The following is a 143,170-nucleotide window of genomic DNA, read 5'->3' on the forward strand; positions in this document are numbered from 1 at the left end:
TCTCTCGTTCAGGTGTCGGCATCGGAGCTGGAGACCCACACAACCCCTGAGCTGCCTTCTTAATGTCGCTGGGATCACAACCTGATTCTCAGGATCTCTTTTCATGTGACCCACATCTCTGCTCTCCCATTTCACACACTAGCCTCCGCCATGGCAGGGCGCGCAAAGAAAACAAAGCACCGATGTTCGTCACATGCACAGCATTTTCCTTTTCCACCCATCATGTCAAGGGCTAAATATTGGCAAGGGAATGCTGATGTCGAAAGGTGTCTGGTTAATGAAATGCAGGTTTCAATAATGAAGATGACATCTTTGCTTTCCTGCTCCACTCCATGAGTCTTTCTACATTTCACAAAGAGAAGCAAAGTGAGTTAAAAAAAATCTTTGTTTTACATGCGAGTTTCATTGTGCCAGATGTCCTGTTTTAAGTGACATGTTGGTCTTATACTTTTAGATCTCTTAGACTGTGCTTTAAGTGGTGCAGGAATTTGATTGAAATATCAGTACAATACCACTTCAATCAGGGACAGAAAGGGGAACAAAAGAAAATGTCTTTTATATATATAGATATAGATATAGATATTAGTTCAATTATCAGTTTTAATTCCTAAGTTTCAGTCATAATAATTGTGGAAGTGGGCACTGACTTAGATAACCATCAAACAAGTTAGAAGGGCTTTACTTCTGCCTCCGCTGTGAGGCCCTCTCAGCCAGGCCTATGAGGGGCTGCTGGAAAAGATGACACTTTGCAGCACAGAACAGCACAGACACTTCACACCCCCTCCCCAATTCATGGAGTGTGCAAGGCGGTGCGGGGGCGGCCGTAGGGTTGCATTTCACAGGCCAGTCCCCCTGGTGGTGGCCTCCCCCTGTTTATTCCTATTATTACCAGGCTGTGCATTGCAGCCCAGTGATCCTTTAATCCCACAGAGAATATCAGCACTGTGACACTGGTAATTGAATGGCATTATTTTACCAATCCCCCCCAGCTCCCCAGACGGACTATTTCCAGTTATTCCTGCCCGGGTATTAAAGGGCTTCGGCTCCCTTTCTGAGTAAAATCAAGACTCAAAGGCTGGGAGACGGGGCGGACACTGGACAGCATTCATACCACAAGTGAACCGGATAATGCCAGCGGTAGGCTGTAATGTGTCTCGTTTCTCAGGGACGTGAGCACCTGCTTTATTACAGAACATAAAACAAAACGGGAACCAAAGAATGCAAGCTTCTCTAAAAGTTGTGTGTATTTTCAGAAGGCACAGGTGGCTCGCTCAGCACCACAGTCTGAGTACTACGTCTGTGGATGCAAACCTAAATTGAAAATTCTGAGCTAAAATTAAGTTGTTTAGTTGTTTTATTTTGGTTGTTTGTAAGTTATCACCTCCTTAAGCAGTGGTGAAAGTGTTTGCTGTTAGTCTTTGCAGTCCACTCCATTCCAGTTCAGTTCTACTTACAGGTCAGGTGATCCTCGTGTTCTTCGGGTGAACTGTCCGCAGAGGCACTCCTGTCGATGGAAAAGAGAAACAGAATTTCAGATGAGCTGAAAAATTCTATTTCTGAGCACGCCACAGTAACACGCAACACGGATCACCCAGTTTCTCAGCTCTGGACATGTGTAAAACAGTGCAAAACAGCCTCGCTCTCTAGGCTGGTAATATGTGGGGTGTAGACAGACACATTTGAGTGAATATATATTTTTAATGAGACCTATATATGTGAGCATTTATTTTTAAAGATAGTAAAGCTATAACAATGGTTGTGGGGATGATGGGGAAACGCTTACTACATCAAGGTCAAGTTTAAATTCAATAACTGCAATATGAAGGTCATGCATGGTATAAACAGAAAGATGGTACACCCTGTGAATGTGGTTGAAATACACAATACTTGTGTGTTATAGTATTTTGCATGACAGAAGTTAAAATGTGTAGCCAGGTAAGGTCATGCCTTAATAGTAACTTGGTAACTTTGTAATGATGTTCTTTTCTTTCACAGACTGCTGTATGTCACATTTGTCACATTAGATTCCCAAGGTAGCTGTTTCACAAACACACCACAATAGTATTTGGTAAACCTATACTTGTATCCATATATTTAACTGTGAAATATACTTACCAAACAATGGTATGGCTTCTCTCTGCTCCTGCGGTATAAACATTTCTGTGTAAACAATCTGATTTCTGTGTCACGAGGCACAATTACTCTTTGACTGATTGATGGATGGTTGATATTAGGAGTACTATTAAGTAATTGATTGTCAAAATGTAATGTGTGATCCTTAGTGTATTTACTAAGGCTATTCTGTCAATTAAATCTTTGCACAATGTAAGAAAACTATGCATGTAGTAAATGACAGACATATTGCCCTTCCTTCAGTTCTGCTAATTCTGACAAATATATCGGTTCACAATTTAATATTTGAAGTACAGATAATACTGTATGTGGAAATGTTTTTTAGTATGTCACTAGATGTTGAGATTACATCATAGTCTAATCTAGATCATATCTTACGGGAAAAAAATTGCATGTCGGCTTTTCTGCAAAGAAAGCCTTTTCGTATTATTTGCCTCCTGACTGACTTTGTCTGTTTCAGGCAGTGCCTTTTTGCTGGTCTGTTGAAGTTCTGTTGAAAGAACCCGGTACAAGTGGGCAACAGGGCCTAGATTATCTCTGAAATCTAAAATCCTTTCTCCAGACTGACTTGAAGAAAGAACTGATGCTTTGCAGCACAGAATCGCACAGCCAATATGAGATTAGCTGTGGAGTTAGGTTTCACACTACAGCCACTTACCTTGCTTCATCTTACAGAAGCACAGAGCAGTCGCAAACAAAGCCAGCACCAGACCTCCAGCCACACTCACTCCAATCACAATCCACTGATCGCCGTCTCTCTTTGCTTCTGGAATTACAAATCAGATCCTATTAGTATGGAAGTGTTTCACAGCCACAGACTGACTGCACAGAGAACAATTGCAACATCCAAAGCAGACCACACTGTTTGACCTAGAAAAGGTGTGAGAGATGACATGTGACCTGGTGTGAATAAATAATACTTGCACCTGGGTTTCACACACACTTGTTGATGTGAAGGGGGTGGGGTTGTGAAACGATAAACGTATAGATTTTGCAGGTGAGAATGATTAGCTGGTCCTAAGTAATGTGTGAAACCGGAGGCCTGATCGTGTCGCATTGATTACGAGTTGGCAGTGAATTATGGATTTCATAAGCTCAGGTACTGATTGATCTGTAATAGTGTTGCACGGTATACCGGAAATTCAATACAAAAAATGGTTTGATACTAGAATTTTTGTTACATTCGATACTTCTGTCAGATGTCTCACGTCTCTTGATCGAGAGAATCAAGTTGGTCTGGTAATTTCTCTGAATCAGCGAGAATGTTATTTTTTTCATGCGCTTAACTTTTCTCTGTATTATTAATATTGCATTGATTGTATAGCCTAGTGTTTCTACAAGCATACAAGTGTAGGTTAGAATATAATAATAACTGTGCTTATGTGTATTTAAATGATCACTGGAAGCAAAATACAGACAAAGTAGACATTTATTGATGATAATTAAATAACTAGAACGATAGATCTCTAGAATAGCTTATTCAGACTCACACAGCAGTAAACACTCTGCAAGCAAGAGAGAAACGCCGATTCCTCTGCAGGGGTGGAGTGTAATTCAGCACAAAGCAAAACAAAACCATAAACCAAAAACACACAAGAAAACAACAACCCTGAGCTACTGAAGGTCTATGTTTAACCCCAGCAAAACAAAACAGCCAGGTTCCCACTACGAGGGATTTACAAAATGTAATTTGGATTGAGCAGGCGGAGGAAGGAGTGAGTTTTCAGTGATGCTTCAGCCTGTGGGATTCCTTAGCATGGAATTCAAAAAGTATGTATTTTTCGATCAAAACCTTTTGCTGGTGTATGTACATGCTGAAGGTTGTGTTTCGGATTCAATTATTATAATGTGTATTTCCTTGAAAAAATTATGCTGCTCTTCTGTAACAAATTACATGCTTGAGAGAAATATGTATTCTGTTATTTATAATACGGAGTTCTAGTTTTATTTTAATTTTTCTGCCCATTTATCCCCATATTGTTTTGTGTTGAAAAATAAAGCCCAGTGGTTATTCTGTGACTTTGGCAAATAAGTTTATTATTATTTTTGTTGTGATAACGTTTTGGTATTGTGTATCATTTCAGGTAATGAGTAAATCCGGTATCGGTATCAAAGTCAAAATTCTGGGATCGTGTCAACACTAGTCTGTAATGCAATGTGTGCTGCAAACTCTCGGGCAGCGAGGTTTACACCAGCATGCAGCCCTGACTGCTGCTGACAGACTTCCTTGCTGTGAGCATTGAACTTCACACCTCCTTTGCAGAAAAGCAATGTGGTTGAAATCATTGTAGTAGAGAAATAGGTCCTTTTTAGAATTGGACACAAGGATGCTAGGATGGACAAGTAATCTTATTACAGTAATTCAAAAAATGTTTTATCTTCATCTATTGTTTGTTATGAGACGTCTGTATTGAATTGCATTTTGCAGATTTCTTCTATTTTTTTACGTATTTATATACATATACATTTTATATTGGTGTAATTCAGTTTATGTCATTATTAGTCTTATTTTAGTTGTCATTGTGATTATTCACAGTTTAGACCTAAATGTATACAAACATGTAAGATTACATGCGCTGAAATCTCCTAAATATATAATTTATGATTGTAACAGAACAGATTTTGAAGACATTTTGAAACAAAAAATGTATGTGTGTGTGTGTGTGTTTAAAAAAAATTATATATATATATATATATAAAAAAATCCACTGTAACTGTAAACTTATGTAGAAGCTGGTGGTGTTGAGCCCTTATGAGTTTTGTATGTTGTCAACATAATCTATAAAGCCAAATTTAGCATGAGAAGAAAATGTGACATTTTATCAATTTGTGCTGACATATTTACACATATTTCAGTGATCTTTTTTTAATTATTGACCACTAATTTGCATGTTAAAACATAATTCACCAACATCGATCTTCTGAAGTTTTGCAAAATGATTCAAAACATCAAGTAGAGTATATTGCAGAATAGAGTACAGCATGTCATTGTTTAAACTCTTAGCAGTGCATACCATTAAAGTGGATGGGTAGAGTTGAAAAGATGCTCATTTTGGGGCAATTGAATTACCCTGTTGACTGAATGGCCTGATTTTCTTTATTAGAACAGTCTACAGTCCACAGATTAATACTCCAGTACGAATGGCCTCTTAAGAAGGATACCATTATTGCCTCATTTTTAAATATGAAAAAATCCAAAATCATTTTTGACAAAACTCCAGCATGCGTTTAAGGTCTCATCTCAAGTGCACTCCTGTTTGTTGTGTGTTCGGTTGTTGATTTTGGCATGTGCAGCAGCTAATTCATATTTTTAGGTTGGAGTCAGTAATTTTAACAAGCGTCTGTAATGAAGTGTGAAAGCTCCTGAATCATGATGTGCTGACAGACCGAGTGTAGGGTGACAAATCACACAGTTTTAGCCCCTGACATTTTCTAGTCACCTCTAGTCCTCACAACAGCACAGCACTGTTGAGTCCTGAGTGATGTCTCGGGTGAGCTTGATTTCACTGTTGCTGCTGTTTCATTTGCTTCTGTTGTTCAAGGTCACACACACGCATTGTATAATCTGCATTATATAGCCTGCATCTTGTATGTGATGCGGGTATATTTGTAGCTTGCAATCTATACATACATAGTAGCCTCCACATTAGAACTGTCAATAAATGTTTTATTTAGCGAGAACCACATGCAACGTTGCTAGAACAAACTGTGGTTGCTGTTTTTTTTCTCCTGGAGCATTTATTTCCCATTTATGTTTCATGACCTTTCTGTGAGGTCACACCACCCAGGCACATATTCCATCACAGCAAGCACTATTACAGTCCCATGAGGAAAATGAAGATAAAAATCTGTTGGTTGCTTACCTGAGACTGATATGCTGACAGGATCTGAGTGCTGTGAATAAACCCATCCAGATGTTGAGAAGACACTGTATAGACAGGAGAGTGAGCTCTGCTCTCGCTGTGCGGCGTGTGAAAAGGTGACGCTCTGCACATCGGCAGCTGCCTCCTTGTCCTGCACCCAGTAATCACCCTCATACAGATAGAAAATAGTTGTCTCTTTATAGGCTTGTCTGACACTGCAGGTGATATGCAGTGTCTCTCCTTCCACAAACGCAGACCTGTTGGAGCTGAGTGTCAGCACCGGGGAATCTGCGTTACAAACATAACATCACTGACCAGTACGGCAAACATACAGACTTTCATGTTAGTCTAGCAAAACCTGTTCATTTACAATCTCTTACTTTTCACTCTCTGATTCTATGTTGTTGTTGATTGTGTTGCAAATGTGTGATTGGATGCAATTTTGTAAGTCGCCCTGGACAAGGGCGTCTGCTAATAAATAATAATAATATATATTTTTTTTAAATAATAATAATATGAATTCATCAATTTGTTTAATCAGTAAAATGAGATGAATATTTAGCAGGGAGAAGAGTGTTTTTCTTACCTAATATTGTCAGATTATACACTGAACTGTTGTGTACAGTGTGTCCATTGCTGTCAATCGCACAGTTGTAGATCCCACTGTTGTTAAACTTTGCCTTCATGTTGAATGAATCATTGACACTCTTCTGCATCACCTTGGAGTCTTTAAGGAAGGTAAAAGTGGTGCTTTCGTTCTTTTCTCCAGACCAGTAACAACGGACTGAGAGCTCATCTGATCCATTCATTAAATTCACAATTATCATAGGATTATTGGATGTTACTGTATCTAGGGGGGGGGGAACAATGGTTATTATCCTTGTACCTTTTAAATGCATATGATCCCACATATGCTAATATTATAATAATAAAACATAGATACATACATATGATTAATATTTTCCAATATTCTAGGTGAACAAGTATTTCTTAAGAACAGATGTGAAACTCTGAGGTTTCCCTAGACAGATTATCTTAAAAGTGTGAGAAAGTGGAAATGCAATATTGCCATCTATTACATATTTCTGTGTCAGGCATTTCAATCTTGGGTTAATTTCCTGCATATAATAATAGAAGAGCATCTGTTAATTTCCAAGAGGGCAAAGTTCTTCTCTTCTTATGATTTGTAACTGCAGGTTTGTCTCACTGAACCCTGCACTCTGTGCAACTGAAAATTAAATATAAATATATATTCTTTGTGTACGAGCATTTTACCCCTAACTCACAGAGCATTGAACACAGTAAAGTGTGATACTTACAGATGGTGCCTCCAAAAATGGCTGCGATCCAAACAGGCAGAATCAGCTTCATGTCTGTGAAAATGCAGGTGAAAAATACTCAGGTTCAGATTTTAAACACACCAGTCTTTCTCCAGCTTTATGAAGAGAGGTGTCCTAAAACAGGAAATGCTTCAGCAGCCGCTCAGCATCTTCTGTTTCTCTCAGCTTTTGCCTCGTGTTTCTGTCTGGCGCTATATTGAGTGACACGCTCAGGGTGTTAAAGGACTTCTCTTTGGCAGATGCTTCAGAGTGTGTGAATACTAAGCTATAAGAGATAACACACAGATGAGGAAGGAAGCTTTTATGTATGTTGAAAAAAAAGCAGGATGTGTCAGGTTTATAAAGTATAGTCTCAAAACTTATTTTAAACATAGTTTTTTTAATCAGAAAGACACATAGAATAGAGTACATTCATATAACTACACTCCAGAGAATACCAAAAAAAAATATAAACTGAGAAAAGTGTACATTAAATAAAAAACATGTAACAAGCTATAGTGTGTGTTGCATGCAAACACAGAACCACACATTATATTTATTGAAGTGACAGAGATGGACCTATGAGACGTGCAGGAAACATTACAGTGGAACAAGTGGAGAACATTATCAGCACAGTGTGGTCGGGGATAAACATCTCTACAACATTTCTCTCTCATCTCATATCTGTCTCAACTAAAATACAACCAAACTGCAACCACACGCAACGTTGCCAGAACGAAATGTGTCAGCTGGGTTCTTTCTCCTGACGCATTGATTTCCCAATGATCTTTCATGGCATCAGAACCTCTGTGACGTCCCGCCCAGGAATATAGTCCATCAAGAAGATGAAAATGCTTTGGTTGCTTACCTACCTAAGACCAGGGCTGTCCAAACTGTCTTCATTCCGTCTGCAGAGCAATTACTTGTTATAAGTAAAAATGGCACTATCCTAAAAACAATCACTGCAACGGCAAGTGACAGGCTAAAGAAGGTGTAACATGAATTAACAGACAAAAAACTAAGCAAAACGTACAACAACAAAAAATCAGTTTCCCTTTCAAACTCTATCGGCAACTTCCTACTTCCTCTGTAAGTGTATTTATATATTTGTATTTATCCTGGCAGTGATGTGTGTGCATGGTGTAATATACCACGTTGTGTTTATACCTGCAGCCCCTGGCTTAATGCCTGATCTAGCCCTGAAGGCAAAAAGTTTGGACACCCCTGCCTAGTGATATGCTGACAGGATCTGAGTGCTGTGAATAAACCCATCCAGATGTTGAGAAGACACTGTATAGACAGGAGAGTGAGCTCTGCTCTCGCTGTGCGGCGTGTGAAAAGGTGATGATCTGCTCTCTTCGAGGTGCAACTTTATCCTCCACGATGTAATCACCCTCAAACAGGAAGAAATCCACCCACTCTTCATAGGCTTTTCTGACACTGCAGGTGATATGCAGTGTCTCTCCTTCCACAAACGCAGACCTGTTGGAGCTGAGTGTCAGCACCGGGGGATCTGCGTTACAAACACAACATCACTGACCAGTACGGCAAACATACAGATTGTGGTTTTAGTCTAGTAAAACCTATGGATTTACTATTTCTTAATCCATTCCAGAGCAGACAGCATCACTCTGACCGCTTCAGGTCTGTTCTGACTTTTCTTGTGCAAATGTGTGATTGGATGTAATATGAATTCTTCACTTTGTTTCATCAGTAAAATGAGATGAATATTTAGCAGGGAGAAGAGTGTTTTTCATACCTGATATTGTCAGATTATACACTGAACTGTTGTGTACAGTGTGTCCATTGCTGTCAATCGCACAGTTGTAGATCCCACTGTTGTTAAACTTTGCCTTCATGTTGAATGAATCATTGACACTCTTCTGCACCACCTTGGAGTCTTTAAGGAAGGTAAAAGTGGTGCTTTCGTTCTTTTCTCCAGACCAGTAACAACGGACTGAGAGCTCATCTGATCCATTCATTAAATTCACAATTACTTTAGGGTTCGCTGCATATAAGGGGGACATAAACAAAGTGTATTATCATTAAAACCTTATTAATGCATATAATACAACATATGCTAATGTAAATAGATAGTAAAAGTGGGTCTAATGATTAAATACACACCAGTCTTTCTCCAGCTTTATGAAGAGCGGTGTCCTAAAACAGGAAATGCTTCAGCAGCCGCTCAGCATCTTCTGTTTCTCTCAGCTTTTGCCTCGTGTTTCTGTCTGGCGCTATATTGAGTGACACGCTCAGGGTGTTAAAGGACTTCTCTTTGGCAGATGCTTCAGAGTGTGTGAATACTAAGCTATAAGAGATAACACACAGATGAGGAAGGAAGCTTTCATGTTTGTTGAAAAAAAGTGTGTGTTGGGTATTTGCTTTATAAAAAACGTAGTTTTTTTTTTTTTTATCAGAAAGACACATAGAGCACAGAACTGAAACAATGGGTGTCTTCATACCCAGCTGCAATTCATTTCACAGTGAACACTAGCAAGGACTTTTTAGATATGAATGTACAGTACTATGCAAAAGTTTTAGGCAGGTGTGAAAAAATGCTGTAAAGTAAGAATGCTTTCAAAAATAGACATGTTAATAGATTATATTTAACAACTAAATGCAAAGTGAGTGAACAGAAGAAAAATCTAAATCAAATCCATATTTGGTGTGACCACCCTTTGCCTTCAAAACAGCATAAATTCTTCTAGGTTCACTTGCACACAGTCAGGGATTTTGTAGGCATATAGTCAGGTGTATGATTAAACAATTATACCAAACAGGTGCTAATGATCATCAATTCAATATGTAGGTTGAAACACAATCATTAACTGAAACAGAAACAGCTGTGTAGGAGGAATAAAACTGGGTGAGGAACAGCCAGACTCAGCTAACAAGGTGAGGCTGCTGAAGACAGTTTACTGTCAAAAGTCAGACACCATGGCAAGACTGAGCACAGCAACAAGACACAAGGTAGTTATACTGCATCAGCAAGGTCTCTCCCAGGCAGAAATTTCAAGGCAGGCAGGGGTTTCCAGATGTGCTGTCCAAGCTCTTTTGAAGAAGCACTAAGAAACGGGCAACATTGAGGACCGTAGACGCAGTGGTTGGCCAAGGAAACTTACTGCAGCAGATGAAAGACACATCATGCTTACTTCCCTTCACAATTGGAAGATGTCCAGCAGAGCCATCAGCTCAGAATTGGCAGAAAACAGTGGGACCCTGGTACACCCATCTACTGTCCGGAGAAGTCTGGCCTTCATGGAAGACTTGCAGCCAAAAAGCCATACCTCCGACCTGGCAACAAGGCCAAACTATGCATGAAAACACAGGAACTGGGGTGCAGAAAAATGAAAGCAGGTGCTCTGCCCTCGGAATTTGAAATATTTGGCTGTAGCAGAAGGCAGTTTGTTCACTGAAGGGCTGGAGAGCGGTACACGAATGAGTGTCTGCAGTCAACAGTGAAGCATGGTGGAGGTTCCTTGCAAGTTTGGGGCTGCATTTCTGCAAATGGAGTTGGGGATTTGGTCAGAATTAATGGTCTCCTTAATGCTGAGAAGCACAGGCAGATACTTATCCATCATGCAATACCATCAGGGAGGCATCTGATTGGCTCCAAATTTATTCTGCAGCATGACAACGACCCCAAACATACAGCGACAGTCATTAAGAACTATCTTCAGCGTAAAAAGAACAAGGAGTCCTGGAAGTGATGGTATGGCCCCCACAGAGCCCTGATCTCAACATCATCGAGTCTGTCTGGGATTTCATGAAGAGAGAGAAGCAACTGATGCTGCCTACATCCACAGAAGAACTGTGGTTAGCTCTCCACGATGTTTGGGCCAACCTACCTGCCGAGTTCCTTCAAAAACTGTGCAAGTGAACCTAGAAGAATTGATGCTGTTTTGAAGGCAAAGGGTGGTCACACCAAATATGGATGTGATGTAGATTTTTCTTCTGTTCACTCACTTTGCATTTAGTTAATTGATAAATATAATCTTTCAAAATGTCTATTTTTGAAAGCATTCTTACTTTACAGCATTTTTTCACACCTGCCTAAAACTTTTGCACAGTACTGTATTTGTCTCTTATCTATATCTTTTAGTTTTTTGAAGTTCAGCAAGGTGATGCGAAGGAGTGTTTTTTTTATTATTATATATTTGTTGTAAGAGGCACTGTCAACTGAGCTGTGTGTCTTGTTATTGACCATTTAATTAACTTAATGTAAAACTTTCATCCCTGAAACTGAGCTGATGAAAAGTAGCTGTTGTGTCTGTTTACAGTCCTTATAACACAGCTGATGTTACTTTAACGGTTCAGTCAGTTGATGTTATACACACTGTTATCCGAGGCCTCCTGAGACTGACAGTTTCTGTCGATTGGGCCGCCACAAACACAGTAGAGTACTTTACGTCTTCAGATTTTCACTGTGAAGTGCTGTATGTGATTGTACGGGAGAATAAATGTGAGGTTCACCACAGAAACTGTTAATTCTGGTTTTAGTTTCAGCGCCTCCCTGCCAGGCCCCACAGCTGGGATGTGCAGAATCGCTGTGCTTTCACTTCAGTCTTACAGAGATGGCGCATGCTACAGTTGTTTTTTTGCACGTTTTGATATTTTTCTACTTTGTAATCGTGTATTATTTAATCATTTATTATGTAATTATTTTATCTCCTTACTTTCAGAGCACTTTTCTTGTACTGTATACTGACCTGTGGTTTAATTTAGTGTGCAGCTGCTTTGATAATGACTTGCTTTGATGGTAATGGGTTGGACTCTGAGAGTGGTTGAGAAACTTGTCATACACCAGGTGTGGCACCTTTTAAAAGGAATTTGGTTTTTGCAAATCAGGAGCTGCTGAAGTGGTTTTGTCTGTCTGTGGAGGGTAGTACTTTTTGACGCGATTTTAACAATCAACTCCTTGATTTAAAGTGTAGAGCTGCTGCTGCTGTGCATTTGTATACTCAGTTCAAAGTATCGGCAAAGCTGCTGCTACGAGGTTATATGCAATTTAATTAATAGGTAATCCTATTGTTATTGTATTACAGACTACATTGTTATGCAGAGATCCACAAAGTCATTGGTGCTGTACAGTCAGATCCATATCAAGGCACCTCAGGACCAAATGAGGCAGATTTTGTGAACAGGAAATCATGTCACAGCATTATGTGCAGGCAGTGACGTTATGCCATTGGGGCATGTGTCCACCCACATTATTTCCATTGTTCATTGTTCATGTCAAACCAATGTAGAAACATTTTGGTAAATATGATTTTTTCTGAGATGCTCACGCCACTTCAGCTACAATATGCAAATTAGCAACAGCCCCTTAATCAGCACATGCGCGTCATGGTGTGTACCATTTCGGTTTTTAATCAGTATGCAATCTGCTTAAAACAATATTTATGTACATTAAAATGGGCGTTGTTTTTTTTTTCTCTCTTGTACTATTGTTTTATAATGCATTGACAGCATGTGAGTCAATAAACGTGTTTTTACAAAAATGCTAAATTATTAAAAAATAAATAGTAAAGCTATTAAATGTTTTTGTGTAACTGTGGTGTACAGCATAAATTGCTGTCAGTCATTTTACTTTTGATACTTTATTATTATTTAAGTGCTTTTCCTGCGTTTCAATTCCTAAACTTAAGTTAACACAGAAAATAAAGAAAGTTAGATCTAGTAATACTACTAACTAGGCCAACAGGTAGTTGCCTCCAGAATTATTCACATCCTTCATAGACTACTGGGTTTAGCGACAGAAAGTGAACATTCAGTATTTGTTGCTTAAATGAATGACAACTACTTATAATATAATATATATTATATATATTAAAGCATATTCAATTTATTTATTTTTAAACCCTGTGACTGAAGTCTCCCCTGAAGCTGAAGCTGGTTGGGAAAGGTAGGAGGTGGTGATTATTGTTTAGGGTGACACAGCTAAAACAGAAATAGTACAGCAAGACCAAATAAAAGCTTTAGTAATAAATTAAAGTTGAACTTTGTAAAAAGTTTCAGTTGCAATTACATGGACTTCTTATAGTTTGCACAGTGCATTATGCAAACAATCTTTAAGGACATTTTTCCTGATCAGAAACAGAGACAAGTTTGATTGTACCAGGAGATCAACTGCCACGAGATGAGAAAAGAAAGGGATCCATTCAGGCAGAGTTAGATGTCCCTGAGAGAGACGTCTCCCTGGAGCAGCTGTAGTATCAGCAGTACCAGCACCAGGGAGGCTCAGACAGGTAGGAGGTGGCCTTACGAGTGATTACTGTTTAGTGGGACAAAAGCTCAGTTGCAATAATATTTATTTACACAATTGATCTTATAGTATATACAATACCGTATGCACACCATTTTCTAAGGAGACAAGTTTAATTGTGCCAAAAGATCAACTGGCAAGATATTTATATATAAGAAAGGGTCCCACTCCAGCAGTGTAAGATGCTACCCTTAGCGAACCCCAAGCGAAGATGTTTTAACAGTAACTGGTATCAGAAATACCAGTGGCAAGAATGCAACAAAAACAGCAGAACAATACTAATGAATATGTGTGTAGAGCAGTACATTAAAGTACACTTACATTTAAAAAGACATAGGATATGCTAGATGTAGTTAAAAGCATTAAGTACCAGCCATTTGTAACAATCGTCATTTGTTTTCCGACTGTGCCCCCCAAAACATTTAGCTGCATGACGACCTTGTGTACAGGTGCTTATGTAAATAATGACAATTTTTACTACAATTATACAATGCCAGCCCTAGACAGTAGGGGATCAGAAGTTGGATAATACTGTACATCATCCATGACTTGACCTCAGTTATTCCCATATGATCTGTGAATCCACCTGCCTCATTTCAAAGATTGAACCCAAGTGCCCAGGCTCTGTCCACCACTCAAGAATATTCAGAGTCTACATTGTCTCAGAGATTCGAGGACGGTATAGGAAAGAATCTTATTTGTCAGAAATAATTCCTTAAAGATTTGTTTTATTTTATTTTTATATAATATGTCAATATGATGGAATTATTTCCTGTTAATTTGTCTAAAAGGGCGAAGAAACCATTTATATCAGGCAGATTAATTAGTACAACATAATACTAAATTGTTATATATTTTAAAAAGAACAATGGCAAAATATGGCAAAAGAATAGAGAGCTAACGGTTCTGAGGCAGCAAACTCAGTGTATGTTACTTTGCATTACTACAAGCATGCAGATTAAAATTGGACGTGTGAAATTACTACATTGGGGTAAATACAGCCTGTGTAAGAAAACAAATATTTCAAATTAGGCGATTTTTGTCATGCTTCCTCTCTGGACTTGGAGGCAGCAGCAGTGTTGCATTCAGCTGTGAAAATGTCTTTATATTCCTGAAAACTGGCTGACACAAGTTGCTCTGTTTTGACATCATCTCTGGTACGGATCAGTGTCTCTGTGCTCTGCAATCCTCCCTTGTGAGGCAGCACAAGCACGCGCACGCACCTGAATTTCTTAAATTGAGGGCGCTGTGATGGGGAACTGACTGCAGTCCACAGCACCAATGACATTGGGGATCTCTAGATAATATTGTAGTGAACTTAATAATAATAATGGGATTATCTAATTAATAATAGATAGTAAATAGATATTAAAGGTGGGTATAATGATGAAATGTATATATTTTTTTTTAAGTAGGGCAATGTATTGTTTCTGATTTTGGCTAGAATTTAATATGAAAATATTAAACATAAATCCATGTACCTTTCTGCAGAAATATTATAAATACATACATACATAAAATATGATTATTATTACCCAATATTCTAGGTGAAAAAAAATAATTGGAAGGTTTCCCACCACAAATTATCTTAAAAGTGTGAGAAAGGGGAAACGTGAAATTGCTATTTATTAAATATTTCGAGTCATTGGGTTAATTTTCCTGCATATAATAATAGAAGAACGTGTGTTAATTTCCAAGAGGGTAAAGTTCTTAGAACATAATTAGAACATAAGATAGTGTCCAAACGAGAGGAGCCCATTCGCCCCATCGTGCTCGTTTGGTGTCCATTAATAACTGAGTGATCAAGGATCCTATCCAGTCTGTTTGTGAATGTTCCCAAATTGTCTCTTCAGCCACATCGCTGGGGAGTTTGTTCAGATTGTGACGCCTCTCTGTGTGAAGAAGTGTCTCCTGTTTTCTGTCTTGAATGCCTTGAAGCCCAATTTCCATTTGTGTCCCCGGGTGCGTGTGTCCCTGCTGATCTGGAAAAGCTCCTCTGGTTTGATGTGGTCGATGCCTTTCATGATTTTGAAGACTTGGATCAAGTCCCCACGTAGTCTCCTCTGATCCAGGGTGAAAAGGATCAGGTCCTCAGTCTCTCAGTAGGACTTTCCCTTCAGACCTGGAATAAGTCTGGTTGCTCTCCTGTGAACTGCCTCTAGAGCAGCGATATCTTTCTTGAAGTGTGGAGCCCAGAACTGTCCACAGTATCCAGATGAGCTCTAACTAGTGCATTGTACAGTCTGAACATCACTGCCCTTGTGCTCAATTCTACACTTTGGACAATATACCCTAACATCCTGTTTGCCTTTTTTATTGCTTCCCCACACTGTTTGGATGGAGAAAGTGAGGAGTCCACATAGACTCCTAGGTCTTTCTCATGCGTTACTTCATCTAGTTCGGTTCCTCCCATAGTGTAATTATAGTGGACATTTTTGTTACCTGCATGTAATACCTTTTGCTTGTCCACATTGAATTTCATCTGCCAGGTGTTGGTCCACAACTGAAGTCCCTTTGAATAGCCTGAGCTGCCGAGATTGTATCTGCTGATCAATCAATACATTTTTATTTGTATAGCGCCCTTCACAGGGCAGCCACAGAGTGCTTTACAGACTGGTAAACCTACAACAAAAGTACAGCAAAATAAAATAATACATAAATAATAGAATAAAATAAATAAAAACAGTCCCAGCTTGGGGGTCTGTCTGTGTGGAGTTTGCATGTTCTCCCCTATAAATAAATGCTCGACCACCTGCGGTTTTCTTGTGTATTTAAGTAACCGGCTTCCTGGGATCTCAATGGCCGACCTGGAGTACAATTGATAAGGAGGTCTTTTAAGTAGGGTGGTGCCAGTCCCTTTAGTGCTTTAAATGCTAATAAGAGAACTTTGAAATCTATCCTGTAGCAGATGGGCAGCCAGTGAAGAGAAGCCCATACTGGAGTGATGTGTTCAGGTTTTTTTAGTTTTAGTTAGAATTCTTGCAGCAGCCTTTTGGACTGAAGTGCAGAAATAGCTCTGTTTGTGCTGCCTGACAGAATGGCATTACAGTAATTCAATCTAGATGTAACAAATGAGGAATGGTCTTAGTTTTTCAATGTTTGTAAGCTGGGGGAAGGAAGATCTCGACACATTGTGAATGTGTGACTCAAAGGATAGATTATGGTCACAGATGATACCCAGGTTTCGTGCCATCTCCGTAGTGATGAAATCAAAGTCATCAATACTCAGTTTTGTCAGTGTGTGATGAACAGTTACATTGTTGTTACCTAAAATTAGGACTTATGTCCTATGAGAATTAAGCATAAGAAAATGACTTGTCATCCAAGTTTTAATCTCGGACAGACAGCACATTAGTGTTTCTATGTCTATGGTATTTTTGGAATTTACTGATTAATATAATAGTGTGTCGTCTGCGTAACTGTGAAAGATAATATTATGGTGACGAATTATATCACCTAAAGGAGAATGTACAATGAAAAAGGTATAGTTCCGAGGACTAAGCCCTGTGGGACTCCTTAATTTATCTCAGTTAAATTTGAGTGATTTGAATAACATGTGCTGCGGAGATTGTATCTGCTGAGCCACCTATTTTAGTATCATCTGCAAATTTGACAAGTTTGCTAACTAGCCCAGTGTCCAGATCATTAATATAGATTAGAAAAAGCACAGGCCCTAGTACTGATCCCTGTGGAACTCCACTAACAACCTCACTCCAGTTAGAAGCAACTCCTCTAATCGACACCCTCTGTTTCCTACACATCAACCAGTTCATAATCGCCAAGAATATGGTTTTCATTACGATTATTTTTTGTCTAATAATTTTGTCTTCTCTTCATATAATTTAATCTCCAGGTTTGTTGCACTAAACCCTGCACTCTGCCCAAATGGCTTTCAAATATAAATGTATATTATTTGTGTATAAGCATTTTACCCCAAACTCACAGGGCAAAGGACACAGTAAAGTGTGATACTTACAGCCAAAAATGGCTGTGATCCAAACAGGCAGAATCAGCTTGAAGAATACACAGCTTCAGGTTAAAACAGCCCACAATCTTTCTCCAGCTTTTTGAAGAGAGGTGTCCTAAAACAGGAAATGCTTCAGCAGCCGCTCAGCATCTTCTGTTTCTCTCAGCTTTTGCCTCGTGTTTCTGTCTGGCGCTATATTGAGTGACACGCTCAGGGTGTTAAAGGACTTCTCTTTGGCAGATGCTTCAGAGTGTGTGAATACTAAGCTATAAGAGATAACACACAGATGAGGAAGGAAGCTTTCATGTTTGTTTAAAAAAATGCAGGATGTGTCAGCTGTTTGCTTTTTCTTAAAACATGTATTTTGTTTTAAATAGGAAAAACACATTGAGCACATTGTTGTAAGAGGCACTGTCAACTGAGCTGTGTGTCTTGTTATTGACCATTTAATTAACTTAACGTAAAACTTTCATCCCTGAAACTGAGCTGATGAAAAGTAGCTGTTGTGTCTGTTTACAGTCCTTATAACACAGCTGATGTTACTTTAACGGTTCAGTCAGTTGATGTTATACACACTGTTATCCGAGGCCTCCTGAGACTGACAGTTTCTGTCGATTGGGCCGCCACAAACACAGTAGAGTACTTTACGTCTTCAGATTTTCACTGTGAAGCGCTGTATGTGATTTACAGAAACTGTTAATTCTGTTTTTAGTTTCAGATCATACCAGACAGCAGTGCCTCCCTGCCAGGCCCCACAGCTGGGATGTGCAGAATCGCTGTGCTTTCACTTCAGTCTTAAGGCCCTGACACACGGCCCCAACAAACACCAACAAACACCAACATTACAAACATCCTCTTGTTGGCTGTTGGGTTTAGAATGTTTGAAAAACAACTCATTTTCACACAGCCCCAGCAAATTGCAACAAACCACTGTTTTTAATCTTGTTTTGCTCTTGCTACTGCTGCATTGGATGAGCTTTTGCACACATGGCAGATGCTCCTGCTGTTGCTTTCAAAACTTTTCTCGATTTGCCCCCAAAATAATTTCACAACCTGCTTCAAATCGTGACTCCGTTCATTCAAAAACAAAAGACAAATTCCAGGGATGCAATCTCGCCAGATGAACGTCTAACGTCACTTCTTGGCAAAGGATAGGTTAACACTTAACAGAACATCTCAGGCCCAATCCTGTCGACTGCTATCTGGCAATTTAGCGTCACTGTTATTATTATTTTATTACTTGATTTCTTGGCAGACACCCTTATCCAGGGTGACTTAAATTTTTACAGTATATAACATTATTCATAGGTAACGTTACTTCATTCAGTTCGGAGGAGATGTCTGCCTATTGGTGGACAAGTTCTGCACTTGTTGGTGGATCTCAAACAGATTCTGAAATGGTTGAGCTTAGACTAATGTTGGCTAAACAACAAGCTCAATTAGATCAGATTCTTTCTAAGAGAGCGATTGACCCCTCTAAATAACATCTATAAGTTTGATCCAACTGGGAGGTCTATTTGTAGAAGATGTAACCAAGTGGGGCATATTGCTCAGTTTTATAGGCAGGGTCAAGTAGTACAGCCTACTTCAATGACTTCAGATTCAAGATTACTCAGGCTAGAATCTGTAGTTCAAAATCAACAGGCGGAAAACTAATGCCTTCAGTTGTGCAGAGCCTAGCATCTGAGGGGAGCAATCCTGGCTCCACAATTATTAAGCGATTAGTGGAGCGGTGTCCCACAGTAATGGTTATTATGGGACCTGCTTATTGGACACTAGGTCCATGGTGACGACCATAATGGAGAGCTTCTTTTCCCAGTGCTTTAAATCCTTTTGTATGGATAGGCTTCGCAATTGTGGTTGGCTTGGCCAATGGACTAGACATACCCTATGTGGGGTACATTGAGCTTGACATATGTGTGTTGGGGAGGACGTTTTCTAACCATGGGGTATTAGTTGTTAAAGACCCCCGTAGTGTTAGTTCCTCAAAGCATTGGGAGATGGCTCCAGGATTGCTCGGAATTAATTTAATTGGTGAGTGTTACCGTGATTTGCTTCAACAGAATGGGGACACCCTCTTTCAGCCCAGTGTAGTGGGACGGGTTAGTCCGGCATGGAAACAAGCTTTGGTTCAGTGTCAAAGAGTGGATGACACCGTGAATACATTCGTTTTGGGACAGATTAAAGTGTAATGTAAAACCCTTGTGTGTATCCCAGCTGGTACAAGAGTATGGGTCCCTGCTACCTGCCCTCAAAGAGGTATAGTGGCTCTCTTTGTAACTTTATTGGAACCGTCCGGGCCAGGTGAAGCGAGACTGCCAGATGGGATTTTGGTCTCGCCCTCTGTAGTGACGGTAGAAAGAGGATTAGTACATTTTGCAGTGGTGAATGTAGGAACTACAGATGTGTTCTTACCATCTTGAGCAGTTTTGGGAAATTTGCATCAAGCATGTGTAGTACAGAGTACTGTATCGAAGTTGGTTGTTCAGGAAGGACTGTGACCCAGGAGCGTGTAGACTGGAGAACAGTCAGGTTCCATTGGAGGGCCTTGCTTCAGAGTTGGTCGGGATTTCTCTCAATGAAAAGCAACAAGTCAGGGAATTGTTAGAGAAATAATAGATGTCTCTGCAATGAAGGATACTGATTTAGGATGTGCTAGTTTAGTGGAGCATGAAATACAACTTCTTGATGATGTCCCTGTACTGCAACGATAACGCCACATCCCACCCTCCCAATATGAAACCTTTCATATTGGGCAATTATTGGAAAGTCAGGTTATTAGGAAAAGCAGTAGTCCCTATTCATCACCAATAGTACAGGATGGGGGTATAAGGATGTGTGTAGACTATCGTCAGTTCAATGCGAAAACACGGAAAGATGCTTTCCCATTGCCACGAATTGAGAGTCTTTACAGGTGATAAATGGTTTTCAACTCTGGACTTGACAATGCTATCTCAAGGTAGCATTGAAGCCAGTATTGGGAACTGTATCTAACTCGGCACTGAGCCAGGCTGTAGCATGTTCTTTCTGTCTAGGTGACAGGGTGAAGTGTAAGTATAAGAATAAGCCAGTTTTGTTGTTTTATAATGATCAGCATCTTGAGTGGACCACAGCTCTATGATGATGGAAAATGGCAAAAAAAAAAACTTCTTTGTGGATAGCAGAGGCGTGTGGGAATTAAAAACTGATCAGTCTTTGGTCATAGCAGCACATTTGTGAAATATATTTTAATCATGTTGGCGTAGGAGCGGGGGACCGCAGAACACTTTAGTGGATTGTCTTAGCAGCATTGAGTGCAACCAAAACGTGCTGCACAGCACATCTTTCTACACGGGCAGCTTTTGTTGTGGCTGTTGTGGAAGGAAAGTTAGAAATTATTTTTCTAATACCTGTTTTTCTCTCTTGTATACTTAAGAAAGATAAGGTCAAGCTAGAAGATCGGGCCAGAAGGTAGTTTGATTTCGGTTTGTTATTTACGAAGAGAATCTTGGAGGCAATGTCAAACAGTATGATTTAAGTGCCTGCTCCCTAATCCAAGTGTTGATCTTTGAACTCTGTCCTATAATGATATATATTCTGCTTAGTTAACTTTTAAGATAGTAATGACTTTCTGATTGTAACCAGATCTTTGATTTCTTTGATTCACTGTTCCTCTCCACGCTGCGTGTATTAAAGGCATTGCAACTAACGCTCCAACCTGATTGAAGATGATTGTTCTTCCACATTGTTGTTGCTGCTTGCATTATGTTTTTGGTCTGGTCTTCTTGGTGTGTTTTTTTGTAAAGGGTAGGAACAATAACGAACACATGCCATTACTGTAAATTTCTAGTTTGAAATGGTCGTACCACTATTTCACAGTATGTCTAACCATTGTTAATGGAGTATTAGTTGCCTATATGAAATATAAATGTGGATCTGCTGAAACACCTCTAAACTAAAGTGGAGAAAAACTACAGTAGTGTAACCATTGTTCATTACAGGATTTTCAAAGTAAGTTAAGATTCAGCTTCATTTATGTAACCACATTTTTAAGCTGCGGAAGTGGAGGTTTGATGTGCAAAGTTCAGTGGAAAATGAATAGCATTGTGGTTTGGATCATTTTAGTAGGTGTCCTCTTTACATTTTTGTTTTTCGATGTGAGTGAATTATTTTATATACCAGCCCCACATTATCTATCAATCATTATCGATCAATTATAATAATCATTCTTTTCATCCTCATCATCAATCTCTACTTAATTTACAAAACTACACTCTTAGAAGTAATGTGTTGAAGTTCTACACAAAAAATGTGTTAATAGTACTATGACACATTTTGTGTTGTTTTCTACACAATATGTGCAGGGTACTGTCTTTCTTCTAACACAGTCAAAGTGTGTTATTTATATTTAACCACAATCCTCTGCGAAATGTATCTCAACCAATATACTGCACTATGTCTTGCATAAATTGTTTGTAATTGTAATTTGTTGTGTACTGAATAAATTACTTAAGACGAAGACATCTGCTACATGTTTGCAATAGTAATAATATCTGTTTACATTAAACAACTACTACATCGTTTCCTTTGTAAAATTAATATTTTGTTTAGCTCTAATAGGCCAACATGTTGAGTAACTAACATATTACAGTTTTCATGAAATAACACATTATTTGTGCTAATATTCCTACACAAAGCATGTGTTAACTAACTCAACGTGTTGTCCTTAATCACACTCAGTAATGTGTTAAAAAGCAACACATCATGTATTGTTTTTAACACATTTGTTCTAAGAGTGTACTATTATATGGGTACTATTTAGTACCGGTGTTACGACGAATTCAGTGACCACTGTCAGTCAAAACTGTTTCTTGAGATGTGTATACATTAGTTACACTTACTATAGTAACTATATGTACTCTTACTGTAGGCTATCCAACTATATAGTTAAAGTTGCACTTCTTAGTACTGAAGTTATTCTGTGTTTGATCTGCTCTTACTATTGTGTAAGTCACCCCAGGTAAGGGCATCTGCTAATTACAAAAGACAACCTGACGCAACGGATCCAGGTAGGTAATTAAATTAAGTATTGTACGATGTACGTGTATTTTTCACAGACCACAGCAATCCCATCGAGATACTCTCGTTTAAATTAATTTCTTATTATACTACACTAGTAATACCACTTGTAAACGTATGCAGACATCATACTTCAGCGACATAAATGCAGTATGATCTTGTACATGTTTATTTACTTAATTATTTGTAAGTAAATTAATTCCTAACCGCTTTTCACAACTCTCACACACACAGGTGAAGCAATTACAGAAACTTTGAACTTTAAAGGAGATCATAATGGTCAATTATTTTCCATCTGTATGCACACTCAACCACTTGTGTGACTCGGGTGTATTTGCTGTCACTAGGAAGGGGTCACTGTTTTGTCCAAGGGGCAGTTTCTTACAATGACCCCTGCACTCGCTGCGGAAACGCACGCAACTCCCAAACAACTACATTTCCCAGAGTGCACCGCGGGGCGAAGATGCAAGGCTGTCCTTATGAACATGCCTGTACTTGCGCGGCGCTTTACTGCGGTACTAGGTTTCCAGCCGTGCCGGGCAAACAAGGTAAAGTTGACAACTCTGCGCAATACTTATGTAGCCGTTTCATTTTACTCTTATTTGTCTAGACATTAACATTACAAACAATGTGATTAACAAATATCCATATTGTTACATTTCTGTTTGTCCGAGCGATATGAAGTTAATAAAGATATTCTGCATTGGGTATATACGTATGCATTATTTAAAAATTGCATTGCATGGATGGATAGTTCGGGGAATAATAATGAAGACAAATAATACTAATGGTATTAATAAACAGACATTTGTAACAGTGTGAGTGCACGTATATTTGCAGTGTTCAGTCAGTGGCCACTGTAGCAGACAGCATGGCTGTATAAAATATAATGCGTGCTCTGTGTGTATGTGTGAACTGTGTGTACGATCGTATGTCAGCAGTTCTTTAGTTCAAAGTGATGAGGACAGCAGCCAAAAGACACACTGTGCTGCTGATTCAGGGAGCTTTTCAGTGTTTCGCACAACAGTGAGTAGATATGGCTGTGTTGTTGCTCTTTCTGTGTCAGGTGACTGGCCCTGGACATGTATGTAGTGTCTATACAGTAGCATGTAAATTAGGTGTTTTGTTGATTACTTTAGTATACCAGACATGTGTTGGGTTTGACAATAGTAAGGGAAAAGAAACACATGATCACAAAGCAGCTGTGTGGGACGTTTGGCTGTTCTTTCCACAACTGAATAGAGTCCTGGATCTGGAAATGAATGGAATATTTAAATGGCTGTTCCATACGGGAAGAAGCTGATATTCTACAGATGATAAAGACCTCCTAACACTGCAGAGAGCTGTTTCTTTAGTTTCATGTTAGACGTGTCAAAATTTAGGTAAGACAAATCTACCTAAATATCTGCTGAAGTTTAAAATATTCACATAATTCCTAGGGAACCTAGTTAGATACATGTTTAGCTACTGGAAAGAATACAGTCTGCTGTATTTAAAATGAATGTGGATTGAATGTGCAACTTGGCTGGTGATCTAGAAATACCAAAATCACTGTATGTTGTCAGTTTCAGGAATTGAGCTCAATTGATGATGCATTACTCTGGCTGTCTCCCCCCCTCCATTTAAACAAATCCGCCAGGCCTTCTGTGATCACCAGCTCCTCCATTTCACTAAGAGAAGCCATCGTGTCCCTTTTAACTCCACAGTAAGAGACGCACTGTCGCCATGTCGGAGAGGACCTCATTCCAGACCTTCGTGTTCGTGGACCTGGAGGGAACGGACCTGGACCGGCCGCGGCTGACCGAGCTGTGCCTGACGGCCGTGCACCGCTACTCCCTGGAGAACCACCCCCCTCCCCCGTCTCCTCTTCCTCCTCTCCTGGCTCCCTCTTTACCCCGTGTCCTGGACAAACTGTGCCTGTGTGCCTACCCCCACAAGCCCGTGTGCCCCCGTGCGGCGGAGCTCAGCGGCCTGAGCAACGAGAACCTGACGGAGAACGGGAAACCGGGCTTCGACGGGGCGGCCGCCACCCTGATACGCGCCTTCCTGGAGCGCCAGGCGCCGCCCGTCTGCCTGGTGGCGCACTGCGGCCTGCGCTACGACTTCCCCCTCCTGCGGGCCGAGCTGGGGCGCCTGCAGGCCGACCTCCCCAGCGGCCTCTTCTGCGCCGACTCTTACCTGGCCCTCCGCGATATCCTGGCTCCCCGGGCTGGGAGCTTCAGCCTGCCGGAGCTCTACCGCTCCTTCTACGGCAGCTACCCCCCTGTCTCGCACACGGCCGAGGCGGACACCCTGGCCCTGGTCTCCGTCTTCCTGGCGAAGGCGCCCGAGCTGCTCAGCTGGGCGGACCTGAACGCCCGACCCTGGCTCGAGGTCCAGCCCAAGTACCAGCTGCCCATCAGGACACCAACGCCGCAGAAGGCACCCAAAAGGGCGGTGGAGTCGAGGACGGGGGGAGGGAGGGAGGGAGTGACAGTCGGTGCCGGACCCCCAGTTGTGAGGTGTGAGGTGCATCCACACCCCCATGCGCAGACTCCGTGCAGTCGGCCGGGACCCACGGACGCTTTAGACCACCGGAATGATTAGCAGATTCTAGTCTTGCGGATTTAGGTTTTAACTTGTCCTATGCTAGTATTATATGAACTGGATATGTCAGTTTGCAAGAGCTGTTAGTTATTTATACATTCATCTATAGAAAAGGTCGATTAATGATGAAATGTCTGTTTTTTCATTCTTATTGCAGATGGAATATCGCAATGTCTCTTACATCACATTTCCCTCATACTGTCAGAAATACAGACAGAATCAAGGATCAATATTTGAACTTTAAGACTCTTCTCAGCATCATGAAAGGCTTATCTGACACTTTCTTAACTTCATTGCGTAGTTTAATTTTCAAAAAGGAGAAGTAGATTGAACTTGGTTTGAAGTATTTTATGAATATGGGCTCACATTCTAAGCTTGCAGATGAAACAAATCTGCATTTTAGCAATTTAAGATTTTAGCGATATGTAAATCTAGAGGATAACATTTCTGTAATCATGCAATGAATGCATAATTATTTTTAAATGTTGCTTCACTGTTTCTACATTGTGCTTTTGTAGTCTACATCTATACAACTATTTATAAAATCGTTATTAAAAAATTACATTTTATTTAAATAAGTGTGTGTGTGGGGGGGGGGTTATGAAAATGTTTAAACAGAATTTATTTTAATGTTTAAACATTTACTAAATTACACCCCTATTTACAATAACATCCCTATTTTTATTTATGTGCTTTAATAGTTAAAACAATCTGTTTTAATGTGTTTTTATTCTTGTTTTGATATTTAATAGGATGGTGTTCCTAATGAAATGACCGTAGAATAGCTATTCCTGTACCAATGAACTCAGTATTTGTGTATATTTTATTGTATATTTGAGTCAAATATATTCCATGTCAAGGCGCAGTGACTGTGTTTACATACTGGGAAATGTGTATTGACAGTGGTTACGTTGTTTTCCTCTCTTTTTTTAAGAATATTAAAAATTGTCACTAATCTTTGTAATTCCATTTTATTTTTGTCTTATGTAATGTGTATTGTTTGTTGTGGTATTTCGTTTTAATAGTACTAGTTTGCTGGAACAGGGAAGTTAATTTAAAAAATGTTAACAAAATAAATAAATAAATTAAAGAAATCTTAATTATGTACACACTAATATAAATAACATTATCTAGAAATAGAAAAAAATTTTTACATATGAATGTTATTTTTATTTTTGTATAAATGTGTATATATATGTTTTGTTGATCAAGTTCTTACTTAAAAAAATATATACAGTATATACTTTTTTCATGGATGGAGACATTCAAATGTGAAACAACAGGTGGCGCTTTTTAACTACGGTACTGTCTGGCAACATGCTTTAACTATATATGACGACAATAAGGTGAATTTGAAGCAATACAAGAAGTTGCCTGAGTTCAAGGAGAACCACGTGTGTAGTGTATTATTGTTATTTGTCTGAAATGATTTACTCAAACTATTTTCACAGAAGCATATACATACAGCAAGAGGAGAAAGAAAATATTTGGAAAAGATCAAATAGCTTGAGTTCAATCTATCAATTAGTGTTGATGGAAAGAAAGACAGGAAAATAAAGAAATGTATCTGCAAATTGTGTACAACATAAATTAAATCTGTCGATATTTTTTAAAGACTGCGTGTCGTCTTAAAATACTTTTATTTAAAACACGTGTTTTCAAGTTGTTATCGAATTTTAACCAAGCACAACATGACTGTGTCATTCGACGATTTTCATTATTTATTCACTTTCTTTTAACGAAACTGTCATTTATATTTAATCATGCATTTTCATTCTGTATGAAGAATAATTAGTTGATGCTACTAAGTTTAATTATGGGCATGACTGTTATACACCTCTGAAGCCTTATGTGTGGGTCTTTGCATTACGCCGTGTTGTTATTTCCATATTGTATTTGGCATCCTGTTACATGTTGCATTTTGCTCATTGTTCTTTACACCTGTGTTTTTCTGTGCGACCTGCCTGTAATGTCAGACAAATAAATAATGCTATTTAAACAATATTGCGCCTTAATGTTGGAATTATTTTATATTATATCATTGTATCTTATTAAAACACGTTATCTTGCTTTTATTATTATTGGTTTGTCAGATATTTTGTTTCCTGTAGTCAGTCCAAATGTAAATTAATTTAGAGTCTGTTTAGTGTAATCGAGATGTTTATTTCGAAAGATTTGTAATTCACTTTGTATAGGCAACCGTGATCATAAAATCAGCATTGCAATGACCTGTAGGCCTATTTGTAATTGTAATAAATAAAATTTGCCAATAAATAAATAATTCCGGCATTCCAATAGTCTATATTTTGTTATTTGTATAGTTAAGAATAGGAAATATATGGAATATACTGTCACCAATTTGTTATTGTGGTATTTCGTGGTCTGTTGGTTTTGGATGTGTATTTTACTCCTGTATGACGGGTGAGATGAGGTCGGGTGGGGGGGTGATTTTTTATCTTTTTCTCCAGTGACGCGCAGCCCCTCGGGCGTCGCTGCCCCCTGATCCATACTCCTCAAGGGAAGCGGTCCGAGCTGCTGTTTTACGTTCGTCCTCAGTGCAGGTCAACAGGTAAGAGGTATGTTTATTTATCTATCAATTTGTTTTTTTTATTTATCTATTTGTGTTTCTTAGTTTGACTTGTTTGTTTGCTTGTTATTATTATTATTATTATTATTGTTATTATTATTATTATTATTATTATTGACAGTCCATCTGGCTGGATATATGTTTATTGACTTAATATATTTATAATAGAATATCCAAATTTGGAGGATTTCTCTTTTAAATAATAATAATAATTATTATTATAATTATAATTATTATTATAATTATAATTATTATTATTATTATTATTATTATGACGTTTTAAAAGTTTTCAAGTGTTGTGCCTTGTGGCATTCGTCAATTGCATCCTTGTGTTTCACCAAGGCTGAGTGATGCTTCCAGATAAAGGACGAATTGCTGGTTTGTTAAGCATGGATGGATTATTATAGTAGGACTAGTACATCTATAACTTGTGTTGTTTTATAATTCCCCTACTGCTATTGTAATCATGTTTATATTCAAAACTTTGTTAACAGTGTAAGTCTGTTATTTTTTGCTTGATTTGTCTTTTTGCTATTTTTTTCATTATTATATAATTATTTCGTAGCAATATAAGAGCAAAAATATAAAAGCAATACAAAGCGCAATAATACAGTGCAGTTCAAAACATAATGCAATTTACAAATTCCAATTTGTAAAATATACAGTAAACGATACAAGTCCTACATCCTACATTAGAATACAAATTGTTTTTAATTGTATTATTATTATTATTATTATTATTATTATTATTATTGGACGTCGCAGTGTGCTGTTTGTGTACCATTAGCCTATCAAGGAAAGATGAAATAAATCCGCGGTGTCTGTTGTGAGGTTAGTGTCAGGTCTTCACAGGAACTTCAAACAGACCTCAAACCTCAAATGTGTGGAGACCCTCGATGCAGCTTTACCTTTCAAAGACAATCACTTTCAGTAGACTGCGTAACACTGCACTCATTTACGGCCTGTTTAGATCGAAATATAAACCATATCCAACGATTCACAATTGCTAACTATGCTAATCCAATTGTTAGCGCTCTATTGCTTTTTTATTACAATAATTTGAGTTGTATTTTTTATCGAATTTGTACTAATTTTGTTATAGTAGTATTAATCCTGCGGTTGTCTATTATTCATGATGTGGCAAGCTTTAAAACTAATAATTAAAATTAAATTAGGCAAGGTATTATAATCAAAATTCCCCATGTTAAAGTTATTTTTTATACCACTTTTATGTTTTATTTTAGATAAAAGGAATATTCTAAAGTAGTAAAATAAACGAACACATAAATAAAACATTCACACATAAGTAAGTACAAATGTTTAGAATACCTCTAAACTAATTTGCTTAATTATTTAAGTTTTGGTTTCACATTCATAGGGTGTTGTCAAAACTTTCATGGTAGCTTGCCTGGGCGATATTAAACAATAACCGCAGTTAGGACTGGCGGTCGTGACGTCAATATTCCTGGGAATTTCAGCACCGCGGTGATTGGACAGCGCTGGTGACGCGCCTGCGTGTGCGAGATTAACAGGTCGTGTCTTATCAGTTACACACATGGAGAAACGACGCACCCAAGAAAATGCACGGTTTTATTCAGATATTCATTTGCCACTCGTCAGATAAAGTGCTTTTAATTAATTGTATGGACTCAAATTACAGTATACTATTTATGTATTTACTTACTTGCATAGTTGTCATATGATCATACCATGAATGAAACGTTATTATAATCAACATTTATACATTTTTAATTGTTTGTGTGTTTGTTTGCTTGCTTAAAATGAATGTGTTGTCCCCGTGATGAATGGTTTAAATGAAAAACGTGGATACATTTCATTGTCCGTGTGTAGTAGAATTCTTATTTTATTAATATTCAGCAGTTACAGTAACCTATGTATGTATGAATTTATTTATCATATATCACCTATTTGATGTAACAATCGCTTGAGTCAACTTTAAAGGTGTCTATTTAATTCTACACTGCAGGTGGGTAGACTTGACAGTAACTGAAGTATAGCCTTTAATGCAAGCTTTAATTTATTAATTTCAGATCTGTAAATACAGCTGAACAAAACTGTTATCACAGTGTTTACAATACAATAGTGTATTCTACCTGTTTTCAGCATGCTGTTTGTGTATATTTAATAACAATAAAGTTAGTCTGACAGGGTGGTTATCTGACTACTTTAAGCATCCTGGAGCTTCCCTTTCTACCACCTGCTTTCGCTGTGTTACAGCACTGCACTTCAGTACCGTCACGCCAGGCACTGAAGGCAGCTCTGCTCCAGCATTTTTTGTTTTTGGAAGAGATGAGTAATCCAAGCATGCTTTACATTTACAGCACTGTTAAGTATTTCCTTCTAGCCATTAATCTTCTTAACACTGGCGATGGTGGTAAAGAACGAGCTCAGCATCTCGACACGCAGCAAATCCGAAACTGGGCAGCTACAATGGATTACACATGTAGTCAGGGATTATTTGCAGATCTCTGTCTTCAGTGCCTGTGAGAAACACATACATGGGACAACATGCTGGGACTTGTTCTTGATAGTTTCTGCACAGAGCCAATTACCGAATGTCTCTGAGGACAGTGCAGGAGTGTAATGTGCGAGAGGACTTCCTGTTTGTTTCACACTCTCACAAATGCACTTTTAGTATATTTGCTTTGCTTCTGTAAAACAGTGTTTTAGTTTCATTCGTCAATCAGCCAATAAAAGCTGTCTCCCATTATAGAGCATGTGTCTCTTCCATCACTCCCTGCCCTGGGCTCTCATCAGCCTCTACTGCAGGACTCTTTATCTTACTAGTCGCCTTATTGACCTGTCTCTCTCCCTTCCCCCGCAGTGTGAAAACAGCTCCAGTCTGCCATGGCTTCATTTCTGCATCACTGCCCCTTTCTGACCACTGTGCCCAGGCCCATCCTGCGCAGAGCTGGCGTCTCCCTCTTCAACTTGGCAGATCGCTGCCCCGTCATCCTCCGTGGCCTGGCATCCTCTGCCCCCCAACAGCAGAGGGCCAGAGAGACCACGCCAGCTGGTAAGGGGGCCCTCCCTTCTCATACACACATGGGTGTCCCTGGTCATGCTTTCTGAAAACATGGCCTAACTGTTGATGCAACACATACATTAATCAGATTTACTTTAGGAAAAAGAGTACAGTTGTGGAAGGAAAAGTGCCTTAATATTGTGAATTAGTTCCCATGTTATTCCACTGATGAAATTAGATGTTGTCCTCAAAATAATGAAAATAAAAAAATTATGAGGAAATTTCTGAGGAGTTCTTTTACTTGTTCCAGGTTAAGCAGTGACTCTCATAGTAACATCCCATGAACAACACAAGTTCTTACAGCTGTTTTTATTCCCTCTTTAATGCTTGAAAATTCATTGGAAACAGTATCATCATCATTCAAAACTGTATTATTATTATTATTATTATTATTATTATTATTAGACACATAGCAGAATAAGGGGTGTGTGAATTATTAAGTCTCAGTAAGGGCAGTGAGTCCAGTACTCCAGTCCCAATACTCCTTTGGCTTCCATAGGATTCCAGGCCAACTCAAGTTTTTGTAAAACCTGTTTCCGTACAGGCTCCTCTCCCCAGCGCTCCCTGGCTCAGGATGCCACCCAGGCCGCCGTGTCTCTGTCCTCCAGCTGCCCCTTCGTGTCATCCCAGATTCCTGTGGTCCAAGCCAGCCCTGAGGTGCAAGAGGATGTTCGAACCTCTAATACAGGTAAAGGACAGGCGGGGGATGGGGGGTCTTCAGGGCTCGGGCAGGTGGAAGTTTCCAAGCTTTTAGCTGCGGTGGCCAATTGCTTGAAACATCTTCAGTTATAGGCAACATAAGTATAAAACATCTAGCAGCTTTTCTCCATGCATGTATGTTGATATGTGCAGCTTGGGCCTGTCGTTGTTCTGTCTGTCAGACCGCGCCTGGAGACAGTGTGCTCATATGTCCCTGTGTGCGGTGCCATTTGTGCAGGGTCTGTGAGCGCGGTGCTGAAGGGGCTCCACTCCTCCCTGAAGCAGAAGATGCAGGACCTCAGCACCAGGCCTGCCCGTCCAGAGAGTCTGCTGATCAGAGACAACATGATTGCAGGTGAGTCCCAGCTTCACACACAGGCTGCCGAACATGATCCACAACAACCAGTCCATTAGTTCTGGATATGGATACACCCAGGAAGAGAATTCACTGTCTGTAGTTCATTGTGATGTAATACACATTCACACTACTGTTCCTTTGGGATGTTGTTTGGGTTGAATAGAGAGGCTTGTGTCCCTGTAGCGCAGTTTTAAGAACTTCACCAGTGTCGTTCCCCGTGCTGATCTATGAAAGAGCATAGACCTGAGCCTCATTGGTCCCTGTTGGGTTCTGTTGAGTGCAGCGCAGCCCAGCTTTGACTATGACCGCTTCTTCGAGGCTAAGATCATCGAGAAGAAGCAGGACCACACTTACCGAGTCTTCAAGACAGTGAACAGGAGGGTGGATGTCTTCCCCTTCGCCGAGGACTACTCCCAGACCATCCAGCAGGCCAAGCAGGTGTCTGTGTGGTGCAGCAACGACTACCTGGGCATGAGCCGCCACCCCCGCGTGCTGGACGCCATCCGGTGAGTGCCAAAAACACCATATTTACGATCCACTGTTTCCTAACCTCTCTGACCAACCAGGTTCTTGGATCTGAGCAGCCAGCACTTCGTCACTAATTTCTCATATTTCAACCCACCATATGAGACTGCGTTAAAAACTGAATTTGAAACTTTGACAAGGAAATAGACTGTGGGGATTGTTCATTGTGCACTAGAAGAGTGTAAATAGATTATCTCTCTCTCTCTCTCTCTCCCCCCCCCCGTGCAGTGATACCCTGGATCAGTACGGGGCCGGCGCCGGTGGCACTCGCAACATCTCCGGTACCAGTAAATTCCACGTGGACCTGGAGCGTGAACTGGCAGAGCTGCACGGCAAAGACGGGGCGCTGGTCTTCTCCTCCTGCTTCGTGGCCAACGACTCCACCCTCTTCACCCTGGCCAAGATGCTCCCAGGTAAGTTCTATAAAGGATCCTGAGGACAGGGTGGCATTCTTCACCCCATTCCATCAACTCAACCAAAGCTCAATTGTTGGATTGATATTGGGAAAATGTGGGCAGTGGTGTAATTGCCTGGTTAAGAGTTTATTCTATTTGCATAGATGAAAGATTAAATAAAGAGTTGAATGTATTGATTAAAGCTGTATGAACTGAGCTGCAACTGAACTTAATATATATAAAATATTAATTAGATCCAAACCGAACTGTGTGTGTGTGTGTGACTCGACCCCCAGGCTGCGAGATCTACTCGGATGCGGGGAACCATGCCTCCATGATCCAAGGCATCCGCAACAGCGGTGCCCCCCGGCACATCTTCCGCCACAACGACGCGCAACACCTGGAGCAGCTGCTCCGCAACTCTGACCCCAACACCCCCAAGATCGTGGCCTTCGAGACCGTGCACTCCATGGACGGTGAGTGGTCTGGCTGGGCTGGGGGGGGCAATCTCTGAGGGCCTGAGAAAGAGATGAGAGATGTGGGAGCTCCAGACTTCCACTTTAAAACTTCTTTAACCCTTTCTCTGCCTGATCTGACCAGCTGGGGAGACACTTTTGACATGGAGGGACATAGGCATGACTCTGTGCTCACTGTAACAAAACCAACTGTTTATTGCCCGGGAAGTCTCTGTGTTGACAATATCGAATACTGATTTTCTCTCCTCCATGCCTATTATTTTTCTTGTTTTTTTTTCAATCTGTACAGGGCTCTGTGGCCTTCTTGCAAAGCGTGCTATACTAAATATAAATTGATTGATTGATTGATATTCTTATCTTGCCCTTCATTGCATTGCGCTCTGATGAGCAGGAGAAGCAACAGGTGTCAACCTATCATGATGTTGTGAATGTCTATGGTGATGTGTTAATTCCTGTGCCGACTATAGCCTATAGCTATTTCTGTCCCCTCCAACCAACTTCCTCACTTAACGATTTAAAGGTCAATAAGCAGGTGTTTGTTTGTCAATACCCAGTGTGCCGTGTCACTGATGGTTCTGATTGGCTGCTGTCTGTCAGGTGCCATCTGCCCATTGGAGGAGCTGTGTGATGTGGCCCATCGCTACGGCGCTCTGACCTTTGTGGACGAGGTCCACGCCGTGGGGCTGTACGGGGCGCACGGGGCCGGTGTGGGCGAGCGGGACTCCATCATGCACAAGATCGACATCGTCTCCGGGACCCTGGGTAAGAGCTGTGGGGTCACTCCTGTCGTGACTGACTGTAAATGCATATATATAAGTCACTATATGGTTATAAGCATTTATTAGCACGCTTAAATGAAAGGAATAGTTTTCAGCTAAAGACATGAACTTAAACAAAACTTTATTTGTCTTCTGCATAAGTGTACAAAGTATCTTGTCCCTGAAGTTGAAACTTTACAAGTAATACGGCAAGCCCATAGAGAGAACTATAGAGAATTAAAATATTTATTAATCCATATATTCCACTCTGCAAAAGCAGCCACTCAAATATATTGAACTATGTTCTGAATATAATACAATAGATTAGATAGCTGACGTGTAATTATATGCATGTATACGCCAATGTTTTCTACAGTTTGATACATTATTTTCAAACCATTTAATTGTTCACAGTTGTGCCTTAGTGAATTTAAGATGTGTGGAACCATTTTTGTGGAACCAAGTATTTTATTATTGTCGGTCGAGCTGGAAAAGGGTGTCTGCAAATTAATTAATAATAATGTTTAATACTGTAATATATATTTTAAACACACTTTCACTTCCATGCAGTGTTTCAAACAGCTGGTTTCACTGGCCCAAGATAGTCCTGGGCTATTTTACCTAAAATGACATGACTAGAGGCTAATCTGAGTTTGTGAAACCAAACCTTAAATTTAAATCCCCAGTGAAAGGACACATCTCTAAGCCACTTAACTTTTGACCTGGGAGAAACCTCATCGCACACACCAGGGGTTTCTGGAATCAATATAAGTACTTGTTTCAGTCTTCAGGGGCAGAACTCATATTCTCCCCCTGGCTTTTAAATTGTCATCTTGTTAACGCGAATAAGAGGCAGTGGAGACATGGTCACCAGACAGAGGAACATGCTGCAGCCGAATGAAGGTTGTTTGTTAGCAGGAGGAGATCAGGCGGTGCTGGTGCAATAGCAGCTGGTTCAACCCATGCCTCTGTGTGTGTGTGTGTGTGTGTGTGTGTGTGTGTGTGTGTGTGTGTTATCGAAGCAGCCAGGACCAGGCGCAGGGGGCCTTATCAAGGGGAGCCTCCCAAATCCACACCCTGCCCTGTCCAGAGACCCAACACTGATAACAACACAGCCCAGAGAGAAATGTAACTACAGACAACCTGCCTGATACTCACAGCACTGAGCTGCGGCAGCGCTATTTATAATGACTGCAGCAGCTATAATTGCAGCGGTCTTAGTAGTACCTGAAGCTATATTACTATTATTAGTCAGCAGCAGTCTGTGTCAGTTGTTTTGACAGCTACTACATTGGTAGCCACTACTATTACTCTTTGTAGTAGTGCCACCACTACAAACAAGGAAGCAACACTTGATTGACTGATAGCAGTAGCACAATAAGTTGAGGAATTTTTAAGTAGTAGAAGTATTAGAAAATTCAACAGAGTAGCACTACCAATTGTAGGAGCTTTATAGTACATATTATAGTGATATTCACAGTGGTGGCAGTAGGTGTCTGAACAGGCTGTTAAATAAATAATATATATATATCTACAGTGCACTCTTGTGGACAGATGCTGTCAAAGCAGGTGTTTCTTCACAGTAAAAGTACAATTTGCATATTGGACATTTCACTCCTTCGATCGTCTGTTTCCGTCTGTTTTCTTTCTAGAAAATCTCATATAAAAAATAACAATATTGACTGAATGTAGTTTCTTTAGCAATTCATCAGATATAAGAAGATGTTTGTGTGCTGTAGACCTGTTGTAATTATACGTGTCTACAAATACAGCGGCGTATTTATTTATGTATGTATTTATTTATTTATTTATATGTAGCCTGGCAACCAATGTTTCGTGACTACGGCCCCGTGACTCTTGGTTCTACTTTGATCTGGTCCCTGATCCTCCAGTGACCCTGTTATCTAACTGCTTATCTCTGATCAGCGCTTCTCTGCCTGTGTCCCACCGTCAGCTCTGTCCCCTGTCCTTAAACCTTCACTTCCTGTGTAATGATAACAGTTTGTGGTAATGCGAGGAACTGAAATAGGCTGAGATCAGCCGTAATCTACGTGACTGCAGCCCACCCTGCGTTTGTGCGTCACGCCTGTCAAATCTCATGCATTCACAATATTTTGCCACTCGGTTGGAAAACAGCTGTTTAAAAACATAATATACCAGCACTGTAAACTGTGAGCGTGTGTCAGGATTCAGTTTCAGCCAGAAAAGCCTGTAACTAACACTTACTCATGCCCTCACTCTGATTGGTCAGTGCAGTTTCTCAATCTCTCTTCTGTTATTGGTCACGACCGGTACGGTGTTTGTGCTCTTGTCATGTGCTCCAGGGAAGGCGTTTGGCTGCGTGGGGGGATACATCGCCAGCACCGCCGCCCTGGTGGACACGGTGCGCTCCTACGCCGCCGGCTTCATCTTCACCACCTCCCTGCCGCCCATGGTGCTGGCTGGGGCTCTGGAGTCGGTCAGGGTGCTGAAGGGGTCCGAGGGCCAGGCTCTGCGCCGGGCCCACCAGAGGAACGTCAAGCACATGAGACAGCTGCTCCTGGACGCCGGGCTGCCTGTCATCAACTGCCCCAGCCACATCATCCCCATCCGGGTACGCATGCCACACAGCCCAACTCGCCCCATACCCAGCAGCATACACTGTTTCCCTATATGAAGTAATATTATTATTATTGTGTGTGTGTGTGTCAGGTGGGGAACGCAGAGCAGAACTCCCGGGTGTGTGACTTGCTCCTGGAGAGACATGACATTTACGTCCAGGCTATCAACTACCCCACCGTGCCCCGCGGAGAGGAGCTGCTGCGCCTGGCCCCCTCGCCACACCATTCCCCCGCCATGATGGACTATTTCGTGGGTGAGTGGACACAACCCTCTCTCCTCCTGCTCTCTGGCAGTGTCCCATGGTGGTTTGTCACATCTGTGCGTAAAGACTCGGCTCAAGTCGTGAAAGAGTCAAGACCAGGCGCAAAAAGCACACAAGGTCACGTTAGTTTACGAGGCCAGAGCAGATATATTGCTCCTCGTTCGGGAGCCTGTCCAGACCGGTCTGCGAGCAGCCCTTGGTGTCAGTTGGAGCAGTTCCACAGTAGACAGCTCTGTTACTTTATCACACCCTTAATTGGGAACACAGTTGGCATTAATTACAGCTTCAGCTCTTAAACAGCTGGAGACAGCAGCCCTTAATCTTTCAAACCGCCATTGGAATGCTAAACTAATTTACAGGCTAGAACCAATTTAAAAGGCTTAATTAAGCAAATATATTGGCTCAGGTTATGGTTCAGTGTAGAGGTCAGCTGGAACCAAAGCCCCAACACTAGGATGTGTGTCTGGGGTTTTCACCCAAAAGAGCAACAGTGTAAAATCATTGTTTCACTTACTAAAGACTTAATGACAGTGTTTGACATCGTGGGCTGCCGCAGATGCGTTTTAAAGCCACTTGCAACTCGCAAGCCCCGGTATGAGTATCACCACTCCGGGCATCTGTGGTCTGTGGCTGTGCTCTGATTGGCGATCTTCGTGTTTGCAGAGAAACTGGTGGAGTCCTGGCAGGAGGTGGGGCTGCCCCTGAGCCGCCCGATGGCTGCTGCCTGCAACTTCTGTGATCGCCCGCTGCACTTCGACCTGATGAGCGAATGGGAGAAGTCCTACTTCGGCAACATGGAGCCGCGGTACATCACCGTGTGTGGCTGAGCCCGGAGAGAGGCGGCAGGACGTGGCCGTCAGCAGCGCTTGTCAGAATGATCTACTGTCTCTTACCTGCACATGGGGGTGGGGGGAACAAACCTGCAAATATGGCTTATTTTAGATTGTGTCCTATGAGAAATTAGTTACCTGTTAAAGGGCAAACCTGAATGTCTCTTCAAATGGGAAATGTGGCTAAAAATATAGCTAAGTACAAAAGTATTTTTCCTGATATTCATCCACATTCCCCTCTTTGAATATTGTAAGAAAATACGTTGACAGCTATTTTTGAGTGTATAATTATGTTTTTTTTCTCTTAAACCAGCTTTATATTATTATCATCATCATTATTATTACATATTTTGTATCCCCTATTATCAGGTAAGGGACAATAGATAATTACTTCCCCCCACTCTTAAATAATCCTTCCTTCTTTGCACTCATTCCTCTTTCTTTACACATCCTCTGCTACTGACTCTGATACGACTGTATGACGGGGCCAAAGAATAAATACATTCCTGTGGTTGATTCTCAAATGTTTTTTCCTTGACAGTCTCTGCCCTTTTTTTTTCCCATTTGGCTTTCTGTATACATTGATCTGCTCTGTTCAGGAGCTTTAAAAATGCATCGGCATTGGGAATAAGATGTAGAAAATTTAGGAACTCATGGTTTGACGAGTGAAAATCCCGAGACCATCACTGCGTTATTTCAACACAGCGACACCTGCACTTTATGCACTTTCCAGAAGTATCTTAACAGAGTGTGTAGAGTAGTAGTAAGTTTTGCAGACTTGTGTGCCAGTGGAGTGTCAGTGTGGGCTGGCTGCCTGTGAGTTTAGCCATCATCGCCACTGTACATGCTGATGAAATAATCATAATAGGATGTCGCAGAGAAAAATGCAGACTTCCAATGTTTCAGATCTGCTAAGCTTTTCTTGTGTGTCACGTTCACAATACTGTGTAATCTGTATCTCTGAATAATACTCAAAATATCCCAATTATTAATGGAAATGATGCCAACCAAAATGGAAAATTCCATACAATACCAGTTCAGTGTGGTTTGAAAGTAAATACACTAGTCGTGGCTTTCAAACTCCAGTGCTCTATAGCATCCCTTCTCCCTGCAGGTTGATACAGGCTCTTGTAAACCACTGTCTGCTTATGTTCTGAGTGAATTGAAATGAGTCTTTCCTTTAGCATACGAGCCCCCTGCCCTCCCTGATTTAAAACAGCCCCTGAGCTTAGAAGATACATGTAGCAGCTTTCTATCATTAAATCAAAACCCATAATGGTGTCTTGCTTTTCTTGTGGTTTCCTTTTGCTTTAAACATATAAACTGCATCACACCATTAATCAATGCCAGAGGGGTTGGACTTTAATTCTTGACTCTTGACTGGAGTATTATATCGGTGGAGAACATGTCATTGCAGCTGATTGTGAGATATTCAATTGTTAGTTTCACAATTCTATGTGACACAATGAGAACCCATCCAGTGAGGCTGTGCTTTAATATAGTATGACAAATACAACATCGTCATAACAAAATGGATAAATGCCCAGACATAGAAACACAGATACATACACACAGCATCACAGTACAAGCATTAACACACCATAGCTGGATTGAACTCCCACCTTCCAATCACTGGGGATATTTTGGAGACAAGCAGTCTCAAATCGGAGGAGGAAACGGAGCCACTGGGGGGCAGCAGCTGCGTCTGCAAACCTTCTCACCTGTTCACATCCCACCTGAGCAGGCTGATGATGGAGGGATGCACAGATGGAAGTATTTACAGGAGCCGACACAACTGGAACTCCACCCACCCCAGACGTGAACAAAATACTCATTTTTTCTATGTAATAAAAATACATGTTAAGAAGAAATGTAGGCTAGAATAAATAAACACATATAATTATATTATAACGAAATCTAAGAGGAGTGACAGAGATGTCAACCACTATGAAGAAACAGAGGCGCACTCCCCAGACCCCCAGATCCCCAGATAATCAAAAGGACATTGTAAAATGCACTAAACTACTGCACACTTTTTCAGAAATAATGCTCTTTTTACTAGGTCTACTGTACGGCTGGGGTGGCTGCATCTAAGCAAACGTGGTCTATTTTATGTTATTAATATATTTCTTTGGAAAAAGTGTTTAGTACGTCAAAACCCAACTGCACAAAAATGCGTACCTCCATTTTCGCCGGCCCTGCCGTACAGTGACGTCATTTAGCCGCGACTGTGTTGGGGCGTGTTCTTGCGACACCTGCGTGTTTCCGGTGTGGACCGGAGGAGACGAGAGCGACGCCGTGTTGTGCATTTGGGGAGTTTTGAAGCGAGGGATTTTGTTGTGTTAAACCACTTTTCTACGGAGCAGAGGCATGGCGCAGTACAAGGGAGCCGCCAGCGAGGCCGGCAGGGCCATGCAGCTGATGAAGAAGCGGGAGAAAGAGCGGGAGCAGCTGGAGCAGCTCAAACAGAAGATAGCCGAGGTACGGACGGGAAGCACCGGGACGGGAAGCTCGGTGCACCGGTGTAAACCGCACGGATGTGCCGCTGACAGGCTGATTCTGTACTGAAAGTGTGTGTCGCAAAGTGATGTAAACACGACCGCACGACACTAGTGTCCCCTGCTTGTTCCCCCACTATTGTTTTTAAATGCATACCTTGTCTGAGTAAAGTTCTTCAACATCCACATCTAATGCAAACTTACACACCGTATACAGCAGTATATAGAAAATAAGTTTGCCGACTTGTCCGGCGCAGATGTTGTCTGTGCATTTTGAAGTGTGAAGTGAAATGTAGTACAATCAGACCTGCCAGTTTAGCGACTTTTTAATTATTATATTATTTATCCATTATTTGTATATCAATGTTCTTGACTGATCTGTTTTTAGTGATGACATTTTGTGTAAAAAAAGGATACCTTTAATGTTGATGTTGGGAGTTAGGATGTTGTCAACGTTGGAGGCTCTCTTGCCTCTTACTTGTCGTGAGAACGTTTTTCAAATATAGATTACATCTGAGAACATGATCTAATGCTACAAAGCATACGACCTTATTTTTTGATTTAAATTATAACAACGAAGATAGACAATGTGTGTTAAAGTGTATGTACTGAGTGTGTAAAGATGTGGAGTCGGAGGACAGCCCATGTGATGTGCGTCTCTGTGTGTTACTCTCCCAGGACAACATGGTGAAGTCCAACATCGATAAGAAGTTCTCGGCCCATTACGATGCGGTGGAAGCCGAGCTCAAGTCCAGCACAGTGGGTGAGTGGATTGTAGACGACTGTAGCGTTGTGATCGTGCGACTGCTGTGTCGGTACGAGCTGCGAGGGTGTAGTTGGCATTGCTCCACTGATGCCTGGCTCCTGTGTGGTCTGCAGGTCTGGTGACCCTCAATGACATGAAGGCCAAACAGGAGGCGCTGGTGAAGGAGAGGGAGAAGCAGCTGGCCAAGAAGGAGCAGTCCAAGGAGCTGCAGCTGTGAGTGTCTCCGTCCCTCAGTGTGAACTGGCAGTGAAGCCCCCCGTCCCCTTTCGCACCTCAGGCTGTGTATGTGGGGTTTGGGGGGGTATTTACAGTGTGGAGAGGTGGCTGATATCTGTCCCTCTTGTGTCTGCAGGAAGCTGGAGAAGCAGAAGGAGAAGAAGAGGAAGGAGGAGCAGAAGAGGAAGATTGCCAGCTTGTCCTTTAACCCGGAGGACGAGGAGGACGAGGAGGAGGAAGAGGAAGAGGAGGAGGAGGAGGAAGGTGAGAGGCCGCCGGGAGTTGTCGGCGCCATGCTCAACCTCTGGTTCTGAACCGGGCTTTGTCTGCTTCTGTCACTGACTCCACTGAAGCGCACTGCTGTCATCCCGCAGTTGCTTTCTTTTCCAGAGATCCCCGTGAAGAAGAAGAAGCTGGGGAAGAACCCAGACGTGGACACCAGCTTCCTGCCCGACCGCGACCGCGAGGTGAGACGTTTATACTGAACTTCATTGTCCAAATAAATGACCATACAGAGTATTTATGGAAAGTCACTAACAGTGTGAAACAAAGACATGGAAAAACATGCACACACTTATCAGAACCAAACGCTCAAATGTCGTATGATCATTGTCGTTCACCGATCCTTTATTTGCATTTGGATGCGGCCACACTGAGTGTTTTGTGACTCTTTATGGAAACCCTCGTTGTCTGACTGGCAAGAGAGGGCATCCGCTGTGCCGCGTGAGGACGGGCCTGTGTGGCGACTCGGGCCGTCGTGGCGGTGGTGTCTGCAGTGTCGCAACGTTCTCCTCTTGTCATGGCAGGAGGAGGAGAACCGTCTGCGGGAAGAGCTGAGACAGGAGTGGGAGCGCAAGCAGGAGAAGATCAAGAGTGAGTGCCTGTGTTGTTGTTCAGTAATCATCTGCGAGAACAGATGGCAAGGCAGGAGAGCGGGGGTGGGGGGAGAAAGGGATTGGTGTGCTGGCCGTGTTTGCAGCGAGCATCGCCCTCTGCAGATCAGACTTCCCGAGGAGCTGCGAACGAGTCTAATGTCGTTTGTTCAGTCTCTCACGCTGTGCTTGGTGTCTCGTGGGGCAGGTGAGGAGATCGAGATCACCTTCAGTTACTGGGACGGCTCTGGGCACCGGAGGACTGTGAAGGTAAGACTTCCTTGGCCTTCGTCCAAAGTGACAGAAAACCGTGAAACACAAACACGGTCTAGATCAGGGGTGTCCAAGGTACTATATATAATAAGCAAACGGCCCACGACATGGTCTGTGGCCCGTGTGAGAATTTCCTCCCTCAGTGGTGAGGTCAGGCTAGAGCCCACCGCAGCCTCGCTAGTGTCACTGCACAACCCAGTCTCACTAGAGCAATGAGCAAGACCGACGCTTAGGCATTGCTGTTTTTTGACGTCTGATTGGCTCTCTTTAGGAGGCAGGACATATTGACGTGCCTGATTGGGTAATTTATTTAATGAAGGCAGGACAAAGCACAGTGACCGCCCAGAATGCTGGAATTCCGAATAAATTACCCAACCAGGCGCGTTGTATATGTCCTGCCTCCTAAAGACAAGTAACCAATCAGATGTCAGAGAGCCTGTGACAGGTCAGAATTATTGTAAACAAGAAATCTCACAAAAGATAATCCTGGAGATTGGGCAGATCATTTTTACATTGAATAAATACTGGCAGTAACAACCATATGTATTGCATTTACATTATCGTTATTCCAGTGTATTTTTATATTACATAAAACACGATCAGATGTGCAAATATTAGGCTACCTACCTATATAATAATAATAGGCTTTTCTGATCGTACTGCTTGGCATAATCTTGCATTTGTGTATGATTAAAAATATATAAGGAAAAAAGATTCTGGAAGCAAGTGGATTGGTGCATCTTTCTGTGCCATACCAATTATGGAAATAACTTTTTTGTATGTAGGCCTACCCGTACTCTTCATCTTCTATGATTTCATACTCCTTTCTCCCTACCTCAGATACAGTGTATCTGTGAGCAGGTTTTCTAAGTAAAACATTTTATTTACATTAATTCAAGTGATTGTACATGAATATCACAAGTAATTTGCTTTGATTTGTTTGCGGCCCCTGAAAATACTCAAACTTTCACATCTGGCCCTTTGAGAGAGAAGTTTGGATACCCCTGGTGGTTCAGGGACATTAAATCATCTAAAGTGGTTTGGTTCAACAACAACAAAAAATGTAGTGTACACAAATGCAGTAGATTACACAGTGAAGCAATACAGCCCTGGATAGGGAATGTGAAGTGCCTGATTGTAGGATATGGGATAAAATACAGATTTATGTTGTCTGAGATGATTAGTAGTGTGTGTGTGTATGTGTGTGTGTATATATATATATATATAATTATATTATCTGGTGGCTTTGCTGGGCTGATGTCTGTGTCCTCACTGTGCAGATGAAGAAGGGGAACACGATGCAGCAATTCCTGCAGAAAGCCCTGGAGATCCTGCGGAAGGACTTCAGTGAACTCAGGTGAGGCGACAGACCGCTGCCCAGTTACCCCCGCCTGCCCTTCCTTGCGTCTCGCCCCTCCCCCGCAGTGACCTCCCCTCCCCAGCTGTATGTGTTGCCCTGCAGGACAGCTGGCAGTGGCACCTCCTGTGGGCTCTGTTAATGCGTGTGTGTTGATTGCAGATCTGCTGGCGTGGAGCAGCTCATGTACATCAAGGAAGATCTGATCATTCCACATGTAAGTGTCTTCTGTTTATTATGTCATGCTCTTCATTGAATCTAACTCTTATTTTAACTTTCATCATGACTGAGGTTGTATTGAAATTGTATCTTTCTTTTCCCAATTGTAGATCTTTTTTAAGTCGCTGTCAGTTTTACGTCTAAGAAATCAAAATCTCAGTCATTCTATATGGGTTGTCCACTTCGCTTCATATTTTTAATCCCCCCTCTCTTTCAGCATCACAGCTTCTATGATTTCATCGTGACCAAAGCCAGGGGCAAGAGCGGTGAGTTTCTGTTCCACTCCTGTTTTGCTTCCGCAACTATCCTGTTGCGCTGGGGACATAAGTAATGCAATACCTGTGCCGTGTGTACAGGAAGACTTACTGTGAGCTTTGTGTTGAGTGGCGAGAGTGTGACCCTGGCTGCTGTGTTTGTGTGCAGGTCCCCTGTTTAACTTCGACGTGCACGAAGACGTCCGATTACTCAGCGACGCCACGGTGGAAAAGGACGAGGTGAGGGGGCGTCTTATTTGTATCTGTGCAGGGGGTAAACCCCTCTGTTATATTTATTTTATATCATTAACAGTGTAATTGGAGTTGCCTGTGAAATTTCAGGAGCGTGGTTGGACCCTAACCCTGCTTTCCCAGCATTCATTGCTTCTTATCCCTCCATTCTCCCGACACCTTTTCAGCAGACTCGTTGGCTACTTCTGGTTATTTATTTGGAGGTTCCACTTTACTACATCCATCAAAGTAAACTAACTGGGATTCAACCAAAGCTCTTGAAATCTTGTGTTAAGGACCAACACCACTACAGAAGTATGTGGGATTTCTGAAGTGTGTGTTTGTAGTCAGGGTTCCCTGTTCTGGGCCATAGATTGTATTTTTCGAGCAGCTCTTGCAGATTCCAGGCAAACATTGTGATCAAGGACAGTGGATGTTGTGAACGTCTAGTCTTTGTTACTCATAGAGGTTTCATCCGGATGTGAAAAATCCAGTTGCAGTACTGAATGGGTGTGTAGGGCACCATGCGGATTGTGGTGTGGCTCATGTTTGCGGTGCCCAGGGCCGTTTGTTGACCCTGCCTGTGTGTCCCACAGTCTCACGCCGGGAAGGTGGTGCTGAGGAGCTGGTACGAGAAGAACAAGCACATCTTCCCCGCCAGCCGCTGGGAGCCCTACGACCCCGAGAAGAAGTGGGACAAGTACACTGTGAGTACCGTGCCCCAGCTCGCCTTCCTAGCTCCGTGTGCTCCTGCATGGGCAATGGAAAGCCATCCTCTAGATCGGTTCAGTCACAGAGCAGGGCCGTATTAAAACTCGCTTATAGCTGTAAAACTGCAATAATAGCACTCTGTGTTCAGAGCAAACGTGATCATCGCTTGTGGATTTACTTTGCAAGAAAAGGAAGCAATTGAGCAGATCCGTATGCATTTAACATCCTGTTGAATCCTGCAGACAGTGTTGTACCCTGATTGTGAAAGTTGTCCTAATTGGAATACCTCCCCCTTTCTTTTTCAGATCCGATAAAGGACCCCCCCCGCCCCCCCTCCTCCTCCCCAGTCACAGCGTCGTCTCGCGCTTGGACATTTTATTTAGTTATTTTAAAAGCTCTCACCCCTCTTTGCCGATGTTGACTTCACTTCTGTTCCCCCTTCCCGTGACCCTTGTAAATAAGCCCGAAATAAACTCTGAAGTGGCAGAGACGGCTTTGTCAGATTCTCTGAGCGTGTGTGGATGTCAGGCGCTTTCAGAAGAGAGGTTTTCTACAGGTATGAAAGAATAAATGCTTTTACCATCCAGCACTGTATTCCCATTGATCACACGTTATTTTCAGTACTGAGATAACGGATGCAGTTTGTGTATGTTTGTGTATATTTTGTTTTCACATTGTGTATTCTAATGTTATTTTCTAGAGATTTTATAGATTTGTTTTTTGTTACAATAGTAATCTAAAATATAGTTTAACTGTAGGTTTTGGGTTTGGAATGGTTCCAATGAACAATATCATTCTACACCTGTCCTCCACATTGTGAAGTACTGCGGACTGAATTGTATTGCATCCGATTGACTGTGACGCACAGTAATGTTTTTATAGACGGGTTGTTTGATTCACGACAGCAGGAGCACATATGAAACGCAGACCACAGAGAGATGATCGTGTATCCAAACACTCGGAACTTCTTTGTGTCTTTGGCTGAATGAATAAACCTGCACTTTTGTTAAACACGGCGACTCCATTGACTGAGGGCAGTGTCTTTATCACTGGGACATGCTTATTTCCCTAACTCAGTTTAGGTGTATATAATATGGTTTCATCACATTTCATTCAAGATACAGTCCGGAAGGAGCACCAAAAAGAAACCCCATAAATGCAACAACCAGCATCACAAATCATGATGATGAATACATTGTGCAGAGACTTTTTTTTTTTTTTTAGTTGCCTGTGTATTTGCCCTTCCAGATCCATGTTTGGAAGCTGAACCTTCTCTCAGTGTGAAAGTTAGTAAATCTATATTTGTCTTCAGGTCTGTGATTTATTAGAGCAAGGCACTGACAATGGCCTACTAATTGCAAGATATAGAGATGGCAAAAAGAAACGCTACTCTACCTATTCATACCTGTGAAAGAAGCCTTTGTGGAAAATGACTCGCATTACACAAATTACAATAGTGGGAAAGTGGCACAAGGGGTACTGTTTTAATTTCATGCAATCCAACACCATTCAAGGAGCTAGGCAGTGTGATCTACAGTGAAAGATTGAGTACAGCAAGTATAGTGCCCGAGGTGCAGGAATATAGTCCCTGAATAGCAAAGCATGTCGATCCAGCAATTAAAACCAAGGTGCTTGTGATCTGAAGTACCGCATTGGGCAGAGAGCAGGAGCGATGTGCGGCCCTGGAGAGGAGGACCGGTGAGACGCAGGGTGTCGGATCGGAGGGTGTACAGATGCGTTGAAGCGAGGCCGGACGGTGGTTGGAGACAGGGCCGTCAGGGCTGGTTACGCCGCTGGAGGACGAGAGAGGAGTAACAGGGAGTGGGGGGGTTTATTCATTTTTTCAAATATTCAGGTTTTAACATTGAAATTAAGCATTCAATAAGAATTTGTATTAATTTAGTGTGGTTTGTATATATTGAGTTGTTAACGCTACTGTATAAATAATATACAACAATGTGCAATTACTCTCCTGATCAAGTACTAACATTGATCAACTGACCGCTCTGATCAGCAACAGGAATAGTCGGCGGCTGGTCTGTGTTACACTGGTTTATTGATCAAGGGAAATATATATAATATGATATCACTGCACATCCTAGGTTTCTTTAACACAAGGAAAGAGGTTCAAAAGAGCTGGCATATGGAAGTGCATTCAGGACATTTCTCCCTACCTGAGCAGACGACACTGACATCCTCACTGTGTCTGCAGTTGTGGTTGCCCAGGCCCGAGGAAGTGCAGGCAGTCAGTGAGGGTTCGGTCCCGTTACAGGCCACGTTGCTCAGCCAGATTTGCCCCTGCCCAGCCCCAGCCCCGGCCCCGGCCCCATCACGGGCTGCCACCGCACTCCCACAGCCCAGCTCCTGGCACACCACCTCGGCATCGGCCAGGCTCCAAGAGTCATCGCACACCGTGCCCCACTCGCCATAGTAATACACCTCCACTCGGCCGGAGCATGGACTGTTGCCGCTCACCAATCTCACACGGGTCCCATCTGAGGGGAAGTCAGAAAACAACGGGTAAATGGAGACTGAATCACCATTGTTGTCTTTTAGGCGCGGGGGATATAGTGCCAGCTCCCCAAGATCCAGTTCCTATTGACGAACTTGTTCCAATCCACTCGCTAGCCAGGGAAGATGTAAGGTGTTTATCACCGCATACTCACTGTAGAGATCTGGTGCAGTGTCTGATGGCTCTGCAATAGAGAAGAAGACAGCTGTGAATGTGTTTGACCTTCACTTACAGTAAACCGCCATTCTACACTTTCTACCTGATGATTGCTTGAATCAGTGTCTCCCAAACCTGTCCTGGGCCATGCGCTACGAATCCCAAAGGGCAACCCAATCTGTAATACATTTTACCACTTAGGACATTTTCAATTATTGCACAGCGATTCAGTGTAGATAGGAAAACACAAAATCCAAGACACATTTACCAAACACAGCATGTTCACTACAGTAAGCAGGTCATCTACAGGACCTACTTGAGCAGGTCACACTGGCGTCTTCAGAGTGATCGCAGTTGTGATCCCCAGGCGCCCTGGAGCTGCAGTTCAGCAGGGACGTCTCATGTCCTGTACAGACCACATCGTCTAGCATAATCACACCCGTGCCACGGCCGAAGGCTGCCTGTGAGGGGGCAGACACAGCCGGCCCGCAGCCCAGCTCCTGGCACACCACATGAGCGTCCGCCATGTCCCAGAGATCATCGCACACAGTGCCCCAGAGGCCATTGTGAAACACCTCCACCCTGCCGGAGCACTCGTCTCTGCCGCCAACCAGTCTCACCTTGCTGCCATCTACAGAGAGAGAAAGTCCTCAATGTTTGAGTTATCTGAACCATTTATTTGCAAATCTGATCCCCCCAAAAAGCATTTTCTACATGTTGTGATGCAGGTGGGGATGTAAAGAGTCCTACAAGACCTGCAGGACCAACTACCAGACAGTTTCACTCACAAGATGCAGGGAACAAGATCTCTTGTACTTAACTGTTTGGGGTTTCATTTTGTTCTGCCAGTGGATCAGTGAGATTAATCACATGGGGAGAGAAGAGAAAATAATTAAATTACAGTTGAAATCTAAATGGCCAAATCATTGTTAATTGTACTAGTTGTACATCAGCAGTAAAAGCTCTGGGTGATTCTGTGGTTTATCCTTTGATGGCTAGTTCTCTTTAAACTCTTTCTAGAAAGCTCATCTTGATGATCAGGAAATTCTGGGGAAATCATCAGGGTCACAAATTAACAGGCTAAAACTGAATGTTCCTCAAGAGATTTATTAGTATTGGGATTTAGTATTGGGATATGTACTTCAGGTATATAATGAGGGAACATTTTCGGAGCACTAACTTATCCCCTTACATTTGCATAACAAATACAAAATGGCTGGTATTCACACACACACTGATGTTGATGAATTGATATCAAATAACACAGTGAACATGATATACTCCAGAGTAGAGATTAGACCTGAGCAGATGACCCCAGCATCTTCAGAATGCAGGCAGTTGTGGACTCCCAGGTTGGCGGACGGACAGTCGAACAGCGAGGACTCCATCCCGGTGCAGGCCAGGTTGTCCAGCAGGATACTTTCCTGGCCCTGTGCGAAGTAGCCCTGGGTGGTGGCGTAGAGTGCCCTCCCACAGCCCAGCTCTCTGCACACCACCTGGGCGTCCGCCAAGTCCCACTGGTCATCACACACCGTCCCCCATTCACCGCGGTAGTGCACCTCCACTCGCCCGGAGCAACTGTTGTTGCCGTTGACCAGTCGCACGTGTCGGCCATCTGCCAGACACATGAGAAAGGCCATAAGGAGCTGTGAGGGGCTGCTTTCTGCTCTCGAGATTACTCAAGAATTGAAATACAATCACAGACTGGTGTAAACTGTCAACTCTGCCCCCAACAGGGTCCAAGCTCAGTAGCTTACTGACGTATTGATGTAGGTCCAGTTTACCACACTGATCATTCTATTCAATATGTAATCTTCAAATACACTCCTTTCAGGCTATAATCAAAATGGTGCCATCTAAAATAAAAACTGGACTACCAAGTTTCTCTTTGTGATGCACATCATCCTTGCAGCTTTCTAGGAATGATATGAAATGAATTGCGCTGCAGTCAACTCAAAGTAAAGGCGTCTCCCTTGAAAAGTTCAGATCACCAAAGAGGTTAACTGTTCCTTAGCCCAGACTGCAGTTGGTTTTGAATGGCAGGACATATTGATGGGAGTAAACGCACAGCCTGTTTAACACTTACCGTTGATTTCGGAGGAGTCTGCCATTGCAGTGGTGAACAGAGAGAGAGAGAGAGAGAGAGAGAGAAATAAAAAACACAAGATGAAAATTATTGTCTCATTCGAAGTGTAGTGTACAATGAAATATGTTGTTGCCCACATTAAATTATTGAAGACAAGCTCAGGTTACTCACTGAACATCAGTATTGTGTTGTTATAATGGGGAGGTAAATGTGCCACACACAAGCTTAAATTGAGAAGTTCTGTCTTGTGTCTGAAAACAATGGGAAGCAGTGATAAGCAATGTCTAGAAACACACACACACACAACATGTAATGGTACCTGTAACAGGACTGCTGTCACACACACACACACACACACACACACCTATATTAACTGAAAATATTATGAGATCATTGTTTAGTGTTGAAAGCCATTGTCGAGGCACTATACACTGATGTCATGCTCCAATCAGATAAGCGACAGTGAACAGTGCTGTACACAGGTCAGAGCAGACGGGCTTTGGCGGGTAACAATAGCACTGCAGCTTAAAAAACAGCCAGAAGGGGAAAGCCTTTGTCTCAGCAGTAAACACCACGTCTGCATGTATTACTCAATGAAAAGCTACACCAGCACAGAGAACTGGCTGAATGACCGTAGAATGCAAATACATTTTTTTTTTTTTTAAAGCACTCAGATGCAGAATGAAATCCAAAACCAAATCTGAACTCTGACCTGCCTGAGAATCGCAAAACTGGTGTCAGGTTTTAAATGTAGGCATTATCATCGTGCAGATTTGGTCTCAGCCAAAGCTAGGGCTGCTTACTTTGGCAGATGACACCGGCGTCCTCGCCGTGATGGCAGTTGTGCACTCCCACGACTCCCGGTTGACAGTCCAGCAGCGAAGACTCGTTTCCCGAGCACTGCACGTTGTCCAGCAGGATGAAGCCCTGCCCCGGTCCAAAGTGGGCCTGGTCTGTGGCCCACCTGGCCGGTCCGCAGCCCAGCTCCCGGCACACCACGTCCCCGTCCCTCAGATCCCAGAGATCATCACACACCGTCCCCCATAGGCCACAATAATTCACCTCCACTCGCCCAGAACAGTTGCTGGAGCCGCCCACCAGTCGCACCCTGGGGCCTGCTGTACATTGCAATGAGTCTTATTGAATCTTTCATACTGGACACAAGATGGAAGTATTATAATAATAATAAAGCCTATGAAAGTCAACTATTTTGACATGCCTAAATATATTGTGAATATTTTAACCCAGCTTGTGTGTACAGTGTACTTCGATGTGGAATACCGCAGTCATCCTACGTGTGACAAAGTGCTCAGGTAACCGAGTTACATGATTTCTTAAAAATGAAGCATTATTAATGTGTTCTGTGTCCTTGAAAAAGCATTTGAAAATTATGACAGCCCAACTACAAGAGTATTTTTAACCACGTGCTTACCAGATGTGGCTTCAGAGGTGCTGGAAGGTCCTGTAAAATAAAGCATTTTTTTTTTTCTAATCAGTTAATTCTGTAGAGACCTTCGTTTGAGACCTTTAAAAGTCTACCATTTGTATTATATTTTTTCAGTATATAAAATTGGTATATGTAATTGATTTTCTGTATCCTTTAAGCTGGACAAAGTCAGACCTAGGACTGGGTTTCCTCAAGGGGTGTCATTATTTATTTATTCCTATTTACAGTATGGTATTGATGTTGATGCTGAATTAAACCTATATAAGAATAGGTAGCTCACACACTTCGCTAATCAAGCTTCATAAATACAGCTCTGGAAAAAATTTGGAGACCACTCCAAGTTCAGAAATCAATGTTAAGTGGTCTCTTAATTTTTCCAGAGCTGTATATTTATAGTCAAATACATACAGGCAGGTGACAAATTAAAGGAAAAAAACAACAAAGTGTCTTGGTAAGGTGTTGGGCACCACGAGCCACCAGAACAGCTTCAATGCTCTTGGCACAGATTCTACGAGTCTCTGGACTCTACTGGAGGGATGAACTCCATTCTTCCAAAAGATATTCCCTCATTTGGGGTTTTGATGATGGTGGTGGAGAGCGCTGTCTAACACGTCGGTCTACAATCTCCCATAGGTGTTCAATTGGGTTGAAGAAACTATCCCATCAGGATAGAAATGGTCCACCATAGGATAAAGGTGATCACTTTGTCATAATTTGCAGAGACCCTTCCCTCTAAGGGGACAGGTAGACCCAAACCATGCCAGGAAAACACCCCCCACAGCATAACAGGGCCTCCGGACCCCCTCACTGTAGGGGTCAAGCAGTCAGCCCTGTATCGTTCACTTGGCGTTGCCACACATGAACTCACCCACTTGTCAACAATATAGTAAAGGATGACTCATCTGACCAGATCACTTTTTTTTTACACATCTATGTGTACCAGTGCCTATGGTTTTTCTACTCTCAAATGTGCATTTGTCTTTGTAATAAGGGGTTTGCACACTGCAGCCTTACTATAACATCCCTCTCTGTGTCGTTCTTGACGGACTGTTGCTGACACAGTCTGATCACGTCCTGCATTGACATTCTCAGTCACCTAATAAAGAGTTGCTCTTCTGTTTTTCCTGACATATCGCAGTAATGCACAAGCATCACGGTCATTGAATGTGCACTTTCCACCACAATTTTCAAATCTATTTACCGATGTCTTTCCCATAGATCTAAATGCAGATGTAACTTTAGTCACTGTTCCTGTTGAAACACTAGGCAGTTGAGCGTCTGTGTGACTGAAGCTCCTGCCATTCGTGCCCCAATAATGCCCCCTCTTTCAAAGTCACTGAGTTCCTTTCCTCTTGCCATCTTGATCCAAAATCATGGTCAACTGGGCCTGCTCAGCATTTGTATACATGCCACAGAGCACGATAGGATGTTAATTGCTTAATTGTATCATGCAGTACACCTGTTTGGAGGCATCTGCATTCATTATGTCCCTCCACTCATTTATTCAGGTTTTTCCATTAATTTGTCACCCATCTGTATATGTGCCAGGCATATTTTTTTTGACTCTGCACCCCAAATAAGATTTGGAAGTGTGCAGGTTATCTTTCCCTTTCAACTCAACCCTGTAGCCGATACCTGAGCACACGACCCCGGCGTCCTCCGCATGCATACAGTTGTGGGTGTAGAAGCCCAGGGATGGGCAGTCCAGCAGCGACGACTCGTTCCCCGTGCACTGCAGGTCATCCAGTGTGATGGGCCCGGATCCTTCCCCGAACTCGGCTCTCTGTGGGGCCAGTGTGGCGAGGCCGCAGCCCAGCTCTCGACACACCACCTTCGCGTCCACCATGTCCCAGAGATCATCGCACACCGTGCCCCACGTGCCGCCATGATAAACCTCCACCCTCCCTGAGCAGCTGCTGAATCCGTTCACCAGCCGGACTTGTGCATTGTCTTGGCGTGACAAACGACAAATGAATGGTGTGGGGAACAGTGTGTGGAATGCATGTGGCTTTTCACAAACCTTGAGCTGTTGACTTGATCCTCATTATAGTATGTCAGTTAGTATATGTAAGTATTATTACTGATCATACAATGAAAAGAGTGCCAAGAGTAATTAAGCTGTTTTTACATCATAAACTCTCTACAATATGCAAATATGAGACAATAGGCGGCTTAAAAGTGTCATAAGGGAAGAAGAAACAATTGTACTTGATATGAATTACAATTCCAGAGGTGGATCTTTGAAATGTGCACACAACAGTACAGTGCAACAGCTGGAGAAATTAATGACATTGTGTGGTCCAAGTCATACTTTTCTACAAATAGAAACATGTCGGCATGGTCTCTACATGAAGGCAGTGATACCGCTTAGAAGCATTTGAAATAGATGAAGGCTGTCTTTATTTAATTATGGCTAGCAGATAAACCAGATCTATCTCTAAATGGAGACAGCAATATTAGCTGGACTCACTTCACACTTGCACAAGAAAAGTATGTTTATGTGTATAAGTGTGACTGCAGAGATTGTCCTGAAACCTACGCTTCATCTTATCAGAGTGATTCTGTCCATCTCATCTCAAAAAACATCTCATCAATAATTGTGATTAAAATGAAACATGGTTTTCAAAAGGAACCAGGCAGAGTACTATGTGATAGTCATAATATTGTGTTGTAGGTACTGTATTAATGTGTAGCTTTAGAGCAGTTCTAATGGATTTGAATGTGGTTCGATTTTTGTCAGTTGTAGATGTGTGTCCCAGTCTTGGTGTGTAAGAGTCATTTTCCAGTTCAAATTCTGTGCAAGTATGCTATCTAGGTCACTGTTACTTCTGTCCACAAATTGTTTTTTGAGTTTTCCAACATAGACAATCTTGTATTTTTTTGTTTTCACTGTTAATGGGTGTATTCTCATTATCAAAAGAATTACTATAGCCCAAGTATTATTATTAAATACAATGTGAAACAAACTTCTAACAGTCTACAATGAGCCAAATACAACAAACATTGTTATACAATGCAGGTATTTTGATTAGCACAAAACTCTGAATATCTTTAGTCAGAGGTAATAAGTTTCCATAATTAATCTATATACATTTTCCTCCCACAGTTAGTTGCAGCCACAGTACACTAGTTTAAATCATGGTCATCTCCAAGTGTTGCTGAATCCAAAACCACTATAAATCGTGTTTTATAGTTTTTTCCCCCCCGCTAGTATAAAAAGTATATTTGATGAAAATAAGCCAATGCACTCACCTGCGGTGTGAAAAAGTGCCAATATCCAGATGAGCATTTCTGAGCGCATCGTGCAGAGAAACGGGGTAGACTGGCAAAGCGATGTCTCTCCAGGTCAGCTGTTCTCAGGTGTGACAGATGATCTCTCAGTCTGGCATCAAAAGGCGAGTGAAGGGAGGTGCGGAGGAGGATGAACTATGATGGGGCGCCATGTCTGTTCCTCTGAGCGCGCCTCGGTTAGTGGAATTGAACAAATATGCGTTTTTATTAAAAAATGTCAAAAAGGCTTTCATCATTATAGGAAAATGGATTCTGTAAAACAATCAAAAATCTTCCATATTTTGCCAGTTTAGTTCATTCATAGTATTCATGTGCATTTTGGCAACAATTAAATAGGTTCTCTGTCCCAAATTCAACGGTTATTCGACATTAAATGGATATCCTCACTTGAATTAGATGTATTTATTTATTTATTTTCAATAGGACTTAATATGGAAATGTTATATGCCTCCAGGCGAACAGCAACATACAAGCCTGTTTGTATTGTAACTTTTTAAAAGAAAGAAAAAGTGAATGTTGTTTAACAGTCAGGCAATTTGATGGCCACATTGCATACAAGTAGTTAAACTTAAAAATAATGATTGTAATTCAATCTGAATTCCTTTGGAGCAGAAATCAGACCAACACCTCAATACAGTGACAAGGGACACAATTCAGCAGGACATTCAAAATGCCGATGACCTAAATCCCACCACGACTAATACTGCTGTGGTGCATAATGTCCCCTCTTACTTGGAACATGTCATGGGATTATTTGGAATAAAAGGCAAGGTAATATTATTACCAGAGTCTGGTTTCAATTAAAGCATCTTTGGCCTGTAGCTCAATATTTTGATAATTTAGTCTTTTTTAATTTTTTTATCTTATGAGATAAAATGTGTCACATAAATCTTCCATGAATCTAATGTTCAAATCTCTGTAGAGCATGTTAAGCGTTTCTTTTCGATTGTGAAATATGAGGAGTTTGTTTTTCTGTTTATTCAACAGAGGGCAGTGATCACAGGCTGGTGGCAACTGTCCTATGGGTTTGGCCAGACCTATTGAGGTAGCTTTTCAGTATCAGTGAGATCAGATGACTCTTCCTCTGTTTACACTACAAAACACTGAAATATCCCAGAGCTGTAGAGCAAATTCAATGGGTGTGTGGGGACGATTTTCAAATGTTCTAGGACATTAACGTCACTCATGAAACTAGATACCCCTGTTGTGAATGGCTGCAGCTAATACAAATAATTATTAACACTTCTTTATCCTCAGCATCTGTTCCCGAATCTTTTCAAATAACCAGTTCTTAAGAAGTCCAGTGCTGACCCTAACTGACTTAAACACTACCGACCCATTTCAAACCTGTACCAGAAGTACAGAAACGGCCCTGTTAAAAGTATTAGATTACGTGTTTCAATCGTAGGACACATCACTGTTATTATTTTACTAGACTTAAGTGCAACTTTTGACAATTGATCACCAAATCTTGATACAGATCTTAGAAAACCTTGTTGGCCTATCTCACATTGTTCTATCCTGGTTTAAATCATATCTGTCAAAACAGACTCCAATATGTACAGATTAATGAAGACTACTCAAACTTAACTGAGGTTACGTATGGAGAACGACAGGGATCAGTCCTCGGACCTATACCTTTTTCATTGTATATGCTCCCTTTAGGTGATATTATTCGAGGCCATACAATATAAAAACATTGGTGTGACATTACTGAACATTTACCACCAGATGGCATCAACATGCCATCTTACACACATAACAGCTTCCCTTTTATAACATGAGAGAGGAATTGCTCATTCTCTACCAAAATAACCTAGCAATAAAATCCAACATGAAGAGTATAAGTCCTACAAGCACAGTGCTCTTTTAGATATAACATAAGCAACAACTTATGCAACTGAATCAATCTTTTTTGTTTGTTTTTTAAACAGTCACTCATTGTAAACCTACAGATTGATTATTTTATGTGGCTGTGACAGAGAAAACAGGAGGCGTCTGACTGTCTGAAGGGAGTGTTGACGGGAGAGGGAGCAGCTGCCCTGCTGTCCCCTGGCTCCTCACCCAGTGTCTCAGACTCCACCTGACTTGTTGGGTGCCCCTCCATTGCCATGTGCAGCAACCTGGAGGTCAACCCTGTTACGATGGTACAGTGATCCATTCACTTGACCAAGTATGAGCGTGGGGCAACTTTCTGCACACATGATCTGAGCCTCCAGAGACCTGTCCTGTCTGGTAGTGGCTTTGTCCGAACTGCTTTGCCTACCTTTGCTGACTTGGACACCTGTCTCCTGTGACAAAGCTTCTCATGCCATCTTACACACACAACGCAGCCCTTCAGAGGTTTTTACAAACCTCGCCATGTGACAGTCACAAAGATAATTTTTCTCTTGTTGATAGAAATTGACAGTGTTTGAATATTGTAGCGTGCCAAGGCACCCAAAAAAGGGTTAATGGGGTAAAGGTGGTGCGGTGGGGAGGAGCGTAAAGAGAGGACATACAAGGTGAATGGAGGTGAAGTGAGTCTGTGCATGTGTCTGTGTGTGTGTGTCTGTATGTGTCTGTGTCTGTCTGTGTGTGTGCGTGTGTGTGTGTGTGCGTGCGTGTCTGTGTGTGTGTGTGTGTCTGTGTCTGTGTGTCTGTCTGTCTGTGTGTGTGTGTGTGTGTGTCTGTGTCTGTGTGTCTGTCTGTCTGTGTGTGTGTGTGTGCGTGCGTGTCTGTGTGTGTCTGTCTGTGTGTGCGTGTGTGTGTGTGTGTGTGTGTGTGTCTGTGTGTGTCTGTGTCTGTGTGTCTGTCTGTGTGTGCGTGTGTGTGTGTGTGTGTGTGTCTGTGTGTGTGTGTGTGTGTGTGTGTGTGTGTGTGTGTGTGTGCAGTCCATGAGACCTGTGTGTGCTGCAGTAATAATAAATAAAACGATTTGTTGTAGTACAAATTTTGAGTTGGGTCTACTCCTTAGAAACCCCAGCAAACGTTACAATACTAAACCACACTTCGGATGCCCCATATAAATTAAAACATTTGATTTTATACTGCACATTTCTTAAATAAAAGTTGTTGGATATATCGTCATTAAAAAAAGCCCCTCAGTTGCCACTGTCTTTCGACCATATTAAAATGACAGTGGACCAGATTCAATTTAAACTATGTATTTTGATACTGTAGGTTTTACACTGATATTTTTTTCTTCTTCTGAAAGAGCATTATGCCAGCATGCCTGTGTTTATGAGGCGCCAAATGTAAAACAGTGCACACTTTTTTCACACATTTAACTTTTTCCAGATTTAGTTTTTTAAATTAAATTCTTAAATAAATGCTAAATCTCCGTTTTTGAAAAAAAACAAAACATCATTTGATTAAATATTTAACTAAATCCAAAATCTCTGAGTCACAAAATAATTATAGCTTTTAAATAATTATTTAGTCTAAATATAAATGTTACATGTAAATGTTAAATATAAATATAAATGTTAAATATAAATGTTAAATGTGGAGTTTGCAAAATAAATATATTTTACTGTTGTTTTGAATTATGATTTTTTGTTGTTTTTCTGTCTAGGTCATTTTTCCTTTAAATGCATCAGATTGTTTTGATTCTGTTCCTTTGTTTTTTAATTTTATTTATCTGTTGCATCTTCTGTTCATTTTCAATGCAGTCGACGGTTTTTGTTAAATATTGTTGGTTTGGCAGATTGGCAGAAATATATTCACTAATTTAATTGTTTTGATTGTTTTAATGCACTTGTTTACTGAGTTTGTTTAAACAAAAACTAAAAAACTTAATTTACGGTAAAAATATTGTCTCATCAGCTAAATTACAGAAATTCACATTCGAACTTTACTGGGTTTTACTGTATAATAACGGTGTTAAACATGCATTTAGCATCAATATATTAAAAGTACATTTACATTAAAAGTACGACTTCGTAGAATCACAGAAATCCCTGGAAAATATTGAATAACGCCGTTATTTTTCAGGTCTGAATATCAATTGCTGTAAATTTACCTGATGAGACTGTAGAAGTTTAAGGAACTGCAGCGCGGCTGCCAGGTTTTCTTTTTTTTTTTTAACCGTAAATTAACAGTGAATTGTATTATAGTGTATTATTGCACTTTTGTAATGCCCTTATATTTTATAAGTCGCCCTGGATAAGGACGTCTGCTAAGAAATAAATAATAGCCTAATAATAATAATTAGCTGCCTCACCATGCTGATCCGTATGGAGATTGATCAGTGCCAAAATTAAGATGATTATGAAGATGATTATTAACATGAAGATGCACATTGTCCGCTTTTACAATGTTGCTATAGAAAGTGGTCGGAGGTCAGACATGTCCACGCAGAGCGATGGTGGACAGATGTGTCAATGGAAGTTAAAACCTATTCGTTTCCATATTGTATTTTGTTATTTGGGAAAATTTACAAGGACGCATCTACTCACTCACACGGTATCTATAGAGAAAGGGAGGTATTAAGTCCAAAATTTACATGAACATGAAGATAATTATGAAGATGAACATGAACATGAAGATGATTATGTGCATTGGATTAGCCAATAAGCGCACTGGCTACCGCCCACTAGCTCTGAACACAAAAATAATAAATACATAATAAAGAGATGCTACGGAATTTAAAAGCGCACTGAGAAATGTAAATGGCAAAGAGGCAAACTTGAACTAAATACATATATGTTGAAAATAATGAATTAATAAATAAATGTTGAAATAAATAGCTAGGCCTAAATGTCCATTTATTTAATCATTTATTTATATTATCTTTATTTATTTATAATTTTCTTATGGATAGTCCTCCACACTCAGAAACCATATAACTCCATGAAATTATATATATTTGTTCAAAATATATATACATAAAAAATGTCAACCATACATCAGGATTCGAACCCACAAAATACCAGTCTCACAGTGGTGCGCTTTAACTATGTATATAGTTCCTATATGTATATGTATATGTACAGTGAGGGAAAAAAGTTTTTGATCCCCTGCTGATTTTGTACGTTTGCCCACTGACAAAGAAATGATCAGTCTATAATTTTAATGGTAGGTGTATTTTAACAGTGAGAGACAGAATAACAACAAAAAAATCCAGAAAAACACATTTCAAAAAATGTATAAATTGATTTGCATGTTAATGAGGGAAATAAGTATTTGATCCCCTATCAATCAGCAAGATTTCTGGCTCCCAGGTGTCTTTTATACAGGTAACGAGCTGAGATTAGGAGCACTCTCTTAAAGGGACTCTCCTAATCTCAGCTCATTACCTGTATAAAAGACACCTGTCCACAGAAGCAATCAATCAATCAGATTCCAAACTCTCCACCATGGCCAAGACCAAAGAGCTGTCCAAGGATGTCAGGGACAAGATTGTAGACCTACACAAGGCTGGAATGGGCTACAAGACCATCGCCAAGCAGCTTGGTGAGAAGGTGACAACAGTTGCTGCGATTATTCACCAATGGAAGAAACACAAAATAACTGTCAGTCTCCCTCGGTCTGGGGCTCCATGCAAGATCTCACCTCGTGGAGTTTCAATGATCATGAGAACGGTGAGGAATCAGCCCAGAACTACACGGGACGATCTTGTTAATGATCTCAAGGCAGCTGGGACCATAGTCACCAAGAAAACAATTGGTAAGACACTACGCCGTGAAGGACTGAAATCCTGCAGCGCCCGCAAGGCCCCCCTGCTCAAGAAAGCACATGTACAGGCCCGTCTGAAGTTTGGAGGAGGAGGAATGACCCCAAGAACACCATCCCCACCGTCAAACATGGAGGTGGAAACATTATGCTTTGGGGGTGTTTTTCTGCTAAGGGGACAGGACAACTGCACCGCATCAAAGGGACGATGGACGGGGGCCATGTACCGTCAAATCTTGGGTGAGAACCTCCTTCCCTCAGCCAGGGCATTGAAAATGGGTCGTGGATGGGTATTCCAGCATGACAATGACCCAAAACACACAGCCAAGGCAACAAAGGAGTGGCTCAAGAAGAAGCACATTAAGGTCCTGGAGTGGCCTAGCCAGTCTCCAGACCTTAATCCCATAGAAAATCTGTGGAGGGAGCTGAAGGTTCGAGTTGCCAAACATCAGCCTCGAAACCTTAATGACTTGGAGAGGATCTGCAAACAGGAGTGGGACAAAATCCCTCCTGAGATGTGTGCAAACCTGGTGGCCAACTACAAGAAACATCTGACCTCTGTGATTGCCAACAAGGGTTTTGCCACCAAGTACTAAGTCGAAGGGGTCAAATACTTATTTCCCTCATTAACATGCAAATCAATTTATAACTTTTTTGAAATGCTTTTTTCTGGATTTTTTTGTTGTTATTCTGTCTCTCACTGTTAAAATACACCTACCATTAAAATTATAGACTGATCATTTCTTTGTCAGTGGGCAAACGTACAAAATCAGCAGGGGATCCAATACTTTTTTCCCCCACTGTATGTGTGTTCTAGCTCCACAATAAATTGTATAAAGGCTAAAATATAGGACTTAAATTAACACCTCCCTTTCTCTATAGATACCATGTGAGTGAGTAGATGCGTCCTTGTACATTTTCCCAAATAACAAAATACAATATGGAAACGAATAGGTTTTAACTTCCATTGACACATCTGTCCACCATCGCTCTGCGTGGACATGTCTGACCTCCGACCACTTTCTATAGCAACATTGTAAAAGCGGACAATGTGCATCTTTATGTTAATAATCATCTTCATAATCATCTTCATGTTAATAATCATCTTCATGTTAATAATCATGTTCATCCTAATTTTGGCACTGATCACCCTCCATTCCCAGCGCCTGTTGTACTAAATGTGCACCAGTATGGCAGGAGATCTAGTTGTCTGGCTTTCCTGATCTCCCTTCAGCTCCTCACACAGGTCAAATATTGTGGCTCTATCCTGACCCTGATTTTGCTGTAAATAAATAAATTATGAACTACATAGATAAATAAATAAGGATAAATAAATAGATAAACAAAAATAAATACGTCTAAATGTATGTAACGTTAAGGGGGGTGTATTTTGATAAGAGCATCCTAGCCCTGAGCTGGAGCTCTGATCTAAAGAAGACTTCTCCCCAGAAGGTGTTACCAGAATTCCTGAGCTCATCGGCACATGAACTGTTCTATATCAAAGTGACAGTCTGGGAGGATGGCACCGAGAATGGGCCAAATGGCTTGGAATCCCTGCTGTGAAATGTCTGGGGAATAGGGCCTGGAGGTCATAAAAACCCTTTGACGCAGGCGAGAGCCGAAATCCCGTCACAGATCTACGAACCCGGGCCAACCGGCATTTCCAAAAGATGGCATGGATTGACATCAGTCATAAATCGAGCCCCCCTCCAATAGGACACTGGGGGCTGAAACTGAAATCCAATCTCACAAACTCAAGAACCAATCATCTAATGATCTGACAGGCGTATAAAAAGTAGTGCACAGCACTTTCTCACTCTCTCTCACCTGAACCGATAACTCGCTGCCTTAACTCAACTTACCTTTGTTGCCAGAACCGGAACCGGAAACCAATCAAGTCTTTGCCGGCAACAGAAGAGTTAAACTGGGAGAAGGAGATTGAGCCATACAAAGAATTCTTTTAATGGACTTTATTAAATAAAGAACTTTACAGACTGCGCTGCCCGCCTGTGCCCTCCTGATCAGTGGAGTTTTACAGCTGGACAATTGACTAAGTCGACTGAATATGAAAGTGTCAGTCATTTAAATAGCTATTGAGTCTTAAGAAACTCGACTCTTGGAACGAACAGGGCCCTGCTTTCCTCAAAGACTTTGTCTTCTAGTAACTACGGTGGTAAACCTGCTTACAAAGAAGATTTTGTGCACAACCTTGGAGCCTTCAAACCAGTGGAAAATCTGTTTGGAAAAGACTCTGTTTCGCGAAACCCCAACTTCCAGGTGCATCGACTGAGTGGAAGTTCTTAGACAAAGCCGAACCGGACGGCCTTTGTTCCAAACCACACGGACCTCGTGCCGTGTGCTGTGATCTGAGCCCGAAGCCAGAGAGGCCTCTCTGCGACGAAGTTCAGATAAGTTTAACAGTTTGGAGTTCATGATTCATGACATTTGAGAAATCAATTAGAAATGTTAATCTGTGATTCATAACTCTAGAATGTGTAATATCATTTAGTTTTCTTAAATATAAATGTGTGTTGCATTAAACTGTTTTGTTGATAATTTTAGAAATAAAATCTGTCAACGCTGAGAAATATCTTCTCATTCCTGTTTAACTGTTTAGTCTGAAATTGACACACGTTAATAGACATTAGATTATTGGTGGCCCTGCCTATCCTTAATCATTGAATAATAATCAGTTAAGGGAAATTGTGGTAACAAGTAATGATAGGATCTTTCTCAGCACCCAAAACGTAAATGAGACTGATATATAACGAGAAGTTATTTGACATAAATATTAAGCTGCGTAGTTATTTAATGTCTGACTAACAATACCAATGAGAGACTCACCTTCGTCTTACTAACCGGTATTGTAGTCAATGTGTTTGTAATTTTATGTAACGTTTTGTGTGTTATCATATACGATTCCATGTTCTTTGATTTGGTCACGGAAGTGATTTGTCTTTGATTTGTTGATCTTGAGTGAATTTTAATTAGTTTTTCCCTTTTTGTATAACTAGTGTAGTGCTACATTTTATCTTTGTTTTTAATAAATTTGAGAATTTATATCTTTGGAATTGATTATTGCCTAATTATGTAACTATCTGTATTAATTTTTTCGTATTTCATTTGTGTATTTCATATTATATTTATGTCTTTATTTATTAAAATTATCCTCCATAGTTGAATAGCAGCCTTTATAAGGTCACATGCTGCATGGGCTACCATTTTCTGCCAACGCCGCAGGCCCGTCCTTTGCACCCGAAATGTTTCATGAATCGCTCACCTTCCCTGCAGAAACAATGATATATTAATTAGGAAACTGTCAGTGGTTTTAGGATTTGTCAGATTCCTAAAAAATGTCGCTATTTGACATGCCATGACGTCACTGTTGTAAAGGCGAAATCCACATCTGATGAATCACAAACAGCATATCTTAAACAGTTCTTATTCTGTCCATGATAAGGATTTGTGAAACCAACATTTTGATTAATAGGGCCCACTGTCCTTTAGCAAAGATACACTTAAGCGCCATCTGGTTTTGTCTTTTGCCGTGACAAATCAAAGCTGCATGGTCAGATATAATAATATGGTGAATATTTGTATTAGATATTTTAGAGAAGGTGGAGTTTGTTGGGAGAAAATAATCAATTTGCGAGAAAGAGTGAAGCAGGGGTGATAAATAAGTGTATTCTCTTGCTGATTGGTTTTGAAGTCATTCATGTATTGTTTCATGGTTTCACTGGAGTTCCAGGTTCTGTAATTATTGGTGTTATTTATTCTGTCTATAAGAGGATTATTGACTGTAGTGAAATCACCCCCAATAATTAATGTTGTGTTAGTAAAGTCCAGCAGTGAAAAAAATGATGGGTCATCTTTGTTTGTGCCAAAGACATTTGATATGGTGATAACATTATTATTAATAGACCCATTCACTACAATATTCCTCAGGGTCTACAATAGAGAAATTATATTTTGTATACCTGGTTAATATATTTGTTTTCATTTTGAGTGATCAGAATCTAATAAGTGTTTCCTGTAAAAGACATATCTGTTTTGAGATTTTCAAGGTGGTTCATGACTGCTGCTCTTTTGGATAGTAAATCAATGCCACGAATATTCCAACTAACAAATCTAATAGACATTTTATTGACTAAATGCAACTATGTGTAATATGATAGGGGTGTGTGTCTGGTGCAATATTTGTTGGTGTATAGAACTTTTTTTTTAATGTACTTTGATTGTGAAATAAAAATATTTGCATATTGTGTAAATGTATGTTTTCCCACATCCTTACATAGATACATAAAATAAACAAACACACACATACATAAGACATGAACATAAAACGTAAAACACAGAAACATTTATGGGATATGAGTGCATACGTTCAGCAGTTACTGAGGGGGAATGACATTGAAGTTGTCTTTCTCTTTAACTAGGTGAGAAGAACGATTTATTTCAATTCAGATATTTAGTAAAGCCAGGGTGTAATAGTGATATCGTGGTATAGCTGACCATTGATATAGAGTCTGTCAACAGTGAGGGCAGCGTGTCTTCCTTTCTCTCTAGAGTATTTTGGGATAGGGGGCATTTTTTTCTATCTCTCTTGTATGTCTCATGGGAATTGATCCTTCACACCAAATTTGATTCCTTTAAGCTCCCTCCCTCTGCTTTTTGCCAGTTCTTTGTTTGTAATGTTCAAATTTGGCAACAATCAGTCTTGGTCCACAGTCAGAGTTGTTGTTTTCGACACCTAAACAGTGGGAAGTTATTTCATGGATGGTGTCTGGTGACACTTTCAGGGCAGTTTGCATAAAGTCCTTGAAGGCATTTTCCGGGTTGTCAGATGAGCTCTCTGGTATTCCTGAGAATATAAGATTGTCTCACATGCTGCGAGTTTGTATGTCCACCATTGTTGCGTTAAAGCTCGGGTGTGCAATCCTGAGAGGCAGCAGTAGCAGCTTGTTTTGAAAGCATAGAGCCGCCCTCGCTTCAGAGGCTCTGCAAAGCCACGCCCCCTCTATCACACATGCGCACACGCACACAGAGTCTCAGCGCCCGGAGAGACGTGTTGGTGGAATATATATATATATATATATATATATATATATATATACACTCATCTAAAGGATTATTAATACTAATACTGTGTTTGACCCCCTTTCGCCTTCAGAACTACCTTAATTCTACATGGCATTGATTCAACAAGGTGCTGAAAGCATTCTTTAGAAATGTTGGCCCATATTGATAGGATAGCATCTTGCAGTTGATGGAGATTTGTGGGATGCACATCCAGGGCACGAAGCTCCCGTTCCACCACATCCCAAAGATGCTCTATTGGGTTGAGATCTGGTGACTGGTGACAGTTTAGTACAGTGAACTCATTGTCATGTTCAAGAAACCAATTTGAAATGATTCGACCTTTGTGACATGGTGCATTATCCTGCTGGAAGTAGCCATCAGAGGATGGGTACATGGTGGTCATAAAGGGATGGACATGGTCAGAAACAATGCTCAGGTAGGCCGTGGCATTTAAACGATGCCCAATTGGCACTAAGGGGCCTGAAGTGTGCCAAGAAAACATCCCCCACACCATTACACCACCACCACCAGCCTGCACAGTGGTAACAAGGCATGTTCTCATTCTGTTTACGCCAAATTCTGACTCTACCATCTGAATGTCTCAACACAGATCGAGACTCATCAGACCAGGCAACATTTTTCCAGTCTTCAACTGTCCAATGTTGGTGAGCTTGTGCAAATTGTAGCCTCTTTTTCCTATTTGTAGTGGAGATGAGTGGTACCCGGTGGGGTCTTCTGCTGTTGTAGCCCATCCGCCTCAAGGTTGTACGTGTTGTGGCTTCACAAATGCTTTGCTGCATACCTCGGTTGTAACGAGTGGTTATTTCAGTCAAAGTTGCTCTTCTATCAGCTTGAATCAGTCGGCCCATTCTCCTCTGACCTCTAGCATCAACAAGGCATTTTCGCCCACAGGACTGCCGCATACTGGATGTTTTTCCCTTTTCACACCATTCTTTGTAAACCCTAGAAATGGTTGTGCGTGAAAATCCCAGTAACTGAGCAGATTGTGAAATACTCAGACCGGCCCGTCTGGCACCAACAACCATGCCACGCTCAAAATTGCTTAAATCACCTTTCTTTCCCATTCAGACATTCAGTTTGGAATTCAGGAGATTGTCTTGACCAGGACCACACCCCTAAATGCATTGAAGCAACTGCCATGTGATTGGTTGGTTAGATAATTGCATTAATGAAAAATTGAACAGGTGTCCCTAATAATCCTTTAGGTGAGTGTGTATATATATATATATATATATATATATATTACATTTAGACGATTTAAATGAGTGGCGAGTGGATCAGGAGGGCGGTAGAGAACTAGAAGGAAGAGGTGAGAGGGAGAGGTGAGTCCTACTGCATGGAATTCAAAGCTGTAAGTCGTGATAGAGGAGAGAAGTGGAGAGCAGCAGCCCTGTCCCTCCTCCCTGCCCGGTAGGACGAGGGGAGTGGGACAGGATAAACAGAGAGGATAGGGCAGCAGGGGTGGATGAGTTCTCAGGGGAGATCCATGTCTTGGCGAGAGCCTGGAAATCCAGAGAAAGATGAAGTCAGCCTTATTGGAAGCTGAGTGGCAGTTCCACAGACCTCTTGTGAGGTGAATGGAGGGGAGGGAAGAGGAACGAAGAGGCAGAGACTTGAGGTTAGAGGGATTAGGGAGGCAATGGCGAGCGGGTGCATGCAGATAGGCAGGAGAGGCAGGAATTGGAGAGATAGTCATAGCTGCCTAGTGTTGACGTGTGGTGCCTCCTTGCTGGAGTCCCACAGCTACAGTCCAAAAAACTCAAAAAATGCAACAACCAGCATCACAAATCATAATGATGAATACACTGTGCAGAGACTATTTTTTCAGTTACCTGTGTATTGCCCTTCCGGACACATGTTTGTAAGCTGAACCTGCTATCATAGTGAGAATGTTGTAAATCTATTTATATTTGTCATCAGAGCCCGTATTCAATTAGCACCTGAGAGTGATAAATCGGTCTTAAATGCCAGAAATATCTGAGACTGACATCAATTTGCTCCTACTTTTACTCTTTGGAGTTAAAGCTATTCATAGAGATTCTATAGTTCAATAAGTAGAGTTTTACATCAACCATAATGGCATTAACACCCGAGATCACCCGACAGTTTATTGATTTCCTCACCACTGCTCAGCAAATACCCCAAATACAAGCCGCATTCATAATAATTTATTATGCCTATATAACCAATGCTAGCCTAATCAATTCATAATCAGGTCTAGCCTATATTCATCAAGGGTTTTACATTATACCGATTCTATATCCAACTATTTTTAACATGAATAAAAAATGATCCACTCATACAAAGCATATTCATAATAAAATGTATGCTTGGTGACAATCCATGTTTAATTAGTATTTTTATTCAGTACAGAAAAAGTGTCTAAAATAGAGAATCGGTGTAAAACACTTCATGGATATACCCCAGTGTTTCCACCTGTGGATAATTGCCTATGTATAATGGAAGGATACATAGTTTTCAATTTCAAGTTTTATGTATATTTTATTACTTTTATTATGAATGTGAAATTAATCTAGCATTTTAATTCCATGAAGCATCTTAACATCCTCGTAATGAAGGAATAAGGGGGAAACTTATACCTTTGTGGAAAATGACTCACATTACACAAATGACTATAGTGGAAAGGGGCACTGTTTTAATATCATGCAAACCAACATCATCCAAGAAACTAGGCAATACAATAAAATATTGAGTACAGCAAGTCTAATGATTTAAGTGCAGGAATATAGTCTCCTGAATAGCAAAGCATTTGTTGACCCACTCAACAATTATGACCAAGGTGCTTGTGATCTGAAGTACCGCAGTGGGCAGAGAGCAGGAGCGATGTGCAGCACTGGAGAGGAGGACCGGTGAGACGCAGGGTGTCAGATCGGAGGGTGTAAAGATGCGCTGCATTAGGGGAGCGTTGAGGTGAGGCGGACAGTGGTTGGAGATGGTGTCGTCATGACTGCCCCTGGATGACAAGAGTGGAGTAACAGGGAGTTGGGGGGGGAGGTGGGGGGGTACTCGATTCATGCATTTATTGATTTCAACTTAAAATGCCTGTTTCAGTGAGTGGAGGTAGGGTGACCATTTGACTCCTTGATCAAAGGGCATACTGTGAGACAGATTAGTAGATTCAAATTTCATATAAAAGTAATGAAATGTGTTTGGATGAGGAGGAATGACCCCAAGAACACAATCCCCACCGTCAAACATGGAGGTGGAAACATTATGCTTTGGGGATGTTTTTCTGCTAAGGGGACAGGACAACTGCACCGAATCAAAGGGACGATGGACGGGGCCATGTACCGTCAAATCTTGGGTGAGAACCTCCTTCCCTCAGCCAGGGCATTGAAAATGGGTCGTGGATGGGTATTCCAGCATGACAATGACCCAAAACACACAGCCAAGGCAACAAAGGAGTGGCTCAAGAAGAAGCACATTAAGGTCCTGGAGTGGCCTAGCCAGTCTCCAGACCTTAATCCCATAGAAAATCTGTGGAGGGAGCTGAAGGTTCGAGTTGCCAAACGTCAGCCTCAAAACCTTAATGACTTGGAGAGGATCTGCAAAGAGGAGTGGGACAAAATCCCTCCTGATATGTGTGCAAACCTGGTGGCCAACTACAAGAAACGTCTGACCTCTGTGATTGCCAACAAGGGTTTTGCCACCAAGTACTAAGTCGAAGGGGTCAAATACTTATTTCCCTCATTAACATGCAAATCAATTTATAACTTTTTTGAAATGTGTTTTTCTGGATTTTTTTGTTGTTATTCTGTCTCTCACTGTTAAAATACACCTACCATTAAAATTATAGACTGATCATTTCTTTGCCAGTGGGCAAACATACAAAATCAGCAGGGGATCAAATACTTTTTCCCCTCACTGTACAACAATGTGCAATTACTCTCCTGATCAAGTACTAACATTGATCAACTGACCACTCTGATCAGCAACAGGAATAGTCGGCAGCTGGTCTGTGTTACACTGGTTTATTGATCAAGGGAAATATATATAATATGATATCACTGCACATCCTAGGTTTCTTTAACACAAGGAAAGAGGTTCAAAAGAGCTGGCATAGGGAAGTGCATTCAGGACATTTCTCCCTACCTGAGCAGACGACACTGACATCCTCGCTGTGTCTGCAGTTGTGGTTGCCCAGGCCCGAGGAAGTGCAGGCGGTCAGTGAGGGTTCGGTCCCGTTACAGGCCACGTTGCTCAGCCAGATCTGCCCCTGCCCAGCCCCAGCCCCGGCCCCATCACGGGCTGCCACCGCACTCCCACAGCCCAGCTCCTGGCACACCACCTCGGCATCGGCCAGGCTCCAAGAGTCATCGCACACCGTGCCCCACTCGCCATAGTAATACACCTCCACTCGGCCGGAGCATGGACTGTTGCCGCTCACCAATCTCACACGGGTCCCATCTGAGGGGAAGTCAGAAAACAACGGGTAAATGGAGACTGAATCGCCATTGTTGTCTTTTAGGCGCGGGGGATATAGTGCCAGCTCCCCAAGATCCAGTTCCTATTGATGAACTTGTTCCAATCCACTCGCTAGCCAGGGAAGATGTAAGGTGTTTATCACCGCATACTCACTGTAGAGATCTGGTGCAGTGTCTGATGGCTCTGCAATAGAGAAGAAGACAGCTGTGAATGTGTTTGACCTTCACTTACAGTAAACCGCCATTCTACACTTTCTACCTGATGATTGCTTGAATCAGTGTCTCCCAAACCTGTCCTGGGCCATGCGCTATGAATCCCAAAGGGCAACCCAATCTGTAATACATTTTACCACTTAGGACATTTTCAATTATTGCACAGCGATTCAGTGTAGATAGAAAAACACAAAATCCAGGACACACAAGTAGGGATGTGACGGAGCTGACAGAAATCCGCATCCGTCGAATGTGGATTTTAAAGCATCACATCCGTGCAGATGCGAATATGGATGCAGATGCGGATGTAGTGTATTTAATTGTAGGATGAGGGGCATTTTGTATTTGCCAGTATTACTGTAAAATCAGTTTGCTTTAGTTTTGATTACAAAAAACTAAAAAACATATTTAACACATTTTATTTAAATGCTGTAAATGTGAAATAGAGCTGAAATAAATATCTGCTTATTGTCCTAAACTTGAATGTAATGGAGTACTTTATTACTATTATTTCTCTTTCCAAACTATAACAATTGCATGAGTGTTCGGACAGTTTGAATTAAATGTTCACAAGTTAATATTGAACATGGTTTCTTAAGTTCTTAACATGCATCTAATACCACTTTTATTAGTCACTTTACTACTCAGTATATATAGTTTAGTAGTTGTAAATTAAATTTGCTAGGTAGTAGCTGCTGCTGCGATGATCATCATAGGTGCAGTTTACATGCAGTGATTTTGCATGTGCACATTTGGCATCAGTTTAGCAGCCAAGAAAAAGGACAGGGTCAATCCAAAAAATTCAAGTAAATGGCATACAAATTAGGAAAAAATGTAAATACACGCCCCTTCCACATGTAAACAGCATCAATTGCATATATCCTTAAACGACGACATTATATAAGTGCAAGATGTCAATGTAAAGTAAGTTGCTGACGGATGTTTCATGGTTAGAAATGGTGTATTTTATGTTAATGGTAATGCTCAAAGCTTTTTTTCCTTCTTTTTCTCATATTATCATTATGCTCTGTCTGTTATGCACCATTAGGTAGTTTACATCATGTTGTTATCCTATATTTAAAACACTTATGTTCACGCCATATATTCTTCAGTGATGTGAAAAACCACTGGGATAAGATCAATAAAACAAAGTATTAAAGCTGCAAGGCTAAGCTGCACACTGTTTAATTTGAACACATTGTCATATGACAGCCGTGGATTCCATGATGGAAGTATCATGAGTGCCATTCTCTTACATGTAAACCAGCCTCTATGTCATTTTCCTGCAAAAACAGTATGAGAGCTGTACGTAGAGCTAATTTACAGAGTATGGTTAAGGTTAACAGTGAACTTCTCCATAGATGCCACCAGCAACACTGAAAATGCATTCACTGTGTACACTGTACAGACTGGTGCAGATATATACTGGTTCATTTTCCACAACAACGGACTTTCCGTTTGTGGAATTATAGTTTCACCAAAATTTGTAGTCACCTCCAGTAGTGCACATAGTGGTAGAATAAAAAGGAGCGGGTGCTGCACACATTGTTTATATGTGAATTGTTATGTTAATAAGTGGTCTTTATTATTTATCCTCATCATATTATTTCAGACAAATACATTGAGCAATGAAATGTTTTAAATACATTAATAATTTTAAATATTTAGATTTGAGAAACGTAATTGAATGAGTGGTACTGATCCGCCCAGCTCCACTCCAACCCTGTGTTAGAGGCAGAGTTCTGCCTGAGTGGTGCTCTTGTGCGCTCCGGAAGCATTACACCCCTGGTCATCCCTGTAACACTGATATGATCCCTTCTCTCTCTAAAATTAAATCTGATCCGTACTGGGTGAATGAGCGGACGGGCTTCATACATGTGCGTATTGCAATGGTAGACAAAAATATTGTGCTACAAATTCAAATTTGTTTGGTTTAGTATTCGATGCAGTTCGGATTTGCTAAACATGTGTGATGTTCGACATCTGCGAATGTGGATTTGAACTTCATCACAACCCTACACACAAGATTAGGAAACAGCATGTGCACCACAGTAACAGCAGCAGCCTACTTGAGCAGGTCACACTGGCATCTTCATTGTGGCTGCAGTCGTGATTCCCAGGCGCCCTGGAGCTGCAGTTCAGCAGGGACGTTTCATGTCCTGTACAGACCACATCGTCCAGCATAATCACACCAGTGCCCAAACCGAATGCTGCCAGTGGGGGGGCAGACAGGACCAGCCCACAGCCCAGCTCCCGACACACCACGTGGGCGTCCGCCATGTCCCAGAGATCATCGCACACGGTGCCCCAGAGGCCGTTGTGAAACACCCACACCCTGCCGGAGCACTTGTCTCACCTTGCTGCCATCTACAGAGAGAAAGTACTCAAAGTTTGAGTTTACATATATGAACCATTTATTTGTGAATCTGAACCCCCCAAATGTTGTGAGGTAGGTGGGGATGTGAAGAGATCTGCAGGACTGACTGACAGTTTCACTCACAAGATGCAGGGAACAAGATCTCTTGTACTTAACTGTTTGGGGTTTCATTTTGTTCTGCCAGTGGATCAGTGAGATTCATCGCATGGGGAGAGAAGAGAAAATAATTAAATTACAGTTGAAATCTAAATGGCCAAATCATTGTTAATTGTACTAGTTGTACATCAGCATCAATACAAAACTAAATGTGTCTGGTGTCTTTTTGTTTATACAAACCACCACGGCTCCAGAGAAAGTACTGGGTTACAAATTCAAGTATTTTCTGGTTTGTATTTGTAATTAATTTATAACAATATGCAGATTATATTTTTCACCTTGACATTATGGACATTTTCTGTGTTGATCAGTGGCAAAACCTCCCGATTAAATCCATTCTGATTTCATGTTGTAACACAATGAAATATGGAAAAGTCCAAGGGGGGTGAATACTTTTGAGAGCCACTGTAATTATTATTATTGATCATTAAATGGAAGTAGCACCAAGAGTAATTCAGTTTTTTACATGATAAATTCTCTACAATATCAAGACCAAGAGTGGTAGAAGGCAGCTTAAAAGTGTCATAAGGTAACAAGAAACAATTGTACTTGATATGAATTATAATTCCAGAGATGGATCTTTCAAATGTGCACACAACAGTACAGTGCAACAGCTGGATAAATTAATGACATTGTGTGGTCCAAGTCATACTTTTCTACAAATAGAAACATGTCGGCATGGTCTCTACATGAAGGCAGTGATACCGCTTAGAAGCATTTGAAATAGATGAAGGCTGTCTTTATTTAGTTACTAGGCTAGTGGGTAAACGAGACGTATATGTAAATGACGACACAGATATTAGCTGGACTCACTTGAATAAGTGTAAAGTGCAACATTTCAAAAGTGGGTTAAAAATCAGAGTGGTTGGATAAGATGTCAACAGCAGGGAAAAAAAAGATCAATACATTAATGGAGAGAACAGGTTATCTTATTACTAGGGAACAGGAACAATGCAGGTGGTACAGTAGTATTCACACTTGCACAAGAAAGGTATATTTAAGTGTATAAGCGTGACTGCAGAGATTGTCCTGAAACCTAAGCCTCGTCTTTTCAGCAGAGTGATTCTGTCCAGATACAACACACTGAAATACAGTCCAATGCATCTGAAGACTATCAGGTATGCTGTGGAGTGTGGGGACATCTGGGAAATTGTTAAATGAATCCACAGAAACTGGTGCTTGAATATTTTAATATAAATAGATGTTAAAGAAAAAAGTAATCTCATCAACAATTGTGATCAATTTGCAATATTGTGTTGTAGGTACAGCACAACAAAAGTGCATTAATGTGTAGCTTTAGAGCAGTTCTAATGGATTTGAATATGGTTCGATTTTTGTCAGTTGTAGATGTGTGTCCCTGTCTGGGTGTGTAAGAGTCATTTTCCAGTTCAAATTCTGAGCAAGTATGCTATCTAGGTCACTGTTACTTCTGTCCACTATCATTTTTTGTTTGTTTTCCTACACAGATGTTGTTTTCAATGTTGATGGGTGTATTCTCATTATCTAATAATAATAATAATAATAATAATAATAATAATAATAATAATAATAATAATAATAATTATTATTATTATTATTATTATTGAATACAATGTGAAACAAACTTCTAACAGTCTAAAATTAACCAAATACAACAAACATTGTTATACAATGCAGGTATTTTGATTAGCACAAAACTTTATAAGTTTATAATTTTAAAAGGCAAATTGATAATTACAAAACCCTTTTGCAATGTTAGCACAGCTGAAAACTGTTGTGCTGGTTAAAGAAGCAATAAAACTGGCCTTCTTTAGACTAGATGAGTATCTGGAGCATCAGCAATTGTGGGTTCGATTACAGGCTCAATATGGCCTGAAACAAAGAACTTTCTTCTGAAACTCGTCAGTCTATTCGTGTTCTGAGAAATTAAGGCTATTCCATGCGAGAAATTGCGATGAAACTGAAGATCTTGTACAACGCTGTGTACTACTCCCTTCACAGAACAGCACAAACTGGCTCTAACCAGAATAGAAAGAGGAGTGGGAGGCCCCCGTGCACAACTGAGCAAGAGGACAAATACAGTACAGTGTCTAGTTTGAGAAACAGATGCCTCACAGCTCCTCAACTGGCAGCTTCATTAAATAGTACCCGCAAAACACCAGCCTCAATGTCAACAGTGAAGGGGCGACTCAGGGATCCTGGCCTTCTAGGCAGAATGGCAAAGAAAAAGCCATATCTCAGACTGGCCAATAAAAAGAAAAGAATAAGATGGGCAAAAGATCATAGACACTGGACAGAGGAAGATTGGAGAAAAGTGTTATGGACAGACGAATCTAAGTCTGAGGTGTTCGGATCACAAAGAACATTCGTGAGACGCAGACCAAATGAAAAGATGCTGGAGGAGTGCTTGACGCCATCTGTCAAGCATGGTGGAGGCAATGTGATGGTCTGCGGGTGCTTTGGTGGTGGTAAAGTGGGAGATTTGTAACAGGGTAAAAGGGATCTTCTATCACTCTATTTTGCAATGCCATTCCATACCCTGTGGACAGCACTTGATTAGAGCCAATTTCCTCCTACAATAGGACAATGACTCAAAGCACAGCTCCAAACTATGCAATAACTATTTAGGGAAGAATAGTATGTTGGTGTTCTGGTATTCTGTCTATAATGGAGTGACCAGCAGTCAATGGATCTCAACCACATTGAGCTGTTGTGGGAGCAGCTTGACCATATGGTACGTAAGAAGTGCCCATTAAGCCAATCCAACTTGTGGGTGGTGCTTAAGGAAGCATGGGGTGAAATCTCTTCAGATTACCTCAACAAATAGACAAGGACATTTTTAAGTGATCCCCAAACTTTTGAAGAGACACCTCATCTTATCAGCAGAGTGATTCTGTCCAACTACAACACACTGAAATACAGTCCAATGCATCTGAAGACTATCAGGTAGGCTGTGGAGTGTGGGGACATTTTGGAAATTGTGGAATGAATCCACAGAAACTGGTGCTTGAATATTTTAATATAAATAGATGTTAAATATTTTTTTTTAAGTAATCTCATCAACAATTGCCTATTTGTATTGTAACATTTTAAACGAAAGAATGTGAATGTTGTTTAACAGTCAGGCAATTTAATGGCCACATTGCATATAAGTTTTTCAATTTGAAAATTATTATTGTAATTCAATCCGAATTCCTTTGGAGAAGAAATCAGACCAAGACCTCAATACAGTGACAGGGGACACAATTCAGACAGGACTTTCAAAATGCCGATGACCTAAATCCCACCACGACTAATTGTGTGTCACAGAAATCTTCCACGAATCTAATGTTCAAATCTCTGTAGAGCATTTTAAGTGTTTCTTTTTGATTGTGAAATATGAGGAGTTTTTCGATTTAGTCAACAGAGGGCAGTGATCACGGACTGGTAGCAACTGTCCTATGGGTTTGGCCAGACCTTTTGAGATATCAGTGAGATCAGATGACTCTTCCTCTGTTTACACTACAAAACACTGAAATATCCCAGAGCTGTAGAGCAAATTCAATGGGTGAGTGGGGACAATTTTCAAAAGTAACGTAACGTGGCGTAACATGATTCTTCATTTTCATAGCCTTGCTACACTGCCAGAGACTAACTGTGGCCCAGAGATCATTTCCAAAAACCTGTAAAAATACTTTCCCGAATCATTTAAAATAGCTGTAATTAAACCACTTCTTAAGAAATCTGGTGCCGACCCTAACTCACTTAAACACTAACAAAATGATTTCAAACCTTCCCTTCCTTTCTAAGGTTCTACAGAAAGTAGGTCCAAACCAATTGCAAGGTTTTTTAACTGATAATCATATCATGAAACCTGGGTGTCATCGAATCACACATTCAGAATCTGTCAAGATCTTCCTTCCTCCAGCTCAGAAACATTGCAAAACTAAGACAATTCCTCTCATTACATGACAGTTTGTGAGAAACTGATACATGCATTTGTTACATCTAGATTGGATTACTGTACTGCACTTCAGCTGGTACAAAATGCTGCTGCTAGAATCCTAACTTAAACAAAGAAAACATGAACACATCACTCCAGTATTGGCTTCTCTTCACTGGCTCCCCGTGCGCAGATTTCAAAGTTCTCTTATTAAAAATTCTCCTTATCTAATACACTCCAGGTCAGCCATTGAGATCCCAGGAAGCCAGTTACTTAGTGCTCCCTAAAATACACAAGAAAACCGCAGGTGGTCGAGCATTCAGTTATAGGGCCCCGAAACTGTGGAACGATCTTCCAGCCAATGTAAGAACATAAGAAAGTGAGGAGGCCATTCAACCCATCGTGCTCGTGATCCAAGGATCCTGTCCAGTCTGACTTTAAATGTTCCCAAATTTTCATCTTCTACCACATCACTGGGGAGTTTGTTCAGATTGTGACGACTCTCTGTGTGAAGAAGTGTCTCCTGTTTTCCGTCTTGAATGCCTTGAAGCCAATTTCCATTTGTGTCCCCAGGTGCGTGTGTCCCTGCTGATCTGGAAAACTCCTCTGGATTATGCAGGCTGACATTACTTTTTTCTCTCTCTCTCTCAAATGCACAAACATAATGACTTCACAAATAGAACAAATAAATTACATATATACAGCTCTGAAAAAAATTAAGACCACTGCAAAGTTATCAGTTTCGACCCCAGATTGAACAGAAGGATAGTGTGAATGGCAGAAAAAGAACCAAGGATAACTGCCAAAGAGATACAAGCTGAACTCCAAGGTGAAGGTGAGTCAGTTTCTGAGTGGCCTCCATGGAAGAAGACCCAGGAGGACTCCACTTTTGAAAGAAAAACATAAAAAAGCCAGACTGGAATTTGCTAAAATGCATATTGACAAGCCACAATCCTTCTGGGACAATGTCCTTTGGACAGATGAGTCAAAACTGGAGCTTTTTGGCAAGTCACATCAGCTACGTATGCAGATGACAAAATTAAGCTTTCAAAGAAAAGAACACCATACCTACAGAGAAACATGGAGGAGGATTAGTTAAGTTTTGGGTCTGCTTTGCTGCACCTGGGACAGGGTGCCTTGAATCTGTGCAGGGCTCAATGAAATCTCAAGACTATCAAGGCATTCTGGAGCGAAACGTACTGCCCAGCATCAGAAAGCTCTGTCTCAGTCTCAGGTCCTCCAACAGGATAATGACCCAAAACACACAGCTAAAAGCACCCAAGAATGGATAAGAACAAAACAGTGGACTGTTCTGTAGTGGCCTTCTATGAGTCCTGATCTGAATCCTATCAAACATCTATGGAAAGAGCTAGAACTTGCAGTCTAGAGAAGGCAACCATCAAACCTGAGACAGCTGGAGCAGTTTGCTCAGGAAGAGTGGGCCAAACTACCTGTTAACAGGTGCTGAAGACTCAATGAGAGCTACAGAAAACATTTGATTGCAGTGAATATCTCAACAAAATATTAGCATCTGTAATGCTGATAAAGTAAATGGGGCAATGTAAAATAGATGTATGCTTTTAAAAACCATTAGGCTGCTGGGAAATTTTGAAAACACATTGAAATATGATTAATAATGATTAAGAATATATATAAAAAATACATATATAGAGAACCCAGTCATACCGTAAATCTCACATACAGACTGTTAGGGAAAACACTTCTGTTTCTGTTTTTAAATCTACTTATAAGTAAAAACTATAAATAAAAAATAGCTTTAAAAACAATAGTACAAGTAGATAATCAGATTAAAATACAATCATAAAACAGATTTATAAGTCAAAATAAATCACAATCTCAATTTCTGCATTTAACTAAAACAATGGCAAAGATTGACACTTAATTATTTTTTACATGGCTAATATGAGATATTTAAAGGTTTTCCTTATTCCTGAATACATGACCACTATTGAACGTTGTGACCTTTGTGACAACCAGATGAATCATTAACAGTACAGTAAGAGATCTCTAGAGCAGGGGTTCCCAACCCTGCTGATTTTTGTTCCAGCCGAGCTCTCAATTACTTAATAGAACTCTTAATTTAAGTAATTATTTCCTTTTAATTATTTTAAACAGCAGGGCATTTCAGTATAAAATTGTATAAAGGAATGTATCTAATTAAGGAATCAGCATTTTATCAGTTACACAATTTAAAAAGTAAAATTAATAGTTAAATTAAGGGTTCAATTAAGTAATCGAGAGCTCAATTGGAACAAAAACCAGCAGGGTAGATGCTCCTCCAGGACCACTGCTTTAGACCATAACAACAATATACACTCACCTAAAGGATTATTAGGAACACCTGTTCAATTTCTCATTAATGCAATTATCTAACCAACCAATCACATGGCAGTTGCTTCAATGCATTTAGGGGTGTGGTCCTGGTCAAGACAAGCTCCTGAACTCCAAACTGAATGTCTGAATGGGAAAGAAAGGTGATTTAAGCAATTTTGAGCGTGGCATGGTTGTTGGTGCCAGACGGGCCGGTCTGAGTATTTCACAATCTGCTCAGTTACTGGGATTTTCACACACAACCATTTCTAGGGTTTACAAAGAATGGTGTGAAAAGGGAAAAACATCCAGTATGCGGCAGTCCTGTGGGCGAAAATGCCTTGTTGATGCTAGAGGTCAGAGGAGAATGGGCCGACTGATTCAAGCTGATAGAAGAGCAACTTTGACTGAAATAACCACTCGTTACAACCGAGGTATGCAGCAAAGCATTTGTGAAGCCACAACACGTACAACCTTGAGGCGGATGGGCTACAACAGCAGAAGACCCCACCGGGTACCACTCATCTCCACTACAAATAGGAAAAAGAGGCTACAATTTGCACAAGCTCACCAACATTGGACAGTTGAAGACTGGAAAAATGTTGCCTGGTCTGATGAGTCTCGATTTGTGTTGAGACATTCAGATGGTAGAGTCAGAATTTGGCGTAAACAGAATGAGAACATGGATCCATCATGCCTTGTTACCACTGTGCAGGCTGGTGGTGGTGGTGTAATGGTGTGGGGGATGTTTTCTTGGCACACTTTAGGCCCCTTAGTGCCAATTGGGCATCGTTTAAATGCCACGGCCTACCTGAGCATTGTTCCTGACCATGTCCATCCCTTTATGACCACCATGTACCCATCCTCTGATGGCTACTTCCAGCAGGATAATGCACCATGTCACAAACATTTCAAATTGGTTTCTTGAACATGACAATGAGTTCACTGTACTAAACTGGCCCCCACAGTCACCAGATCTCAACCCAATAGAGCATCTTTGGGATGTGGTGGAACGGGAGCTTCGTGCCCTGGATGTGCATCCCACAAATTTCCATCAACTGCAAGATGCTATCCTATCAATATGGGCCAACATTTCTAAAGAATGCTTTCAGCACCTTGTTGAATCAATGCCACGTAGAATTAAGGCAGTTCTGAAGGCGAAAAGGGGGTCAAACACAGTATTAGTATGGTGTTCCTAATAATCCTTTAGGTGAGTGTACATCACCAAAAGTATGAGGACAACAATACAACAGGATATGCATATATGTCAACAGTTGAATGGAAAAATATAAAACATAAAAAAATTAGATTAATGGATGTATGGAGTCAGACTCATAAATCATACTGAACATAAACCAAAACATTTTTCAAATGTTTTAACTGCCAGTAAATGCAAACCATTATCATCTGTTGTTCTAAGGGAATAACAACTAGGCTATACTACTTAAAGAAAAGACTAAACATAATATATTGCAGCTAATAAGATTTAAGAGGTTTCTTGTAGTTTTCAGTTATATCTCTGATCTTCAACTGTGAGAGGGTTATGCAAGTCTGGATTCTCACATGGCTGTAAAAGACAGATTTAGGTTGTCTGCTGGAATGACAAACAAAGTCATATCAAATGCGAACACACATAACAGTCAGATTCAGCAAAGACAAACATTGGTAGATGACAACTACAGAGAGACTGTTGGCCATTTTCTCCTGAAATTCCTGCTAAGGGTCTGAGAAGTGAGAGCCGGAGAGGTAGAAAAATGGAACGAGTGTTTCAGAGATTAGCATCCAGAGACCTGCTGACACCGAGTAAACCACAACACAACAGAAAGTCTTACATTCATTTAAATCCTCTTTGCTGTTAGAGAAGCAAAGAGGTGTGTGTGTGCGTGTGTGTGTGTGTGCACGTGCGTGTGTATGAGAGGGGGCAGGGGCTCCAGGAGTTACGCAACATTGAGTGAGTCTGGACTGGAAAACCGAAAGCTCACACACATTTAAGCTCTCCGTCAGTGGCAGCAGAAAAGTATTGTTAGGCCTGGCTAGTTTTTGGTTAATGGAGTATATAAAGTAAGACATTTTGGAAGAGGGTACAGAACTGAAGCAACAGAAGCAATCTAGCCAACTAACTGTTGCTGCGTGTCAGTTGCAGCTCTTTCAGGAATCTGGTGCTACATGTTGTAATATTAATAGTGTGCCAAATGTGACAGAAATTTACCGTGATTATCACAGACCTGCAGACTGAATTATAAAAGCACAGGTAAGAATATAGTTTTAATGGTTTTGTTATATTTGTCTTGTTTTAAATAATTAGACTCACTATGAAATTAATAATTAATAATGTATTTATCATAACACCAATCTTTAAATGGTATTTATCTTTTAAATCATTGCTCCCAGTCCAGGTCCTTGACACCCATTGTGTCTTCTTGGATTCATTCCAGACGAGTTCTTGAGCACTTAAGTTAATCAAAAACTAACTGAACTACTTGCTAAATAAACATAATAATGTTGATGATTAAAGCTTAAGTTATTTCATTAACCACTGTCTGGAATTTAAACAGTTAAGCCCACACAGAATTTACGATGAGAGTTTTTGATAGCATTTCGTGGCAACCTGTGTTTGTGTGTCATTAATAAATATCCTTCTGTGTGTAATTAGACAGGGTCCAAAGAGGATTACTTTAACAAGTTGAGGACAGACTGAACTGAATTAGGTTTGCTCAATGCTTTTGGCAAGTATGCACTTTAACCAGGGTAATTACTGAAATCCTTCACTCAGGGTAGAATAAAATGAAAAGGGATATATATATAATATTAACAATTACATTAAGGGTTCTTAGTCTAAATAACTGAAGGTTTGTTTGGAGTTAGTTTGAAAACAAAAGACTCTGGGATAACTGAGAAAGCAAGACTGGGAAACATCGATTTAAACATTGTTAGATCACACAATTTTGTAGTGCAAATTGCTACAGAAAAGAACATTTTCAATCACCCAAGGCGGGTAACCAAGTCAGCTTGTACTTGGATCTGTACACAGGATTTAGATCCATAATCTTGTTTTTCAGGCTACAATGTGGCTGTTCCCGGCTGCCACACACACCCTCCTCGCTCTCTTAATGTCCGTAATGTCCACATGCCACGGCAGCAGGATCCTGGTGTACCCCGTGGACGGCAGCCATTGGGTGAACATGAACATCCTCCTGCGCGGCCTGCATGAGCGGGGTCACAACCTGACTGTGGTGCGCTCTTCGACCAGCTGGTACATTTCGGAAAAGGCCCCCCACTACACCTCCATCACCATCCAACTGCCCCAATCCCTCAACCTGGAGAGCCATGACTACATGGCCTCGTACTTGAGGAGGAACCTTGAGATCCGCCGGGGGGAAGGCTCCCCCCTGGCTTTCATCGCGCTCCAACGGGAAGTCATCGGCATGCTCAATGACGCACACAGGATGAGCGCAGAGATGGTCCTCACCATGTTTGAAGATCAAGCCCTTATAAAGAGGCTCCAAGACGCTCAGTTTGACCTGGTCCTGACAGATCCCGGTTTTGCTGGGGGAGTCCTGGTGGGTCACTATCTTCAGCTACCATTGGTCTTCAACGTCCGCTGGATCACCAATGGTGAGGGTCACTTCGCCATCGCCCCCTCCCCTCTTTCCTACGTCCCCACCATTGGCTCCCGAGTCTCAGATAAGATGGACTTCATCCAGAAAGCCAAGAACATTCTCCACTATGGCATAGGCCTTTACATCGACCATGTGGTCACACGGCCGCATTACCAGGTGGTGTGCGATCGCTACTTCGACCCTGACGTCAACATCTACTCCCTCATGCAGGGGGCTGATCTGTGGCTGATGAGGTTAGACTTTGTCTTCGAGTTCCCTCGGCCCACCATGCCCAATGTGGTGTACATAGGTGGCTTCCAGTGCCAGCCCTCCAAGCCTCTGGACCCTGAGCTGGAGGCGTTTGTGCAGAGTTCGGGAGAGCATGGGATTATCATCATGTCCCTGGGGACGCTGGTGAACGGCCTCCCAATGGAGCTAACGGAGAAAATTGCCGCTGCTTTCTCCCAGCTCCCCCAGAAAGTAATTTGGAGGCACTTGGGGGAGAGGCCATCAAATCTGGGCAACAATACACTCCTGGTCAAGTGGATGCCCCAAAATGACCTCCTGGGGCACCCCAAGACCAGAGCCTTCGTGGCTCATGGAGGAACCAACGGTATCTATGAGGCCATCTACCATGGTGTGCCCATAGTGGGCATTCCACTGATCTTCGACCAGTTTGACAACATGATCCGGCTGGAGGCCAGAGGGGTGGCTAAGGTCTTGGAGGTCACCACTCTGGAGACTGTGGATTTACTGCAGGCTCTGCTAGAGGTTATGGAGGATCCGGTCTACCATGGGAACATGCAGAGGCTCTCCAGGCTGCACCATGACCAGCCCATGAAGCCTCTGGATACGGCCTTCTTCTGGATTGAATACGTAATAAGGAACAAAGGGGCAAAACACCTACGCACAGAGTCCTACAGAATGCCCTGGTATGCTTACCATTGCCTGGACGTGGCTGCTGTCCTGCTAGCTTCTCTTTTGGCCCTCATAGGCACCCTGGTAGCCCTGTGCAGATGTTTATGCTGTGGGAGCTGGAGGAATAGCAAATTCAAAATGGAGTGAATACAGTAGTAGAATGACCCCGATTATTAATGCATGTATTGCAGTGTTACTAACCATGTATGTTGTGGGTGTAACTGTCTATTCTGTGAGAAAACTCCAAATATAAAGCAGTAGATATTTTGACTTTCCTTTTGCCTCTTGCTGAAATGCAGCTGTGCCTTGTGGGGTCAATCAGCAAACTAAGACCAGAAGCTGAAAGAAAATATGAATCTGCTCTGAAATCCTGAGACATTGAAAAGGATTAATTTACTTTCATCTGATCTGATGAAATGTCCCCCCGGACCGCACTTGACAACCCCCGCCACATACCTACATACATACATACACACACTTATGACATGCATACATACATAATTTACATAGATAGTTTATTAATATTACTTTAAGAATGTTATCACTTCAAATATGAAGACAGTATTGGTATTTTTAGACTAGGTAATAAATGTAAGGAAAAATCAAGAAGTGCCTATAACCGGGCCGGCGCTGTGGGCGGGGCTCAGGGGGCCTTGCCCCCTCAGTTTAGATCCAGGTGTGCCCCAGTATCCGATTACAAATTGCCAAAATTAAATTAAAGTGCAGTTTGGTCTGTAAAATGTATACGAACTACTACCGGAAATAGTGTGTTTCAAAACCAGGGTTGCCAGGTTTTTTAATGGCAACAAGCTCTAGTGGTTCCCAAAACAAGCGCCCTCCTCCAACAACCAATCAAACGGAGGGGGCTGTAGATACTGGGGCATTTATGACGCGCATACTTCTGATATTCTGCACAGACTTCCACCATTTTAGCCAATGGTTTCCCGACCAGTGTTCTGGATCTGTGCAAATTCTGTCCAGAATTGTGAAAGTCTGCATGTTGTGAACGCACCCATAGAAAACACTAGTACGAATTATTGTATTTGTTTATTTTTTTTATGGTTCTGGATTCAAATTACATATTTAGACAATAATAATAATACCCTCAGTACTACACCTGAATATGTTCGCTGCTTTTATTTTTTGTTATAGGCATAACGCTTTTAGATAGCTAGAAAACGCAAATGTAGGCTAATAATAATGAACGCAGTGTTACAGACTTAACCTGCAAGTTTCGGGACGAATGGAAAGCTGTACTGACTATCAAGAAGGCTGGTTGTGTAAGTTCATTTTTAAAGCATTCTACTGTGAATAATCTGATATGCTGCGATAGTATTTTATAAAAAAGTTACATTGCCCATATTAATAATTGCATTGAATAATAATGTACGTGAGCTGCAGTCCTGTCACTTTTCGAAGGTACCAATAATAGCCTGTTGTCTTTCCGTTCAGTATAATTTGCCCAATGAAACAATTGCCTCTAAGGGAATCGGTTTGTTTATAACCGTAAGATACTTTTTTCTGTTCAATTTTGAATAATCAGATGAAAGGAAGCATTATATGTAAAATCCTTTCTGTACGACCACTTAGTGAATATGCGAGGCTGTGTATTGCGCATTGAGAGCTGCTCACTCTGTTTGTTTCAAGTTCTCAACTTGACTCAGACGCTACACTGTAGCTAATGCGGTAATAATAATAAAATCGGAAGGAACTGTATATAATATTGTATTGTAATCATATGTCATATGATTGATTGTTTCCATTGTTTAATGCAATTATAAGGAAGTAAAATTAATATGATTTAATTCATTTTACAAAATGCCCCCCCCCCCCCACCTAAGTATGTGGATGCCCCCCCAGAGCGTTTAAGCTGCCGCCGGGCCTGCCTATAACATGTATTTGTGTTTTAATTGGTTGCAAGAAATCCTCTGACTGCTTTTCTCTTTGATCTCTGAAGACAATGGTTGTCTATTCTTACAAATAAATAAACAAAACTGTAGCTAGTGGTGACTGAATAATAGAAACAATATATAAAATGTGTCTTCCAACAGTAATGCGAGTATCTCTGCGGAGAGCTTCCAACATGTGTTGCTGAATTTCTGAGCTGACTTTTTGTTATATGACCTTGTACACTGAGGCCAGAGACTTGTATGCAAAACAGATATCCGTTTGTCTTTACGTGTATGTAAATGCTGTGCAAGTATTTGGGTGGTCAAAAAATGGGAAAATTGTACTTTTGATCCGTTCCAATTTGCAGAAGAAATTACTATATAAATCTATAGTGTTGTTTGTATAAGTTTATTTATGGTCAATAATTATTCTATTAAAAGTTTCCACCCTGCTCTCCAACAAACACTGACCATCATTTCTTAAACATTAAGAAACATAATAATAGATAATCATCATTATAATTAATGTAGGTAATAAAGGCTGTTTCAATTTTATTCCACATTATGATGATGGTAATTAAAAATAATTATTATTTATTTTTGAGGAAAACTTCTACGTTTGTGCATCAAATACGCTTGCGTCATAGAAAGCTGCTACAGGCCGGGATGCAATGCTGTGACACAAAAGCCGGGTTGCTAGGGCAGCGCTGTAAACAGCAGCGGACAGAAAGAAACATGGCGTCGAGCTTCACTGCTAACCAGGTAAACAATACAAGCTTTATATCTTCAATTAAAACCTCTTCTCATTATTTAAAATGAACATCGAAAAGGGCATGATTGTTTCCAGACATTTAGTTTCAGCTTGTAGTATCGACAAGTCTACAAGAAACTACGGTGCATTCATTGTAGAAGCGACATTAGAATGGTAGGCTATAATCGTCATAATCTTCATCATCAGTATATATTTTCATCAAATTAGTGTCCTGATGTAATCTGATCAAAATGAACAATGACAAACTATAAAGAAAAAGTAGGCCTATAGAGTTACTTTTCATGTACTTTTAGAAGCAATTAACAAATTGGGATGTGCCACCGCTTAAAACGTTTTCAGGATTGTTTAGACTTAAAAACACTACAACATGTGGTTTATTTTATTGCTGCTGTAACGCAAAAAAATACCCTTACTACATGTTACTTTTGTTTTTCTAGTATGAAAATGCCTTCAAGTCCAACAGGCTTCAGAACTGGACCGTGCCCAAACAGTACAAAGAGGTACATAGTGGTTGACTTTGGTTTTGGTTTTACATGGCGATGTCTGCTGGTATATCTGTAATTGCGCCCATTTACGTGCTGCATAAGACGAATGTGCTTTTTCTACACACTTAAAATTGTATTTTAAAATCAGATTAAATTGAATGTTTCCAGTAGTATGGTCAGTTGTGTTTTTGTAGTCTGTGTACAATACAGTGAAGCTACAATCTTTCTAGAGGCAGAGCTAGTCCGTTAGGTTTCCGTTTTGTTTTTTTAAATCGAAATTTTAATATTTATTTGTATACAATACGTCATACATGCATTAAGATCAGCATTTAAGCATCAGCATCTAGTGGAGTTGCTAAAGGATATTTTGCAACCTAAATCGGATCAGCATAAATTAAATAAAGACACGCAACAAAGCAACCTAGGACCAACAAAAACGAAAAAAGGCGTATATTCACAGTAATAGATGATGGATCAGCGAGGTTTGTTTCTCCAGAGACCCTCTGCTCTGGATGGACACACGCAGTTCATCGCCAATGACCGGGGCCACCTGCTGCCAGGGCTGAAAGTCAAAGCCAAGGTGAGCGTGTAGTCACCACTGCTAGGGTTACATTTCGGGGTTTTCTTTCTTTTCTTCCCTTCTCTGTAAATTGCGAGCAGACTTTTTCCTTTTGTCCCCATCAGTAAAACTATTGTTATGTGGAAACCTTACTTCGCAATAGACCCTGCATGTGTACATTAGGTTATTTGATTTTAAATTACCGCAGACTTAGTCAACCCAAATCACCACTCTTTTCAAGAGTTCCAGCTGTTGGTTATGCAGTTGAAGTTTTAATAAATGAAGGCAATTGCTTGTATGCATTATTGCTTTAGAGGACAATCATGCAGTTACAAATTCGCTTTTTTCATAAGTATCTAGTTCTAGTACTTGTCATGCACTGATCTATTTCTCTGCACAGAGTGGCAGCGCAGGGGGCTCTTTCGTGGGTACGTGGGAAATGCCTCTCCGCATCCCGCCCGCTCACGTCAGTTACACCGGCAGGTCAGTAGAGGGCGCCGCAAAGCTGAAAACCTGGATAGAAGGAGCCGCTTCTGGGCGCAGCAGCGGAGACAAAAGTGCGGCGGGGACTGCAGGCCAGGTGACAACAGTATTCCTCCGTCCTGTCAAAGACCGGGCGAGTTACATGTAATGAATACTGCAGAATGCAAAGTACTAATCTGGGGCAGAAACTTGCAACCAGTAAGGTAGGAAGAAAGAGAAAGAGTCAGATATATAATCCAATGCATCACTTCAGTTAAAGAAAAGGGGATTTAATACATCTTGATTGCAGTCTGGATTCTTATTCCAATTATTAGATACTGGAAAGAAAACAGTTTTGCAAAGACTCAATGTCATAAAGCCATGCTAGGCAAAGACATGTCCTTTTCCCAGACTGTGCGACTGAATGTGCCTTTTCTTTGCCTCCCTGTGTAGCAAACTCCTGTAAACCCACCAGAAACGCAGCATCCAGAGACCTCACCTCGACCCCAGAGTCATACAGAAGCACCCGCCTCCGCTAGACCGGCTACCCAGGAGATGACCGGCTCTCCCCAGCAGCTACAATCACCCGAGCCCCCGGCCGCAGAACAGCCCTCCACTGAGGTCAACTAACTGAATGAGAGATGAAAAAAAAGCGATAAATTGAATAAAATTCTCAAATTATAGAGCATATTTGTTGCTGTACTTGCCTTGCTGGATCTGAATCGATATACTGGGAGCACAAAGGTCTTAAGAAAAACCTTTATCCAAGGCAACTTACAGGTTGACAAGAGAACAATATAAATCGATAAACAAAACAATTACATTAGATAAACAGGCATGAATAAATCCAGCCTAATTATGAATTGTTCACATCTTCCTATTCAGGACAGCTGGAAGGGCAGCACGGGTAACAGAAATCAAAAAGTCCTCCACCTTCTCCCACCCCCCATGAGCAAAACCACATTTTTTGTCAGAATCAGTTAAAAATAAAACAATAAAACAGCAACAAAAAAAGCAGTGCCAACTGGTATTTTCCAAAGTAACGTTTTATGAAGGTTTGAGCTGGATCTTCCAACACCTTCATTACTTCCAACTCCCACGTTTCCTCCTGTAAAGAGATGGTTAACACTACCTGGCAGATGACTCTGCGTTTTGACTTCACGCCGTGCTGGGCACTCACAGTCGAATTAAGAATAAGCAGACAGACTTCAGGGCTATTTTTATTTGGCGATATTTTATTATATTTATATCACAAGCTATACATAAAGAAAAGCAGGGCTGGCCGGCACTGTGGCCAGAATTGTTAGACAGTTCACGGTTTTCACTGCCACTGAGAGATCCGGTTGGCTTTATCAAGTATTGTTTATTTTCCAATGTTTTTTTTTTTTTTTTTTTTTTAATAGGATAACTTCTGCAATCAGACAAATGAAGACTCCGCCCTGTTTTTTTTTTTTTTTATATAATCTTGCCTCCCATTAAAGTTGACCGAACTCCATTCCCAACTCAAAAGCAGTCTTTAACGAGACGTGTCCCACAAGCACACCCGCACACAAAACAGTCTGCACTTGTGCCACTTCACCAGAGATCTGTGCAACCAAAAATCAACGTCTGAACAGTCTTTCACATCACATTCTTCCAAACAAAATAACGAGAAAAAAAAAATTACATAGCGTGAAGACGAGATGTTTTCAAGTTTAACGTATATACACTACTGCTTTCATTACATTTTTACAAAGGTCTTTGGATCAAAAACAAATTTTACTTATTTTTTGCTTTTAAGGGAAGGGTTAGGGCTTTCAGTTGATGGCGGTCAAGCTGTTTATTTCAAATGCATAATTTGGAACCAACAGTCTGCAACCGAACATTGCAGAATCACCGACCGCCACTGGCTATAAAACTCCGCCCATTTAGCCTAGGATTTGAAATGACAAGTCTTCCAAAACGCAGTGAAGCTTTCCCCCACAGTTCTACAGCCGTACACAGTTTATTCAAGACATATTAATGTAACAGTCTATAAATAAGATTGACTGGACAACTCCCTCTTGCAATAACAAAGGGTACTCAAGGATAACGTTCAAATTTCACCATAATAATAATAATAATAATAATAAAAAGCTTTCTTCCAAGCTTTTGAACCTTCTCCAGTAGACTTTATACAGCTGTGGATAAACAGTCACACAGCAAACACACTCAACCAAGTTAAATTCTCAGAACCTTTTGAAAAGTATTCAATTGTCCTACTAAATTATTCTGTGAGAACCGGATTAACATTTGCCACAGAAATGAACTTTCCGTAGTGTGCAAACAACTATATTAGTGTCAAATTATTACAGGGGGTCATCTTGTACTGCATACACATACACACATACAAACTGAGCACCTTAGCACCTCCTGCCCTCCTAGCTGACACTATATTAAAAAAATATATTAAAATCCTAATGCCAAAAAAATACAAAACATGCCTTTGCAGGTGGTACATTTTCACCAATATGGGTTATCTATCTGTGGATGTTATTTCAATGCTAGAAAATAAAGTGCTGTGGAGTACAGAGTTGTATTTCTGATTGTTTAGAGACTTCCAGTCCAGTTTATGTTGTCTCAGTGGGCAAGGAGTTACCTTTTTAAAACTTCTACAGTTCTTTCGATTGCAAGAAGGGTTATTAGGGTCTCAATTATCTCTTTAGCGACTGTACAGGTTTCCTACAGATCACAGACGCAGAATGATGCTCATTTCGCACTGGTTTCTTCAGCGGTCCGAATCAGATCTACGATCAGCCCTGGTAGTCCTTGATGCCCCACGTTCAGGGAAGTATGGGACAAGGAGCCTGGATAAGAGAAGTTTTCAAAGACGGACAGAATACATTATCACAAACTCCTTCAGACACTATGAGCAGTAGCCGGGATGCAATGGGGCACTTCTCTCTCACGATGTAGAACACAATATAAAAGAAAACGCAAATTAAAACTGAAGTGTTAAAAGCATAGCTAACTGCACGATACAGGGCTTTTAAAAAGGTTTGCAACGGCACGAATGCCTGCAGCACTTTCCATTTAATCTGTACTGCATAAAAATAATTCATTCAAACTCAAAGTGCCAATCCGACACAGGAACATTTGGACAATTGATCTGCAGAACACTTTAGTTTCTTGATTCCATATACTTTACAAAGTAGAAACTTGGAACAAGTATAAGACCTACAGGGGTTGCAGGGTTTACTAAACAACAAAAAAGCTTCCAATTAAACTCTCTGGTCAAAAACCCTACAGAGTCTGCTAAGTCCTTATGAACAAACCCAACTGAGGTGGCTGCAGATGTTAAGTAGTCACGTGGTGTTTTTAAGTGGCTAATCAGGTCTAAGTGGGAGCCACGCTTGTTAATGACATTACCCTCAAACTGCACCAGGGAGAAACACGTCAATGGCCAGGGTTTGGATGTTGGCGAGATGGTGAATGGTGTCGTAGCACAGCTGTAAACTGTTGAAAACTGAGCGGACAAAGTGAGAAGACCAATGAAGTTACCCAAGTCGAACTGGACCGGGAGAAGAAAGGGGGCAAAAATATCCAGAAATCTGCAGCCCTGGAACACAACTGACAGCAGACGGCAAAGATTGACTACAGCCAAAGTGTCACAGGACCGTCTGCTTTTGAGTTCCTCCAGAGCTCTCACCGACACCGACATGACCGAATTAAATACAATTTAAATTAATGTTTTAAACATTTTTTAGGTTTCCAATAAAATGAGCAGGGCTCTTTGGGACCAGGAGTGAGATTCAGATCAACACTGGACAAATATTAGGGCAGGTGAGGGTAGAAGTCATATTCTGAAAGGGGGGGGATCTATTTTGCAGGTGGTTATTATGTTGCTGCAGAAGTGTTCTCCCACATTAACCTCACTATGACATCATATTGGAAGTGCGTTGACACACCCCTACTGTAGCACAAGTGTATAGGAAAGGAAGGGGGAGAAAATTAAAGCACGCGTGTATATATAATAATCCATGGCATAATTGCCTTTAACCAAACCACTGTATTAAGAGAGAAGCGGTTGAATGGCAGTTCTCTCATCTTGCAGAACAGTGTGTGAACGGGGGATTGGGCGGGGGAGCCTTCTTCTGAAGGAACCGATAATGATACTATATCACATATGAAGTAGCTGCAGATCCGAGACCCCACTGCAGGCTCGGACAGCAGCGACCCCCGTGGAGCACTTCAACACAGTCAAACGACAGCACAGGGGACAAAAACACGTCTTGAAAGCCTCCGAAACAAGAGGTAACTTTCAACTGACTTTGAACTCTCTCACCCTTTCAGGCTGCTGCCGCTATGAACAACAACTCTTTGCCTCGGACACGATTTTCCACTTTTAAGAGCAGATTTCTACAGGACTGATCAACAGTACGTTTTCACAAAGCAGAAGTCTAACTCAATGGACGAGTGTTTGGATGATGATTAGAAACTGTTCAAAGTAGGCTTTACCTCACATATTTCCTACATCTACCTAGTTTTATTTCAGAGCAGATTTGGCACCATGGTTAACGTCAGTTGACCCTCAGTTGTTAAACCAGACAGATCTGGCAAATTTACATTTAATGAAAAGACCCCAAAGGCTCAAACACATTTCCCATAATCGTTTTCATTTGGTCTTTCTCTGCCAGCGTCCAAACCGTTGGTGTATAATGACGCAAACCAGTTTTACAGAAGACTGGAGGGATTTGGAAAGTTTGAGACTTGAACTAAACTGTCCTCGAAGTCTGAGTAGCTACAAATTGTGTTGTCACCAGCTAATTCACAGGAAGCTCTGCAATCGGCAAAATCACTCCATTCTAGCAAGAGCACCTCGACTGTCCCGCCTTGTGGATGAAGGAATTCACAGGCTTCAGTGACTACAGTCCGTCAGGATAGACTGCATGGGCTAAACAAGCTTCTCACCCTCCGCACAGAGACACCCTCCAGCACGGGTTACTAGGCATGAACTGACAGGTGCTAAATCACATGTGTTCTGCGTTTACACTATGCCTCTAACTGAGGTATAATTGGATGACCTGAATACGTTTCAATACAGTGGTAAACCTTTCTTAACCCACATGTATTATTTCTAACTGATCTCTGGAAAGACTGGCAAACGGGTATTCAGGCATCTAGGTGTGTGTATATATGCTGCACACAGATTTTCCAGGCCTACAAGAGTTCCCACATGAGCTGGACATACTTCCAATAACCTAGAAAACATTTTCACCTTCACTTCTACAAAGTTAATCAAAAGTTACCTCCCGTTTCTTCAAAATCACCCCTGCAGAACTCCAACCTGCCTTGGTCTTCCACAACTTCATACGCACACACACACACACACACACACGCACACGCACACCACACACACGCACACTGAGCGACTCCTGTAAATGGCATGTTATTTATATATGTACACCAGGGGAGCCTGCGTGGGGGTCCAATGTGGCTCCTAGGAGGCTTCCCTGGCTCCGGCGCCCCCTATGATCAAGTTGCGGAGGAGTTTCCGCCGGCCGGCCTGGTAGTCCTCCTCGTCTACGTTGACCAGCAGTTTGATGGCCTCGTGGCCCACGGCCTGCTTCAGAGAGTCGGTGATGAACACGCCCTTGAGGGCCTCCAGCAGGGAGCCATTGATGTAGTCCCTCCAGAACGCATCCAGGTACGTAAGTTCTGAGAACTTTATGTCGCAGATGATGGAGCCGAGGTCGCGCGACTTCAGGATGGTGTTGGCCTGGTTGAACCTCTCGAACTGCCGCTCCAGGGCCTCCTGCTTGTTGGAGAAGACGTTGCCCTGCAGGGCCGACTCGTGCTGGCAGTACTCTGCTCGCACCCGCAGCCGGATGTCTACAGGAAGCAGAGGGGCAGGAGAAAGAGGGTAAGAGAGGAATAATGTGTTGATCAGTTTGATCACTTTAAGAATGCTTTCCAAACCAGACCTTAACTATGATACCAAAGCAATGTCCCCTAAAGAGTAATGCCAAGTCTGATGCTAGATGACTTTGAAACAGTGGCGGAGAGCCCTGGTCCTGGAGGGCTTCGGTCCTGGAACCTAAACCAGAAGAGACCCCAGCCCCTCCAGTTCCCTCCCCCCTGGGGCTGCTCTGAAACACACTGTGCTCTCCGGGACCAGGGCTGGAGCGGTTCCGGGCCTCTGGGCTCTTACCGCATGTCTGTTTTTCCCTGCAGTCTGTGGCATTGTGCGCTCTCTTCCTCTTCCTGCTGGGGGCGCTGGGGGCGGGCTTGCCTCTGCCGGTGCACACCTGCGGCCCGGTCGGGGAGCAGCAGATCAGAGGCTGTGCACCTGAACGGGGGCACAAATTGAACAGGCGGAAAAAAGGTTTGGAAAATGATCCCCAATAATGGACTTGAGATGTGCATCAACCCAACATGAACCTTAATATCAACACACTGACACCGCAGCACCGGACACACCGTAGTGCAATCCTTTCTGGTTTTATAAGCGACAGGATCCTGTTCACATTCATACTGATAAAACAATAACATTTCATCCATGACTGTCTCAGGGTTGGGTCATGCACTGCCAGCAGCACTGGCATCTGTATTTGACATCATTATTATCGTTAATGTTATCAACGCATGAGCACAGGAACAAGGTCTTTGAAGGCGTCGGTACATTTGCTATCCTTTTCACCCTAAAGAGTTTGGTAACATTGAGACATTTGTCATTGGCAGACCAGCAAGAGAGGATTGGTAGCATCCTTCTTGTTTCATAAGAGATCTCTTTCTTTCACGGCCTAATATTTTGGACACTGAATTATTTTAAAAACATAAACCTAAATAATAAAATATATATATATAACTAATAACGGACGGATCAGCTAAAGCAATAAGACCGACCTTTAAATTAGGGAAAACTATTCTGTGTTGTATTATATAAACCTTGAATTATGTAACAATGGAAGCCATTCCAGTCTTCAAAGATCGAAGCAGTTGCTGCTTCTCTGTCCACCTCAGGATTTAATCACTTAATTGAACTCAGACAGAAGTGAAGTGTCCGGTTTAGTACAGGTTTCAATCAGTTGCTAATGCAAAGTCACCTATAAACCGAGCAGGACCCATGTCTGGCGCATTGGGAGAATGCCGGAGGAATAACTGTGATGCGCTCTAGCTCCACGATGCTCCAGAAAGCTTCCTCATGGTGAAGCAATCTAGGCGTGCATCTCCCATTAGCAGCATGGGTCTTTTACTTCTGTTGGTCTTTTCATGTAGCAACAGAAGACAAACATCTGACAATAATAAATTGCGTCGCTCAATGGCTGATTATACCTCATTTATGCCCACTCATGCGCTCTACATCGGAAAGCTGCTTCTCAGTGTTCAGTATTATAACTACGTGGGTTTTACTGTACACTACACGGCGCTTCTAAAATAATCACCAACGACAAAAATTGAGTCAATCGTGTAGTTAACGGTTTGGATGTAACAAAACCAGAGGACCCTGGGGAGCCTTTTGTGCGTGTGCAGGGCCAGCACAGACATCCATCACATTCTTACCAACACTTAGTATTCTGGCTTGAGGTGCAAAATCCAAGTCCCACTCAAAATTACTCTTAGTACCGGATTAAACTCAACATATTGTCTAACTTACGTGCACCGAAATTTATGTCATAACTAGTGGACTACGAATTGAAAACACTTAACACATCAACTGTAAACAACTTAAAAACCTTTTCAGATGTCGGAGTGATCTATTAACCAGGTAAATGAAGCAACTCAGACACAGAAGACACACCGACGCAGCTACTGAATTTTGAGACCCCTGCACTATCTGAGGTTAAATCAACACAGTCCTACTGCAAGCACTAATACCACAGCAGGTGCCTCCGAAATGTGTTCAGTGTGGTTTACCTGTCCTTCTCTGAGGTGGCGTCCCCCTGTTCTCCCCAACGCCTCTGGGTGAAACGTATCGGACCGACGTCTCCTCCAGATACTTATCCACTGGATCTGGACACACTACACACAGAAAAGACCGAAATGAATTAAAAGATCGATTGCCCAGGAACTTTTTGGCCAAGACACTGTGCAAGGTCACGTTTGGTCTCAGCAATTTCAGTACATTGAAGAAATCACATTCGATTGATGAACTTCAGTGGTTTTTGGGTCGCTCCCACTTTGATCAGTATTGGACAGTTTCTACAAAATGTACGTTTCTAAATAAGACCGAGGTTAAAAAAAAAAAAAAAAGCTTAGCATTTAGGAAACCCTGCCATGGTTGTTGAAGGGGGAAAAGGAAGTAGCCTCATTTTTCACCAGTGGAAGTACGGATGATAAAACTGCAAAGATTTCTGAAAAGAAAAATCCAATCAGGCATCTCCAACCAGTGTCTAAAGACCATGTTATTCTTGACTAATTCAGGAAATTGATGGGTTCTGTAATGTAACCGACAGCTTGTTTCAGATGGAAACCAGAAGACACTGGAGCTGTTCAGGACCGAGGCTGTTTTGCTTGCAATTTAGAGATAAAGACGGTAAGCGACTGTAATATTTTTCTGCTTTGACTGCAGTTCATTGTGCACTTCAGGGTAAGAAAAGGTTTAACAGCTTTCAACTAATGCCGCAAGCATCTTCGAGAGGATTAGTGGTTATGATAAACAGAGGTGCCAACTTTGGTCTATTTACTGCTCTTGTCTTAGGTATATGTGATCTAAATACATACATACAAACACACGTGTATCACCTACTACAACACTTTGATGCCTGAAACTGAAATAAAGTTTGAGATTATTCTCAGCACCTTATTTATACACATTTGAAATCCATTCTCCAAAATTACACATTCTGGGGGGGAAACAAAAAAGACACAGTGAAAACATGTAGATGGAATGATCAGATCAGAGACCGGATGCATTGATTGACTAATTGAAAAAGAGTGACCAGTTTTACAATGGGAGAGTGAATTGAAAAATTCTCCTTCCCCAGACCCAATACAGGGGATTCAAAGACACCTCCAGTCCCTTCTGAACTGGAGCTCAATGGAACGAACTGCGAAGAGCCTGGAGATACACCGACCCTCTTTTCAGCAGCATATAATTATGGTTTCTATTGATGTTTCTGTTGCTTCTATACACAAGAACATTAAACGTTACTCCTTTTTTAAGATCTCAAAGTTAAGAACTGGCAGCATGTAAGCCCAATAAGTCCTGGGTGCATAAGACCACAAACATAAAAGCTGAAGAAACTACCACAGATACACAATTAGTAGAGGAATCCGCTATAGATGTTTCCTGTACTATAGTATGGTTAAACCAAAGTGAATTCATAGCAGGCACGGAGAGGTATAGTAAACCATGTTACATGCCAGGACAAAGCAGAATACATGCATGAACACTGTGCAATCACTCTGCTAATTAGAGAGCTTATCTTCCATAATTACAGTTCCATTCTTTTCCGACCTCTTTCCTTTTCTGTCCTCTATTATTTATATTGCAAGGTACTACTTGAGATTGTTTTCACTTTAATGCTTCTTTTTTTGTATATTTTAACCTCTGTTATAACTCAAGATAAGATGTCCCACAGACAAAATAGTTTCATGCCACCACTGTGCACAGTGCTACACAAAATGGCCATTCGAATAATCAGGTGCCGGTTGGTACAGATGGAGGGACACTGACTGAGGTGATTGACAATAGCAACTGAAGGACAGGGTGAGGGTTTTGTATTGATTTATCAGCACTGTGTGGAAAGAGAGAGAAAGGAAACCAACTCAGACAGAAATCATGAAAACGAGGCATCCTCTACTTGCTCTCTCTCTCTCTCTGATTCAGATTCCCCACATTTCTCCTTTCCAACAGCGCTGATCAACCAGCAAACACATACTTTGTCAGCTGTTGTTCGATTGCAACCGTCAATCAGCGCAGTCAGCCTCAAGTCCTGGAGCCCGGCAGTATCTTCGGGTTTTTGTTTCAAATCAAGCTTTCAGTTATCTCGTAAACCTAGTTCATTTAACAACTAGACCTATATATAAATTTTGGGTATACATAGCGACTGAAAATGCACTAACCAACAAATCACAGTATTACACGAATGCAGCTTATTCACTAATTATACCCACTGAATTTGAGGAGCTTGGTTGTAGCAAAAAACAGTAGACACATTGTGGCCGACCAGGAACTGGAGCGATTGACACTTTGAAATGAAGAATGTGTGCTGGGGGAAAAAATAGGAAATGGTGAGAGAGATAAAGGGAGAGAGGGAGAGAGAGGACTTCCACCCCAGACCTCAGTTTCTCTCCTGTGAGTCTGTACAGAACCCCAGCTCTGGAGCCTTGCCAGAGCACACCAACTGAACACCGGATAATAATAGTTTTGTGTGTCACTAACTGACAGGCAAGGGGGCTCACCAGTCTGTCGCCTCCGGAGAGTGACGTAGGGCAGCAGGTCGTGTCTAGTGATGATGCGGAGCAGCTGCAGCACGTGCCTGAAGTTGGTCTCATCGCACCTCCCTTGCCGCTCCAGGGCGAGGAAGAAGTCCCGGCCATTGCGAATGCCTCCGCGCTCGTACTCATCAATGACGTCCACGAAGAGGAAGGAGAGGACGCGCACGTCGCGGTGGGTCAGCTGGGCCCCCACTATATCAAACATCCTGTGCAGCGAGTACAAGCCATAGGCACTATCGACGGCCTCCTCTGGCCAGGGCTCGAACCTGCCGTTCTGTGGCCTCCGGGACGATGGACCCCGCCCCGCACTGCCACCGGGGTTGGTCGTGGACGCCACACCCCCCATCGCTGAAGCCCTCGAAGCCGAGCTGTAGGAGGTGCGATAGTCTGAGGGGTTGTGGGCGTGGCTGGGAGGCCTGCCCGGATTGGTGGCTAGGTTCCTTGTAATCAGCAAGTGGGGCGAGTGGTTAGTGTTGTGCTGGTTGTGGTTGGGCGCTTGTGAGGTCATCACTTTGGGTGGAGTCAGTCACCTCGAGAGCGCCTTTCCTTTCAGCACACAGGTTGACCTGAATGACAACTGCTGGCCACCCCTCAGATTTCATTTACTCTCCTTCCTCGTTCTTCTGGCCTTCCGATGGCTTCTCTAAGAGGAAGGGAGGGGAAAGAAGTTATCAAACCGTTGTCCTCCATTAAACGTACACATGAACGGATACAATTTTTTTTTTTTTTTTTTTCCTTTTTATCTCCCAAGGACCATCAAGTCGTATAGCATTAAAACACCCTGGTGAGCAATTCCCTCCCCACCTCTTCTCCTCTTTAAATTCCATCGAAGATCTCCATTACTCTTCAATCACAATATTTTGCAGGCCTGTGCAATAACCATTGAAGCTTTTACAAAGATTTACAAACGCAGCGGGAATGGGGATGTCATGGCCTGGGGACAACTCCACTAGGAACCGAGGTGATGGAAACACTTCCAGCTATTAAAAAGTAAATGGAGTAAAGCTATATATAAAAAAAGAGAGAGAATGAAGACTACTTGAGTATGTATGCATGTATACATCTCCAAAACGTTTGCCTTTTTTTGATGGGACATTGTTATTGTTCTTTGCATTAGATTCACAATTTTGCCAATACTAATAAAAAACATGCCTCTTTATAGGATGAGCTATTTAAATATATATATACAGACAAGCAAGATATTTAAATAAATTGTGGGTATGCGTATATACAGACATTTCAAATACATACATGTCTCTTCCCCCCTCACAAACATATGAACATTACATACAATAATACATACATACACACACACAATCCCATACAGCCACTCATGACATGACACTAGCTGCAGACCCCAATCCCATACATTGAAATGTAGGTGCGTGGTAAACACACTAACAAAACATTTTCGTTTCCACATGTTGGTGACGCTTACATTCATAACCTTTACTTTCATCCTTCACGCCGAACCAAATAAGGCAAAATGCTACATGTCACGACCAGCCCTAACCCAACGCATGACGAGGTGAAGTTGCAGCGCAGACGCCGGGTTGACTCTTTCACCGTCTGACCCCACAGGCAGGTCGGGTCTCCCTGCCTCGGCGGTGATGCGGTGTCTTGTTCGTAGTATCGTGACCCGGCATCACTGTAATCCCACACCACCACATCACACACGTACCGAAAATGTGCATCGATACACATATACCGTGTGTGACGTCATAACCGTGTTCGAATGGTTATTTTAAACCCTAGAATGATTGATTTCTTTTTTCTTTTTACCAACACGGTATTTATGACTCTGGATGTAAATAAAATGTAAACACACTTACTTGTACATTTATTCGACGTGCGGATATTAAACTTCTTTATAAAAAAACGTAGGGATCCAAAGATGTGAGCGGAGGATGTAATTCTGGGCGTTTTTCTTTCTTTTTTTCCTCCCTTTAGTCCCTTTCTTCAATCCAACTGTACTGGATTATCGACCCACAAACCATCGCGGAACAAAAACGGAAATATAATCAATACATTTCCCACCCCGGTGGTTGCTGGGTTTAATGAGTTAGGTTGCAAACAGGATCATATAAGAGACCATTTGTTTACTTTTAAATATATCCGTGTGTGTTTGTTTTTTCACAGGCTGTCTGGGGTTATTCCACAGGAAAACGTTTGTACGGTCCCGCCTCGGTTGTGCTTATTTTGCTCCTTTCCGGTTGAGTTTAAACTGTATCTCCTACTCCGTTAACGGGTTTCTTGCTTTTCTCTATTGTTTTTAAAGTATTTAACAAGATTGTTTGGTGTTTTTTTCGTCCTCCTCTAACTAAAACCCAAAAGAGTCAGCCATCTTGGCTCCACGGCTAAAATGAAGGAACATCCGGGAAATCGTCCAATTGAGGGCAACATCCGGGAAACGTGATCAGCCACACGGCCTTTAGGTAATACAGACAAACCGTCATCTTCGTTGAGGGCACGGAAGAGAGCGTGGAAACCTCGTTTATTGCTTTTTTTCTTCTTTATCATTATGATTATTCATTTCAAACTTTGCATTTGTATTTATTTTTTCTTAGAGCACATGGTTTGGGCGAATTTCATTGGGCTCCTTATAAATGCATGAAAACAAATGTGGGTGAAGCAATGACTGAACATGAATCAATATGGGAATAAAGTGCACGGGAACTTGCTACTGTACATGGAACCCCCTGTCCTTTAAAAAAGAAAAAAGAAAATATGGTAATATACAAATTAAAAAATACATGTTAGGTCACTCACTTATTATTATTACTTAATTTTGTTACCACTGAGTTTATAATGCTCCTATTAAATAATGTTTTTAAACTTTGGAAATTGATAATACTGATGATCAATGGAAACGTCTATTTATATTTAGACCCGTATTCCCTCTGCTTTATATATGAATGCTGAGCCAGGCACAGGACTCTATTTCTGTATGAGGAGATATACTCCACCCTACCTTGAGTCATAAGGGTGGGGAGCCGATCGTAGGAGAGTTGATTCCCAGTTCTGTTTCTGTCACAGTTTGGGGATTGATTCTATTCTTGGCACACCGACTGCAGCATGGTGACAGTACTTACTGCATAAATGATTAATTAATATGATCATCAGTAGTATAAAAGCAGTTATATTAGTGTACATGATAGTGTTAAGTAAATGTATAGCAGTGATACTACAGCAGCATTACCATCATAATTCCTGCAAGCAGTCTGACTTCCCAATGCAGTAATGCACTCTGGCAATTTCAGAAGAGCAGAGTGGAAGTAAAACAGAACAGAAATGCAACACAGTTTAATGTAAGTAATTTTATTCAGGTAATGTATTCATTTGAGTTTTGATGTTATCCTATTTTATGCAGAGGATAAAATGAAAATGGTTAAATCTTAGAAATCATATAACTACAGCTGTAGGTATTATTATAACTGCTCCTGCTCCCCCGTCCCTACAGACATGCACATTTCTCTTACTGGTGACATGGGACAAAAACGTCAGGCTACTTTGTTCACATTAAAACTGTGGATTGCTGTTGCTATGCTGTCAACTCAGGTCTGTGTATCAGAATAATACGAATCAATGTCCTCTCTCCCTTTTATTTATTGACAAATGAAAATCACCAGTAACTGTTCCCCTTTCTCGCCCTTTTTTGGAAGTGCCAATTAGTCCCCTCACTCTACCTCTACAACCCGCTGCCAGCTTTTCCTGCACTATTTATTTGATTTTAAATGGTTCATCTCAACGCAGTCAAGAACCAAAACCTTCACTATAGTGGGAACATTTTTCCAAAGGGAGCCTCACAAGCTGGCTTCAGAAGTGCCTTCAGATTTGGGAGCAAGACACGAGAGGACAGAACTTCAATATGATATGACCAGCAGGGCAACAGTAAAAGTGGCTAGCTAGTGGTACAGCTTTCAGCCACCTGAGAAAATAGTCCATCCATGCAGAGCAGAGAGGAGGCACATTGGCAGTGGAAATAAGGAGACAATTCAAAAAGTGCTACAATCATTCCTGGAGAGTCCCAACACTGTGTTGTGGTCACAAAGGCCGCAGGTCTTCTCTAACACAGTCTTGTCTTTCTCCTGTTCTTTTCCACATAGGCAGTGTCTGTGCACAAACAGAAAGACAAATCAAGGAATGAATGAGATCCTTCACAGCTAAGGCTATCACCATGTCAGAAACCTGCTTGATTAAGCCATAGTATCCAGCTACTGAGGCCAGTTTTAAAACTATATTAGACTAGTCTAAGCCATTAGACTGACTAAGACTTAGCTTGAAAAGTTAGCCTCCTCACCCCCAGCCTAAAGTAGGATTTAAGTTCCCATTGAGACTGCTGGCCTGGGACTACAGGGCCACTGTCACTGATGCAGATGAGCAGAGCCTCCCACTGGCTCGCAGATACTCCATTGTCCCACCCACTGGCAATCTCCCAAAACATCAGGACTCCTCCCAAAGATATCAATAACCAATCCTGTGCAGCGTTTAAGTTTTGAGTGAGGGTCTCCTACAGTACGTTTCCTCTTAAATATTTGTTTTAGCGTAGTCTTCAATCGTTTCTACACAGCTTCTACAGACCGCACACAAAGTAGGTTAATGCTGTTCACTTCTTTGTTATTTCATCCCACCCCTTGTGATTGCGTGCTTTAGTGCAAGTTTCAGAAAAAATCCACAAAGTACAATTTTCTGTATTATATTTCAATAACAAGCATAGATTTTTCAGTAGTGCAACCGTCACCTTTCTTTGTGGAAGGAAAGCAGTGTTCATAATGTTACAATCTTCTCTCTCTCAGGTAAGTTATAAAGTTTGGAATCTGCCACTTATTTTCTCCTCGATTTAGAATGGGCAATATCTCAACGAGGATCACCGCTACAACTCTATCCTTCTTCAGGAGGGCACACGTTTTCCAAAACACTCACTGTCAAAGTCAACGGTTATCTGCTACGCCAGCTGAAGGATCAGATGCTGCTGGAAACTGCTCTCAGCCTGAACATGCAGGTGCTGAAGAAGACACCGGAGTTGTAGTGCATAATGGTGCGAGGAGACCCCAGCCACACGACAGCTTGGACGGTTGTGCACCCCCCACCCCCTCACTGGAGGGCTTCTCTGGATTCACCAGCAGCCATGGCAGTTCATTTAAGTTCAGTCTATAGCTCCTGTTCTACTTGAGCTTTGGTTGGCCTCTCATTTAAAATCCTAACACACCAGACCAATAAAATAAATAAATACAGTAAAATCCATAACCCATAAACTACAACTTCCCGTCCCCTCCACTGACTACCCCAAAACTGCCAGCTCTTCTGGGAAACCAAAAGCAGAAGAGAGTCCCCAATACAGGGTTCTGCTACTGTAACTTGGTGTGGACCAGCCGGTGCCTCTTGAGGTGCTGGAATTGGCGGAAGCTTTTCCCGCACTGGGGGCAGGGGTAAGGCGTCTCCCCAGAGTGGATGCGCAGGTGGACCCGGAGGTTTTGGACTTCGCTGAAACGCTTGCCGCACTGGGGGCAGATGTGTGGCCGCTCCCCAGTGTGGATCCGCTGGTGGGCCTTTAGGGACTCCAGGAGGTGGAAGTCCTTGCCACACTCCCCACAGTGATAAGGCCTCTCCCCAGTATGGGTCTTCCAATGGCGCTGGAGGCTGCGAAAGTGGCGGAACCCTTTCCCACACTCCGTACAATGGTACACCGGTTCCCTGGGGTTACCAGCCTCGTCAATATCCTTGTTGCCCACATTTTGCCGTCTTCCGTCCCCAGCGTGCAACCTTTGATGGGCTTTGAGGTTCCCCAGGAGTTTAAAGGTCCTCCCACACTCGGTGCAGATGTAGAGGTCACCAGATGCCACTGACATACTGGGCACCCGGGACCTTCTGAGGCTCTGGGGGACACTGAGGTTGTTTGGGGAGGCATCCCTGGGGTACCTCTGATGAATGTTTATGGGAGGATCGGGGGTGTCCATGGCGAAGCCATCTTCACCCTGACCCTGGGTTTGTTCTACAGGTTGTTGTAAGCCTTTCTCTGCTTCCGAGTCCTTCCGAGGGCGTAAAATCATGGAAGGGAGTAAGGGAAGGGCAGACAAGTTTGGGATGGGCTGGTAGGTTTTCAGGTTGCGTTTCAACTTAATGGTGGCCGCGGGGGACTGTTGTCTTGTCAGGGGGGCAGGGGCGGTGTCTGGGGCAGGGGCATGGCAGCTGGCTGTTTGAGTGGGGAGGACTTGCTCACGTTCTTCACACTGTGGGAGCTCCAAGAATGGCTCTGTTTTCACTTCAGGGAGGAGACAAGAGAGAGGGGGAAGAAAAACTGTTATTATCTAGTGTTGGCATTGCAGGTAATGAATGCTTAAGGCAAGGATCTTTACTGCTGGAGTAAATATACATTTCTGTTTTGCTGTCGGTCTCAGGTCCCTGCATAATGAATGGATAAGGAGGTGTCTATGCTTCCTTCCATGCTTGGAGTTTTGTCACAAGACTTCTAATATGGTAGGACAATTGATCATTTAATGAATGGGGAGAATGCACATATCTTTTGTTGCTTCTATTCAGCTTTCACTTTTTAAAAGTTTTTCTTGTGTTTTGACACTGATAGAGACAAATGTCCATCAAGACTGCTGAACCAATCAAGTGCCTGAACTAGTCTGTGGGTTAATGACCTATAACAATCAAAAACACCTCCCTCCTCCCATTTCACACAGATGCAAGACAGGTGCAACAGAAGAACTTGAAGTTTGAACTTTCAGGAGTAAAATGTATGAATATTGATAGATAGGTTCCAGGTGGATCAAAGAGAGTTGTTACTAGTTGAATTGAACAACTGTAGCAATTGAGAACTTTACATTAAGAAATGAAAGAGTGAAATTGCACTGCAACTGAAAAGAACTGGGCAGGAAATGTAATAAAAACTGCACACTACAATTTAAGACAACTACAAACGCATACAGCTGGTAGTTTAATGAACTGGGAGAATCATGCTTATTGAGTAACTTAACACTGACCCAGAGGTGTTCATGTTTAAGCAATCGTGTATTTTTCATTTTATGTTTTGTTTTTTAAAACAAGGTTACTTCAGGCAATTGTGCTCTATATTCATCACTGTAAGCAAAGCATCTCCTGCTTGTAAGGCACCATTAAATATAAGGAAACATTAGACATTTACATGCAAATTGTGGTTCACCTATAAAAGAACAAAGCATTAAAGTCACTCGGGAACACACACTGGGCCTAAATGTTTCTGGCTGAAGAAACAATAGGTACTTTTTATATTAAGTCATTTCCAATTAATTTAATACAAATATTAGTTTATTTTTGTAATATGCTTCAAGCCTGACTGACATTTAAAGTTTTCAGATTCAACATTATATATCAATAATAATAATAAGGTTTTAATGATGTATATATTTAAACCCTCCCTGCCTCACTCACTCACTTGTTACATCACCCGCTGCTGCTGACATCATCGCACTCCTCTGTGACGCAGTAGTTGCAGGATCCTGATGCGGCTCCTTGTATGCAGTTCCATCGCAGACACCATTGCTGTGACGTAAATCCAGAACGTTTTCCGTAGCTCCTCCATTCGGAACCCCGTCTGGAAAGACCGAGCCCTCGGTGCAGCTCTGCCCAGCTACACTGCTCTCATTCACGGGCTGTGGCTCACAGATCGCGTCCACCAAGTCCGATTCGGAAATGGATAGCTCTATTACGTCCAGATCCATGTCGGGGTCTTCCTCCACTTTAATGTGGTCAGGTTTTAGCTCATGTCCACTCCTCTCTCTACACTCCGGTTCTGGGGTTTTCGTCTGTCGGCGGTCCAATTTGCCTTCGGCTGAAAAGTCAGGTTTTACTTCTGTTTCTACAGACGGTTCTCCCCTCTTGTCACATTGGGTGTCCGAGTCTGGTACTGCAGAGAAACAAATAAATAGCTTATAACAACTAGAGGCTCGGTGGGAATGAAGGTCTTTGAGACATCAATTAACATGGTATAATATTTAATTATTATTTTGCAGACGCTTGAATGCAAAGTGATTTAGATTGGTACCCATTTATATGGTTGGTTATATACCCAGCTATTTTGTTAAAGAAAGTTAAAGAAGCCTACTACACCAGTGTCCAAGTCATAATGTGAGTTATCGAACTCTAATTAAAGAACTCGAACCCTAAACACAATTTCACAAGAATACATGCATTACTTACAGTTGTTACGATTGATCTGTAATCCCCATAAACTCTAATGCACATGAAAAAATAATGCATCATCGAATCATTTGAAACACATTGACTCTAAACATCTCATTAATACTATTTAAGTGATAAATACTGTATTGTGAGCTGCTTCTGTCCCGTAATAAAAACCCACATACAAGGAACTAAAGAACATTACAATAATTCAATAATAAATCACATAGATCATACTCTATTGACTGTCTGCACATACTTCCACCCTGGCGGGGAGAAAGTCCCCACACCAGCGGTCTTGTCAGGACTGAAACGGTCAACTTACCCGTCTGCGGTGCACGACTGCTGTTGTCGACACGCCTGTCATCGCTGCCGCAGGTCGGGGTCAGGTCTCCTCCAACAGCCTCATCCTGGCACTGATGTCTGTGCCCATCCTGCGATGCCAACACGGGGCACGGGTTGTTTTCTTTCAGTGGGCTGTGTGGTGAAGCCCGCTGTGTCCGCTGCTGGCCAGACGCACTGCCGAGGCCGGGGGTGTCAGCGAGGGCAGGCGGCTTGAGCGCACCCTTCGCCGCCGCACTGAGGACGCATCCCCGCAGGGCGCTCAGTTCGCTCTCGGCCACTTCCATCCGGAGCCTCAAGCTGGTCAACTCCTGGCCGCTCTGGTCCATTTTGAATTGGAAAAGGGCGAATTTGCTGTCGATGAGCTCCGACATGATGGCTTTGAGCAGCGCGTCGGCTCGGATGACTTCCTGGTCGCCGGAGAAGGCGCTTCTCGGCGGGGAGGGAGTCGCGCAGCTGGCGGCGGCGCTGGCCGGGTGGCAGCGCGACCTGTGCCCGGGTACGGACCCCTCGCCGTGCATAGTGGAGCAGCGGGCCGGGCTGGGCTGTACACTGTGGGTATGCGGAGCCAAACGAATGTGCTCTCTTCTTCATTGGACGAAGTACAACATTTAATGTAACATCTTTCTGTCCAGAAGCGAACCCATGTGTGCGCATTCAGTCCTGTAGCCTAACACGTCGCTTGCAGTTAGTACTTTTAGGTTAGTGTTACTTTCCGCAATACAGAGCCCTATCCCAGTGTACACATGAATTGAGTGCAACTCATAGAAATGGTGCTGCTCTATCCATCCCATGCAGGTGAGGACTTGTGCGAGTTGACTACTACAGAAATGTCCACAAATATTCTGTTTTTTTTTCTTCCTGGTTGCATTTCTAAAGAGCAGCACACACGGAGAGCAACGCATAGTCATTGGGAAGAGCGCCCCCTTGCAAAGACCTCCACCTTCAACCATCAAACTAAGATTAAAAACAAAAAGGATAATTCCATACACCTCTTTGATTAACACAATTGATTTACATGGTAAATCATATTGAAACAGCACTCAAAGCGTGACTTCCATAGTTTTATTTAATATAAAAAATAATTACAGAACATATATTCTAATGGACAAACATGTATCCTCCAGACGACCTGCTTCTTCCACTTTCAGCCTCTTCAGCCATTCAGAAAACTTTGGAACTTTTTCGTGGCTTTTTCACATTCTTCGTTTTTGTCTTTCCCTGGAATCTGCAAGAAAACAAAGAACAAATATTAAGCCTAAATGCACATATAATCATACGGATACGACCAGCTATCAAGTTTATACACGTTGAAACATCACACAATACATTATTATTATTATTATTAGTAGTAGTAGTAGTAGTAGTAGTAGTAGTAGTAGTAAGATGGAACAAGATCAAAATGTGTTAAAATGAACATCACACTCATTCGAAAAAAAGGACGCAGACAATCAAACAAAATCGAAATGTGTTCAGGAAAGTGTCTAGTTGGACCCTTTTTATTCATTTACATTTAAATAGAAAATTACAACTTTGTACCCAGTCCCACTTTTATTTAAAAGTAGAAAGTGGCATTTTGATATCAAATAAACTATGGCTATCACGTTTTGATTTGTTCTAGGTCTGTGTCAGGATAAATAAGTATAAAACAATGCAAAACAACCAGGGAAGCACTGACCCTGCGCAGTGTGGCCCACCTGGTTGCACACGGCTCTCCCATAGCGCACGAAGGTGGCGAAATGCTCGCAGTTGAAGGTGAAGAGCTTGTAAGGCAGCTCCTTGTCCAGCAGAGATTCAGCCCGGAGTCTGATCTCCTGCTCCGGTGAAGGGTGCAGGCTGTGTCTGTTGTTGCTGATCATGACCTGGGCGCCGGATGGGACGTTGACCTCGGCGACGAGCTGGCGTTTGATCTGGGTGGCCCCCAGCAGGATGTCGCCCGACAAAGGGACGATCTTCTGTAGGTAATGGCGAAACCACTTCTTCATGTCACTCTCCGAAGAGTCTGTGTCGGAGAGAGGAAACGCGCTCAGTGCTGCCCGGGGGACATTGGGCGTATAATTGCATTGGTCCATCTTATCCATTGCAGTCATCCGGATAAAGGATTATATGGATAGTTGAGGCTACTTTCTTTGGTTGAAGAAGGCAAGTATCCAGTCGGAGATTACTAGTTGGCCTATCAATGCATTAAGATAATTGAAATATATGACATTCATATTTAACACACTCGTCTAATTATTTAATTACATTAATCGCACGTAATTCACTGTATGGTTATTTAGGATCTGCTATTCCGGAATAAAATAGCATTTATTTTACCTGCCACGGCGAAATGAAGAATGTACCCGTCTTCATCATAGACCCCCCAGTGAGAATATCCAACAGGGTACGAGAACTCGATCAAGTCCCCGAATCGAGCCGTGGATATCACCTGACTAACCTGCAAAAGCAGAAGGAACACCACCTGACTCATCCAACTGTGGCAGGCAGATTTGCACGGCTCATTCTAAACGTTTTCCGACAAATTCGGGGTTTACATTATTTTTAATCCATTATTTGTCTGAAGACAAAACACCAAGCTTGAAATGGAGCACACACAACCCCCATAGATCAGACTTAAAAACACAACAAATCAAATAGGGCCTGCGGCCATAAGCTAATTTGCGTTACTCTAATTAATGTGATAGTGCTGAAGATGAAAAGAGAGGGAACAACATTGTTCGTCGGTTTTATGTCTAGTGTACGGTTAAAAAAAGCAGAATTAACCATTATAACTGAGTGAGAATAGGGGAATAGGGAATAGGAAGGTCTAGGTTCAGATGTATTACTGGTACAGGTTTATTCTTCCCAATCACAAACAAAGATGAACCCACATATTTTATAGAGTTTGAACAAGATTTAAAGCAGTTAGTTTACATTCCAGTGGGTAGGGCCCTTTTGTTTTGGATGACTACGAATTTTAAACTATTTTAGTAATGCAAAAAAAAAAAGGCACTATAGGACACAGACATATAATTAGCTAAAATAATTCCAGACACTACATGTAGCCTTAATGTACTGGCCTCTGATTCATTCTGGTTGTCTTCAATTTTGTTTAACTTTTAATTTCGTTTAGTGTGTTTGTAAGGCACCAGATATAAACGACTCAATTAGCAAGACAATTCTACAATTAAAACTATAAATATTAACACAATAATACATGTTATATTTTATTGAATTGAATTATATTTCAACTTTTAATAAAAAGTGAAAGTGTCATAGGAAAACTAAAATAAATGCATAAATGTACTTAACATGTTACTTATATTGCATCCTAACAAAGGATAAGTATTTAGGATTTTAGTAGCGCCTTGAAAATAATGGTGTAAATGTTTTCTTAAAGGCTGATGTTAACGTAGAAATATAATGATAACGCAGAGGTAGACATTTCAAAAAGTAATACCTAATTTTCTGAATAATAGAAAATCTGTGTTTTTATTTCCCATGTATGAGACTGCAATGTCAGTGAATGTGCATAGTTCTCTTTTTACAAGTCAGACGTGAAAAGAATTACGATTAATTTACATGCATTGACAACAGAGATAGATTGTATTTTTAAAGTCTGCCAATTTTGGTAACTGCACGTTACAAAGGGTCTTACCTGTTCGGTGTAATCCATACTCCGTACTTGACATATTTCTGCCAGAGACAGTGACAGGGGGTTGTGCCAGTACTACAATTGTTTCTGCTTTTACTTCTCTAAAGTAGGCTATGTCTGCTGCAGGCGTGGTATAGGACGCTTATGACGTCATTCTGATAACTCGGGTGTCGAACGATTCTTCCAGGTGCTCCAAATATATGAAGTAACCATTTACCAGATTTCATACATGACAACAAACGATACCTGAATGTAAAGGTTTAGCGATACAAATAGGTGCGATATCCAATATTTATAAGGCCTAACTAACGTACAGCCGCAGACATATTGGCTCGTTCTTCTTCTCTTCATCTGAATTTAGTAATACACATATAAATAAAGAAAATCACAATTTGGACATTAACTAATATTACATTTAGTACGTTCCGTTTGCAATAAAATAAAGACAAATTTAAAAAAGTGCTTTTATTCTTACGGATTAATAACATATCGCACTTGATGGTAAAAATGCACGTTCTCCCGATTAAATTAGTTACATTAATTATATGTTAATAATAGATTAAACCTGAACCTAGTCTGGCTTACTCGATAGGCTAAACCCCTGCCACCACCTTTAAACTGGTCCAGTATTTGAACAGTAGGACTAGGGTCAAGGAGGGAGAAGGAAGCATGCGGTAAAAATCAAGTTTAATAAAATGCACATATATTTAAAATGCATTAAAACACAAGAAACATGATAAGATGAACCCGCAATATAATACATCTAAAACAAGTCAATTAAAATAATATAAGATGTGGTGAGCCCAGGATTAAAAGTTAACCATTTAAAACTGGGGACCTACTATCCACCCCACACTGCATATGATTAAATGGTTTTAACCGATTTTAATCTTGTCACTCTCCCTTCCCGGCACGTCCTTTCCGCGCCGTGTGCTTCGTGGAGTGGACGAGGGAGCAGATTAAAATCAGCTAAAAACTACATTGCATTAATTGAAATTTTGATCAGCTCATTGGGCGGCTGTACGATTAATCAGAATTGCTTGTTTGCTGTTTAGTTATCAATCACAATTGGCATTCGACTTTCTTTACATTAAGGGTAACTTTTAAAACCCCTCTAAAACTTGTCCCAGTGAAAATGAAGTTAAATGGTCAGCTGAGCTGTACACAGGTCCAATGTCTCTCTCTAATGTGCATCATGATTGGCATAAATATCGTCAATTTTAACAGGTAAATTACAATTGGACACCTGTTATAATAGTATTATTACACGATGTCTGTTAAAATAAATTTTCTTTGTTTTGTTTAGTTTTTTTGTTTGTTCTCTGCCCTTGTCTTGCCTCTCCTACTTAAGATTTTCAGGGAGAGGCCAGAAGCAGAGGAGGCCAACCCCCCACGGAGACAGCTAAGTGGCGATTGAGTTTCATACCCGTCGCCGCCTCAGTGTCCATGCGGTGCAGTTTACCAGGGAAGGTGGAGGAGACCAGCGGATGTCGAGACTTCAGTTCAGCAGGGAGGTGCTGCAAAAAGGTATGGGCTTTGCTCCAAAAGACCTAAACTGTCTGGTGAAGCTGCCACATAAAGACAGAGACATCTTTGAGGTAAGTTTTGCCAACCATGATTTGCTAGAGGAGTGGTACAGTGTGTATAGAAGAGAGAAATATAGGGAGCTGGCAGGTTTTGTGATGATAATCCTGTCGTATATACATTATAGGATTGTTACTGTGCAGTTTTTCTGTGAGACGGTCTCTGGCAAGGACATGGAGATCTGGCTCACAAGGTTCAGTGAGCTCTCCACACTAATAGATAAGGTGTTGGATGGGGACGGTGTGTGAGGGGGAGCGTGGCAGTGCCGGATCCGGTTGAGACAGAGTGTGGAGAACCCGGAGAAGGTCTGCTACCTCCCCAATACTATACAGATAGGAGAAGCTAGGGGGCTGGTCTACTATGACGTGATGTCAAAACTCTGCAGCGGTGTCAGGGCCGAGACCACGCTGTTGCCCAGTGCACAGCGGTGGTCTGCGGCAAGTGCAAGGGAGGTCATCTGACACACGCCTGCAGAGAAAAGATACTCTGCAGCCTCTACGACTGTGAGGGCCATATTTATAAGAACTGTCCCCAGTCGTACGTGAATAGAGTCGGGTCTCCCTTCTCACGGACCAGCAATTCCATTCCATGAAGGTGAGCACGAAAGAGAGAAAAGTGGTGGACAGAGAGGTGAATACTACAAAGAATTTGAACATTGTCTCCTCTCTGGAGGAAGCCCAAGATAGTCGAGCTCCCCCCGCCCCCCCTCGCTGGAGCCAGGGCAGAAGCCCCACTCCTTCCTCCAGTGAAAACCGGGGTTGCAGAGTCTGGAACATCGGGCCCCACCATGGGGGACCGCCCCCACGTGTGAGAGTGGAGAGCAGAGCCTCAGGAGCTGGGTCTTAGGACAGTGTAGCCAAGACTGTCTTGCAGGAGAGAGCCAGCCCTCCCTCCGGCTGCGACGGGCCGGTGGTGAGAAAGAAAGTCCCGGAACCATTGCAGCTGGAGGGTGAATTAGATCAGGTGCTGGCTTGTATAGAAAGATAAGCTAAGGCCAGAAACATCGGCGCTGAACAGGGGTCTGACAGGGGAGGAATCGTGAAACCGCCAGCTCACCAGAAGGGTGCCTCCTGTAGCCACCTATGAGATGCCGCGGCGGCTTCAGCCAGCAGTAGAGGTAAGGGGGATAGAGGAGCGGCCTGTCCATGGTCTCACCCTCCAGGGGTTCCATACCTGGAGGAGGGGGCTGTGGAGAAATTCATGGAGATGTTGGGGGCCAAGGCCTCCATGACAGCCTATAATAATAATAATGGACTTTGGACTTATGTCTCATCCGATTACGGCTCATCGAAACCCTGTACTTATTGAATGGTTCATGAAATATGAAAGGATGATTATAGAAGACCCAGCGATGTGTAGACTTTAATGTAGAGGGAAAATGTACTTTATTTACTTATATTATTTTATATTCTTATTAATTGTTTCAGTTTTGTCTATGAAGCAATCATTTGTTTGTATTTGCTCCTTTTTGGGATGCTACAGAAATCTACAAAAAGCATGTCTCAACATTTAGGCACATTCCTCACATGTAGGCTTGATTTAGAGGGAGGCGTATTTGGTGCATCTCCATTTGTCAAATGGTTTTAGAGCGACAGTCCGAAACAGCCCCCCCACTGATCTGCCTTGTTGCTACTCCCTCTGACAGCCTCACATGTGACACAGTGATGCTCTTCCACTGAAAGTGTGTAATCAGCATCAGCGGGGTCTTGTCTGCGTAGTCTCAAGTATTAATACGCCACAAATTTAAGAAATGTATAACGCTTTTTGTATTAACCTTGTGATACGCACCACAACAAGTCTTATAAATTGTGAATGTAGATGAAGGTTTAGGGGGGGATGGGGGGGGATGGGGGGGGGATGCAGATGATTCGAAATGCACCCCCCAACAGTTCCGAAACCAAACCTGCACCACTGATTGTGCATATGTAATGAATTAGGTCTTGAAAAATACATTGTATGATCTGTTTTAGTATGTATTATGAAAAATATATTAACATGTATTGTGTAATGGCAAGACTGAAAAAGCAAGTTTTTTTGTTTTAATAAAATCAATCAAGGCATTGAGTTGATTATATCTGAATTAAGTATTGATATTTCAACCAATAAAAATTATATATTTGAATATTCATTTTACTATTTGACATTTTGAACATTGTTTTGAACAATTTAGGTTTAGGTTTCCAGGTAATTTAGTTTTCCAGGTTGTGCATTTTTTCACAATATTTGACCAATATCAACCAATCACCTTTATACATGACATGAGATGACCTGCATTTTTTCTCAGGAAAGCTTCACACTCTTGGTTTTGTCCACGGTAAGATGGACAATAATTGTTTTTCCTTTACCCATACATATAAATAAATGAACAATTCACACTCCTGACCCTGTTTCACCACTGGAAAGGTATAGGGGACACTGGATGTGAGGGGCAGAGGTAGGAGAGGAAGACGGCCACTTGGTTGCTGATAACCATTTCTGCAGGGTGGACTGCAAACTCATTGGAAGCTACTGTCATGTCCCAGGCATCCACAAATCCCACTTTCAGCCCTTTAAACACCTCTCTTTGTGCCAAGTTATTTAGATGCCCATGCCAGTTATTGTGAACGGTAATGTATTCCCAAAAATGCCGTGTGTTCTCATATTTGATGAAGACTTTGGTCAGCGGGCTCCGTTGCAGCAGTCTTTCGATTCCCCGTCGGATACTGATGATGCGATTGATGAAGATCTGTATAGGGAAGGCCCGCAGATGTTGCCCCACAGAGATCATAATCACAGTGTTCTCTCCCCCTACCACACTGTCAAGGTCTCTAGCTATGTATGATGCATAATGTAAAGGCTGCGGTTCATAAGTTATCCATGGATGAGCGTGTTTTTTCCACTGCACACTGAAGTTATGATTGCTCGAGATGGCCAGCCTCGGAGCGTTGCCATGGACTGGAATGGTGTAATTCAGATCTGTAAAGACAACATGGCAGAAAAGTCAGTGTGTCCTTGCCTGCTCCTGAGTGTGTCAGTGGGGCAGACAAAAGGGCTCGAAAGCTTTCTGAGGTGATGGTCCTTATTTTGGGTAAGCTATCTGCCCTTCTAATAATAAATTAATTCCACGGGCAGTTAGCACACAGTCATGGCAAAGTGAAAACCAGGCCCAATATGTCTCCAATTTAATATTTCCTTTGTCTCTCTCTCTCTTTCTGTTTTTCGAGTTAAAATGTTCTGTTGGTAATACTTCTGGTTGTTATGCCAGGAGAACAATGCAATACAACTACAAACGCACTAGGGGCGTGCTTTTGATTTAAATGGAACAATTCTTAAACTCCTAGAACAACTCCAAAACAGCCCTTTGCACAGAATATGATAATGAACTCTTTACACTCTACATGATCCATGATCCAATACATAATTTGTATACTTATCAAAACTACAAAATATGCAGACATGGTTAGTTGCTTATTGGAAACTAGCGGCCTGTCCAGGATTACATACGTGTATATGATTAAATAATTTGAACATTAACTAGAAATGTGATTTTGGCTACAACTCAGTGTGTGTATGGACACAAATTACTCTGGAACAATTATAAATATAATTCATTGGTAAACCAATGAAAAATGGTAAACAAACATGTGGGACAGGTAACAATAGTAGCAACCAACTAACTAAATCCCACAGTTAGGCTAAACCAAAAAAATTAGGCCAATGCTGATGAAGTTATAGTGTTTAATTTTGCAGCTAGTTTTTCTAGTGTTGGTGAAAAAACGTTGAACATCCCAAATCCCAAATTGGGATCCAAACTCCAAACCCACAAACTAATCTCTGAGTAGTTCTGGTAAGCACTAAAAATAAATCAAGTTGCACATAAAAAATGTCCATGTCTTAGAAATATGTTCTTAATGAATGAATGTGTGATATACACTGATCAGCCATAACATTATGACCACCTGCCTAATATTGTGTAGGTCCCCGCCAAAACAGCCCTGACCCGTCGAGGCATGGACTCCACTAGACCTCTGAAAGTGTGGTGTGGTATCTGGCACCAAGATGTTAGCAATAGATGCTTTAAGTCCTGTAAGTTGCGAGGTGGGGCTTCCATGGATCGGACTTGATTGAATTGAGATCTGGGGAACACCTTGAACTCGTGATTCATCAGACCAGGCCACCCTCTTCCATTGCTCCATGGTCCAGTTCTGATGCTCACGTGCCCATTGTAGGTGCTTTTGGCAGTGGACAGGGGTCAGCATGGGCAGCCTGACTGGTCTGTGGCTACGCAGCCCCATACGCAACAAATTGGGATGCACTGTGTGTTCTGACACCTTTCTATCAGAACCAGCATTCACTTTTTCAGCAATTTGAGTTCGTCTGTTGGATTGGACCACACGGGCCAGCCTTCGCTCCCCACGTGCATCAATGAGCCTTGGCCGCCCATGACCCTGTCGCCGGTTCACCGCTTTTCCTTCCTTGGACCACTTTTGATAGGTACTGACCACTGCAGACCGGGAACACCCCACAAGAGCTGCAGTTTTGGAGATGCTCTGACCCAGTCGTCTAGCCATCACAATTTGGCCCTTGTCAAAGTCACTCAGATCCTTACGCTGCCCATTTTTCCTGCTTCTAACACATCAACTTTGAGGACAAAATGTTCACTTGCTGCCTAATATATCCCACCCACTGACCGGTGCCATGATAACAAGATTATCAGTGTTATTCACTTCACCTTCACTTCAGTGGTCATAATGTTATGGCTGATCGGTGTATGTTATCTGTTCTGTGGTAGAATGATTTTAATGTCCTGTTGCAGTAAAATGAAGAATTTTAATGCTAATAGAAAAACTGTTCCCAATGAAAATCAGAGAATGAACACAGCATGATTCCTAATGGACTTGTGCCCAGTGCCCCCTGGATGCTCCCCCTCTTGTTCTTCCATCTCTCCTGCCCTCTGGCTCATCTTCATCTCCCTCCACTCCAGCTTCATCTTCCTGCTCTCCCTCTGCTTTTTCCAGCTCCCTCCTCACTGACTGAACTCTCTCCCTCCAACTCCCCTGTATTCTCTCTTTGACCAGCAATAGATTTTTGTTTCTTCATAAACTTATTATACCCCACTTACTCTTCATCTTGTGTTACTCTGTCACATCTATTCAGCATGTAAGCCAAATAAATGTATCATATATTTACTTAAATATTATCTACCATAAAACATCAACACCTAGTGGAAATTGATCTGTGATTATAGAACATTTTGGACTGATTTTCATAGAGAAGTAGACTTACATTAGCAATGAATAAGGCATGCAGAGTCTCTCACTGTTAAAATACACCTACTATTAAAATTACTATTATAGACTGATCATTTCTTTGTCAGTGGGCAAATGTATAAAATCAGCAGGGGATCAAATACTTTCTTCCCTCACAGTATAGCATCTTTATTGCCACCTTTATGGCATGTTAATGATGTTGTTTTTGCATCATACCGATATAGCCTTATTTGCTTTAATAAGCGCACACAGCAATTACTTAATGTTAACCACGATCAGTAGGCTGATGAAAGATCCATTCAAATGGTCTCAATAAAGTTGGCTAGTTACTTAGTATGAATATCCTGCAAGTTATCTCTCGTGCATGGGACATGTAAAGTTGTGAATACAGTACACTTAATGTATAATTAACCCTTTCCAGATGGCCCATTCTAATTTCGTTTAATTTAATTTAATACAATGACACATCTGTTAATTACACATTGGCAAGTATGCTAATTTATTTAAAATTACCATTAAATCCTTCATCAGACTTAAAATCACCCGAAAACTTCCGGGTCTACAGTGATTCTCATCCAATCACAGCCGTTCTATTGACACACACTACTGACATCACAGACTGCCGTGGTGAAAATTAATACCATTGACAAACAATAGTAACTAAAATAAAGAATTTACGGTAAATGTTTGCTGTAGATGTTGACTGAACAAGTGTGTGAGCGAATCGGAATTTTAGAATCGGATAGCTAACCTGGAAGTTTTGTGTGGGTTCCGTGTCTTATTAAGATGTACAACTTAAAATAATTTACATATACACTGATGCTGGACAATGCCCTGTCAAAATGCCAAGTATATTATATTCGCACCATTGTTGCAGCAATATTGTGTAACCCATGTATGAATTTAAGCTTTGTGTATCGCTCTGGAGAGGCCAGAAAAACATTTTCATCCAAGGTCATAGAGAGAACAGAAGACACAGGAGAAGTGTGTGATAAAGTTTGGGGCACCTCATTGACATCATCTAGTTGTCCAGCAACCAAAGGGAGTCATCTTGTATATGATAGCATGTCCCGACTGGACATCTCTGGAGCGCTTCATTGTAGCTGAATAAACTATTTTGGTATTATTTGAGTTAAATCTGGGCCTGAGTATTCCTTGTCCGCATCTCTATTGAGGGAGTAAAAATTCTCCCTTTTAGAATATGTCATAATTGTCAATATTTTCTGAGATTGTGTATTCTTACTCAGACCAAGTATCTGGGGGGTGTAAATGCGTGGGGGAATGAAAACCACATTTTTCACATCGTTAGAAAGCAGAATCTCAGCTTTCATGGGATACCAAACACTTAGCCTACATTGGTTCAGTTACTTATATGGGTAAAATGGTTTCCACTTAATTTATTTCTGAGCCAATCTATTCCTACCACTGTATATACAGTGGCTCTCAAAAATATTCACCCCCCTTTGGACTGTGACACACACAATTGAGCTGTAGTGAAACAAGCTGTCTGTAGAAGTCACGTAATTAGTTGAATGGAATCCACCTTTCTGCAATTAAGGTGTGTCACATGATTTCAGGTTAAATACACCTGTCTCTGGGAGGTCCCACAGTTGGTTAGTACAATTCCTAACAAAAACTACATCATGAACTACATCAGGAACATGCAAATCAAATCTGGAATAAGGTTCTTCAAAAGCACCAATCAGGGGTAGGATATAAAAACATTTCCAAAGCATTGAATATCCCCTGGAGTACAGTAAAGTGCAATATTAAGAAATGGAGAGAATATGGCACAACTGTGACTCTGTCTAGATCAGGCCGTCCTCAAAAACACCATCCCTACCGTGAAGCATGGTGGTAACAGCAAAATGGATGCAGCAAAGTAAAGAGAAATCATGGAAGACAACTGCTGAATTCTGCAAGAGACCTGGGACTTGGGAGAAGATTCATCTACCAGGAGGACAATGACCCCAGACATACAGCCAGAGACACACTGGAGTGGCTTAAAAACAAAAAGGTCAATGTCCTGGAGTGGCCCAGTCAAAGCCCGGACCTCAATCCAATTGAGAATATGTGGAAAGACCTGAAAATTGATGGAGCTTGAGCAATTGTGCAAAGAAGAGTGGGCAACCATTGCTGTGTCCAGATGTGCTAAGCTAATAGAGACTTATCCACATACACTCATGGCTGTAACTGTGAGAAGAAGTGTTTCCTGTTTTCTGTCTTGAAGGCATAACCAAAACAGTCAAAAAAACAATAATTACATTTGTGAATAACTTGATACATTAAACAAAGAAATGTGCTCACCCATTGATCAATTAACTGTAGAAGAGGTTCTCTATCTAACAATAAATGTCTATATATCTATATAAAGCTATTTAACCAAATCATATTCTATTATTTATGTATTTGTTTTATTTAATTTGATTAGTTAAATCAGAAATTGGATTTGGCAATTGTAGCTTGGTCTAGATAGACTTATTTAAACCTGCAAAGTATGTAATAAATATAAGTCAGGACCTTTGATGACTGACAGACTACACATGATGGGGTGCCGCTGTCTATGACTACAAAATGGGTATGGGAAAATGCAGGTATACTTGATTATGTCACTAAATAATGAATTTAGACTAACAAGCATGTCGATTATTACTTTAATGTGAGAACTACAGATAGACCTAGTATGTAAGCAGTTGTATATAATACATCATGGATGAAAAATATAAATAGATAAAAAATGCTGGATGAAGCAGGGAGAGAAGGCTATGGTAAATTGGTTACCATTTAAATTGACACTTGTTTTTGAACTAGTCTTTAATTTTCAATTTGCACTTTATTGATCAGTATTTATTTTCATTATTTAAAACATTTGTATTGAACTGTTATTGTTTGTTGCCACTTTGCACCTGCCTGATTTAAGGGCCATTTCAATGTTAATTTAATTGTTAAATTGGATTTTTTATATATTTTATACTTTTAAATTATTTGTAATGGTTATTTCCTGTTTTTCCTTCTTCTGTTTTCCTATTTCCAATATAAACCATTGTGGTGACCAAGAATGGGAACGGTTTTTAACACTCCCCATAATCCCCATAAAAAGGTAAAAAAAGTAATGTCCAGAATTTGATATGATAGTGAAAAAATGATCCAAGATTTATTTACAAGACATACCAAAAATAAAATATATGGAAGGTTCAAAGTATATAAACTGAGGATTACAAAGATAAACAAAAGATTGTGGCAACATGTCTAGCTTCTTCAGGGAAGCATGTGGTCAAAAGACTGTCTGCCACCATTCTCAGCCACACCTCCCCAGCCCACTGCACCTGGCTTAAGAGTATTCTCTGGCCTCTAGAGGAGGGGTTTCAAACCGGTCCTGGAGTACCCCCTGCCCTGCTGCTTTTTGTTCCAAACAAGGTCTTAATTGCTTAATTGAATACTTAATTGACCTAACAAAGCAATATAGCATTCAATTAAGTAATTAAGATGTCGGTTGGAACAAAAACCAGCAGGGCAGGGGGTATTCCAGGACCGGTTTCAAAAGCCCTGCTCTAGAGGGTGCAAATTCACAAGATAATTAATACACACACAAACAATAAAAACAAGGTAAACGGTTCATTTGGCTCCTACACTATTAACCCATTATACTCAGCCCCATTGTTTTTAACCCACTGATGGGTTGAGATACATCTATTAATAATGCAGGCATTATTCTGTGAGGAGATATTGACAAAAACTTTACTCGGTTCAAGAATTACTCTTTTTAATACCTAAGAACACCTATGATCATAACACCTTAATTTTTTTCAATTTTCACCCAGTTTGTCTTGTTGTATTTGTACTAGTACTTTAAGGGAAATTGTTAGATAAGCTTAGATTGATATTTGTTTCATAAAATGAAAACGTCATAATTCATAATTATGCTATTAATTATCTTTGAAAACAATGTGGTAGTGTTGCAATATAGTGTGTATAATCATGATCTGCGGCCCGCTGAACATAAGTGTAAAAGGACCAAACTCCCAGCTGTCCTTGAAGTCTACTGCTCTCTACTGTCTACATTCTCCTCCTCAATCACCTCAGCCAAGAAGTCTTACTTCCAATCACTCTTTGAATCCACCGTCAACAACCCCTGCAAACTCTTCTCCACCTTCTCCTCCCTCCTTGCCCCCCCTCCCCCTACTCCTCCTTCATCTCTCACTGATGATGATTTTGCCTGCTTCTTCTCCTCCAAGATCACAGACATCCGCAGGGTCTTCAACAGTCCCCCCTCCTCTCCCATCACACCCAAACCTCCCACTGACCAAACTTCTTTTTCTTCATTCTCACCTCTCTCCTCCTATGTCACAAACCTACAACGTGTGGACTGGACCCTCTCCATTCTCGCCTTCTCCAAGTGACCACTCCTGATCTACTCCCCTTCATCTCCTCCCTCCCCAACTCCTCCCTCCTCTCTGGCTGTTTCCCCTCTGCATTTAAACAAGCTGCTGTCATCCCACTGCTCAAGAAACCAACTCTTGACGCCACCTCTCCTCAGAACTACCGCCCTGTCTCCCTACTCCCCTTCCTCTCCAAGACTCTCGAGCGGGCGGTCTACCGTTGCACTCGCACCACCTCAAGCTCAACCTCTCCAAATCGGATCTCCTGTTTTTCCCCCACTCTCAATCTCAATCCCCTTGGAATCCACCACACTCTCTCCTTCTTCTTCCGCAAAAAATCTAGGAGTCACCCTCGATCCTGCACTCTCCTACACCCAGCACATCACCACGCTGACACGCACCTGCAGATTCTTCCTGAGCAACATACGCCAGATCTGTCCCTTCCTCACCGACTACTCGACTCAGCTGCTCGTCCAGTCACTGGTCCTCTCCCGCCTGGATACTGCAACTCCCTCCAGGCCGGCCTGCCTGCATCTACTACCCGCCACTCCAGCTCATCCAGAACTCTGCGGCTCGTCTGGTGTCTCACACACACATGATTCACACGCTACTCCACTGCTGCGCTGCCTCCACTGGCTCCCGATAGCGGCACGCATTCAGTTCAAGACACTGACCCTCACCTACCGCTGTCTGGACCACACTGCACCGAGTTACCTTCAGACACTCATCTCTCCATACATCCCCACCAGACCACTGCGCTCCTCCAGTGCCAGAAGACTAACTCTGCCTCCTCTCCACTCCCCTTCCTCCAGAGCCGCTCCTTCTCATCCCTGAACCCTAAATGGTGGAACGACCTGCCCACCGAAGTCAAAACAGCAGAGTGTAAACATCTTTTCAGACAGTACTTGTAATATTAGTCCTTTTTAATCCCTGTTAGATAGCACTTCATCATGCTTCTTGCACTATTGATTGATTTTCCTCCTTGCTCCATTTCCTTGACTGTGACCTTACATCTGGACGGCACTTATCTTTATTTTCCAGGATGTATGTCTGCACTTATTGTACTTAACTGTAAAAATTGGAAGTTGTGAAATGTATTATATATTGAATTGCTTTGTTTAATGTAAAATTGAATTTGTAATGTTGATGCCTTGTACTTAACTGTATTTTTGCACTTTGTTTGCACTTTTGCTGTAAGTCGCCCTGGATAAGGACATCTGCCAAGAAATAAAAATAATAATAACAATGATCGACAATGCAGAAACAGATTCTGTAGTTTGTATTGCAGAAACCCTGCATAATGTTTTATATTAATACTAGCATTAGAAATAATAGCATGTGTACAGACTTAGCAAATTGGATCTATCAGGCTAGCAAAAGTCTGTTAGAAATTCCTCTCTATGATAAAAGGCCCACACAGTGGATAGAAGCCCGCAGCTGCTCATTTATTAGGATGTTTGTGGACTTAATTGTTTTTCCAGACAGGCTGGAGAGGTCACATCATAGTGATCGATTGACAGTTGTAAATGACGACTGTGGGATTGGACTTCTTGGAGCACATGAAAGGAAGCCATCTGGTTTCCACATCTCACACCTTCCCCCAGGAAGACAATTACAAACATCCCAAAGGCCAGAGACCTGACCCCAAGGCAACATTTCTTGGGAGCATGTGACTGTACTCTGTCCGCAGAACCACATGTCATGCTTTCTATAAAGGCTGTTACATTTTGTTGTTCAGAGAGACTCCACTGAAGTTGGGGAGCTTCCAGGTCGGGGCCTTGCAGGCCGGGCATGTTAAATAAATATATTATTCTCTGTACTTCAAGTCTGCTGTTTTAAAGAAGGATTCAACAGTATGCTTTCATTTGAGTGAGCCCACATGCTTGGGCCCTCTTGGGCAGTAGTGTGGAGTAGTGGTTAGGGTTCCAGACTCTGGAGCAGTGTTCAAATTGAGGCAGGGCTTACCCCCATAAGAGGTAAGGGACCCCCATAAGAGAGAGAACTTTGAACTTGGGGGGTCCTGATATTTCCTTGAATAAAAATATTATTTTTTTGACTAAATGAATGCCCTAACACGAGACGACTTTGTCGGCTTCTTCCAATTTCTATCAGTGTTCCAGATTCGATTTTATTAGATTTTCAGTGACGTTCTAAACACGCGCATATGGGGAGCACGTCAATTCGTCCCCGTCACGGACCCCTACGCGTGTGCATGAACTCACAGTGTTGTGACTCAGTTACAGCAGCGAATGACACAGCGGAAGCTGCTTGAGTTTTCACCAGCAAAGTAAGTGTAAACATCAAATTCTTCTCTGATTTAGGATTGTTTACACTTTAGTTACTATAACTATCGCATTGTTCACCTTCGTGATGAACAGCAGCTCGTTTGTAACGTAGCCGCTAGCTGACTTTTTTTTATCTTATCTGTCAGACAATTGTAGGTAGCTATGCTAACGTTACTCTGAAAAACACGGTTACATGGAGCAAACTTCGTCATTCTGAATGAAATTATTCAAGTTATTAATTTCTCCTCATTGTGATTGAAAAGAAAAGAATGCTTAGACAGTTAGACACTCATCTTTAATTTAATGTCAGCCTATTTGCAAGTCATCTGTTTGTGCTCTGCAGAGAAATGTTTTAACAACTTTTTTTTTGTTATTGTCTCCTAAAGCATATCTTCCTTATTTTATCATTGTGAGATCTAGGAACATTAAAAACAAATAATTATGGTCAAAGATTCAGGAAATGTAAAATTACACTATTTTGCATAAGAAATGCAATGAAAAGTGATGTCTCTGCATGTTTGTTCAGCTAACTAGTTAAATATTGAATTGAAAATGCAAATGTCTTCACAGAAATGGACAAGGGAAAGGAAAGGGTTAATGGTTTCATTGAAAATATACATTGTTTTGTTTATGTATGGTTATCATTGTAATGGCTGTTATTTTAAAGAGAGATTATAAGAGATGTATTAACGTATTTATGCCCATAGTCTTTTCTTGAACGATAATATAATTATGAAGAAGATAGCAACACCGCCCCCCCACCTTACCCCTAGGATTAGGGGACCCCCCATAAGCACAAGATTGTGGTTTCAATTCCAGGTGTGGGTACAGCTGTTGTACCCTTGAGCAGGGTACACTACCTAGATTGCTCCAGTAAATGCCCAGCTGTATAAATGGGTAAAATGTAAAAAAAAAATAATGTGATATGTTGTAACAATTGTAAGTCACCCTGGATAAGGATAGGAAATCAAGTAATAATAACACAAAGTTTCTCTAAATCTTCCACATAGATTTCATTCTTTCAAGTGCACATTATTCCTTCATTTCTTATGCTATTGTCACCAAACAACTTCTAAAATATTCAATATGAGTGGTATTTCAACATAACATTAAAAAAATAGGCTATAATGGAGGTAAAAGGACAAAAAGGTCAACATTCTTTTTTTAAAAAAAACTTGGTAGTACTGTAATATAATTTGTCTAATCATGATCAAATATGCAGAATATTAAAGTACAGGTTGTCTAGTTTCATTTGATAGGTGTCACATACTTGTACTCCTTATAATGTCCATTTTAACCACTTGGACGTCTAAGAAGTCCAACCAGGCTAATATGGGTCTGAGTGTTAAGTGCTTTTAATATTTTTCTTGTTACCTTGTCAGTTCTTCCAGTCAGTGATTGTGTTACAGTTCCCTACAGTGACGTCTAGTGGCCGAATATCATAATGCAATTTTGGTGTCCCACTTGTGTTCCAGACTTTCATTAATAAACGATTGTTACTAAAGGTCCCTCTTTAGTCTTTACATGTATACCTGTACATTGTATGTTTGTTCAGACATATGTGTGCTCATTCAAACGTTTTAAAGACGGTAGGCTTAAGCCTATGTTAGTTTGATGTTGTGCCAAGTGGGCTAGAGTTATCCCTGCTAGCTAGCCTAAACGGACCTAATATTAAACATATACAGATCTTTGGAGCTACGATCTTCAAGGATCTGAGATCACATCTACACTCATCTGTAATATACAGTCAATTTCACAGATTTGAAATAATAAAATAAAATATAATTAAACAGTAGCTGCCTGACTTTGTGTTTCCATTCTAAATATTATGAAGTCTGAATATTTATGATAGTACATATTTTTGTGGGGTGGATTTTGAATATGTCCCGTCCGAATATGGCTCATCGTCACCTTGTACTGAATGAGTGGTTATTGAATATGAAAGGATGATTATAAAAGACCCAGCATTAACTTTATCTACATGTTAATGTATTCAGAAACCTTTAAAATAGCATGGATGCAGATCTTGTACAAACAACAAAACTTATAATCCTATCCCGTTCATAGGCTACACTTTGAAATGTACGTTCAACTGAACAAATGCGAAATAACATAATTGAAGCCTCGTAGCAACTCACCGGTTAGTTTCCATGTTGCTGTCCGTGCATTACGCGGTCTGAAATGGATTCTGTTACATCATTATAATAAGTTGTTATCGTGTATCTGGCTTTCACAGCCAATGAGGAATGGCATAATCAAGTGCCATTCATATTAACTGAGAAGAGGGAGGGACTGTGAAAACCTTAGGAATGGGTGACTGGATAAAGAATATAGGTATTGGCCATGGGATCTTTAGATGCATGATCTTTAAAGCAATTGTCATCCCAGTTTCATTGACTGGTTATTTGACTGGTTCTTGATTAGAGGATATACACATTAGAGGATTAGATGATCAGAGGATATAAACGCTACCTAGCGTTTACTTTGGTATTTGACATTCAGTACTAGCCTTCACAAAAATATTTGTTCAAAATATTTATTAAAAAATAGAGGTTTAAAATGATTATTTTAAAGATAAAAATGCAATAAATACATTTTATTTTCTGTGTGTTATCTAAAAGTGGTATGAAAAATACTAAGGGGGGTGGTTAAGCACCAATTTTAGTGTTATGGATAAAAATAAATAAAAGAAAAGAAACACTATTGTATTGTAGACATTTATTAGGTCACATATGAGCCGATTTTCCTGCATAAATGCAAGCTATTGCTTTCCATTACAAATATTATACTGAAAATAAATGTATAAACACTACATAGAAACACTACAGCTTCGACTGTCTTTGGCATTCAATTTCCGTCTTCTCCCACAGAGCCTATCGTTAGCGTAGCGGAGCCAGTTCATTGCCACTGCAGAAATGTCCTTCTGTGTGGCATCCTTTGTCAGTGGGTTTGCTCTTACAGCTCCTGTAAGAGAAAATGTATGCATCTCTTATTCAAGTTACACTAGCATATAATTACAGGTAACATACTTTTTTGATTACTATTTTTCAAATATCGACATTTTCAAGGGACAATTGACAAAGCAAATAATTCCCTTACTTTAATATGTTCAAATGTTTACACACCCTTGTCAGTATTTCCCATAGGTCACGCAGGTCCAGCGGCTAGTTGTATATATACACTCACCTAAAGGATTATTAGGAACACCTGTTCAATTTCTCATTAATGCAATTATCTAAGCAACCAATCACATGGCAGTTGCTTCAATGCATTTAGGGGTGTGGTCCTGGTCAAGACAATCTCCTGAACTCCAAACTGAATGTCTGAATGGGAAAGAAAGGTGATTTAAGCAATTTTGAGCGTGGCATGGTTGTTGGTGCCAGACGGGCCGGTCTGAGTATTTCACAATCTGCTCAGTTACTGGGATTTTCACGCACAACCATTTCTAGGGTTTACAAAGAATGGTGTGAAAAGGGAAAAACATCCAGTATGCGGCAGTCCTGTGGGTGAAAATGCCTTGTTGATGCTAGAGGTCAGAGGAGAATGGGCCAACTGATTCAAGCTGATAGAAGAGCAACTTTGACTGAAATAACCACTCGTTACAACCGAGGTATGCAGCAAAGCATTTGTGAAGCCACAACACGTACAACCTTGAGGCGGATGGGCTACAACAGCAGAAGACCCCACCGGGTACCACTCATCTCCACTACAAATATGAAAAAGAGGCTACAATTTGCACAAGCTCACCAAAATTGGACAATTGAAGACTGGAAAAATGTTGCCTGGTCTGATGAGTCTCGATTTCTGTTGAGACATTCAGATGGTAGAGTCAGAATTTGGCGTAAACAGAATGAGAACATGGATCCATCATGCCTTGTTACCACTGTGCAGGTTGGTGGTGGTGGTGTAATGGTGTGGGGGATGTTTTCTTGGCACACTTTAGGCCCCTTAGTGCCAATTGGGCATCGTTTAAATGCCACGGCCTACCTGAGCATTGTTTCTGACCATGTCCATCCCTTTATGACCACCATGTACCCATCCTCTGATGGCTACTTCCAGCAGGATAATGCACCATGTCACAAAGGTCGAATCATTTCAAATTGGTTTCTTGAACATGACAATGAGTTCACTGTACTAAAATGGCCCCCACAGTCACCAGATCTCAACCCAATAGAGCATCTTTGGGATGTGGTGGAACGGGAGCTTCGTGCCCTGGATGTGCATCCCACAAATCTCCATCAACTGCAAGATGCTATCCTATCAATATGGGCCAACATTTCTAAAGAATGCTTTCAGCACCTTGTTGAATCAATGCCACGTAGAATTAAGGCAGTTCTGAAGGCGAAAGGGGGTCAAACACAGTATTAGTATGGTGTTCCTAATAATCCTTTAGGTGAGTGTATATTGGTATACATACAGTTGAGACTGAAGTTTTGGTACCCTTCATTTTCAAAAGCATCATTCACTAATTTAGTTCATATATTTCATTATTTAAAATTGAGCCGCAGTGAAGATGACAGTTGATTGGACTGAGTTAAGACAGATACAGGTGTGTAGAGTTGCAGATATTTACAACCCCTGCCTAAAGCCCAACCTAACCAGCCTCTACCCACTTGGGCCCCAGCTTTGTCCAGTCAAATTAGACAATGGCTAGTAGACAACACTGTGGCCACCTTGCCTTTTCACAGGTTGCTAATTAAATAAAGTCTCACTCAACTCGAACTCCCTCCCGTCCAATCACTGCTTTCCGACCTGAAATAATATGATATGTCCACATATTTTTATAATTTATTGCAATATATTTCCTTTCCGTATGAGCAAAACTCGCACAACACAAAACAAACCGGAAGAACACATACAAGTAGGTGAGGCAGGCTCCCTAGTGTAATTCAGCACTATATATAAACCCGGTTGTGGCTCATTCGTTCATATTGGTTTAAAACTGATATTAATGCAAAGCACAAGTGTGTGTCGCAGTGATTTTGAGTAAAATGTGATCGGGTGCGCATGTAAGCTTGACATTTTTATTTGTTCTGTGTATTTTTATGCACTCATAAACAGCTGTTTGATAAACGTGAATATGAAATGTGTATGGCTAATTGACTGTGCGTGCATGTGTATATATTGATTTTATTTTTATTTTTCATTGCAGATTTTGGACTTGGCACAGTTTTTCTTGGACTTGATGTTTTGGGATTTTATTTTGTTTGAGGACACTTGAGTTTTATATGCACAATTTGTTTGCATATAAGAATGTGCGTCTTGCTATTTTGCACATTAGTGTTAGATTGCCAGATTTGCACATTGCCTGCTGCTTTCTTACACAATGACTGTATTGTGTGAAACTTATATTGTCAGTTGGTTTCTAAGTGTTTTGATCAAATAAAACCTGTATTTTTCTCTTTTTAACCTGTTCTGCCACATATTTCTAGACTGAAAAACAAGCCATTAAGTGCAGAATGTCACACCCATTTAATGGGACGTAATCAATAATATTTATAGAAGTGTCAACCATTTTTTTCCCCCACTTCATTTGTTATTTGCTGGAAGTATTGCTTCATTAGTGTCAGGCACCACAGAAACGTATTACTTAGTATAGCTGGTTTGAATAGAAAATATACAGTCATTTATTAAATTAGATGTATTATATATACAGACACACACATATATATTTCTGGTGCTGTGCTTATATGAAGTATGCACCTCCTTTGACTTTTTCACAATTTGTTGTTAGAAACTGACATTTATAGGCATTTTAAATGATTTTTTATTTCCCCCCCATTTGATTTACACAACTGATTACACACTTTCAATGTAGGTGTGAAATAACAAATCACTGTGGAAAATAATGCATTCACTAAAAACCTGAAAAGTCTCAATTAGGCAACACCTTGCTATATAGGTGTTTGGTTGAGTAGGTGCTGGGTGGTTCTCCTCATTTGAGCAGAGTAGAGTCTATTTCTGCTATGGCAGAAACCATTTGTATTTCCATTCCCTGGGCCAAGTCCTATGAGACTATTGCCATTTTTATTCTTTAAGGTGGCCAAACACTGAAGGTGCTGGTCACCTATCGTGCTTGTTCTATGCATCTGACAATCGTACAGACACTTGCATTATGAATTAGATTTGTTCAAGAGAGGACCATTGATCACATGGTTTGGTGGCCATTTTACAAATGTGTATTGTATAACCTAGGATTGGTATACGTTTAGCATTTCTTGCACTTGGCTGAGGGGCATTTGTGAAATATGTGTGGAATTTGGGTTGTTCCATTTACTGTGTATGTGACAGGTTGTTACACACACAGATGTATTTAATCAGTTTAACCACTTTAATTACACACAGGTGGAAACCACTCAATTTATTGCTTAATTTCTGTAGGTAATTAGTTGAACCTGAGCTTATTCATGTGTGCTATATGGATGACATGAAACCACCTGCATCTTTTCTCGGGAGAGCTTCCCACTCTCTGTTTTGTGCAGGATAATATGGAGAATAATTAAATATTTTCCTATACTTGTACATATAAACAAAGATAAGTTAACAATTCACACTCATGACTCAAATGTTTCACCACTGGAAAGGTATAGGGGACGCTGGTTGTGAGGGGCAGAGGTAGGAGAGGAAGACGGCCACTTGGTTGCTGATAACCATTTCTGAAGGGTGGACTGCAAACTCATTGGAAGCTACTGTCATGTCCCAGGCATCCACAAATCCCACTTTCAGCCCTTTAAACACCTCTCTTTGTGCCAAGTTATTTAGATGCCCATGCCAGTTATTGTGAATATTAATGTATTCCCTAAAATTCCTGGTGTTCTCATTTTTGATGAAGACTTTGGTCTGGGGGCTCCGCTGCAGCAGTCTTTCGATTCCCCGTCGGATACTGATGATGCGATTGATGAAGATCTGTATAGGGAAGGCCCGCAGATGTTGCCCCACAGAGATCATAATCACAGTGTTCTCTCCCCCTGCCATACTGTCAAGGTCTCTAGCTATGTATGATGCATAATGTAAAGGCTGCGGTTCATAAGTTATCCATGGATGAGCGTGTTTTTTCCACTGCACACTGAAGTTATGATTGCTCGAGATGGCCAGCCTTGGAGCGTTGCCATGCACTGGAATGATGTAATTCAGATCTGTAAAGACAACATGGCAGAAAAGTCAGTGTGTCGTTGCCTGCTCCTGAGTGTGTCAGTGGGGCAGACAAAAGGGCTCAAAAGCTTTCTGAGGTGATGGTCCTTATTTTGGGTAATAATAAATTAATTCCACGGCCCGTTAGCACACAGTCGTGGCAAAGTGAAAACCAGGCCCAGTCTCCAATTTAATATTTCCTTTGTCTCTCTCTCTCTTTCTGTTTTTCTCTTTCTCACTCTGTTCTTGTTTTTTGACTTAAAATGTTCTGTTGGTAATACTTCTGGTTGTTATAACAGGAGAACAATGCAATACAACTACAAACGCACTAGGGGTGGGCTATATATCGGTATGAATGTTAACCAGTATGAGCGTATGCCATGATATGGAATTTTTCAAATTGTGGATATTGTGATAAATTAATAAATTATTGAAATAAGGCATTTAAACCTTATGTTTTGTTCAAAATCAAATAACTGATACAGTACATATTCATCTCAGCAGCTACATAAAACCCGGTCATTAAGTGTCTCTTTTGATTTAAATGGAATAATTCTGAAAGTCCTAGAAAAATTCCAAAATATGATCATGAACTCTTTACACTTTACATGATCCTCGTTCCAATACATAACTTGTATACTTATCAAAACTACAAAATATAAAGACACAGTTAGTTGCTTATTGGAAACCAGCGGCCTGTCCAGGATTACATACGTGTATATGATTAAATAATTTGAACATTCACTGGAAATGTGATTTAGGCTACAACTCAGTGTGTGTATGGACACAAATTACTCTGGAACAATTATAAATAAATCTAAACAATATGATTCAGCTAGACATAGCCTCGCTTACAGCCATTTTATTTGAGAGTGCATGAAATTGTATAACCAAGACACATATTTTATTGAAAATAACACTTTCATTTGCACATTAACCTGTATTGAAAAAGTTCAAATGTGTTCCCAGCTCTAAAATCAGATCATTTGAGAATGATAAACCAATGGAAAATGGTAAACAAACACGTGGGACAGGTAATAATAGTAGCAACCAACTAACTAAATCCCACAGTTAGAATAAACCAAAAAAAGAAAACAATTAGGCCAATGCTGATGACGTTGTAGTGTTTCATTTTGCAACTAGTTTTTGTTGTGTGGGTGAAAAAACGATCAACATCCCAAATCCCAAATTGGGATCCAAACTCCAAACCCACAAACTAATCTCTGAGTAGTTCTAGTAGGCACTAAAAATAAATCAAGTTGCACATAAAAAATGTCCATGTGTCACAGACATGACACAGGCTCAATTATATAATTTATCACTGTTTGGGTTTAATTGATTATCACTAATTATTCTTTATATTGATTTATTGGTTGTGTTATTATGGTTTCTTTTGTTTTGATGTATTTTCCTTGTTTTCACTTTATATTCACTATGTTTATTGTGTGGCGTATACAAAAAAAAACTTGAGAAAAAATTGATAATAAATAATAATCGAATGCAAAATGTATACAATTGTAAAAAAAAAAAAAAAAAAAAAAAAAAACAATAGCAAAACTCGCCTCGCCTGTCTTTGCTAGCGATGCTGCTTTTTTTGCTTTCGGTCCAGCAAGTTTGAGTGACGGCTCTTCCTGACCCAATCAGTGAGCAGGTGGGCTGGTCTGACAGTCACTGCGACACATCTGACGTCACACTGACTGACCCATAGACTGAGCGGTGCCGCTACATGGCCTCGGAATTTAATTATAAACAAAGCGTGCTTTTAATAAAAGTTGTGGACAATCGCTTTCTACATATTACATGTGTTTATTTCATACAGCCTTTATTCGCATCTTTATCAATGGCGCCAGTAATTTTGTAGGTGACATATATATAGTGTGCATGTATGTGTGTATGTGTGTGTGCGTTTCTTACCTACACATAAACTGGCACATCACATGCTCTGAATGCGATGCCCCTCCACTTGCCTCTTGCTGAAGGCTGTGATCTCCATCAGTCTGGCGCTGTTATCTGAGCAGCTGAATGAAAGTGCTCTGCAGGTGACATTAATATGCACATGATATTAAACATGTCACTGAGCACGCAGCAGGTGAGTCCTGTGTTGTGTGTCAGTGCTGTATGTTGGGCTCAATGGCGGTGATCAGTGTTTGTGCAGCTCTTGACTGCAGGTCTGCGCACACAGGGGTTTAATGAGTCGCTGAACCGGTCGACACCATCCGGACCAGCCCACCTGCGCGCTGATTGGGTCAGAAGACCCGTCACTCAAACCTGCTGGACCAGTGGAGACCCAGGATCCACGCCTCCCTGTAAATCCCGCCCTCACGACAAAACACAAAACTCGTAACGAAAATAAATAAATTGAAAGCAAAGAAACCGGCGGCGAAAGCAAAAATTGCAGCATCGCAAGCAAAGACAGGGACTGCAGCGAGTTTTGCTCTCGTTTTTTTTTTGCTTACAATTCTATACATTTTGCATTGGATTTTCTTATTTTTTATCTCAACATCAATTTTTTCTCAATTTATTTTTTTTGTTTATTTTGTACTGAAGTCTGTTGCACCGTTGCCCGAGTCTCTTTCTGTTAAATTCAAAGAAGGACTATCAACAGTTATTCGTGGGAACTATAGCCCGATATATTCATTCTCCTTTGCCCCGTAGAGCTGCTTTCTTTGATTGGATCCCGTTCCCAATCGAGCCCCGAGTGCTGCTTCGCCCTCGAAGGGAATAGAGATTTTTAAATTGGGGTTCCGTAGAAATTGCTTTGTTCTTTCTTTTTTCTTTTCTTTTTTTTTATTGTTAGCCATTCTTTAGTAAGGAGCTTCTTAAGGATATGCACAGATTGTTCGTATTTTTATTATCAGTCTTAAGATCGCTTTAGCTCTCATTAAAGGCATGTTCATTGTTCTAATATTGTTTGTGCCTGGCCCATGATGGGTATAATCCCCGGCAGAGTTGTGCTTGTAATGTATTGTATAAATATACACTGTAACCCTTTACTGTACATTTACAGGTAATTTCTAACAGTTCTGTTATATTTTCATAAAACAGTAACATGCTGTATCTTTAACAGAATGGTTGTAAATACAGCAGATTTCAGTTCTCAGCCCGTTTCATTCATAAGTGTCCTACTGTAGAGACATTGCATTCTGGGATTTATTTATTTATTTATGTATTTATTATTATTATTATTATTATTATTATTATTATTATTATTATTATTATTATTATTCTTTTCGGGTTCTAAAATGTAAGCAAATGCATTTCAACTTCTACATTTTATACGGTATGTTGCCTACTCTTCAGGGATTAATGTGATGGGAACATACGTTGTGGCTTTACTGCAAACTTGATTTGTCAGCGGGACTTGATGAACAATACCCAGAAACAGTTATTTGTGTTGAGATAGCCAGTGGTGTGTGAATTTGTGGGTAGTTTTTAAGCTTTGTGAGCTTCGGTTCGCTTTTCTAGCGTTTGCCTGTAACGAACGATAAATGGACGGCGCTGCGTGAGTAGACGGAGAACAAAAATCATCTAATTGATCCAACATTTGTGCTTGTGAAGAGGATACATTTTGGGGCATGAGAAGATGGATCAATTGTTCGTTTTAAGATTGGTACGGAAAGACAATCTTTTTGGAGCGTTTTGTTCATGCGAATGGTTTGACCTTGATAACGCTGGTTATAATTTTAGCACTTTTGCTTTGTCCGAGCAAACGGTCCACACTGTTTTCAACTCTTCACCCAGTAACTTTGACATTTCACGTTATACACTCACCTAAAGGATTATTAGGAACACCATACTAATACTGTGTTTGACCCCCTTTCGCCTTCAGAACTGCCTTAATTCTACGTGGCATTGATTCAACAAGGTGCTGAAAGCATTCTTTAGAAATGTTGGCCCATATTGATAGGATAGCATCTTGCAGTTGATGGAGATTTGTGGGATGCACATCCAGGGCACGAAGCTCCCGTTCCACCACATCCCAAAGATGCTCTATTGGGTTGAGATCTGGTGACTGTGGGGGCCATTTTAGTACAGTGAACTCATTGTCATGTTCAAGAAACCAATTTGAAATGATTCGACCTTTGTGACATGGTGCATTATCCTGCTGGAAGTAGCCATCAGAGGATGGGTACATGGTGGTCATAAAGGGATGGACATGGTCAGGAACAATGCTCAGGTAGGCCGTGGCATTTAAACGATGCCCAATTGGCACTAAGGGGCCTAAAGTGTGCCAAGAAAACATCCCCCACACCATTACACCACCACCAGCAGCCTGCACAGTGGTAACAAGGCATGATGGATCCATGTTCTCATTCTGTTTACGCCAAATTCTGACTCTACCATCTGAATGTCTCAACAGAAATCCAGACTCATCAGACCAGGCAACATTTTTCCAGTCTTCAACTGTCCAATTTTGGTGAGCTTGTGCAAATTGTAGCCTCTTTTTCCTATTTGTAGTGGAGATGAGTGGTACCCGGTGGGGTCTTCTGCTGTTGTAGCCCATCCACCTCAAGGTTGTACGTGTTGTGGCTTCACAAATGCTTTGCTGCATACCTCGGTTGTAACGAGTGGTTATTTCAGTCAAGGTTGCTCTTCTATCAGCTTGAATCAGTCGGCCCATTCTCCTCTGACCTCTAGCATCAACAAGGCATTTTGGCCCACAGGACTGCCGCATACTGGATGTTTTTCCCTTTTCACACCATTCTTTGTAAACCCTAGAAATGGTTGTGCGTGAAAATGCCAGTAACTGAGCAGATTGTGAAATACTCAGACCGGCCCGTCTGGCACCAACAACCATGCCACGCTCAAAATTGCTGAAATCACCTTTCTTTCCCATTCAGACATTCAGTTTGGAGTTCAGGAGATTGTCTTGACCAGGACCACACCCCTAAATGCATTGAAGCAACTGCCATGTGATTGGTTGGTTAGATAATTGCATTAATGAGAAATTGAACAGGTGTTCCTTATAATCCTTTAGGTGAGTGTATGGCCAAATGTAGTACATTATTCGTACAACCTGCTCTGAAAAAGATTTTGGTATTTTTTCCCCTCATTTCAGGCTTGGTTAATCTGATTCTGAAATGTAACAAGACGCATAACCTACGATGACTGCATTCACATTCTTAGCTGTTATAGTCCTTGTTTTCACAAAATGATGTTGTGTCAGTTCTGTGATAGTGCCTTTCAGTCTGTTATAATTTTTCCAGCACATGAAAATCCATAGTCATGTTCCTAATACTGATTTTTAAATGTGGTGTTTCAGAATGCTCCAGATCATTTAGAAAGCTTCCTGCTTTCAAGGATCTGATCTACAAGGATCACCAAAAGAGGGCCACAAAGACGTCTGTGGAACAGACTTTCTGCCTTTTAGGCGCTTTATCGACATCAACCATGAACGTGGCTCAAAAACCAAGAAAGGGAAAGTGACTTCCAAGAAGACTGGCAAGGTTGTGCAAAAAAAGAACAGTACTGTGAACTTGCACGTTTCCTCTCTTCTGCGAAAACTGATGGACTTTGAATGGGATTTTGTTTAGATCTTGTGTTTTTCCTCAGGCTCTGTAAGTTTGAGTCATTTCTGGATGTTGCATATTATATGAAATGGGTTCAACACATGAAGACACATTCTGAAGGTTTAAATTTGTTTAAACTGGATTTTGACAAAAATCTAATAGACTTACAGTAACAGTCAATGATTTGGTTATTTAGTGGGAAGATATTACAGTAGCTCTTCTTAAACTCTAACTGTATTGTTTGGTGATTTCTGCTCTTTTGCTTTAAAAAATACATGTTTTAAAATTCAAGTATATTGTTTTCAATTTCCAATTGCCAGTATTGTTGTGATAAATAACAAGTGTCATTTTTAATTTGACAAATTTTATCTAAATGTACAGTATGAAAAGCAGTAATTACAGTATTCCCTATAAATACAATATTCCTGTAGGTAACAGTTTAATAGTGTAAAATTACTTATTACCATAGGATACTGTAATTGGTAATAACAGTACTATACTGTAAATGTTGATTATAGTATATTGATTATGGTGGCTGGCAACCCAGCTGCCAGTATTTTACTGTGAATGTACAGCAAAGTTTTACAGTGTAGTGCATATCGTATCTGCTGCCCTGCCATGCTGCATGCAAAGTTACATGTCTGCCCGTGCTGGGAATGTTGGGTGGTCGGTGGCGTGGTCGACCGGCTTTATCTGTGCTGCCACCACCACCTGTGACACAGGTCTTAGAAATATGCTCTTAATGAATGAATGTGTGATATGTTGTCTGTTCTGTGCTTTACATTAGTAACGAATAAGGCATGCAGAGGCAGAAAGCTATAGCATCTTTATTGCCACTTTTATGGCATGTTAATGATGTTGCATCATACCAATATAGCCTTACTTGCTTAAATGATGAAATCCAGCAATTACTTAATGTTAACCATGATCAGTAGGCTGATGAAAGATCCGTTCAAATGGTCTCAATAAAGCAGGCTAGTTAGCATGAATATCCTGCAAGTTATCTCGCTGGCTAGTTATTGTGGGAAATGTAAAGTTGTGAATACAGTACAATGAATGTACAATTAACCCTTTCCAGATGGCCCATTCTAATTTCGTTCAATTTAATACAATTACACATGTTAATTACACAGTGGCAAGTATACTATTTTATTTAAAATTAATTAAATCCCTCATCTGACTTTATATCAGCCGCAACCTTCCGGGTCTACGGTGATTCTCATCCAATCACAGCTGGGCTATTGACACACACTACTGAAGTCACAGACCGCCACGGTGAAAATGAATACCATTGACAAACAATAGTAACTAAAATAAAGAATTTATGGTAAATGCTTGCTGTAGATGTTGACTGAGCAAGTGTGTGAGCGAATCGCAATTTCAGAATCGGATATCTAGCTGTGAATAAATAATTATAGTTTTGTGTGGGTTCCGTGTCTCATTGAGATGTATAACTAAAAATAATTTACATATACACTGATGCTGGACAGTGCCCTGTCTAAATGCCAAATATATTATATTTGCTCTATGGTTACAGCAAGATTGTGTAACCCATGTATGAATTTAAGCTTTGTGTATCACTCTGGAGAGGCCAGGTGCAGTAGTTCTGTGTAGCTGATTTTTAGAAAAACATTTTCATCCAAGGCCATAGAGAGAACAGAAGACACAGGCAAAGTGTGTGATAAAGAGTTTGGGACACCTCACTGATGTCATCTAGTTATCCAGCAACCAAAGGGAGTCATCTTGTATATGATAGTATGTTCTTTAGAAAAACATTAGATGTGTCTTCCTGACTGGACATCTCCAGAGCGCTTCATTGTAGCTGAATAAACTATTTTGGTATTATTTTAGTTAAAGCAGGCCCTGTGTATTCCTAAACGTTTTCCCTATCAACATTACCGTTCTAAGTTTTAGAACACCCCCATTTTTCAAGTTTTTATTTATATTTAAGCAGGTCAATTTCAGTGAATAACCTGAAATGAAACAAAGGTAAGCAGCAAACTGCCAGAGGTTAAAACATTTTTTAAATACTGTACATTTCAGAGTTATACTGTGTTACTACACCCTCTTAAGCATTATTTGGCAGTGTTACACACAGCTCCTGTGCATAGAAGTGACACTGTATTCCTACAATGCGCACATCGTTTGAAAGCTTATTCTCTTTGCTACCAACACATTTGGTTTACAGTTTACATGTCGCCTGCCGTCATTCAGAGCCCAGGGGGTGAACGCACAGTCTACTGGAGTGGTGGGGAGGGTATCAGATTTCTTTGCAAATAGACTTGTTTTATTCAGAACAACCTATTGATGAATCCAGTATATATTATCTGATGTTCTATCAAACGCAGAGCAGTGCAGATCCAATGATTTTTTTTTTTAGTACACTGTAAACAGTTTCCCATCTTGACATGTTGAGCTCTCTATGGGTGTGTGTTGCTTCTAACCAAATGTGGATGGTCTTGTTTTGATCAGTAGACTGTCTGGTTCCAGAATATGTCATAATTGTCACTATTTTCTGAGATTTTGTATTCCTACTCAGACCATGTATCCCCCCACCCCACCATTTCAGAATTGGGAGGTGGTGGGGTCATAAATGCTGTGGGGGAATGAAATCCACATTTTTCACATCATTAGAAAGCTGAGAGTTTCAGCTTTCATTTGATATCAAACACTTGGCAAACAACACAACAGTGAATAGTACACATGGGATTAAATGGGAGCACATAGATGTGGTGCCCTTTTAAGGGACCAGAGGGGTTTATCACCTTAAGGGTTTACATTTTGTTAAACAAAATGATTCCATGATTTATTTTTATCTCTAATTGTTCTATGGTTTAATTTCAGAGTACATTGAGACATTAAACTGAATACATTTCAATATAAACTGGAAAAATGTAGGTGTTCTAAAACTTTAGACCGGTAGTGTACTTCTACTAATATTCAAATCAATAGCAATCAATACATTTACAAGTTTCAAAGTTTTTTATTTTTTGTGGAATTTAGCTGGGGTGGCAAGTGGGGTAGCACAGCTAATTTTGTAAACTTGAGACCGGGAGCTTTCAAAGTACATCTTACTCGGCTTGCGAAATTGGCAATTTAGTGTACAGGACTAGCTTATGTTCACGTTTTTCTTTTTTTAACGTTGTCAGCCAATTAACCCTTTGTAATATGTAAGGCCAGACATTTCTCCTTAATTTGATATAATAAATACACATGGCACAAACTATCATAGAGCTACACTTGAATAAATCAATAGAGAGGAAAATAAAGAGTGTAAAGGGTTTTTAAGTGTGCAAAGCTTAACAAAGTTACAGCTTGAAAATGTGATATTGTAATGACTGGTGATATGCTGAAAACAGACTGCAGAATTAGTATTTGAAAAACAAATAGTTACTTTCCATGTAGCAGTAATTGTTTTAATTTTCTTTACATTCTGACCAAATGAAATATTTCCATATTCAATTGTTTGTGCAGTTTTGCCACAGGAAACAAACAAACAAAAAGCATTATCACAATAAAAAAATAGCTTTTTAGGTACATATTATCATAATAAAGTACCTAAAAAGCTATTTTTCATTGTTATTGTTATCATCTGGAAAGTGGAAAGTGGAAAATATTAATTTCAGTTAATATCACCAACCCCTAATATGCAATCAGTACCAGCATGTACACTTAGGTCCATAAATATTTGGACTGTGACACAATTTTCATCATTTTGGTTTCAGCTGAATTCAATTGAGCATGCATTTCACTTGCTGAAAGGCAAAACTGAAGGCATAATACCCCAAGAACAAGCAGGAACTAAAGACAGCTGCAGTGCAGGCCAGGCAAAGTATCACTAGGGAAGAAACCCAGCATCTGGTGATGTCTATGAGTTCCAGACTTCAGGCAGTCATTTACTGTACAAGATTTTCAACCAGGTATTGAAAGTTACATCTTAAATCATGATTATGTTAGTTTGTCCAATTACATTGAGCCTCTAAAAATGGGGAGACCACCTATAACATTGGGTGTAATTCCTACACCATTCACCCAATTTGGATGCAACTACTCTCAAATTAAAGATGAAAGTCTACAGTTTCAACTCCATTGTGGTGGCATACAGAGACAAAATTATGTCAATTGTGTCACTGTCCAAATTTGTATGGACCTAACTACTGTATATCTATATCTGTATCCATTATCTATACCTAACTATTTAAAATATATAAATCTTCAAAATATACATACACCTCCTGAGATTATGAAATGCAAATCGTTAACCACCGTCCTTTACCTTTAATTTTTGCCACTAAATACTCAATCCATTGGCGTGAAGTGGAGTCGCCCCTGATATGCAGACTTTTCCCCCGCAGGCAGCCAGTGATGGAGTCCGGACTGAGGAAGTCCTCAGTGTGGCAGTAGGAGGAGAACCACTTGTTTTGGAAAAAGTAGCCACTGGGAATTGGAGAGCTCATCCCAAACTGGCATTTCTCTAGAGTTTCTGGGAAAGTGTCTGTGGAAACAAAGAGAACAAATGTGCATTGAAGGTGAGTTTAAACAGAACCTGAGTTTAGTATAAACACTTTCTCTTGTTATTAAAAGAATACAAATAAATACAAATAAAAAGAGCTGGATAGTGCCATTCCAGGATAAAGGATGGACAACATCTCTAATTCTTACCATCACAGGTGACAATTGTGATATCTTGAATATCAACTGGGATTTGAACCCCAATATTTGTCCTTCAGAGAGAAAACAAAAAGTGAAAGTAAGAAGGGGACAAGTTTATTTTCACATTCACTAAAGTGTAGGCAAAGTTTTGAACTTGAATGTGGGTCTTCAAATACATGAAGATGTTCCATAACTGGAAATGGTTCTACACCAACTTAGGAGGCTATTTACCCCCTTCGATTGAACTGTGCCAATTGTGGTAGATTTACCTTTGCAGCATCTTGTTCTCCTCTGTACTGAAAAGATTGGTTTTATTGTAGCCCGTGACCATTGTATGCAGAGCCTCGCAAGGCAGGGAGTGCGTCTTGAGACAGTAAAAACGCTCACCGTCCCGCTCATCCCCGTAAGAACACACAGTTGTATTTGGGCTCTTCATGAACCGGCAGGGTGATGTCTCTTTCTTTGTGCCATTGAAGAAGACCCCCGTGTAAATAATTTTATCATAGTCCTGCTGCCTTGTTCTCCATAGGGCCGAGATAGCCTCGCTGGAATGGATCAGCAGCAAATGGATCGTCACTTTCCCTGGCCAGAACAACTTGAAATTGATGCGGTAGGTACCATTCTGGAAGTCTTCGACAACCCCTGAAACCGCCGCCTTCAGATTGGAAGAATAGATCCGGGCTGTGATGAAATCGCCTCCGTAGGTCTTGAGGTAATAATGGTGGTCCCTCATCTGCACCAAGACGCTCAGAGTCTCTCCCACGCAGTACTTTTTTCTGGGCTCGATCACAGTCGCCTCACTGTTCTTTCCACTCGTCGACTGACTGAAATTGATGTTGGCCTTTGGGAACAAGATCTCTGGGTGTGTTTCAGAGTCCTGAGAGAAACCAAAGCAAATCATGAATCTATCTTTCTCTCTCTCTCTCTAGCAGGCTGATGTGCAAAAGCTCTACATCCAACTGACTATACAGATCGATTTACAGACTTCACATTCTTACTGAGATTTCACATTTCAGAGATTTCAGTCAGTTGAACTGCAGATTTATTCTCATCCAAATCAGTTCATGTGATTATTCACTATTACCTTATACCAGGTGGAGGCCCATAACAGAACCAAAGCAGAACAGCAGACGCCCACAAAGCATTTTCTGATGACTTTGGGATTGTAGAAACGAAGAAGGGCACAAGGTTTTCGCGAAACAGGATGGTCATTCTCAAGGAGAAACTGGCTACTTGACTGAGGTTTGTTTCCTGCACCCGGAGAGCTGGGGAAAGAATTAAGAGGGGTCAAGTGTTTAGTCTGACAGTAATTTAACTTTCTTAAATTGCCTGACAAAGTTTTGCTTCTGTAAGGTATGGGACCAGGCCAGGGTCGGACTTACCATTGGGCTTGACTGTGCTCCAGCCCATGGGCCCCGCCTGTTTACTTTAATTTGTTTTGTTCAGTTATATGCCGGTCCTTTTATTTTTCATTTTAAGTTTGTTGATTGGTCTAGCATAGTTAGACTTGCCCTGTGTACGGAATTATGTAATTTAATTAACTAAATTACATGTCAGTCATCTTTATGTTTGCTGATTGGTTATTGGTGGTTACGCTTTACTGTGTTGAGTGGCGCGCTTAAAAGAAAACTCAAAAATGAGAGACAGCAATGTGAAAAGGAAGCACTCAGCAAAATGAAAACGATCACTGGATTTTTCACACCTGTGACACCACAGCCTAATGTGCAAGCAGAAAATCCAGAGGACAACAGCCTGCTGGAGGAAACCGCTGCAGCCAATCTGCCCTTCAATGGATCATCATCTCTTCAGTGAAAAGCTATTAGCTCGGTGGAAGAAATGGCAACTTTTTCAGCTACTGAACCTGATAGGCCTACAACTTCTACAGACTCTTTAGCCAGTCAAAACCTGATTACCTATTTCTCTCTAGCATGTTGTTGGTAAACAACATGTAGGGGGATAAACAGTGTAATTTTTTTAATGTACTGTAATTTACTGTAAACTAATAATGAGAGAGAAAATGCTCATTTACTTTTCTGTTATAGATTATACTCTAAAATTGCCAGTGATGGTATGTAGTCATACATGGGTTGTGAGTCAGCCTAACACTGCCATTGTATGTATACATTGTGTGTATACACTCTATACAATATGTCAGCACTTACCAAGAATAGTTTTTTTTAAGATTCATACACTTGTTATAGACTTGCTGTTTATATGTTATAGAAAGTCTTTACTATGACTGGAACCTTACAAGGTCTTTGTATGTTTTTCAGTATTTTCCATGTAAATACGTTTTTTTTATATATAATTCTGCCAAAGAAACAGTTGTGTTTATTGCAGTGCACAAAAGTCAC

The 143,170-nt window shown here is 41.1% G+C and overlaps 9 protein-coding genes and 1 long non-coding RNA gene across 16 annotated transcripts; 4 read left to right on the forward strand and 6 right to left on the reverse strand.

The window, feature by feature from the left end:
- Positions 1 to 839: 839 nt before the first annotated feature.
- On the reverse strand, positions 840 to 6,838 carry LOC136754161 (uncharacterized). The gene is made up of 5 exons (XR_010817544.1): positions 6,583 to 6,838; positions 5,997 to 6,284; positions 2,792 to 2,899; positions 2,116 to 2,143; positions 840 to 1,504 (listed from the first exon to the last, which is right to left on the reverse strand). It is a non-coding gene; the product is annotated as an uncharacterized LOC136754161 (long non-coding RNA).
- Positions 6,839 to 22,831: 15,993 nt separating this feature from the next.
- On the forward strand, positions 22,832 to 27,196 carry LOC136753645 (three prime repair exonuclease 2). Its single transcript, XM_066709929.1, has 2 exons — positions 22,832 to 23,156; positions 24,315 to 27,196. Exon 2 carries the CDS (start codon positions 24,334 to 24,336, stop codon positions 25,192 to 25,194), a length of 861 nt encoding a protein of 286 aa, XP_066566026.1. The 5' UTR covers positions 22,832 to 23,156; positions 24,315 to 24,333; the 3' UTR covers positions 25,195 to 27,196.
- A 469-nt stretch (positions 27,197 to 27,665) lies between these two features.
- Positions 27,666 to 38,242, forward strand: LOC136753646 (5-aminolevulinate synthase, erythroid-specific, mitochondrial). 2 transcript variants are annotated; one of them, XM_066709930.1, is made up of 11 exons: positions 27,666 to 27,763; positions 30,627 to 30,818; positions 31,372 to 31,515; positions 31,765 to 31,881; positions 32,168 to 32,390; positions 32,638 to 32,822; positions 33,101 to 33,280; positions 33,878 to 34,042; positions 36,363 to 36,631; positions 36,730 to 36,892; positions 37,565 to 38,242. In XM_066709930.1, the coding sequence occupies exons 2-11, from the start codon at positions 30,650 to 30,652 to the stop codon at positions 37,726 to 37,728; spliced, it is 1,779 nt and encodes a 592-aa protein (XP_066566027.1). In that variant the 5' UTR covers positions 27,666 to 27,763; positions 30,627 to 30,649; the 3' UTR covers positions 37,729 to 38,242. The 2 variants fall into 2 exon arrangements, with proteins under 2 accessions (XP_066566027.1, XP_066566028.1); XM_066709931.1 differs by having other exon boundaries at positions 27,672 to 27,770.
- Positions 38,243 to 39,984: 1,742 nt separating this feature from the next.
- Positions 39,985 to 46,139, forward strand: fam50a (family with sequence similarity 50 member A). Its single transcript, XM_066709932.1, has 13 exons — positions 39,985 to 40,212; positions 40,908 to 40,992; positions 41,109 to 41,208; positions 41,348 to 41,475; positions 41,602 to 41,678; positions 42,018 to 42,084; positions 42,292 to 42,353; positions 43,637 to 43,713; positions 43,876 to 43,930; positions 44,150 to 44,198; positions 44,356 to 44,426; positions 45,014 to 45,124; positions 45,434 to 46,139. The coding sequence occupies exons 1-13, from the start codon at positions 40,102 to 40,104 to the stop codon at positions 45,440 to 45,442; spliced, it is 1,002 nt and encodes a 333-aa protein (XP_066566029.1). The 5' UTR covers positions 39,985 to 40,101; the 3' UTR covers positions 45,443 to 46,139.
- Positions 46,140 to 46,913: 774 nt separating this feature from the next.
- LOC136753977 (deleted in malignant brain tumors 1 protein-like) lies at positions 46,914 to 72,581 on the reverse strand. The gene is made up of 9 exons (XM_066710355.1): positions 72,534 to 72,581; positions 72,103 to 72,379; positions 69,489 to 69,803; positions 52,959 to 53,279; positions 50,686 to 50,997; positions 49,097 to 49,411; positions 48,113 to 48,427; positions 47,303 to 47,623; positions 46,914 to 46,921 (listed from the first exon to the last, which is right to left on the reverse strand). Exons 1-9 carry the CDS (start codon positions 72,579 to 72,581, stop codon positions 46,914 to 46,916), a joined length of 2,232 nt encoding a protein of 743 aa, XP_066566452.1.
- Positions 72,582 to 80,755: 8,174 nt separating this feature from the next.
- LOC136753649 (UDP-glucuronosyltransferase 2A1) lies at positions 80,756 to 88,168 on the forward strand. Of its 3 annotated transcripts, none has more exons than XM_066709933.1 (7): positions 80,756 to 81,049; positions 81,858 to 83,329; positions 85,810 to 85,966; positions 86,414 to 86,476; positions 86,958 to 87,041; positions 87,421 to 87,600; positions 87,936 to 88,168. In XM_066709933.1, the coding sequence occupies exons 2-7, from the start codon at positions 81,864 to 81,866 to the stop codon at positions 88,110 to 88,112; spliced, it is 2,127 nt and encodes a 708-aa protein (XP_066566030.1). In that variant the 5' UTR covers positions 80,756 to 81,049; positions 81,858 to 81,863; the 3' UTR covers positions 88,113 to 88,168. The 3 variants fall into 3 exon arrangements, with proteins under 3 accessions (XP_066566030.1, XP_066566032.1, XP_066566031.1); XM_066709935.1 differs by having other exon boundaries at positions 87,504 to 87,600; XM_066709934.1 differs by lacking the exon at positions 86,958 to 87,041.
- Positions 88,169 to 88,697: 529 nt separating this feature from the next.
- Positions 88,698 to 100,240, reverse strand: dedd (death effector domain containing). Its single transcript, XM_066709937.1, has 5 exons — positions 99,716 to 100,240; positions 97,848 to 98,526; positions 95,358 to 95,462; positions 93,652 to 93,789; positions 88,698 to 93,332 (listed from the first exon to the last, which is right to left on the reverse strand). The coding sequence occupies exons 2-5, from the start codon at positions 98,389 to 98,391 to the stop codon at positions 92,941 to 92,943; spliced, it is 1,179 nt and encodes a 392-aa protein (XP_066566034.1). The 5' UTR covers positions 98,392 to 98,526; positions 99,716 to 100,240; the 3' UTR covers positions 88,698 to 92,940.
- A 945-nt stretch (positions 100,241 to 101,185) lies between these two features.
- LOC136753651 (uncharacterized) lies at positions 101,186 to 107,379 on the reverse strand. 3 transcript variants are annotated; one of them, XR_010817447.1, is made up of 4 exons: positions 106,375 to 107,379; positions 105,304 to 105,774; positions 102,807 to 104,145; positions 101,186 to 101,996 (listed from the first exon to the last, which is right to left on the reverse strand). XR_010817447.1 is itself a non-coding variant. In XM_066709938.1 (3 exons), the coding sequence occupies exons 1-3, from the start codon at positions 106,910 to 106,912 to the stop codon at positions 103,232 to 103,234; spliced, it is 1,923 nt and encodes a 640-aa protein (XP_066566035.1). In that variant the 5' UTR covers positions 106,913 to 107,379; the 3' UTR covers positions 101,186 to 103,231. The 3 variants fall into 3 exon arrangements, 1 of the variants encoding a protein (XP_066566035.1); XR_010817446.1 differs by having other exon boundaries at positions 102,625 to 104,145; XM_066709938.1 differs by having other exon boundaries at positions 101,186 to 104,145.
- A 63-nt stretch (positions 107,380 to 107,442) lies between these two features.
- On the reverse strand, positions 107,443 to 110,224 carry LOC136753655 (phospholipase A and acyltransferase 2). Of its 2 annotated transcripts, none has more exons than XM_066709945.1 (4): positions 110,029 to 110,224; positions 108,708 to 108,828; positions 108,070 to 108,393; positions 107,443 to 107,619 (listed from the first exon to the last, which is right to left on the reverse strand). In XM_066709945.1, the coding sequence occupies exons 1-4, from the start codon at positions 110,044 to 110,046 to the stop codon at positions 107,588 to 107,590; spliced, it is 495 nt and encodes a 164-aa protein (XP_066566042.1). In that variant the 5' UTR covers positions 110,047 to 110,224; the 3' UTR covers positions 107,443 to 107,587. The 2 variants fall into 2 exon arrangements, with proteins under 2 accessions (XP_066566042.1, XP_066566041.1); XM_066709944.1 differs by having other exon boundaries at positions 108,089 to 108,393; positions 110,029 to 110,208.
- An 18,979-nt stretch (positions 110,225 to 129,203) lies between these two features.
- Positions 129,204 to 142,076, reverse strand: LOC136753652 (NXPE family member 2). Its single transcript, XM_066709939.1, has 5 exons — positions 141,901 to 142,076; positions 141,086 to 141,693; positions 140,826 to 140,887; positions 140,440 to 140,658; positions 129,204 to 130,658 (listed from the first exon to the last, which is right to left on the reverse strand). Exons 2-5 carry the CDS (start codon positions 141,547 to 141,549, stop codon positions 130,093 to 130,095), a joined length of 1,311 nt encoding a protein of 436 aa, XP_066566036.1. The 5' UTR covers positions 141,550 to 141,693; positions 141,901 to 142,076; the 3' UTR covers positions 129,204 to 130,092.
- Between the last annotated feature and the right edge of the window lie 1,094 nt (positions 142,077 to 143,170).

The sequence above is a fragment of the Amia ocellicauda genome, chromosome 7 (assembly GCF_036373705.1).
Source record: "Amia ocellicauda isolate fAmiCal2 chromosome 7, fAmiCal2.hap1, whole genome shotgun sequence".
NCBI classification, from domain to species: Eukaryota; Metazoa; Chordata; class Actinopteri; order Amiiformes; family Amiidae; genus Amia; species Amia ocellicauda.

Bases quoted from the DNA above. Each gene is read 5' to 3' on its own strand.
- LOC136753645 (XM_066709929.1), top strand. From the start codon at position 24,334: ATGTCGGAGAGGACCTCATTCCAGACCTTCGTGTTCGTGGACCTGGAG.
- LOC136753646 (XM_066709930.1), top strand. From the start codon at position 30,650: ATGGCTTCATTTCTGCATCACTGCCCCTTTCTGACCACTGTGCCCAGG. The intron at 32,823-33,100 runs GTAAGTTCTATA...CTCGACCCCCAG, and splicing joins CCTGGCCAAGATGCTCCCAG to GCTGCGAGATCTACTCGGAT. The intron at 33,281-33,877 runs GTGAGTGGTCTG...GCTGTCTGTCAG, and splicing joins GACCGTGCACTCCATGGACG to GTGCCATCTGCCCATTGGAG.
- fam50a (XM_066709932.1), top strand. From the start codon at position 40,102: ATGGCGCAGTACAAGGGAGCCGCCAGCGAGGCCGGCAGGGCCATGCAG. The intron at 42,085-42,291 runs GTGAGTGCCTGT...CTCGTGGGGCAG, and splicing joins CAAGCAGGAGAAGATCAAGA to GTGAGGAGATCGAGATCACC. The intron at 42,354-43,636 runs GTAAGACTTCCT...CTCACTGTGCAG, and splicing joins GGCACCGGAGGACTGTGAAG to ATGAAGAAGGGGAACACGAT.
- LOC136753977 (XM_066710355.1), bottom strand. From the start codon at position 72,581: ATGAAACCCCAAACAGTTAAGTACAAGAGATCTTGTTCCCTGCATCTT. The intron at 69,804-72,102 runs GTAGGCTGCTGC...ACTTCCCCTCAG, and splicing joins TGCCAGTGTGACCTGCTCAA to ATGGGACCCGTGTGAGATTG. The intron at 48,428-49,096 runs GTCTAATCTCTA...CTCTCTCTGTAG, and splicing joins TGCTGGGGTCATCTGCTCAG to ATGGCAGCAAGGTGAGACTG.
- LOC136753649 (XM_066709933.1), top strand. From the start codon at position 81,864: ATGTGGCTGTTCCCGGCTGCCACACACACCCTCCTCGCTCTCTTAATG. The intron at 87,042-87,420 runs GTGAGCGTGTAG...TTCTCTGCACAG, and splicing joins GGCTGAAAGTCAAAGCCAAG to AGTGGCAGCGCAGGGGGCTC. The intron at 87,601-87,935 runs GTGACAACAGTA...CTCCCTGTGTAG, and splicing joins CGGCGGGGACTGCAGGCCAG to CAAACTCCTGTAAACCCACC.
- dedd (XM_066709937.1), bottom strand. From the start codon at position 98,391: ATGACCTCACAAGCGCCCAACCACAACCAGCACAACACTAACCACTCG. The intron at 93,790-95,357 runs GTAAACCACACT...GCCCCCGTTCAG, and splicing joins GCCACCTCAGAGAAGGACAG to GTGCACAGCCTCTGATCTGC. The intron at 93,333-93,651 runs GTAAGAGCCCAG...TGCTTCCTGTAG, and splicing joins CAGGGAAAAACAGACATGCG to ACATCCGGCTGCGGGTGCGA.
- LOC136753651 (XM_066709938.1), bottom strand. From the start codon at position 106,912: ATGCACGGCGAGGGGTCCGTACCCGGGCACAGGTCGCGCTGCCACCCG. The intron at 105,775-106,374 runs GTAAGTTGACCG...GTTTCTCTGCAG, and splicing joins CAGTCGTGCACCGCAGACGG to TACCAGACTCGGACACCCAA. The intron at 104,146-105,303 runs GTGAGTGAGTGA...TCCTCCCTGAAG, and splicing joins AGCAGCGGGTGATGTAACAA to TGAAAACAGAGCCATTCTTG.
- LOC136753655 (XM_066709944.1), bottom strand. The intron at 108,394-108,707 runs GTAAAATAAATG...TCTCCGACACAG, and splicing joins TCTTCATTTCGCCGTGGCAG to ACTCTTCGGAGAGTGACATG. The intron at 107,620-108,088 runs GTGGGCCACACT...GTTTTCTTGCAG, and splicing joins GGAGAGCCGTGTGCAACCAG to ATTCCAGGGAAAGACAAAAA.
- LOC136753652 (XM_066709939.1), bottom strand. From the start codon at position 141,549: ATGAGGGACCACCATTATTACCTCAAGACCTACGGAGGCGATTTCATC. The intron at 140,888-141,085 runs GTAAATCTACCA...TTCTCTCTGAAG, and splicing joins GAGAACAAGATGCTGCAAAG to GACAAATATTGGGGTTCAAA. The intron at 140,659-140,825 runs GTAAGAATTAGA...TTGTTTCCACAG, and splicing joins CACAATTGTCACCTGTGATG to ACACTTTCCCAGAAACTCTA.